Source organism: Genypterus blacodes, unplaced genomic scaffold (genome assembly GCF_046128005.1).
Source record: "Genypterus blacodes isolate CSIRO-AG114 ecotype Tasmania unplaced genomic scaffold, CSIRO-AGI_Gbla_v1 ptg000140l_1, whole genome shotgun sequence".
In the NCBI taxonomy this organism is placed as follows: Eukaryota; Metazoa; Chordata; class Actinopteri; order Ophidiiformes; family Ophidiidae; genus Genypterus; species Genypterus blacodes.
The window spans coordinates 122024-236253 of record NW_027466942.1 but is presented as its reverse complement, the minus strand read 5'-3'; the positions used below and the strand labels follow the sequence as shown (position 1 = coordinate 236253).

Genomic DNA, 114230 nt, shown 5'->3' with positions numbered 1-114230 from the left:
ATAGTAAAAACTGAAAGTGACAGTCAAAATTACTATTCATGGTTATTTATCTGATCATCAACAGGCTCTCTCTCACTCCTTCTCTCTCTCTCTCTCTCTCTCTCCGTCGCTCTCTCTCTCTCTCTCTCTCTCTCTCTCTTTCTCTCTCTCTCTGTCTCTCTCTCTGTCTCTCTCTCTCTGTCTCTCTCTCTCTCTCTCTCTCTCTCTCTCTCTCTCTCTCTCTCTCTCTCTCTCTCTCTCTCTCTCTCTCTCTCTCTTTCTCTCTCTCTACATGATCAACTTCAATAAAAAGCAGGAACACATTTTTGAGAGGGAACCAGAACCAATGAGGGCAAAGGGGCAGAACACCTGAAGCTCAATCAATCACCAGTTTAGTGCATGTTTGCATGAGCCTGAAAAAACCTTTACATAGTGAGAAGATAATGCAGCCTTTCTCAGTGGTACTTGTGGTCTAAAAACCTGTTTCGTACAATAGTAGATGTACAATGTTGTATGTTGTTGAACTTCACCTTCTTGGCCAGTTGTCAGTGTAAACAAATTCTTTAACTGAATGGAACCCACCAGGTCAACTAGAGTTGACATGAATAACTTTTTTCTTAGTGTGATCCAGTCAACAATCCTGATGATGGTGAAGACTCAGAGAGGAACGATGACACAACAGCAACAGAAGAGACCAGCATGAAGTCTGAAACACCACCTGAGAAACATACAGGTACTAATTCGTACATAGAATTTGATTGAATTATTACTTCTACAGTAATATTGTGATCATACACATGTACCTGGGTTGATTCAGTTCATTATTTATAGGTACCTTAAAGGAAGACACGAGTGAAAATAAGGATGAGGTAAGACAATCTAAATGTCTCTACAGGACTATTTATTCAATATTCCATCATTCAAAGTAATAATTCCCGACACATATGATTTACTTTAAAAGCTGGTAGAGATCAGCAGGGAGGAGCAATGTCGAAGAGAAACAGAAACACTGTTCAACAGACTTCAACTTGGAGACAAACGCCAACAGACGTTGACACCAGCAGATTTTCTTCAAATAGGCCCAGCTCTGAAACAGCAGAGCGACACACCTGAGAAGGATCTAGCTCATACCTTTCTCCAAAGGTTGATGATACTGGACTATAGAGCAAGATATATTCCTGTGAAACAAGACAGTGCTGAAGTCTGTCAATTCAGACATGAACTAGATAATGAAACAAAAGAAAGTATCTTAGATGATCTTTGTGGTTCTGTTGAATACTCCAATCCAAAACCAAAACCAAATGTCCATCCAATGGACGTTCAAATGGCAGTTTTCCACTGCTCAGACACCTTTCTCAGGCAGAACATGATTACTAAGCTATCACAATGTCAGTACGCCTTACCTCTGCTTGTTCCTGACCCAGTCTCAAAGGACATTGAGTGTCCTCTTTGGGCATTTAGGCAAATAAGAAGAAGCTGGAAGATGACAGATAAATCAAAAGGTTCCATAATGAAGAGCATGCCTGTCTGTAAAGCTGAGACACCCATGGTATCATTCCTCCGTCTTGGTTCAGCCTCATTGTCAAAATCTCAGCTACTGAACAACTTAATCAACGAGCGCCACAGCACCTTCTTCCACAGGAACTGCCCAGGTAGCACAAAAACTCGCTACTTGATGGATGGAGTGGCAGAGATCGCCTGGTACTGCCCAGCTGGAAAACCCAACGATTCTTTCACTGACTTCATTGCCTTCTGTAATCTCCACGGTGACGCTCTGTCCTTGGATAAACAACGTGACATACTGATTGAAAAGGCTTCAATCAATGTTGTGTTGGTACCATCTCTGAAAAGGGGAGACAGAAGTATGACAGTTATTTCATCACTTCTCAAGTCCTCAAAGCCTCTGATTTGCCTCATTGCTGATAATGATTCTAATCCAGTACAGATGAAACCAGGATATTATAAGATTGGTCTGAAAGACAAAAGCCAGTCAGATGCATCTGAAGAACTGAAAGGAATCATTCGGAACATTTTGTCAGGATCCTTTAAATCCTTCCAGCTTGAAACACTGGCTCAAGTCTCTGGAATCAGAGTGGATGAAGAAAATGAGATCTGCAAAGAAGGAAAAGCTGCTGCTTTGAAAATAACCACTTTGCTTAAGGGCATGGACGTCTCAAAGATCAAAGAGAAAAAGCTCCCTTGTCAGGGCGAACTGTGGCATGAGTGGAGCAGAATAACAAAACAACAGTATCACCTGAAAGGAGAAATTGAAAAGGAGAAATGTAAAAATCAAAGGGAACTGAAGGAAATACGAAAGAGACAGCGTGCTGACTTCATGCAGCTGTTCATCAACAATCTCTCGTCTTTGCCATCAAATAAGAAAGCACGTTTCCTGAAATGGACTCAGATCTTACTAGATGACCTCTCCACAGATGACCTCGCTAGAATTCTCCACAGTTATGATGAAAAGTGGTCTGAAGTCTTGGCTCTAAAGAAAGACAAATCTGATCAACTAAAAAACAAGCAAACTGAGCTTGAGAAGATTTCAACACAACTTCAGGCAGCAACATTTGGCCTGGAGCACATCTTCAGGGAGATGGGACAGATCTATGAAGCTCATGAATCACTGGGAACAGAAGGAAACACAGGCAGAATGAAGTGGTGTGACTATCCTGCTCTGGCTGCAGAGCTGATGATATCAGGACATCCCATGGAGCTGATGGATGGTGATGCAGGTCATGTACCTCTAACATGGATCAGTAGTCTGTTAGATGAAGTCATCAAGAAGCTGGGTGATAAGCGAGTTTTTGTTCTGTCAGTTCTGGGCGTACAAAGCAGTGGAAAATCAACAATGCCGAATGCCATGTTTGGTTTACAGTTTGCAGTAAGTGCAGGCAGATGCACCAAAGGTGCCTTCATGCAGCTGGTGAAAGTGTCAGAAGAGATGAAGAACGACTTGAAGTTTGACTATGTTCTAGTTGTGGACACTGAAGGACTACGTGCTCTTGAGTTGGCAGGTAACACAACTCTACACCATGACAATGAACTGGCTACGTTTGTCGTCGGTGTGGGAAACATGACATTGATCAACATCTTTGGAGAAAATCCAGCAGTAATGCAAGATGTTCTGCAGATTGTTGTACAGGCTATCATGCGGATGAAGAACGTTAAATTGTCTCCAAGTTGTGTGTTTGTTCACCAGAATGTCACAGACATTGCAGCTTCTGAGAAAAATATGGATGGGAAGAGGCGCCTACAAGAAAAACTGGACCAGATGGCTCAACTAGCTGCCAAAGAGGAGGGATGTGATGCCAAGAGCTTCAGTGACATCATTGAATTCGACGTCCAAGAAGATGTGAAATACTTTGCCCAGTTGTGGGAGGGAAGTCCACCCATGGCCCCTCCAAATCCGGGTTACAGTGAAAGCGTCCAAGAGCTGAAGAACACCATCCTCTCTAAAGCATCACAGTCTGATGGAATGACTCGCTCACAGTTCAAACACAACATTGGAGACCTGTGGAAAGCTCTGCTGAATGAAAACTTTGTCTTCAGTTTCAAAAACACACTTGAAGTTGCAGTGTACAGAAAGCTGGAGGTCCAGTATGGGAACTGGACCTGGACCCTGAGGAAAGAGCTGCTGACCATTGAAAATCAGCTTCACAACAGAATAGAGAATGGAAACCATGACATGGTTGAGCTCAGTTATCTTTATAAAGAGATGAGCAAAACTTATGAAGATGTCAGAAAAGCTATGGCAACATACTTTGATGATAAAGACCAAAAAGAAATGTTGGTTCAATGGCGAGGAAGATTTGAAAGCAAAATCAAAGACATTCGTGAAGAACTTGTGAAAGCACTGAAGAGAAAACTGGATGAGGTTCTCCAGCAGAAAAATGCTTGCAAAAAGCTTGATAAGAAGAAGCCAGAGTTCGAGAACAAGCTACTACAAAAGAGCAAACAGCTTGCTCTGCAGCTCAAAGACAAGGCAACAAATGAGAGGGAACTTCAGGAGCAGTTCAACCATGTCTGGGATGGCTGGGTTACTGAATTAACTGCAGACACAGAGCCCATAAAGGATATCAAGCTACAAGAAGATCAGCTTTCTATCCTTCTAGAACTTGGCATTGAAAGTTTTCTTATACATGAACGCCAAAATTGTGGCAAATACAAAAACATAGCCAACCTTGGGGATTATTCTGAATATGATACCCGAACCAAGCACCAAGATCCCTGTGAGAAAAGACAGAGATCTGAAGATGAGAGGGTAAGCACAAACACGACAACAGGGCAGTCTGACACTGTGTTTGGTAACATCTGGAAGAAAGTCAAAAACCCATTTGCAAAACAACAACGGTTTTGTTTCCAAGAAGAAGAGCAGATCAGATCTCTAATTGACAAAGTTTACAATCAGGCCGAAAGCACAATTCAGGGCAAACCTTTAGCCACAAGAGGCTACAGTTCTACTTATCTGGAGGAAATGGCCAATAATGTCAGTGAACAAGTCAAAGAATTTAAATCACAACAGAGCTATGCACTCAAGAAGAAGTTCACAGTTGATCTTCTGCTCTATGTGTTTGACGCTACAAGACAGAACATTTTAGAGTCTCACAATCAATTCAAGGCAAACAATGATTTACGATATTATGTCAATAGCAAGAGAGAGCAGTTCTATGTCATATTCAGCAGCTTCTGTAAAGGTCACTCATCAGCTGTTGTGTTTGCAGAGATGATCTGTGATAAACTGAAGGATTCCACTGTCCAGGCTGTCTATGATCAGACTGCCATTGATCTTGCAGGAGAGATGAAGTGCTCTTTCTCACCATTCAGTGGGAACAGGATGAACTTGGAGAAGCATGTATTAAAATCCCTGGCAGAGAAAGAGGACTTTCAGGGCTACATGAACTACATCAGACAGCCAAGGGAACATGTCAAGACTTTCATAAAAGAAGAAGTGAAGAAATATATCTTCACTGAACACAAAGACTCAACCAAGAGTTTACTCAAGAAAAATGGTCAAGACATCCAGGGGCTTCTGAGGCGAGCTTTGCATCAAGCTACAGAGAAAGTGGCACAAGGGGAAGCAAACATAAACATGTGGCTGGAGGAATTTTCCAGTGAGCTTAAGGACCAGCTCACACTTGATACCATATGTTGCCAAACCTTTAGTGACATAAATGAATTAGATTTTCTTGAAGTGGTGGTGAAGAAAAGACTTGAATCCATCATTGAGGAGATCACTGCACTCCCATTAGATGACCTGGAGAAATCTCGGTTGAGGCCTGACGAAATCCTCTTTGACCAACTTTGTAACTGCTGCTGGGTACAGTGTCCATTCTGCAAGGCCATTTGTACCAACACACTGGGAGGTCACAGTCCAGATAAACACAGTGTCCCCTTTCATCGCCCCTCTGCTGTCAGTGGCAGGCATGTCAGAGATTCAGTGGAACTGGTCATTAACTTCTGCACAACATTAGTAGCAAGTGACAGGTCCTTTTACCCTAAACATGATTCAGATAAGACGATTCCTTATAAACTCTACCACACTGCTGGTCCAAAGTATAAATCTTGGAAAATCACCGCTGATGAATCTAAGCTGATTTACTGGAAATGGTTTGTGTGTAAGTTTCAAAAGGAACTGGAAGATCACTATAAGAAAAAGTTCAAGGGCAGAGGAGAAATTCCCAGTGCCTGGAGAAAACACACCAAACAGGAAGCTATTGCAAGTCTGGATGAAATGTAAAACCTCAGAACAAACTCTGCTCTGCCAAAGTCACAATGACCTCTTGTTGTCTACATATATGCAAGCTGTAATATAGAAGAATCTCATTGAAAGAAGATCTTGACTCTAAATGAGAAAAACAAATATTATGACTGCAGATGCTATTGTTTCTAAATGTATGTCATATTCACATTAGTCACTCAGTGGAAAAGGAAAATTTCTGGGGTTTTGTTTTTGTTTTTTTGGAAATGGGTTGTGCAAGTATTTGGAGTGGGAATGTAGCCATGAGTTTTGATTTTATGTTTACTATTTTATGACAATCTCAGTGATATTATCTGTAACACAAGTGATTTCAAGTATGCATTACTGTTTTTAATGCTTTATATCTGCATTATTATTTTTTTTTTTCAGCTGTTAATTGAGTCCCAGGAAAGATGGCTGTTTTGATTTATCACAAATGTCTAATCTGCTTATTTTTTCTATAGGATGAATGAAATGCACAAGTTCGAAACAGTTAAAAGTTCAGACAGCAAATAAATGTGCAAGAATATGAGCTGAGACATACTACAGAGAACAGAGAACATAAACTTGTTTACTGATTGGATTTTCCATTGATTTAAAATCAGTAATGATGCTGTGGTTGCTTGCTTCTTATTTTTGTTTCTCTGCAGGTTTCATTAGAACAGCATTAGAAAACAGCTTGAACTGTATATCTATAGAATGGAGAAGATGATTTGTACGGTGGATCTTTTGAGTCTGAATTGAACATTTATTTTATGACAATGCCTCTAGATGACAGCTGTCAATGTTCATGAGCAGGAAAGGAAATGTTGTTCATTAAATCTTACCTATAAAACTAAGGAATTGTTTGGATTCTTTCTTGAAGAATTTCTCAAACAGAAATGATGTTTTATATGTGTGTAAGTTTATAATGTAAATGCATAGAGTTCATCTATGCTGGGTCTGGTTTCATTTGATCTAAATGATGAATGAAGCTAAACTATCAGTGTTAGTATTATAGGATCTCAATGCAGCATCTGACAAAGTGAACCTCAGGATTCTGTAACACAGACTGGAAACATTTTCTGGGACAGCGTAAATAGATTAGAATTATATTTCAGAGAAAGGGATTACTTTGCATCAATTGATAATTATGATTGGGAACAGATAAAAATCTAATTTGGCTTAAGTATCCATTGTTGGGCCTCTTCTTTTCAACATCTGCATGTAATCAATACCTGACTGTCAGATGAATTCAGTACGATTCATTTGGGCAATATATACTGTCATGTAACATAGAACATATATGTACCAAGAAAAAGTAAGGCTGCGTTTCAAAATAAGTATAGATATAAAATGAATAAAATGTGAATGTGATTTAATAAATAATCTCAACATGAGAAAGAGAGAGAGAGAGAGAGAGAGAGAGAGACTTCCTGTCATCACTTTCCAGGGCTTTTAATTTCTCTCTGATTTTACAGTGGACACCGAAGTGGAATCCAGAAAAATAAGTCAATTATTTGAGTTACAAGGATATTACAAACTTTTTGCCAGTATGAGTGTGGGCAAACTGCCAGGGCTCAAGGGCCTGGTGTCAGGCTCTCAGGGGAAACGGTGGAACAGCACAGTTTCATACCAAACTCTTGTTGTTGAAGGGTCGTATATGAGCTGACCCACCTCCAAAGGAATTTGTCCAGACTGAGGGAAGTGGAGTTGGTAAAGTGAGCTGAGAGACGATTGGAGCTTTCTGCCATCGATGGCTTCCTTTGACATTTTCCATCAATTAAGATCAATCAATGTTTTATTCTATCTTTTGGTTATATTTGCCATAATACTCTGCATTCATTCATTGGGGGCGGTAGTAGCTCAATCCGCTGGGTTGACAGCTGGGAACCGGAGGGTTGCCGGTTCAAGTCCCCTGTGTGGACCAAGGAAGCAGACTGGTAGCTGGAGGCAAACTGGTAAGTTACCAGTTTGCCTCCAGAGCACTGCCGAGGTGCACATGAGCAAGGCACCGAACCCCCAACTGCTCCATGGGTGCCGAAAAATGGCTGCCCTGCACCCCCTCTGTAATGCATGTGTTTGTGTGTGCAAGACAAATTGCAATTTCAATTGCATGTAATTTGTGAGTGAATTGCATGTAACATGATAAATAAACTATCTTAAATCATTCAAAGTTGCAGTCTTACACGTAAACAAGACTGAAATAACAAGAAGCAGCATTTAAAACTAAGCATTTTGAAATTGAACATTAAAATTCAAAATGACCGCCAGCAAAACAATTCTGCCTATTAAAGTGATGGAATGAATGAATTCAGTCCATATGTGCTCTCAGTGAATATGCTCAGGCTTCATTTGGGATAACAGAATGAAGTGATATCGCCATCTAGTGACTCAGGCTGGAACTGTTGGTAGATTGTTCTGTCAGCCATGGTCCACTTACTGACAGGGTCTCTGTGTGAACGATACACTAGACTAACTAGCCTATTGTTTATGTCAGGGCTTCCCAAAGTGGGGGGTGCAGAGCTATTGCAGGGGGAGGAGGAGCAATATGAATAAGTACCGTCTCAGGTAAATGAATGAGGCGATACTTCTTCATCTGGCTGCAGGAGAATGAGCGTCCAGACAACATTATTGCTCCATGTATTTGTATCCTCTGTTATCAGGTTTGTCTGTCTTCTTCGGCCTGGTTGTTGTTTTATATCGTCCCGTAATGTTTTATATTGGTTTTCGCCAACTAAAGGCTTTGTTTAGCTGTCTGAGACATGTTTTTAGTTCTTCCTTTAATATGTGAAACCAGTCCTGATGACATCATCAGTATAGCCTCTGAGGCGCTGACTCCCACCTAAGGCAGATCCTTCAGTGCCTTCACTCTGATAACTTCAACATTCTAAATGTAATAAAAGATCCTTGGTAACATTCATACATGAATATAATTCTGATGTGTTATTGATCTTGTGTCTTCACTTAAACTCTTTTTGATGACTTGTTTCTCCCTCTCACTGTGTGCAGGCCTTCACTCTGGTTTCCTTACCTTGCCCCGCCTCTCCCGCCTTGACAGACAGTTTCAAGATGGAGATTCCAGGAGGGGGTCTTTACCAGAAAGCGGCGATATTGACCGCACGCGCTCAGATTCCCTCACCTCTTTCACCGTAGACCTCGGCCCTTCCCTGATGACTGAGGTCCTGAGCTTGATTGACAGCTCCAGCTGCCTTCAGTTGGCCAATCACTGTCAGATTGATTGTGAGGAAAGAGAGGATGAGGAGGAGAGTTCTTCTGTCACTGAGACACCACTGCAGACCCCTGGGACTTCCATGAGCAGTGGATCATTCAGGGCCAACATGAAACGGCCCCAAAACTCTAAACCTTCCAGTGGGCTGCTTGTTGAGGCAGCTTCTTGTTTTTACCTCAAACATGTCTTTTGCTTGTCCCGTTTCAAATCAACACATTTTTCAAAGCAGAACGATCATTTGACCTCTGCATCAATGCTGCAGACTGACAACTGGATTCTGATGTTTAGTGGACACATTGTGTCTCTAGCTTTAGCTCTGGAACTGAACATGAACCTCAGACATTAGAAAGCCTACATACTTTGTGAATGAACACTGCCATCTAGAACTCTGTTACATTCAATAACTGTTTCAAATGTTGTATTAAATGTAATGATACATCATTATAGATGAGATGATTGATCATTTGCCAGTATTTGCTTCCTTATTTCTTAATGAATGTGTTTAAACACACGATATCACAACTTCATACTCAACACATAAAGACAAACAGCATATGGTTTCTTTCTGAAGAATCAGAACTGGAATTATTTTCCAAGAGGCAAGTACGAGGAATTCCTGGTGGTCCAAGATTTTACAGATACACAATATTACAAGACAAGCACAGTACAAACACTAATCCTATCCTGTACCACATGTAGACCACATGATAGTGGTGCTCATACTCCAACAAACGCCATCCCATCTCTTTGCTATAGTCTCATCTTCATAGACATGCCCCAAGCATGGACTTACTGATTAAGCCCTATTATGGGTTTAGATCTTGTTAAGCCAGGTAACGCAAACAAGGCAGAGGCCTGTTGACTGTCCTTTGTAGTAAAGGCCCCAGGACGGAGCAGCAGATCTGAATCAGCAGCAGCAAGGTGGACGTTCTCTCATTCTCAGCCCAGGCTTGATTGGAAAGTCCCAAATGGCAGAGGTGTGGTACGAATGAATGAAGATGAACCGGATCGGCCGGCTCGACTCCTCTACAGGAACAGCCAATAACAGTGATGGCACAGCACAGTCCAGGCTGCATATTAATCACTTAGTGATCATGTTTACACATAATCATATGCCAACATGACTCTCAAGGACCAGACACACTTGAACCAGATGAAGATGAACCAATCTGCCACCGATCTGCTGGCTCCACTCCTCCTCCACAGGAACAGCCAATCCTGGTTTTGGCACCGCACAGTCCAGGTTTCATATCATTCACACTCAGTGAAAGCATTCAAGAAAGGTATGCAAGCACCCAAAGGTCACAGCTGCAATGACAACAGAGAGAGAGAGAGAGAGAGAGAGAGAGAGAAGCAACATAAAAAATTCAGTTGGCTCCAACTGCCTCCTCTGCCGCAGCACACGCTCAGGCCTGTACTATCAAGCATGATTAAGGCTTTAGTTAGCTATGTGGAAGCTCAAATGTGATTCTTCTGATGTAACGAAGCTGCCTTACCTCTGTCCCCATGGTAACTTATGCTCTAAATCAGGGGTAGGGAAACCTTTTGGCTCAGGGGCCACAATGATTTTTTAAATTTGACAGACGGGCCGAGAATGAGCGTCCAGATAGCATTACTGCTCGATGTGTTTGTCTCCTCTGTTATCAGGTTTGACTCTCTGTTTGACTGAGACTCGTCGGCCTGGTTGTTGTTTTTGATCCGCAGCGCTTCACATGCTTATTTAGGGTTACGTTAACATTTTCCTGTTCGGCTCCCAGGCCGTGGTCGAGGAGCACACAGGAGCTGTTTCCTCCGGGGCCGAAGTTGATGCTCCGTAACTCTGCAGCAGCAGCTTTATTTTCACCAGTCTCTGGCACACTGTACATTCATTTCTTCATACGTAACCCGTAACTGTAACATTGCTCCCACCAACAATCCACATACCACCAGACTCTCTCTCTCTCTCTCTCTCTCTCTCTCTCTCTCTCTCTTGCTTGTCCACACAAACGCCCACAGGCATGCACAAACACACACACCGAGACGTGATACCTGCATCTCCCTGCAGAAAAAGTTTGGTAACCACTGGATTATGCAATGAAGGAAAATTGCGTACCGCTCAGAATTTTCCCCTTTTCACCTTATCCTGGAACAGTTTGAGCAGGCCGGTATTTTATTCGTGTTAAATTCGGCGATCCGCCCATATTTGACCAGCCGAATAAAAAAGCGAGGCGGGCTGCATGTGGCCCGCGGGCCGTAGTTTGCCCACCCCTGCTCTGAATTCTGGTCCACAGCTGAGTTGGAGCTTAGTTGTAAAGATATATAAAGCACTGCCTCTTTTGCAATCACCTTGTTTGGAAAATAGCGTCACCGTTCCTGCACGATACCCTCAACCTATGTATGTCTCAGTACACTTTACAAAGAATCAGACGCACGCACGCACGCACGTAGCGTGCAAACAAGGCAGAGGCCTGTTGACTGTCCTTTGTAGTAAAGGCCCCAGGACGAAGCAACAGATCTGAATCAGCAGCAGCAAGGTGGACGTTCTCTCATTCTCAGCCCAGGCTTGATTGGAAAGTCCCAAATGGCAGAGGTGTGGCACGAATGAATGAAGATGAACCGGATCGGCCGGCTAGACTCCTCTGCAGGAACAACCAATAACAGCGACGGCACAGCACAGTCATTACATTACATTACGATCATTTGGCAGACGCTTTTATCCAAAGCGACTTACATTACATTTCATTACCACCCTTCGCAGAGGGGGGAGCAATTAAGGTTTCGGTGCCTTGCTCAGGGGCACCTCGGCAGGGGCTCGAACCAGCGACCCTCCGGTTCCAGAGCAGAAGCACTACCCACTGAGCCACTGCCTCCCCTAGTCCAGGCTGCATATTAATCACTTAGTGATTATGTTTACACATAATCATATGCCAACATGACTCTCAAGGACCAGACACACTTGACAAAGATGAACCAATCTGCCACCGATCTGCTGGCTCCAAGAAAGGTATGCAAGCACCCAAAGGTCACAGCCGCAACGACAAAATACACAACATTACAAGACATCGTAATACAAAGACTTAACCTATTCCATCCTATCCCGACCCTACACTACACCACATACACACAGTATATGTAAACCACACAATAGTGCTATGCAAATACAAACACACCATCTCAACAGGTACCAATATTTGAAAAACATTCTGATAGTTTCTGATAAAGCAAACTAAATACAGTATAGCTGAAATGTGATCAGGTGCTGATGGTAATTGTAATAACATGATCTGATGCTAATATAAATGTCCAAAATGCATTTCTGAAAACCATCAAATCACATGTTTAAGATTCGTTTGCCAGTATTGAGCTCCACTTTTCAAAAATGATAGTGATGATGATGATGATGATGATTTGCATATGGTGTATGGTGGCCAAAAGAGGAGAAAAAAGGAATCCTTGAGTTTAAAAACAGCATCTTTATCAAACTGGTGTAACTCTGAATGTCAGCAGGCATTAAAAGGCCTCAGCCTCAGTATCTGTGTAAGGCATCTGGGTTGCTTAGTCACACCTCCTCTTTCCACAAAGTCACGTGATTTCGGAGAAGTATTGAAGATTTGTATTCAGATTACTTCCATATTTGTCCTCACTACTGGAGGGGGGGGCTTTTGGGACTGTGTATAAAAGTTGTAGACAGGGAGACGTCTCAGTCACAAGGAGCAGCAGACAAGACAAAGGTGAGTAGATTTGTTGGCATATTTATGTATCTATAATCAAAACACAACCATGTCAGTTTCTTGTGTTGCGTAGTCATGGAGGCTTTTGCTTGATAGTTGCTTTTCATACAACTCGTGTATTCTTGTTGTGATGGTGCGTCTTGAGGGAGGCTCATATGTGTCGTCATTCGTTGCGATCCTAAGAACGTTCCTCAGACCGACGTCTTCCACAATACTAATCTGCTTATTGAAGCTAGTGAGCAATGGACTTTGTGTTTTTTTTAAATAGCATGTTAACTTGCCCAGCCCTTAAAGTGACATTATGTAACAATTACAGGTTGGATTTGGTAAAGTATAGTATAAGGTAACCTGATGTCGGTCTGTCTAAAATATCAGTCTATATGTGGTTAAACAGTCTGTAAGGCAGGCAAAACAGGCAAACAATACCACCAAGTAATGTGCAAATACAATACCCAGAAGTTGTACTTGAGTCAAAGAAACTAAATCTCATTCAAAATGACTTTGTTAAAAGCAAAATTTACCCATGACTTAACATAGTTTTAGTAAAAGTACCTACAGTTCTTTTTAAGGCAAAAGAAAGAAAAAAGAAGCTTGTCCCAAAGGCAATACCCAGATGTGTTTTGGCCTTTAAACTTGAAAATACCTGGTGCTTCAATCTACTTCCTACCGACTACCAGCTGCCTTCAAATCAGCCAGGAAGTAAGTCTAAAATACTTATAAACAATAAATGTAACACACCTTCAAAAGCAAAAGCACAAGGTACAGAAAAGCAGCCGTCAGCCTTCCAGTCGTTCCCTTCTTTCTTATTGTCCCTGCACGCCAGCCACAACTGCCAGTGAGGGAAGTGGCAACTTCACCTTCTTCAAGGGAACTTCACCTTCTTGACCAGTGTAAACAAATTCTTTGACTGAATGGAACCCACCAGGTCAACTAGAGTTGATATGAAATAACTTTTTTCTTAGTGTGATCCAGTCAACGATCCTGATGATGGTGAAGACTCAGAGAGGAACGATGACACAACAGCAACAGAAGAGACCAGCATGAAGTCTGAAACACCACCACAGTGTGGTGAAGTTCAAGAGACTGAGATCACGTCTGAATCACCTTCTGTGATAAAAAAAAAAGTAAGGATTCAATCATAGAAGACAATTTAACTTTAATAAATGTATAACCTTCATGTAGTCAAATATTATTTATATCTGATTCTGAAATTTGTTTTCATACATCCTATATTCATTTGTAGTAGATGAGATTGTAGGTATTTTCTCGTTATCAAATAATGCTATCAAAATAAAATAAGAAAAAATAAATAAAAATAAACTTTAATAGATTTAAGTCCTCAGGACACCACCCCTTATTTAAAAGGGGAAAAAGATAGCAGATAATTGGCCTAAGCCTCAAGGATTCACCATAAATCTTTATTATCAATTGACATTATCAAATTAATTAATTAATTAATTAATTAAATGGGAACAATTTAAGGATTAGTTTTGCTTTCTAAATCAGTCTGGAGGGTGAGACTTGACATGGCAGAGGTTGAATTATACAAACATTCAAAACAAACAAAACAGGGGCGCTGGTGGGTTGATCACAAGGGCAAGTCTGCTGGGCTTCAAGTCTTGGGTCCTGGCGGAAGGTTGGGAGGTTTGTCGACGGGGAATTGAGGAAAAAGAATAAAACCACTTGTCTTCTTGGTTTGCAATCAGAGTCCAGGTCGAACAATGAAGGAAAAATCCAACAGGCAACATCATCAAGAGGAAATGTGTTCACTGGGCCAAGGCCTTTGTCTTTGACCCAGAGAGAGATAGAGGGAGCCTCCAATCATGCTTAGAGCAGCACCGGGAGAGAGAGAGCACAGGGACATGATGGGATTTTATAACCCCAAACAACCAAGGTGTGAAAAGGGGGTTGACCCTAGGTAACTCTGAAAGTTGTAGTTCTCTAGCCTGTTTGTGAACAAAGGATTTCATGCCCCTGATAGAGTCAAACACATGGCTACAGACAGCATGGCTTCTCCTGCTGGCTCTATACCGGTTCTTTAGGCCCAGCAAGATCAATGAAAGTGCAGCTGCAACCATTGACCAGGTGAGATCTTTTCACATATTTACACACCAGCATTTTGTGTTGTTTCTGTTGTGTGCATCATGTTAGATTGTTGTCAGAAGTGAGGCTTTGCATTCCTTTAGTTCCCAAATGTTCAAGGAATGAAACATTTCCCACATGTACATGAAAGCTATTATTCCTATTCATAAATGTCTCAGCACTCAGGGCCCATTTCAGAGATACAAACTATTAAGATTAAGATTAAGATATGATTAAGATAAGGGATACTTTATTCATCATATTACATTCATTCAAGAGCAAATCACATGCAATTGAAATTTGTCTTGCACCCCCTCTTATATATCACACACACCAACACATGCATTACAGAGGGGGTGCAGTTGTGGAGATAACTGAAGTTACAGTTATCACCACAAGTGAGCCGGTCTCTCAGGCCACCTGTGTCTGTCAGCTGGTCTCTCTTCTTTCTCATTCTATATACTGTATCACTTTAGATATAGTAAAAACTGAAAGTGACAGTCAAAATTACTATTCATGGTTATTTATCTGATCATCAACAGGCTCTCTCTCACTCCTTCTCTCTCTCTCTCTCTCTCTCTCCGTCGCTCTCTCTCTCTCTCTCTCTCTCTCTCTCTTTCTCTCTCTCTCTGTCTCTCTCTCTGTCTCTCTCTCTCTGTCTCTCTCTCTCTCTCTCTCTCTCTCTCTCTCTCTCTCTCTCTCTCTCTCTCTCTCTCTCTCTCTTTCTCTCTCTCTACATGATCAACTTCAATAAAAAGCAGGAACACATTTTTGAGAGGGAACCAGAACCAATGAGGGCAAAGGGGCAGAACACCTGAAGCTCAATCAATCACCAGTTTAGTGCATGTTTGCATGAGCCTGAAAAAACCTTTACATAGTGAGAAGATAATGCAGCCTTTCTCAGTGGTACTTGTGGTCTAAAAACCTGTTTCGTACAATAGTAGATGTACAATGTTGTATGTTGTTGAACTTCACCTTCTTGGCCAGTTGTCAGTGTAAACAAATTCTTTAACTGAATGGAACCCACCAGGTCAACTAGAGTTGACATGAATAACTTTTTTCTTAGTGTGATCCAGTCAACAATCCTGATGATGGTGAAGACTCAGAGAGGAACGATGACACAACAGCAACAGAAGAGACCAGCATGAAGTCTGAAACACCACCTGAGAAACATACAGGTACTAATTCGTACATAGAATTTGATTGAATTATTACTTCTACAGTAATATTGTGATCATACACATGTACCTGGGTTGATTCAGTTCATTATTTATAGGTACCTTAAAGGAAGACACGAGTGAAAATAAGGATGAGGTAAGACAATCTAAATGTCTCTACAGGACTATTTATTCAATATTCCATCATTCAAAGTAATAATTCCCGACACATATGATTTACTTTAAAAGCTGGTAGAGATCAGCAGGGAGGAGCAATGTCGAAGAGAAACAGAAACACTGTTCAACAGACTTCAACTTGGAGACAAACGCCAACAGACGTTGACACCAGCAGATTTTCTTCAAATAGGCCCAGCTCTGAAACAGCAGAGCGACACACCTGAGAAGGATCTAGCTCATACCTTTCTCCAAAGGTTGATGATACTGGACTATAGAGCAAGATATATTCCTGTGAAACAAGACAGTGCTGAAGTCTGTCAATTCAGACATGAACTAGATAATGAAACAAAAGAAAGTATCTTAGATGATCTTTGTGGTTCTGTTGAATACTCCAATCCAAAACCAAAACCAAATGTCCATCCAATGGACGTTCAAATGGCAGTTTTCCACTGCTCAGACACCTTTCTCAGGCAGAACATGATTACTAAGCTATCACAATGTCAGTACGCCTTACCTCTGCTTGTTCCTGACCCAGTCTCAAAGGACATTGAGTGTCCTCTTTGGGCATTTAGGCAAATAAGAAGAAGCTGGAAGATGACAGATAAATCAAAAGGTTCCATAATGAAGAGCATGCCTGTCTGTAAAGCTGAGACACCCATGGTGTCATTCCTCCGTCTTGGTTCAGCCTCATTGTCAAAATCTCAGCTACTGAACAACTTAATCAACGAGCGCCACAGCACCTTCTTCCACAGGAACTGCCCAGGTAGCACAAAAACTCGCTACTTGATGGATGGAGTGGCAGAGATCGCCTGGTACTGCCCAGCTGGAAAACCCAACGATTCTTTCACTGACTTCATTGCCTTCTGTAATCTCCACGGTGACGCTCTGTCCTTGGATAAACAACGTGACATACTGATTGAAAAGGCTTCAATCAATGTTGTGTTGGTACCATCTCTGAAAAGGGGAGACAGAAGTATGACAGTTATTTCATCACTTCTCAAGTCCTCAAAGCCTCTGATTTGCCTCATTGCTGATAATGATTCTAATCCAGTACAGATGAAACCAGGATATTATAAGATTGGTCTGAAAGACAAAAGCCAGTCAGATGCATCTGAAGAACTGAAAGGAATCATTCGGAACATTTTGTCAGGATCCTTTAAATCCTTCCAGCTTGAAACACTGGCTCAAGTCTCTGGAATCAGAGTGGATGAAGAAAATGAGATCTGCAAAGAAGGAAAAGCTGCTGCTTTGAAAATAACCACTTTGCTTAAGGGCATGGACGTCTCAAAGATCAAAGAGAAAAAGCTCCCTTGTCAGGGCGAACTGTGGCATGAGTGGAGCAGAATAACAAAACAACAGTATCACCTGAAAGGAGAAATTGAAAAGGAGAAATGTAAAAATCAAAGGGAACTGAAGGAAATACGAAAGAGACAGCGTGCTGACTTCATGCAGCTGTTCATCAACAATCTCTCGTCTTTGCCATCAAATAAGAAAGCACGTTTCCTGAAATGGACTCAGATCTTACTAGATGACCTCTCCACAGATGACCTCGCTAGAATTCTCCACAGTTATGATGAAAAGTGGTCTGAAGTCTTGGCTCTAAAGAAAGACAAATCTGATCAACTAAAAAACAAGCAAACTGAGCTTGAGAAGATTTCAACACAACTTCAGGCAGCAACATTTGGCTTGGAGCACATCTTCAGGGAGATGGGACAGATCTATGAAGCTCATGAATCACTGGGAACAGAAGGAAACACAGGCAGAATGAAGTGGTGTGACTATCCTGCTCTGGCTGCAGAGCTGATGATATCAGGACATCCCATGGAGCTGATGGATGGTGATGCAGGTCATGTACCTCTAACATGGATCAGTAGTCTGTTAGATGAAGTCATCAAGAAGCTGGGTGATAAGCGAGTTTTTGTTCTGTCAGTTCTGGGCGTACAAAGCAGTGGAAAATCAACAATGCCGAATGCCATGTTTGGTTTACAGTTTGCAGTAAGTGCAGGCAGATGCACCAAAGGTGCCTTCATGCAGCTGGTGAAAGTGTCAGAAGAGATGAAGAACGACTTGAAGTTTGACTATGTTCTAGTTGTGGACACTGAAGGACTACGTGCTCTTGAGTTGGCAGGTAACACAACTCTACACCATGACAATGAACTGGCTACGTTTGTCGTCGGTGTGGGAAACATGACATTGATCAACATCTTTGGAGAAAATCCAGCAGTAATGCAAGATGTTCTGCAGATTGTTGTACAGGCTATCATGCGGATGAAGAACGTTAAATTGTCTCCAAGTTGTGTGTTTGTTCACCAGAATGTCACAGACATTGCAGCTTCTGAGAAAAATATGGATGGGAAGAGGCGCCTACAAGAAAAACTGGACCAGATGGCTCAACTAGCTGCCAAAGAGGAGGGATGTGATGCCAAGAGCTTCAGTGACATCATTGAATTCGACGTCCAAGAAGATGTGAAATACTTTGCCCAGTTGTGGGAGGGAAGTCCACCCATGGCCCCTCCAAATCCGGGTTACAGTGAAAGCGTCCAAGAGCTGAAGAACACCATCCTCTCTAAAGCATCACAGTCTGATGGAATGACTCGCTCACAGTTCAAACACAACATTGGAGACCTGTGGAAAGCTCTGCTGAATGAAAACTTTGTCTTCAGTTTCAAAAACACACTTGAAGTTGCAGTGTACAGAAAGCTGGAGGTCCAGTATGGGAACTGGACCTGGACCCTGAGGAAAGAGCTGCTGACCATTGAAAATCAGCTTCACAACAGAATAGAGAATGGAAACCATGACATGGTTGAGCTCAGTTATCTTTATAAAGAGATGAGCAAAACTTATGAAGATGTCAGAAAAGCTATGGCAACATACTTTGATGATAAAGACCAAAAAGAAATGTTGGTTCAATGGCGAGGAAGATTTGAAAGCAAAATCAAAGACATTCGTGAAGAACTTGTGAAAGCACTGAAGAGAAAACTGGATGAGGTTCTCCAGCAGAAAAATGCTTGCAAAAAGCTTGATAAGAAGAAGCCAGAGTTCGAGAACAAGCTACTACAAAAGAGCAAACAGCTTGCTCTGCAGCTCAAAGACAAGGCAACAAATGAGAGGGAACTTCAGGAGCAGTTCAACCATGTCTGGGATGGCTGGGTTACTGAATTAACTGCAGACACAGAGCCCATAAAGGATATCAAGCTACAAGAAGATCAGCTTTCTATCCTTCTAGAACTTGGCATTGAAAGTTTTCTTATACATGAACGCCAAAATTGTGGCAAATACAAAAACATAGCCAACCTTGGGGATTATTCTGAATATGATACCCGAACCAAGCACCAAGATCCCTGTGAGAAAAGACAGAGATCTGAAGATGAGAGGGTAAGCACAAACACGACAACAGGGCAGTCTGACACTGTGTTTGGTAACATCTGGAAGAAAGTCAAAAACCCATTTGCAAAACAACAACGGTTTTGTTTCCAAGAAGAAGAGCAGATCAGATCTCTAATTGACAAAGTTTACAATCAGGCCGAAAGCACAATTCAGGGCAAACCTTTAGCCACAAGAGGCTACAGTTCTACTTATCTGGAGGAAATGGCCAATAATGTCAGTGAACAAGTCAAAGAATTTAAATCACAACAGAGCTATGCACTCAAGAAGAAGTTCACAGTTGATCTTCTGCTCTATGTGTTTGACGCTACAAGACAGAACATTTTAGAGTCTCACAATCAATTCAAGGCAAACAATGATTTACGATATTATGTCAATAGCAAGAGAGAGCAGTTCTATGTCATATTCAGCAGCTTCTGTAAAGGTCACTCATCAGCTGTTGTGTTTGCAGAGATGATCTGTGATAAACTGAAGGATTCCACTGTCCAGGCTGTCTATGATCAGACTGCCATTGATCTTGCAGGAGAGATGAAGTGCTCTTTCTCACCATTCAGTGGGAACAGGATGAACTTGGAGAAGCATGTATTAAAATCCCTGGCAGAGAAAGAGGACTTTCAGGGCTACATGAACTACATCAGACAGCCAAGGGAACATGTCAAGACTTTCATAAAAGAAGAAGTGAAGAAATATATCTTCACTGAACACAAAGACTCAACCAAGAGTTTACTCAAGAAAAATGGTCAAGACATCCAGGGGCTTCTGAGGCGAGCTTTGCATCAAGCTACAGAGAAAGTGGCACAAGGGGAAGCAAACATAAACATGTGGCTGGAGGAATTTTCCAGTGAGCTTAAGGACCAGCTCACACTTGATACCATATGTTGCCAAACCTTTAGTGACATAAATGAATTAGATTTTCTTGAAGTGGTGGTGAAGAAAAGACTTGAATCCATCATTGAGGAGATCACAGCACTCCCATTAGATGACCTGGAGAAATCTCGGTTGAGGCCTGACGAAATCCTCTTTGACCAACTTTGTAACTGCTGCTGGGTACAGTGTCCATTCTGCAAGGCCATTTGTACCAACACACTGGGAGGTCACAGTCCAGATAAACACAGTGTCCCCTTTCATCGCCCCTCTGCTGTCAGTGGCAGGCATGTCAGAGATTCAGTGGAACTGGTCATTAACTTCTGCACAACATTAGTAGCAAGTGACAGGTCCTTTTACCCTAAACATGATTCAGATAAGACGATTCCTTATAAACTCTACCACACTGCTGGTCCAAAGTATAAATCTTGGAAAATCACCGCTGATGAATCTAAGCTGATTTACTGGAAATGGTTTGTGTGTAAGTTTCAAAAGGAACTGGAAGATCACTATAAGAAAAAGTTCAAGGGCAGAGGAGAAATTCCCAGTGCCTGGAGAAAACACACCAAACAGGAAGCTATTGCAAGTCTGGATGAAATGTAAAACCTCAGAACAAACTCTGCTCTGCCAAAGTCACAATGACCTCTTGTTGTCTACATATATGCAAGCTGTAATATAGAAGAATCTCATTGAAAGAAGATCTTGACTCTAAATGAGAAAAACAAATATTATGACTGCAGATGCTATTGTTTCTAAATGTATGTCATATTCACATTAGTCACTCAGTGGAAAAGGAAAATTTCTGGGGTTTTGTTTTTGTTTTTTTGGAAATGGGTTGTGCAAGTATTTGGAGTGGGAATGTAGCCATGAGTTTTGATTTTATGTTTACTATTTTATGACAATCTCAGTGATATTATCTGTAACACAAGTGATTTCAAGTATGCATTACTGTTTTTAATGCTTTATATCTGCATTATTATTTTTTTTTTTCAGCTGTTAATTGAGTCCCAGGAAAGATGGCTGTTTTGATTTATCACAAATGTCTAATCTGCTTATTTTTTCTATAGGATGAATGAAATGCACAAGTTCGAAACAGTTAAAAGTTCAGACAGCAAATAAATGTGCAAGAATATGAGCTGAGACATACTACAGAGAACAGAGAACATAAACTTGTTTACTGATTGGATTTTCCATTGATTTAAAATCAGTAATGATGCTGTGGTTGCTTGCTTCTTATTTTTGTTTCTCTGCAGGTTTCATTAGAACAGCATTAGAAAACAGCTTGAACTGTATATCTATAGAATGGAGAAGATGATTTGTACGGTGGATCTTTTGAGTCTGAATTGAACATTTATTTTATGACAATGCCTCTAGATGACAGCTGTCAATGTTCATGAGCAGGAAAGGAAATGTTGTTCATTAAATCTTACCTATAAAACTAAGGAATTGTTTGGATTCTTTCTTGAAGAATTTCTCAAACAGAAATGATGTTTTATATGTGTGTAAGTTTATAATGTAAATGCATAGAGTTCATCTATGCTGGGTCTGGTTTCATTTGATCTAAATGATGAATGAAGCTAAACTATCAGTGTTAGTATTATAGGATCTCAATGCAGCATCTGACAAAGTGAACCTCAGGATTCTGTAACACAGACTGGAAACATTTTCTGGGACAGCGTAAATAGATTAGAATTATATTTCAGAGAAAGGGATTACTTTGCATCAATTGATAATTATGATTGGGAACAGATAAAAATCTAATTTGGCTTAAGTATCCATTGTTGGGCCTCTTCTTTTCAACATCTGCATGTAATCAATACCTGACTGTCAGATGAATTCAGTACGATTCATTTGGGCAATATATACTGTCATGTAACATAGAACATATATGTACCAAGAAAAAGTAAGGCTGCGTTTCAAAATAAGTATAGATATAAAATGAATAAAATGTGAATGTGATTTAATAAATAATCTCAACATGAGAAAGAGAGAGAGAGAGAGAGAGAGAGAGAGACTTCCTGTCATCACTTTCCAGGGCTTTTAATTTCTCTCTGATTTTACAGTGGACACCGAAGTGGAATCCAGAAAAATAAGTCAATTATTTGAGTTACAAGGATATTACAAACTTTTTGCCAGTATGAGTGTGGGCAAACTGCCAGGGCTCAAGGGCCTGGTGTCAGGCTCTCAGGGGAAACGGTGGAACAGCACAGTTTCATACCAAACTCTTGTTGTTGAAGGGTCGTATATGAGCTGACCCACCTCCAAAGGAATTTGTCCAGACTGAGGGAAGTGGAGTTGGTAAAGTGAGCTGAGAGACGATTGGAGCTTTCTGCCATCGATGGCTTCCTTTGACATTTTCCATCAATTAAGATCAATCAATGTTTTATTCTATCTTTTGGTTATATTTGCCATAATACTCTGCATTCATTCATTGGGGGCGGTAGTAGCTCAATCCGCTGGGTTGACAGCTGGGAACCGGAGGGTTGCCGGTTCAAGTCCCCTGTGTGGACCAAGGAAGCAGACTGGTAGCTGGAGGCAAACTGGTAAGTTACCAGTTTGCCTCCAGAGCACTGCCGAGGTGCACATGAGCAAGGCACCGAACCCCCAACTGCTCCATGGGTGCCGAAAAATGGCTGCCCTGCACCCCCTCTGTAATGCATGTGTTTGTGTGTGCAAGACAAATTGCAATTTCAATTGCATGTAATTTGTGAGTGAATTGCATGTAACATGATAAATAAACTATCTTAAATCATTCAAAGTTGCAGTCTTACACGTAAACAAGACTGAAATAACAAGAAGCAGCATTTAAAACTAAGCATTTTGAAATTGAACATTAAAATTCAAAATGACCGCCAGCAAAACAATTCTGCCTATTAAAGTGATGGAATGAATGAATTCAGTCCATATGTGCTCTCAGTGAATATGCTCAGGCTTCATTTGGGATAACAGAATGAAGTGATATCGCCATCTAGTGACTCAGGCTGGAACTGTTGGTAGATTGTTCTGTCAGCCATGGTCCACTTACTGACAGGGTCTCTGTGTGAACGATACACTAGACTAACTAGCCTATTGTTTATGTCAGGGCTTCCCAAAGTGGGGGGTGCAGAGCTATTGCAGGGGGAGGAGGAGCAATATGAATAAGTACCGTCAGATTGATTGTGAGGAAAGAGAGGATGAGGAGGAGAGTTCTTCTGTCACTGAGACACCACTGCAGACCCCTGGGACTTCCATGAGCAGTGGATCATTCAGGGCCAACATGAAACGGCCCCAAAACTCTAAACCTTCCAGTGGGCTGCTTGTTGAGGCAGCTTCTTGTTTTACCTCAAACATGTCTTTTGCTTGTCCCGTTTCAAATCAACACATTTTTCAAAGCAGAACGATCATTTGACCTCTGCATCAATGCTGCAGACTGACAACTGGATTCTGATGTTTAGTGGACACATTGTGTCTCTAGCTTTAGCTCTGGAACTGAACATGAACCTCAGACATTAGAAAGCCTACATACTTTGTGAATGAACACTGCCATCTAGAACTCTGTTACATTCAATAACTGTTTCAAATGTTGTATTAAATGTAATGATACATCATTATAGATGAGATGATTGATCATTTGCCAGTATTTGCTTCCTTATTTCTTAATGAATGTGTTTAAACACACGATATCACAACTTCATACTCAACACATAAAGACAAACAGCATATGGTTTCTTTCTGAAGAATCAGAACTGGAATTATTTTCCAAGAGGCAAGTACGAGGAATTCCTGGTGGTCCAAGATTTTACAGATACACAATATTACAAGACAAGACACAGTACAAACACTAATCCTATCCTGTACCACATGTAGACCACATGATAGTGGTGCTCATACTCCAACAAACGCCATCCCATCTCTTTGCTATAGTCTCATCTTCATAGACATGCCCCAAGCATGGACTTACTGATTAAGCCCTATTATGGGTTTAGATCTTGTTAAGCCAGGTAACGCAAACAAGGCAGAGGCCTGTTGACTGTCCTTTGTAGTAAAGGCCCCAGGACGGAGCAGCAGATCTGAATCAGCAGCAGCAAGGTGGACGTTCTCTCATTCTCAGCCCAGGCTTGATTGGAAAGTCCCAAATGGCAGAGGTGTGGTACGAATGAATGAAGATGAACCGGATCGGCCGGCTCGACTCCTCTACAGGAACAGCCAATAACAGTGATGGCACAGCACAGTCCAGGCTGCATATTAATCACTTAGTGATCATGTTTACACATAATCATATGCCAACATGACTCTCAAGGACCAGACACACTTGAACCAGATGAAGATGAACCAATCTGCCACCGATCTGCTGGCTCCACTCCTCCTCCACAGGAACAGCCAATCCTGGTTTTGGCACCGCACAGTCCAGGTTTCATATCATTCACACTCAGTGAAAGCATTCAAGAAAGGTATGCAAGCACCCAAAGGTCACAGCTGCAATGACAACAGAGAGAGAGAGAGAGAGAGAGAGAGAGAGAAGCAACATAAAAAATTCAGTTGGCTCCAACTGCCTCCTCTGCCGCAGCACACGCTCAGGCCTGTACTATCAAGCATGATTAAGGCTTTAGTTAGCTATGTGGAAGCTCAAATGTGATTCTTCTGATGTAACGAAGCTGCCTTACCTCTGTCCCCATGGTAACTTATGCTCTAAATCAGGGGTAGGGAAACCTTTTGGCTCAGGGGCCACAATGATTTTTTAAATTTGACAGACGGGCCGAGAATGAGCGTCCAGATAGCATTACTGCTCGATGTGTTTGTCTCCTCTGTTATCAGGTTTGACTCTCTGTTTGACTGAGACTCGTCGGCCTGGTTGTTGTTTTTGATCCGCAGAGCTTCACATGCTTATTTAGGGTTACGTTAACATTTTCCTGTTCGGCTCCCAGGCCGTGGTCGAGGAGCACACAGGAGCTGTTTCCTCCGGGGCCGAAGTTGATGCTCCAAAACTCTGCAGCAGCAGCTTTATTTTCACCAGTCTCTGGCACACTGTACATTCATTTCTTCATACGTAACCCGTAACTGTAACATTGCTCCCACCAACAATCCACATACCACCAGACTCTCTCTCTCTCTCTCTCTCTCTCTCTCTCTCTCTCTCTTGCTTGTCCACACAAACGCCCACAGGCATGCACAAACACACACACCGAGACGTGATACCTGCATCTCCCTGCAGAAAAAGTTTGGTAACCACTGGATTATGCAATGAAGGAAAATTGCGTACCGCTCAGAATTTTCCCCTTTTCACCTTATCCTGGAACAGTTTGAGCAGGCCGGTATTTTATTCGTGTTAAATTCGGCGATCCGCCCATATTTGACCAGCCGAATAAAAAAGCGAGGCGGGCTGCATGTGGCCCGCGGGCCGTAGTTTGCCCACCCCTGCTCTGAATTCTGGTCCACAGCTGAGTTGGAGCTTAGTTGTAAAGATATATAAAGCACTGCCTCTTTTGCAATCACCTTGTTTGGAAAATAGCGTCACCGTTCCTGCACGATACCCTCAACCTATGTATGTCTCAGTACACTTTACAAAGAATCATAAAAAAACAAATAGACGCACGCACGCACACACGCAAGCACGCACGCACGCACGCACGCACGCACGCACGCAGGCACGCAGGCACGCACACACACACACACACACACACACACACACACACACACACACACAAATCTTGGTTTGATTGCAATCATATTTCAAATACTGTGAGGAGTAGGAGGAGCAGTAAGGCATTTCTGACTGCATTAAGTAATTAGGTAAATGTATTAAGTAACATATTAATATGGTTTGTAATTTCCTGCCAGAATTCCCCTCTGGTTCTATTTGCTCTTTGCGGTCATTATAGCTTTATATTCTTCAAACTCCTCTAACATGATCCTGAGCTCCTCTGATGTGAGATACCTATGCAGCACGTTGCCATCCCATCTCTTTGCTATAGTCTCATCTTCATAGACATGCCCCAAGCATGGACTTACTGATTAAGCCCTATTATGGGTTTAGATCTTGTTAAGCCAGGTAACGCAAACAAGGCAGAGGCCTGTTGACTGTCCTTTGTAGTAAAGGCCCCAGGACGGAGCAGCAGATCTGACTCAGCAGCAGCAAGGTGGACATTCTCTCATTCTCAGCCCAGGCTTGATTGGAAAGTCCCAAATGCCAGAGGTGTGGTACGAATGAATGAAGATGAACCGGATCGGCCGGCTCGACTCCTCTACAGGAACAGCCAATAACAGTGACGGCACAGCACAGTACAGGCTGCATATTAATCACTTAGTGATCATGTTTACACACAATCATATGCCAACATGACTCTCAAGGACCAGACACACTTGACAAAGATGAAGATGAACCAATCTGCCACCGATCTGCTGGCTCCACTCCGCCTCCACAGGAACAGCCAATCCAGGTTTCGGCACCGCACAGTCCAGGTTTCATATCATTCACACTCAGTGAAAGCGTTCAAGAAAGGTATGCAAGCACCCAAAGGTCACAGCTGCAATGACAACAGAGAGAGAGAGAGAGAGAGAAGCAACATAAAATTCATTTGGCTCCAACTGCCTCCTCTGCCGCAGCACACGCTCAGGCCGGTACTATCAAGCACGACTAAGGCTTTAGTTAGCTATGTGGAAGCTCAAATATGATTCTTCTGATGTAACGAAGCTGCCTTACCTCTGTCTCCATGGTAACTTATGCTCTAAATCAGGGGTAGGGAAACCTTTTGGCTCAGGGGCCACAATGATTTTTTAAATTTGACAGACGGGCCGAGAATGAGCGTCCAGATAGCATTACTGCTCGATGTGTTTGTCTCCTCTGTTATCAGGTTTGACTCTCTGTTTGACTGAGACTCGTCGGCCTGGTTGTTGTTTTTGATCCGCAGCGCTTCACATGCTTATTTAGGGTTACGTTAACATTTTCCTGTTCGGCTCCCAGGCCGTGGTCGAGGAGCACACAGGAGCTGTTTCCTCCGGGGCCGAAGTTGATGCTCCGTAACTCTGCAGCAGCAGCTTTATTTTCACCAGTCTCTGGCACACTGTACATTCATTTCTTCATACGTAACCCGTAACTGTAACATTGCTCCCACCAACAATCCACATACCACCAGACTCTCTCTCTCTCTCTCTCTCTCTCTCTCGCTTGTCCACACACACGCCCACAGGCACGCACAAACACACACAGACACCGAGACGTGATACCTGCATCTCCCTGCAGAAAAAGTTTGGTAACCACTGGATTATGCAATGAAGGAAAATTGCGTACCGCTCAGAATTTTCCCCTTTTCACCTTATCCTGGAACAGTTTGAGCAGGTCGGTATTTTTTCGTGTTAAATTCGGCGATGCGCCCATATTTGACAAGCCGAATTAAAAAGCGCGGCGGGCTGCATGTGGCCCGCGGGCCATAGTTTGCCCACCCGTGCTCTGAATTCTGGTCCACAGCTGAGTTGGAGCTTAGTTGTAAAGATATATAAAGCACTGCCTCTTTTGCAATCACCTCATTTGGAAAATAGCGTCACCGTTCCTGCACGATACCCTCAACCTATGTATGTCTCAGTACACTTTACAAAGAATCAGACGCACGCACGCACGCACGTAGCGTGCAAACAAGGCAGAGGCCTGTTGACTGTCCTTTGTAGTAAAGGCCCCAGGACGAAGCAACAGATCTGAATCAGCAGCAGCAAGGTGGACGTTCTCTCATTCTCAGCCCAGGCTTGATTGGAAAGTCCCAAATGGCAGAGGTGTGGCACGAATGAATGAAGATGAACCGGATCGGCCGGCTAGACTCCTCTGCAGGAACAACCAATAACAGCGACGGCACAGCACAGTCATTACATTACATTACGATCATTTGGCAGACGCTTTTATCCAAAGCGACTTACATTACATTTCATTACCACCCTTCGCAGAGGGGGGAGCAATTAAGGTTTCGGTGCCTTGCTCAGGGGCACCTCGGCAGGGGCTCGAACCAGCGACCCTCCGGTTCCAGAGCAGAAGCACTACCCACTGAGCCACTGCCTCCCCTAGTCCAGGCTGCATATTAATCACTTAGTGATTATGTTTACACATAATCATATGCCAACATGACTCTCAAGGACCAGACACACTTGACAAAGATGAACCAATCTGCCACCGATCTGCTGGCTCCAAGAAAGGTATGCAAGCACCCAAAGGTCACAGCCGCAACGACAAAATACACAACATTACAAGACATCGTAATACAAAGACTTAACCTATTCCATCCTATCCCGACCCTACACTACACCACATACACACAGTATATGTAAACCACACAATAGTGCTATGCAAATACAAACACACCATCTAAACAGGTACCAATATTTGAAAAACATTCTGATAGTTTCTGATAAAGCAAACTAAATACAGTATAGCTGAAATGTGATCAGGTGCTGATGGTAATTGTAATAACATGATCTGATGCTAATATAAATGTCCAAAATGCATTTCTGAAAACCATCAAATCACATGTTTAAGATTCGTTTGCCAGTATTGAGCTCCACTTTTCAAAAATGATAGTGATGATGATGATGATGATGATTTGCATATGGTGTATGGTGGCCAAAAGAGGAGAAAAAAGGAATCCTTGAGTTTAAAAACAGCATCTTTATCAAACTGGTGTAACTCTGAATGTCAGCAGGCATTAAAAGGCCTCAGCCTCAGTATCTGTGTAAGGCATCTGGGTTGCTTAGTCACACCTCCTCTTTCCACAAAGTCACGTGATTTCGGAGAAGTATTGAAGATTTGTATTCAGATTACTTCCATATTTGTCCTCACTACTGGAGGGGGGGGGGCTTTTGGGACTGTGTATAAAAGTTGTAGACAGGGAGACGTGTCAGTCACAAGGAGCAGCAGACAAGACAAAGGTGAGTAGATTTGTTGGCATATTTATGTATCTATAATCAAAACACAACCATGTCAGTTTCTTGTGTTGCGTAGTCATGGAGGCTTTTGCTTGATAGTTGCTTTTCATACAACTCGTGTATTCTTGTTGTGATGGTGCGTCTTGAGGGAGGCTCATATGTGTCGTCATTCGTTGCGATCCTAAGAACGTTCCTCAGACCGACGTCTTCCACAATACTAATCTGCTTATTGAAGCTAGTGAGCAATGGACTTTGTGTTTTTTTTAAATAGCATGTTAACTTGCCCAGCCCTTAAAGTGACATTATGTAACAATTACAGGTTGGATTTGGTAAAGTATAGTATAAGGTAACCTGATGTCGGTCTGTCTAAAATATCAGTCTATATGTGGTTAAACAGTCTGTAAGGCAGGCAAAACAGGCAAACAATACCACCAAGTAATGTGCAAATACAATACCCAGAAGTTGTACTTGAGTCAAAGAAACTAAATCTGATTCAAAATGACTTTGTTAAAAGCAAAATTTACCCATGACTTAACATAGTTTTAGTAAAAGTACCTACAGTTCTTTTTAAGGCAAAAAAAAAAAAAAAAAAAAAGAAGCTTGTCCCAAAGGCAATACCCAGATGTGTTTTGGCCTTTAAACTTGAAAATACCTGGTGCTTCAATCTACTTCCTACCGACTACCAGCTGCCTTCAAATCAGCCAGGAAGTAAGTCTAAAATACTTATAAACAATAAATGTAACACACCTTCAAAAGCAAAAGCACAAGGTACAGAAAAGCAGCCGTCAGCCTTCCAGTCGTTCCCTTCTTTCTTATTGTCCCTGCACGCCAGCCACAACTGCCAGTGAGGGAAGTGGCAACTTCACCTTCTTCAAGGGAACTTCACCTTCTTGACCAGTGTAAACAAATTCTTTGACTGAATGGAACCCACCAGGTCAACTAGAGTTGACATGGAATAACTTTTTTCTTAGTGTGATCCAGTCAACGATCCTGATGATGGTGAAGACTCAGAGAGGAACGATGACACAACAGCAACAGAAGAGACCAGCATGAAGTCTGAAACACCACCACAGTGTGGTGAAGTTCAAGAGACTGAGATCACGTCTGAATCACCTTCTGTGATAAAAAAAGGTAAGGATTTAATCATAGAAGACAATTTAACTTTAATAAATGTATAACCTTCATGTAGTCAAATATTATTTATATCTGATTCTGAAATTTGTTTTCATACGTCCTATATTCATTTGTAGTAGATGAGATTGTAGGTATTTTCTCGTTATCAAATAATGCTATCAAAATAAAATAAGAAAAAATAAATAAAAATAAACTTTAATAGATTTAAGTCCTCAGGACACCACCCCTTATTTAAAAGGGGAAAAAGATAGCAGATAATTGGCCTAAGCCTCAAGGATTCACCATAAATCTTTATTATCAATTGACATTATCAAATTAATTAATTAATTAATTAATTAAATGGGAACAATTTAAGGATTAGTTTTGCTTTCTAAATCAGTCTGGAGGGTGAGACTTGACATGGCAGAGGTTGAATTATACAAACATTCAAAACAAACAAAACAGGGGCGCTGGTGGGTTGATCACAAGGGCAAGTCTGCTGGGCTTCAAGTCTTGGGTCCTGGCGGAAGGTTGGGAGGTTTGTCGACGGGGAATTGAGGAAAAAGAATAAAACCACTTGTCTTCTTGGTTTGCAATCAGAGTCCAGGTTGAACAATGAAGGAAAAATCCAACAGGCAACAGATCAAGAGGAAATGTGTTCACTGGGCCAAGGCCTTTGTCTTTGACCCAGAGAGAGATAGATGGAGCCTCCAATCATGCTTAGAGCAGCACCGGGAGAGAGAGAGCACAGGGACATGATGGGATTTTATAACCCCAAACAACCAAGGTGTGAAAAGGGGGTTGACCCTAGGTAACTCTGGAAGTTGTAGTTCTCTAGCCTGTTTGTGAACAAAGGATTTCATGCCCCTGATAGAGTCAAACACATGGCTACAGACAGCATGGCTTCTCCTGCTGGCTCTATACCGGTTCTTTAGGCCCAGCAAGATCAATGAAAGTGCAGCTGCAACCATTGACCAGGTGAGATCTTTTCACATATTTACACACCAGCATTTTGTGTTGTTTCTGTTGTGTGCATCATGTTAGATTGTTGTCAGAAGTGAGGCTTTGCATTCCTTTAGTTCCCAAATGTTCAAGGAATGAAACATTTCCCACATGTACATTAAAGCTATTATTCCTATTCATAAATGTCTCAGCACTCAGGGCCCATTTCAGAGATACAAACTATTAAGATTAAGATTAAGATATGATTAAGATAAGGGATACTTTATTCATCATATTACATGCATTCAAGAGCAAATCACATGCAATTGAAATTTGTTATATATCACACACACCAACACATGCGTTACAGAGGGGGTGCAGTTGTGGTGATAAATGAAGTTACAGTTATCACCACAAGTGAGCCGGTCTCTCAGGCCACCTGTGTCTGTCAGCTGGTCTCTCTTCTTTCTCATTCTATATACTGTATCACTTTAGATATAGTAAAAACTGAAAGTGACAGTCAAAATTACTATTCATGGTTATTTATCTAATCATCAACAGGCTCTCTCTCTCTCTCTCTCTCTCTCTCTCTCTCTCTCTCTCTCTCTCTCTCTCTCCGTCGCTCTCTCTCTCTCTCTCTCTCTTTCTCTCTCTCTCTCTCTCTCTCTCTCTCTCTCTCTCTACATGATCAACTTCAATAAAAAGCAGGAACACATTTTTGAGAGGGAACCAGAACCAATGAGGGCAAAGGGGCAGAACGCCTGAAGCTCAATCAATCACCAGTTTAGTGCATATTTGCATGAGCCTGAAAAAACCTTTACATAGTGAGAAGATAATGCAGCCTTTCTCAGTGCTATACGTGGTCTAAAAACTGGTTTTGTACAATAGTAGATGTACATGTTGTATTTTGTTGAACTTCACCTTCTTGGCCAGTTGTCAGTGTAAACAAATTCTTTAACTGAATGGAACCCACCAGGTCGGCTAGAGTTGACATGAAATAACTTTTTTCTTAGTGTGATCCAGTCAACAATCCTGATGATGGTGAAGACTCAGAGAGGAACGATGACACAACAGCAACAGAAGAGACCAGCATGAAGTCTGAAACACCACCACAGTGTGATGAAGTTCAAGAGACTGAGATCATGTCTGAAACAAAACCACAGTGTGATGAAGTTCAAGAGACTGAGATCATGTCTGAAACAAAACCACAGTGTGAAGAAGTTCAAGAGACTGAGATCACGTCTGAATCACCTTCTGTGATAAACAAAGGTAAGGATTTAATTATAGAAGACAACTTAACTTAAATAAATGTACAACCTTCATGTAGTCAAATATTATTTATATCTGATCCTGAAATGTGTTTCCTCCTTTATTCATTTGTAGATGAGATCAATGAAAGTGCAGCTGCAACCAATGACCAGGTGAGATCTTTTCACATATTTACACACCAGCATTTTAAAAAGTGTTGTTTCTGTTGTGTGCATCCTGTAAGATTGTTGTCAGAAGTGAGGCTTTGCAGTCCTTTAGTTCCCAAACTTTTCAAGGAATGAAACATTTCCCACATGTACATTCAAACTATTATTACAATTCATGAATGTCTCAACAGCAAAACACTCAGGGCCCATTTCAGAGATACAAACTGAAGTTACAGTTATCACCACAAGTGAGCCGGTCTCTCAGGCCACCTGTGTCTGTCAGCTGGTCTCTCTTCTTTCTCATTCTGTATACTGTATCACTTTAGATATAGTAGAAACTGAAAGTGACAGTCATAATTACTATTCATGGTTATTTATCAAATGACGCAACAGTCTCTCGCTCACATGGTACACATGGTCTAAAAACCTGTTTGGTACAATAGTAGACGTACAATGTACAACTTCACCTTCTTGGCCAGTTGTCAGTGTTAACAAATTTTTTAACTGAATGGAACCCACCAGGTCAACTAGAGTTGATATGAAATAACTTTTTTCTTAGTGTGATCCACTCCTCAATCCTGATGATGGTGAAGACTCAGAGAGGAACGATGACACAACAGCAACAGACGAGACCAGCATGAAATCTGAAGACCACCTGAGAAACATACGCCACAGTGTGGTGAAGTTCAAGAATTACATGATGACAACAAAACAGAGACAGAGATCACATCTGAATCACCTTCTGTGATCAACAAAGGTAAGGATTTAATTATAGAAGACAACTTCACTTTAATAAATGTATAACCTTCATGTAGTCAAATATTATTTATATCTGATCCTGAAATGTGTTTCCTCCTTTATTCATTTGTAGATGAGATCAATGAAAGTGCAGCTGCAACCAATGACCAGGTGAGATCTTTTCACATATTTACACACCAGCATTTTAAAAAGTGTTGTTTCTGTTGTGTGCATCATGTTAGATTGTTGTCAGAAGTGAGGCTCTGCATTCCTTTAGTTCCCAAACTTTTCAAGAAATGAAATCATTCCGACATGTACATTTAAACTATTATTACAATTCATAAATGTCTCAACAGCAAAACACTCAGGGCCCATTTCAAAGATACAAACTGAAGTTACAGTTATCACCACAAGTGAGCCGGTCTCTCAGGCCACCTGTGTCTGTCAGCTGGTTTCTCTTCTTTCTCATTCTATATAATGTATCACTTTAGATATAGTAAAAACTGAAAGAGACAGTCATAATTATTATTCATGGTTATTTATCTGATCATCAACAGGCTCTCTCTCTCTCTCTCTCTCTCTCTCTCTCTCTCTCTTTGTCTCTCTCTCTCTCTCTCTCTCTCTCTCTCTCTCTCTCTCTCTCTCTCTCTACATGATCAACTTCAATAAAAAGCAGGAACACATTTTTGAGAGGGAACCAGAACCAATGAGGGCAAAGGGGCAGAACGCCTGAAGCTCAATCAATCACCAGTTTAGTGCATATTTGCATGAGCCTGAAAAACCTTTACATAGTGAGAAGATAATGCAGCCTTTCTCAGTGCTATACGTGGTCTAAAAACTGGTTTCGTACAATAGTAGATGTACATGTTGTATGTTGTTGAACTTCACCTTCTTGGCCAGTTGTCAGTGTAAACAAATTCTTTAACTGAATGGAACCCACCAGGTCGGCTAGAGTTGACATGAAATAACTTTTTTCTTAGTGTGAGCCACTCCTCAATCCCGATGATGGGGAAGACTCAGAGAGGAACGATAACACAACAGCAACAGAAGAGACCAGCATGAAGTCTGAAACACCACCACAGTGTGGTGAAGTTCAAGAGACTGAGATCACGTCTGAATCACCTTCTGTGATAAACAAAGGTAAGGATTTAATTATAGAAGACAACTTAACTTAAATAAATGTACAACCTTCATGTAGTCAAATTTTATTTATATCTGATCCTGAAATGTGTTTCCTCCTTTATTCATTTGTAGATGAGATCAATGAAAGTGCAGCTGCAACCAATGACCAGGTGAGATCTTTTCACATATTTACACACCAAGTGTTGTTTCTGTTGTGTGCATCATGTTAGATTGTTGTCAGAAGTGAGGCTTTGCATTCCTTTAGTTCCCAAACTTTTCAAGGAATGAAACATTTCCCACATGTACATTCAAACTATTATTACAATTCATAAATGACTCAACAGCAAAACACTCAGGGCCCATTTCAGAGATACAAACTGAAGTTACAGTTATCACCACAAGTGAGCCGGTCTCTCAGGCCACCTGTGTCTGTCAGCTGGTCTCTCTTCTTTCTCATTCTATATAATGTATCACTTTAGATATAGTAAAAACTGAAAGAGACAGTCATAATTATTATTCATGGTTATTTATCTGATCATCAACAGGCTCTCTCTCTCTCTCTCTCTCTCTCTCTCTGTCTCTCTCTCTCTACATGATCTACTTCAATAAAAAGCAGGAACACATTTTTGAGAGGGAACCAGAACCAATGAGGGCAAAGGGGCAGAACGCCTGAAGCTCAATCAATCACCAGTTTAGTGCATATTTGCATGAGCCTGAAAAAACCTTTACATAGTGAGAAGATAATGCAGCCTTTCTCAGTGCTATACGTGGTCTAAAAACCGGTTTCGTACAATAGTAGATGTACATGTTGTATGTTGTTGAACTTCACCTTCTTGGCCAGTTGTCAGTGTAAACAAATTCTTTAACTGAATGGAACCCACCAGGTCAACTAGAGTTGATATGAAATAACTTTTTTCTTAGTGTGAGCCACTCCTCAATCCTGATGATGGTGAAGACTCAGAGAGGAACGATGACACAACAGCAACAGAAGAGACAAGTATGAAGTCTGAAACACCACCACAGTGTGATGAAGTTCAAGAGACTGAGATCATGTCTGAAACAAAACCACAGTGTGAAGAAGTTCAAGAGACTGAGATCACGTCTGAATCACCTTCTGTGATAAACAAAGGTAAGGATTTAATCATAGAAGACAACTTAACTTAAATAAAAGTATTATCTTCATGTAGTCAAATATTATTTATATCTGACACTGAAATGTGTTTCCTCCTTTATTCATTTGTAGATGAGATCAATGAAAGTGCAGCTGCAACCAATGACCAGGTGAGATCTTTTCACATATTTACACACCAGCATTTTAAAAAGTGTTGTTTCTGTTGTGTGCATCATGTTAGATTGTTGTCAGAAGTGAGGCTTTGCATTCCTTTAGTTCCCAAACTTTTCAAGGAATGAAACATTTCCCACATGTACATTCAAACTATTATTACAATTCATAAATGTCTCAACAGCAAAACACTCAGGGCCCATTTCAAAGATACAAACTGAAGTTACAGTGATCACCACAAGTGAGCCGGTCTCTCAGGCCACCTGTGTCTGTCAGCTGGTCTCTCTTCTTTCTCATTCTGTATACTGTATCACTTTAGATATAGTAAAAACCGAAAGTGACAGCCATAATTACTATTTATGGTTATTTATCAAATGACGCAACAGTCTCTCGCTCACATGGTACACATGGTCTAAAAACCGGTTTCGTACAATAGTAGACGTACAATGTACAACTTCACCTTCTTGGCCAGTTGTCAGTGTAAACAAATTCTTTAACTGAATGGAACCCACCAGGTCAGCTAGAGTTGATATGAAACAACTTTTTTCTTAGTGTGATCCAGTCAATGATCCTGATGATGGTGAAGACTCAGAGAGGAACGATGACACAACAGCAACAGAAGAGACCAGCATGAAGTCTGAAACACCACCTGAGAAACATACAGGTACTAATTCATACATAGAATTTGATTGAATTATTACTTCTACAGTAATATTGTGATCATACACATGTACCTGGGTTGATTCAGTTCATTATTTATAGGTACCTTAAAGGATAACATGAGTGAAAATAAGGATGAGGTAAGACAATCTAAATGTTTCTATTACTATTTATTCAATATTCCATCATTCAAAGTAATAATTCCTGATTTACTTTAAAAGCTGGTAGAGCTCAGCAGGGAGGAGCAATGTCGGAGAGAAACAGAAACACTGTTCAACAGACTTCAACTTGGAGACAAACGCCAACAGATGTTGACACCAGCAGATTTTCTTCAAATAGGCCCAGCTCTGAAACAGCAGAGGGACACACCTGAGAAGGATCTAGCTCATACCTTTATCCAAAGGTTGATGATACTGGACTATAGAGCAAGATATATTCCTGTGAAACAAGACAGTGCTGAAGTCTGTCAATTCAGACATGAGCCAGATGTTGCAAATGATGAAACAGGAAAAAGTATCTTAGATGCTCTTTTCAGTTCTACTGAAGACTCTGAGCCAAAACCAAAACCAAATGTCCATCCAATGGACGTTCAAATGGCAGTTTTCCACTGCTCAGACACCTTTCTCAGGCAGAACATGATTACTAAGCTATCACAATGTCAGTACGCCTTACCTTTGCTTGTTCCTGACCCAGTCTCAAAGGACATTGAGTGTCCTCTTTGGGCATTTAGGCAAATAAGAAAAAGCTGGAAGATGACAGATAAATCAAAAGGTTCCATAATGAAGAGCATGCCTGTCTGTAAAGCTGAGACACCCATGGTGTCATTCCTCCGTCTTGGTTCAGCCTCATTGTCAAAATCTCAGCTACTGAACAACTTAATCAACGAGCGCCACAGCACCTTCTTCCACAGGAACTGCCCAGGTAGCACAAAGACTCGCTACTTGATGGATGGAGTGGCAGAGATCGCCTGGTACTGCCCAGCTGGAAAACCCAACGATTCTTTCACTGACTTCATTGCCTTCTGTAATCTCCACGGTGACGCTCTGTCCTTGGATAAACAACGTGACATACTGATTGAAAAGGCTTCAATCAATGTTGTGTTGGTACCATCTCTGAAAAGGGGAGACAGAAGTATGACAGTTATTTCATCACTTCTCAAGTCCTCAAAGCCTCTGATTTGCCTCATTGCTGATAATGATTCTAATCCAGTACAGATGAAACCAGGACATTATAAGATTGGTCTGAAAGACAAAAGCCAGTCAGATGCATCTGAAGAACTGAAAGGAATCATTCGGAACATTTTGTCTGGATCCTTTAAATCCTTCCAGCTTGAAACACTGGCTCAAGTCTCTGGAATCAGAGTGGATGAAGAAAATGAGATCTGCCAAAAAGGAAAAGCTGCTGCTTTGAAAATAACCACTTTGCTTAAGGGCATGGACGTCTCAAAGATCAAAGAGAAAAAGCTCCCTTGTCAGGGCGAACTGTGGCATGAGTGGAGCAGAATAACAAAACAACAGTATCACCTGAAAGGAGAAATTGAAAAGGAGAAATGTAAAAATCAAAGGGAACTGAAGGAAATACGACAGAGACAGCGTGCTGCTTCCTGTTCTGACCTCTTGCGGCTGTTCATCAACAATCTCTCGTCTTTGCCATCAAATAAGAAAGCACGTTTCCTGAAATGGACTCAGATCTTACTAGATGACCTCTCCACAGATGACCTCGCTAGAATTCTCCACAGTTATGATGAAAAGTGGTCTGAAGTCTTGGCTCTAAAGAAAGACAAATCTGATCAACTAAAAAACAAGCAAACTGAGCTTGAGAAGATTTCAACACAACTTCAGGCAGCAACATTTGGCTTGGAGCACATCTTCAGGGAGATAGGACAGATCTATGAAGCTCATGAATCACTGGCAAGAGGACGAAACACAGGCAGAATGAAGTGGTGTGACTATCCTGCTCTGGCTGCAGAGCTGATGATATCAGGACATCCCATGGAGCTGATGGATGGTGATGCAGGTCATGTACCTCTAACATGGATCAGTAGTCTGTTAGATGAAGTCATCAAGAAGCTGGGTGATAAGCGAGTTTTTGTTCTGTCAGTTCTGGGCGTACAAAGCAGTGGAAAATCAACAATGCTGAATGCCATGTTTGGTTTACAGTTTGCAGTAAGTGCAGGCAGATGCACCAAAGGTGCCTTCATGCAGCTGGTGAAAGTGTCAGAAGAGATGAAGAACGACTTGAAGTTTGACTATGTTCTAGTTGTGGACACTGAAGGACTACGTGCTCTTGAGTTGGCAGGTAACACAACTCTACACCATGACAATGAACTGGCTACGTTTGTCGTCGGTGTGGCAAACATGACATTGATCAACATCTTTGGAGAAAATCCAGCAGAAATGCAAGATGTTCTGCAGATTGTTGTACAGGCTATCATGCGGATGAAGAACGTTAAATTGTCTCCAAGTTGTGTGTTTGTTCACCAGAATGTCACAGACATTGCAGCTTCAGAGAAAAATATGGATGGGAAGAGGCGCCTACAAGAAAAACTGGACCAGATGGCTCAACTAGCTGCCAAAGAGGAGGGATGTGATGCCAAGAGCTTCAGTGACATCATTGAATTCGACGTCCAAGAAGATGTGAAATACTTTGCCCAGTTGTGGGAGGGAAGTCCACCCATGGCCCCTCCAAATCCAGGTTACAGTGAAGGCGTCCAAGAGCTGAAGAACACCATCCTCTCTAAAGCATCACAGTCTGATGGAATGACTCTCTCACAGTTCAAACACAACATTGGAGACCTGTGGAAAGCTCTGCTGAATGAAAACTTTGTCTTCAGTTTCAAAAACACACTTGAAGTTGCAGTGTACAGAAAGCTGGAGGTCCAGTATGGGAACTGGACCTGGACCCTGAGGAAAGAGCTGCTGACCATTGAAAATCAGCTTCACAACAGAATAGAGAATGGAAACCATGACATGGTTGAACTCAGTTATCTTTATAAAGAGATGAGCAAAACTTATGAAGATGTCAGAAAAGCTATGGCAACATACTTTGATGATAAAGACCAAAAAGAAATGTTGGTTCAATGGCGAGGAAGATTTGAAAGCAAAATCAAAGACATTCGTGAAGAACTTGTGAAAGCACTGAAGAGAAAACTGGATGAGGTTCTCCAGCAGAAAAATGCTTGCAAAAAGCTTGATAAGAAGAAGCCAGAGTTCGAGAACAAGCTACTACAAAAGAGCAAACAGCTTGCTCTGCAGCTCAAAGACAAGGCAACAAATGAGAGGGAACTTCAGGAGCAGTTCAACCATGTCTGGGATGGCTGGGTTACTGAATTAACTGCAGACACAGAGCCCATAAAGGATATCAAGCTACAAGAAGATCAGCTTTCTATCCTTCTAGAACTTGGCATTGAAAGTTTTCTTATACATGAACGCCAAAAACGTGGCAAATACAAAAACATAGCCAACCTTGGGGATTATTCTGAATATGATACCCGAACCAAGCACCAAGATCCCTGTGAGAAAAGACAGAGATCTGAAGATGAGAGGGTAAGCACAAACACGACAACAGGGCAGTCTGACACTGTGTTTGGTAACATCTGGAAGAAAGTCAAAAACCCATTTGCAAAACAACAACGGTTTTGTTTCCAAGAAGAAGAGCAGATCAGATCTCTAATTGACAAAGTTTACAATCAGGCCGAAAGCACAATTCAGGGCAAACCTTTAGCCACAAGAGGCTACAGTTCTACTTATCTGGAGGAAATGGCCAATAATGTCAGTGAACAAGTCAAAGAATTTCAATCACAACCGAGCTATGCATCAAGAAGAAGTTCACAGTTGATCTTCTGCTCTATGTGTTTGACGCTACAAGACAGAACATTTTAGAGTCTCACAATCAATTCAAGGCAAACAATGATTTACGATATTATGTCAATAGCAAGAAAGAGCAGTTCTATGTCATATTCAGCAGCTTCTGTAAAGGTCACTCATCAGCTGTTGTGTTTGCAGAGATGATCTGTGATAAACTGAAGGATTCCACTGTCCAGGCTGTCTATGATCAGACTGCCATTGATCTTGCAGGAGAGATGAAGTGCTCTTTCTCACCATTCAGTGGGAACAGGATGAACTTGGAGAAGCATGTATTAAAATCCCTGGCAGAGAAAGAGGACTTTCAGGGCTACATGAACTACATCAGACAGCCAAGGGAACATGTCAAGACTTTCATCAAAGAAGAAGTGAAGAAATATATCTTCACTGAACACAAAGACTCCACAAAGAGTTTACTCAAGAAAAATGTTCAAGACATCCAGGGGCTTCTGAGGCGAGCTTTGCATCAAGCTACAGAGAAAGTGGCACAAGGGGAAGCAAACATAAACATGTGGCTGGAGGAATTTTCCAGTGAGCTTAAGGACCATCTCAAAGTTGATATCATATGTTGCCAAACCTTTAGTGACATAAACAAATTTGATTTCCTTGAAGAGGTGGTCAAGAGGAGACTTGAATCCATCACTGCACTCCCATTAGATAACCTGGAGAAATCTCGGAAGAGGCCTGACAAAATCCTCATTGACCAACTTTGTAACGGCTGCTGGGTACAGTGTCCATTCTGCAAGGCCATTTGTACCAACACACTGGGAGATCACAGTCCAGATAAACACAGTGTCACCTTTCATCGCCCCTCTGGGATCAATGGCTGGCACTTTAGAGGTACTGTGGAACTGGACATCAACTTCTGCACAACATCAGTAGCAAGTGACAGGTCCTTTTACCCTAAACATGATTCAGATAAGAAGATTCCTTATAAACTCTACCACACTGCTGGTCCAAAGTATAAATCTTGGAAAATCACCGCTGATGAATCTAAGCTGATTTACTGGAAATGGTTTGTGTGTAAGTTTCAAAAGGAACTGGAAGATCACTATAAGAAAATATTCAAGGGCAGAGGAGAAATTCCCAGTGAGTGGAGAAACAAACCAAACAGGGAGCGATTGCAAGTCTGGATGAAATGTAAAACCTCAGAACAAACTCTGCTCTGCCAAAGTCACAATGACCTCTTGTTGTCTGCATATATGCAAGCTGTAATATAGAAGAATCTCATTGAAAGAAGATCTTGACTCTAAATGAGAAAAACAAATATTAACAGAGATCAGGTTATTGATTGAAATCCAAAGACCTCAAACAAATCAATGTCAGGATGGAGAATTCACTCTAACAAATAAGATAAATGACTGCAGATGCTATTGTTTCTAAATGTATGTCATATTCAGATTAGTCACTCAGTGGAAAAAGAAAATTTCTGGGGTTTTGTTTTTGTTTTTTTGGAAATGGGTTGTGCAAGTATTTGGGGTGGGAATGTAGCCATGAGTTTTGATTTTATGTTTACTATTTTATGACAATCTCAGTGATATTATCTGTAACACAAGTGATTTCAAGTATGTATTACTGTTTTTAATGCTTTATATCTGCATTATTTTGTTTTTTTCCAGCTGTTAATTGACTCTCAGGAAAGATGGCTGTTTTGATTCATCAAAAATGTCTAATTTGCTTATTTTTTTTCTATAGGATGAATGAAATGCACAGGTTAGAAACAGTTAAAAGTTCAGACAGCAAATAAATGTGCAAGAATATGAGCTGAGACATACTAGAGACAATAAACTTATTTACTGATTGTATTTTTCATTGATTTAAAATCAGTAATGAAGCTGTGGTTGCTTGCTTCTTATTTCTCTGCAGGTTTCATTAGAACAGCATTAGAAAACAGCTTTAACTGTATATCTATAGAATGGAGAAGATGATTTGTATGGTGGATCTTTTGAGTCTGAATTAAACATTTATTTTATGACAATGCCTCTAGATGACAGCTGTCAATGTTCATGAGCAGGAAAGGAAATGTTGTTCATTAAATCTTCCTAAACTTAAACTAAGGAATTGTTTGGATTGTTTCTTGAAGAATTTCTCAAACAGAAATGATGTTTTATATGTGTGTAAGTTTATAATGTAAATGCATAGAGTTCATCTATGCTGGGTCTGGTTTCATTTGATCTAAATGATGAATGAAGCTAAACTATCAGTGTTAGTATTATAGGATCTCAATGCAGCATCTGACAAAGTGAACCTCAGGATTCTGTAACACAGACTGGGACAGTATAAATGGATTTGAATTATATTTCAGAGGAAGGGATTACTTTGCACCAATTGATAATTATGATTGGGAACAGAACAGACAAAAATCTAATTTGGTGAAGTGTCCATTGTTGGGCCTCTTCTTTTCAACATCTGCATGTAATCAATACCTGACTGTCAGATGAATTCAGTACGATTCATTTGGACATTATATACTGTCATGTAACATAGAACATATATGTACCAAGAAAAAGTAAGGCTGCATGTGTTCAAATAAAGTGCTTACTTAAATAAACCTAAACTTAAATCAAATAAAGGGAGCAAAAGCTTGAATTTCCCATTATCTGTTTCATATCTTGACTTAACAGTCTCAACTAATTTTACATATAATAAATCTCAACACAAAAGACTGTAGAGAGAGAGAGAGAGAGAGAGAGAGAGAGAGAGAGAGAGAGAGAGAGAGAGAGAGAGAGAGAGAGAGATAATAAGAGATAATTAATTTTCTCTCTGATTTTACAGTGGACACTGAAGTGGAATCCAGAAAATAAGTCAATTATTTGAGTTACAAGGATATTACAAACTTTGTTGCCAGTATGAGTGTGGGCAAACTGCCAGGGCTCAAGGGCCTGGTGTCAGGCTCTCAGGGGAAACGCCGTTTCAAGAGCGAGCTCTCTGTGGACATGATCAGCCCACCGCTGGGCGACTTTAAACACACTATGCATGTGGGCCGAGGTGGAGACGTGTTCGGGGACACCTCCTTCCTGAGCAACTACGGGGGCACCAGAGAGCCGGGGAGTCCTGACTCAGCAAACAGCTCCAAGACAACAAGCTTCTTCACACGCACCTTTCGGCAAGTACGCAAGAACTCTGCACCGCGACCACGGGTGGGCTCGCGTGACCTTTCACCCCCACCGCCCGACGTTTCCCCCATCATTAAGAATGCTGTCTCCCTGCCCCAGCTGAACATGGTCTCTCCCAATGGGTGCCTACCCAGCATGCTGTTCCCCAGAACCATCAGCTCGCCAGATGACACCTTCTGCACATATGGTGAGATCATGCAGAGAATCACTTCCTGTTTGTAGTAGCAAATGTAATGAGGATGGATTAAAGAAAGAGACATTTCTGAATACTACACTGACATGAAACAGACGATTGTTTTTATGATGACTGGCTCATAACTGTGATCCTGACACTCAATCACAACTGCTTAGATGTAAAAAGAAAGAAAGAACTAACTGTGTCATCATTTTGGCACAGTCCCAGTTCTTTGGGCTGCAGCCCGGTGGTTGAACAGCACAGTTTCATACCAAACTCTTGTTGTTGAAGGGTCATATATTATGAGCTGCTTATTGAAGAGCTGACAGTATAAAGAGCTGCTGGCTTTACTTGGTGCAAACAGGACTGTAAATGTCTGTGCCACACACACACACACACACACACACACACACACACACACACACACACACACAACTAACCAACAGATACCAAGACAACCCACAAAGAGCTTTTTCTGAGTAATCTCAAATCACCTAGGCAACACCTGTACACAATTACAGCTCTACACACAAACACACACAGCTGGTTTGTTGGAAAGAGACTTTCAGAGGTCGTGTTCTGTCATCTTCCATGCATGAGTGACTGAATTGCAAAAAGAGACCATTATAACCTGTTAGTACCAGGTGTGTGTGTGTGTGTGTGTGTGTAGTTTCAGTATAGTTTATGTGGGTCATCTGGAAATTCCCTTCCACTGTGCAGATGACCCAACTCCAAAGGAATTTGGTAAAGTGAGCTGAGAGACGATTGGAGCTTTCTGCCATCGATGGCTTCCTTTGACAATTTCCATCAATTAAGATCAATCAATTTTTGATTTTATCTTTTGGTTATATTTGCAGTAATACTCTGCATTCAAAGTTGCAGTCTTACACGTAAACAAGACTGAAATAACAGGAAGCAGCATTTAAAACTAAGCATTTTGAAATTGAACATTAAAATTCAAAATGACCGCCAGCAAAACAATTCTGCCTATTAAAGTGATGGAATGAATGAATTCAGTCCATATGTGCTCTCAGTGAATATGCTCAGGCTTCATTTGGGATAACAGAATGAAGTGATATCGCCATCTAGTGACTCAGGCTGGAACTGTTGGTAGATTGTTCTGTCAGCCATGGTCCACTTACTGACAGGGTCTCTGTGTGAACGATACACTAGACTAACTAGCCTATTGTTTATGTCAGGGCTTCCCAAAGTGGGGGGTGCAGAGCTATTGCAGGGGGAGGAGGAGCAATATGAATAAGTACCGTCTCAGGTAAATGAATGAGGCGATACTTCTTCATCTGGCTGCAGGAGAATGAGCGTCCAGACAACATTATTGCTCCATGTATTTGTATCCTCTGTTATCAGGTTTGTCTGTCTTCTTCGGCCTGGTTGTTGTTTTATATCGTCCCGTAATGTTTTATATTGGTTTTCGCCAACTAAAGGCTTTGTTTAGCTGCCTGAAACATGTTTTTAGTTCTTCCTTTAATATGTGAAACCAGTCCTGATGACATCATCAGTATAGCCTCTGAGGCGCTGACTCCCACCTAAGGCAGATCCTTCAGTGCCTTCACTCTGATAACTTCAACATTCTAAATGTAATAAAAGATCCTTGGTAACATTCATACATGAATATAATTCTGATGTGTTATTGATCTTGTGTCTTCACTTAAACTCTTTTTGATGACTTGTTTCTCCCTCTCACTGTGTGCAGGCCTTCACTCTGGTTTCCTTACCTTGCCCCGCCTCTCCCGCCTTGACAGACAGTTTCAAGATGGAGATTCCAGGAGGGGGTCTTTACCAGAAAGCGGCGATATTGACCGCACGCGCTCAGATTCCCTCACCTCTTTCACCGTAGACCTCGGCCCTTCCCTGATGACTGAGGTCCTGAGCTTGATTGACAGCTCCAGCTGCCTTCAGATGGCCAATCACTGTCAGATTGATTGTGAGGAAAGAGAGGATGAGGAGGAGAGTTGTTCTGTCACTGAGACACCACTGCAGACCCCTGGGACTTCCATGAGCAGTGGATCATTCAGGGCGAACATGAACAGCGGAGGGCGCTCTTGTAGCTCAAACCGGACAGAAGAAGAAGAGGTCAGGAGGTCTTTTAGGAGCCTCCACTCTTTCACTGGATCTCCTCAGAGAGAAGAGCCTGTGATGGAGGCAGAGAGGTTTCAGAGGGCAGCTGAAGTGCTGACTCGTCATTATGGAGGAGGCTCCTTCACAAATGGGAGTCGACCGAGAAACTCCACCACCTCTCCAGTTTTCAGCCCCACCCACAACGCAACATGCACTTTCTCTGAGGAAGAGGAAGAGATTAAAGTCTAGATGGCAAATCCTGAACGGCCCCAAAACTCTAAACCTTCCAGTGGGCTGCTTGTTGAGGCAGCTTCTTGTTTTTACCTCAAACATGTCTTTTGCTTGTCCTGTTTCAAATCAACACATTTTTCAAAGCAGAACGATCATTTGACCTCTGCATCAATGCTGCAGACTGACAACTGGATTCTGATGTTTAGTGGACACATTGTGTCTCTAGCTTTAGCTCTGGAACTGAACATGAACCTAGCATTCATGGGTCACATTTTCATATCAGACATTAGAAAGCCTACATACTTTGTGAATGAACACTGCCATCTAGAACTCTGTTACATTCAATAACTGTTTCAAATGTTGTATTAAAATAAATGTAATGATACATCATTATAGATGAGATGATTGATCATTTGCCAGTATTTGCTTCCTTATTTCTTAATGAATGTGTTTAAACACACGATATCACAACTTCATACTCAACACATAAAGACAAACAGCATATGGTTTCTTTCTGAAGAATCAGAACTGGAATTATTTACCAAGTAGCAAGTACGAGGAATTCCTTGTGGTCCAAGTTTTTATAGATACACAATATTACAAGACAAGACACAGTACAAACACTAATCCTATCCTGTACCACATGTAGACCACATGATAGTGGTGCTCATACTCCAACAAACGCCATCCCATCTCTTTGCTATAGTCTCATCTTCATAGACATGCCCCAAGCATGGACTTACTGATTAAGCCCTATTATGGGTTTAGATCTTGTTAAGCCAGGTAACGCAAACAAGGCAGAGGCCTGTTGACTGTCCTTTGTAGTAAAGGCCCCAGGACGGAGCAGCAGATCTGAATCAGCAGCAGCAAGGTGGACGTTCTCTCATTCTCAGCCCAGGCTTGATTGGAAAGTCCCAAATGCCAGAGGTGTGGTACGAATGAATGAAGATGAACCGGATCGGCCGGCTCGACTCCTCTACAGGAACAACCAATAACAGTGACGGCACAGCACAGTCCAGGCTGCATATTAATCACTTAGTGATTATGTTTACACATAATCATATGCCAACATGACTCTCAAGGACCAGACACACTTGAACCAGATGAAGATGAACCAATCTGCCACCGATCTGCTGGCTCCACTCCTCCTCCACAGGAACAGCCAATCCTGGTTTTGGCACCGCACAGTCCAGGTTTCATATCATTCACACTCAGTGAAAGCATTCAAGAAAGGTATGCAAGCACCCAAAGGTCACAGCTGCAATGACAACAGAGAGAGAGAGAGAGAGAGAGAGAGAAGCAACATAAAAAATTCAGTTGGCTCCAACTGCCTCCTCTGCCGCAGCACACGCTCAGGCCTGTACTATCAAGCATGATTAAGGCTTTAGTTAGCTATGTGGAAGCTCAAATGTGATTCTTCTGATGTAACGAAGCTGCCTTACCTCTGTCCCCATGGTAACTTATGCTCTAAATCAGGGGTAGGGAAACCTTTTGGCTCAGGGGCCACAATGATTTTTTAAATTTGACAGACGGGCCGAGAATGAGCGTCCAGATAGCATTACTGCTCGATGTGTTTGTCTCCTCTGTTATCAGGTTTGACTCTCTGTTTGACTGAGACTCGTCGGCCTGGTTGTTGTTTTTGATCCGCAGCACTTCACATGCTTATTTAGGGTTACGTTAACATTTTCCTGTTCGGCTCCCAGCGGGCCTCCTGCGGGCCATAGTTTGCCCACCCCTGCTCTGAATTCTGGTCCACAGCTGAGTTGTAGCTTAGTTGTAAAGATATATAAAGCACTGCCTCTTTTGCAATCACCTCGTTTGGAAAATAGCGTCACCGTTCCTGCACGATACCCTCAACCTATGTATGTCTCAGTACACTTTACAAAGAATCATAAAAAAACAAATAGACGCACGCACGCACGCACGCACGCACGCACGCCAAACGCACGCCAAACGCACGCACGCACGCACACACACTCACACACACACACACACACACACACACACACACACACACACACAAATCTTGGTTTGATTGCAATCATATTTCAAATACTGTGAGGAGTAGGAGGAGCAGTAAGGCATTTCTGACTGCATTAAGTAATTAAGTAAATGTATTAAGTTACACATTAATATGGTTTGTAATTTCCTGCCAGAATTCCCCTCTGGTTCTATTTGCTCTTTGCGGTCATTATAGCTTTATATTCTTCAAACTCCTCTAACATGATCCTGAGCTCCTCTGATGTGAGATACCTATGCAGCACGTTGCCATCCCATCTCTTTGCTATAGTCTCATCTTCGTAGACATGCCCCAAGCATGGACTTACTGATTAAGCCCTATTATGGGTTTAGATCTTGTTAAGCCAGGTAACGCAAACAAGGCAGAGGCCTGTTAACTGTCCTTTGTAGTAAAGGCCCCAGGACGGAGCAGCAGATCTGACTCAGCAGCAGCAAGGTGGACATTCTCTCATTCTCAGCCCAGGCTTGATTGGAAAGTCCCAAATGGCAGAGGTGTGGTACGAATGAATGAAGATGAACCGGATCGGCCGGCTCGACTCCTCTACAGGAACAGCCAATAACAGTGACGGCACAGCACAGCACAGGCTGCATATTAATCACTTAGTGATTATGTTTACACACAATCATATGCCAACATGACTCTCAAGGACCAGACACACTTGACAAAGATGAAGATGAACCAATCTGCCACCGATCTGCTGGCTCCACTCCTCCTCCACAGGAACAGCCAATCCTGGTTTTGGCACCGCACAGTCCAGGTTTCATATCATTCACACTCAGTGAAAGCGTTCAAGAAAGGTATGCAAGCACCCAAAGGTCACAGCTGCAATGACAACAGAGAGAGAGAGAGAGAGAGAGAGAGAAGCAACATAAAAAATTCAGTTGGCTCCAACTGCCTCCTCTGCCGCAGCACACGCTCAGGCCTGTACTATCAAGCATGATTAAGGCTTTAGTTAGCTATGTGGAAGCTCAAATGTGATTCTTCTGATGTAACGAAGCTGCCTTACCTCTGTCCCCATGGTAACTTATGCTCTAAATCAGGGGTAGGGAAACCTTTTGGCTCAGGGGCCACAATGATTTTTTAAATTTGACAGACGGGCCGAGAATGAGCGTCCAGATAGCATTACTGCTCGATGTGTTTGTCTCCTCTGTTATCAGGTTTGACTCTCTGTTTGACTGAGACTCGTCGGCCTGGTTGTTGTTTTTGATCCGCAGCGCTTCACATGCTTATTTAGGGTTACGTTAACATTTTCCTGTTCGGCTCCCAGGCCGTGGTCGAGGAGCACACAGGAGCTGTTTCCTCCGGGGCCGAGGTTGATGCTCCGTAACTCTGCAGCAGCAGCTTTATTTTCACCAGTCTCTGGCACACTGTACATTCATTTCTTCATACGTAACCCGTAACTGTAACATTGCTCCCACCAACAATCCACATACCACCAGACTCTCTCTCTCTCTCTCTCTCTCTCTCTCTCTCTCTCTCTCTTGCTTGTCCACACAAACGCCCACAGGCATGCACAAACACACACACCGAGACGTGATACCTGCATCTCCCTGCAGAAAAAGTTTGGTAACCACTGGATTATGCAATGAAGGAAAATTGCGTACCGCTCAGAATTTTCCCCTTTTCACCTTATCCTGGAACAGTTTGAGCAGGCCGGTATTTTATTCGTGTTAAATTCGGCGATCCGCCCATATTTCACCAGCCGAATAAAAAAGCGAGGCGGGCTGCATGTGGCCCGCGGGCCGTAGTTTGCCCACCCCTGCTCTGAATTCTGGTCCACAGCTGAGTTGGAGCTTAGTTGTAAAGATATATAAAGCACTGCCTCTTTTGCGATCACCTTGTTTGGAAAATAGCGTCACCGTTCCTGCACGATACCCTCAACCTATGTATGTCTCAGTACACTTTACAAAGAATCATAAAAAAACAAATAGACGCACGCACGCACGCACGCACGCCAAACGCACGCCAAACGCACGCACGCACGCACACACACTCACACACACACACACACACACACACACACACACACACACACACACACACACACACAAATCTTGGTTTGATTGCAATCATATTTCAAATACTGTAAGGAGTAGGAGGAGCAGTAAGGCATTTCTGACTGCATTAAGTAATTAGGTAAATGTATTAAGTAACATATTAATATGGTTTGTAATTTCCTGCCAGAATTCCCCTCTGGTTCTATTTGCTCTTTGCGGTCATTATAGCTTTATATTCTTCAAACTCCTCTAACATGATCCTGAGCTCCTCTGATGTGAGATACCTATGCAGCACGTTGCCATCCCATCTCTTTGCTATAGTCTCATCTTCGTAGACATGCCCCAAGCATGGACTTACTGATTAAGCCCTATTATGGGTTTAGATCTTGTTAAGCCAGGTAACGCAAACAGGCAGAGGCCTGTTGACTGTCCTTTGTAGTAAAGGCCCCAGGACGGAGCAGCAGATCTGACTCAGCAGCAGCAAGGTGGACGTTCTCTCATTCTCAGCCCAGGCTTGATTGGAAAGTCCCAAATGGCAGAGGTGTGGTACGAATGAATGAAGATGAACCGGATCGGCCGGCTCGACTCCTCTACAGGAACAACCAATAACAGTGACGGCACAGCACAGTACAGGCTGCATATTAATCACTTAGTGATCATGTTTACACATAATCATATGCCAACATGACTCTCAAGGACCAGACACACTTGACAAAGATGAAGATGAACCAATCTGCCACCGATCTGCTGGCTCCACTCCGCCTCCACAGGAACAGCCAATCCTGGTTTTGGCACCGCACAGTCCAGGTTTCATATCATTCACACTCAGTGAGAGCATTCAAGAAAGGTATGCAAGCACCCAAAGGTCACAGCTGCAATGACAACAGAGAGAGAGAGAGAGAGAAGCAACATAAAAAAATCATTTGGCTCCAACTGCCTCCTCTGCCGCAGCACACGCTCAGGCCTGTACTATCAAGCATGATTAAGGCTTTAGTTAGCTATGTGGAAGCTCAAATGTGATTCTTCTGATGTAACGAAGCTGCCTTACCTCTGTCCCCATGGTAACTTATGCTCTAAATCAGGGGTAGGGAAACCTTTTGGCTCAGGGGCCACAATGATTTTTTAAATTTGACAGACGGGCCGAGAATGAGCGTCCAGATAGCATTACTGCTCGATGTGTTTGTCTCCTCTGTTATCAGGTTTGACTCTCTGTTTGACTGAGACTCGTCGGCCTGGTTGTTGTTTTTGATCCGCAGAGCTTCACATGCTAATTTAGGGTTACGTTAACATTTTCCTGTTCGGCTCCCAGGCCGTGGTCGAGGAGCACACAGGAGCTGTTTCCTCCGGGGCCGAAGTTGATGCTCCAAAACTCTGCAGCAGCAGCTTTATTTTCACCAGTCTCTGGCACACTGTACATTCATTTCTTCATACGTAACCCGTAACTGTAACATTGCTCCCGCCAACGATCCACATACCACCAGACTCTCTCTCTCTCTCTCTCTCTCTCTCTTGCTTGTCCACACACACGCCCACAGGCACGCACAAACACACACAGACACCGAGACGTGATACCTGCATCTCCCTGCAGAAAAAGTTTGGTAACCACTGGATTATGCAATGAAGGAAAATTGTGTACCGCTCAGAATTTTCCATTACATTACATTACATTACATTACATTACATTACATTAGGGTCATTTAGCAGACGCTTTCATCCAAAGCGACTTACAATAAGTGTGTTTGACAAAGGTAGATAAAAGAACTTTAGGTCACAAGAAATCGTAAGTGCATTTCCTTCCAAAACCAACAGCTAAGAGCATAACTAGAGCTAGAGTAGAAGTGCAATAAGTTAGGTACTATGATGAATGAGAAAAAAGGACAAATTAGAAATGAAAGAAAAAAGGACAAATTAGAAATGAAAGATTAGAAAACAAGAGCATTAGAAGAGCTTTTCCCCTTTTCACCTTATCCTGGAACAGTTTAAGCAGGCCGGTATTTTTTCGTGTTAAATTTGGCGATGCGCCCATATTTGACCAGCCGAATTAAAAAGCGTGGCGGGCTGCATGTGGCCCGCGGGCCATAGTTTGCCCACCCCTGCTCTGAATTCTGGTCCACAGCTGAGTTGTAGCTTAGTTGTGAAGATATATAAAGCACTGCCTCTTTTGCAATCACCTTGTTTGGAAAATAGCGTCACCGTTCCTGCACGATACCCTCAACCTATGTATGTCTCAGTACACTTTACAAAGAATCATAAAAAAATACACACACACACACACACACACACACACACACACACACACATATGGAACACACAGCAACAAACCTTGGTTTGATTGCATTCATATTTCAAATACTGTGAGGAGTAGGAGGAGCAGTAAGGCATTTCTGACTGCATTAAGTAATTAAGTAAATGTATTAAGTTACACATTAATATGGTTTTTAATTTCCTGCCAGAATTCCCCTCTGGTTCTATTTGCTCTTTGCGGTCATTATAGCTTTATATTCTTCAAACTCCTCTAACATGATCCTGAGCTCCTCTGATGTGAGATACCTATGCAGCACGTTGCCATCCCATCTCTTTGCTATAGTCTCATCTTCGTAGACATGCCCCAAGCATGGACTTACTGATTAAGCCCTATTATGGGTTTAGATCTTGTTAAGCCAGGTAACGCAAACAAGGCAGAGGCCTGTTGACTGTCCTTTGTAGTAAAGGCCCCAGGACGGAGCAGCAGATCTGAATCAGCAGCAGCAAGGTGGACGTTCTCTCATTCTCAGCCCAGGCTTGATTGGAAAGTCCCAAATGGCAGAGGTGTGGCACGAATGAATGAAGATGAGCCGGATCGGCCGGCTCGACTCCTCTACAGGAACAGCCAATAACAGTGATGGCACAGCACAGTCCAGGCTGCATATTAATCACTTAGTGATTATGTTTACACATAATCATATGCCAACATGACTCTCAAGGACCAGACACACTTGACAAAGATGAACCAATCTGCCACCGATCTGCTGGCTCCAAGAAAGGTATGCAAGCACCCAAAGGTCACAGCCGCAACGACAAAATACACAACATTACAAGACATCGTAATACAAAGACTTAACCTATTCCATCCTATCCCGACCCTACACTACACCACATACACACAGTATATGTAAACCACACAATAGTGCTATGCAAATACAAACACACCATCTCAACAGGTACCAATATTTGAAAAACATTCTGATAGTTTCTGATAAAGCAAACTAAATACAGTATAGCTGAAATGTGATCAGGTGCTGATGGTAATTGTAATAACATGATCTGATGCTAATATAAATGTCCAAAATTCATTTCTGAAAACCATCAAATCACATGTTTAAGATTCGTTTGCCAGTATTGAGCTCCACTTTTCAAAAATGATAGTGATGATGATGATGATGATTTGCATATGGTGTATGGTGGCCAAAAGAGGAGAAAAAAGGAATCCTTGAGTTTAAAAACAGCATCTTTATCAAACTGGTGTAACTCTGAATGTCAGCAGGCATTAAAAGGCCTCATCCTCAGTATCTGTGTAAGGCATCTGGGTTGCTTAGTCACACCTCCTCTTTCCACAAAGTCACGTGATTTCGGAGAAGTATTGAAGATTTGTATTCAGATTACTTCCATATTTGTCCTCACTACTGGAGGGGGGAGGGGTTTGGCTCTGTGTATAAAAGTTGTAGACAGGGAGACGTCTCAGTCACAAGGAGCAGCAGACAAGACAAAGGTGAGTAGATTTGTTGGCATATTTATGTATCTATAATCAAAACACAACCATGTCAGTTTCTTGTGTTGCGTAGTCATGGAGGCTTTTGCTTGATAGATGCTTTTCATACAACTCGTGTGTTCTTGTTGTGATGGTGCGTCTTAAGGGAGGCTCATATGTGTCGTCATTCGTTGCGATCCTAAGAACGTTCCTCAGACCGACGTCTTCCACAATACTAATCTGCTTATTGAAGCTAGTGAGCAATGGACTTTGTGTTTTTTTAAATAGCATGTTAACTTGCCCAGCCCTTAAAGTGACATTATGTAACAATTACAGGTTGGATTTGGAGTATAGTATAAGGTAACCTGATGTCGGTCTGTCTAAAATATCAGTCTATATGTGGTTAAACAGTCTGTAAGGCAGGCAAAACAGGCAAACAATACCACCAAGTAATGTGCAAATACAATACCCAGAAGTTGTACTTGAGTCAAAGAAACTAAATCTGATTCAAAATGACTTTGTTAAAAGCAAAATTTACCCATGACTTAACATAGTTTTAGTAAAAGTACCTACAGTTTTTTTTAAGGCAAAAGAAGAAAAAAAAAAAAGAAGCTTGTCCCAAAGGCAATACCCAGATGTGTTTTGGCCTTTAAACTTGAAAATACCTGGTGCTTCAATCTACTTCCTACCGACTACCAGCTGCCTTCAAATCAGCCAGGAAGTAAGTCTAAAATACTTAAAACAATAAATGTAACACACCTTCAAAAGCAAAAGCACAAGGTACAGAAAAGCAGCCGTCAGTCTACCAGTCGTTCCCTTCTTTCTTATTGTCCCTGCACGCCAGCCACAACTGCCAGTGAGGGAAGTGGCAACTTCACCTTCTTCAAGGGAACTTCACCTTCTTCACCAGTGTAAACAAATTCTTTAACTGAATGGAACCCACCAGGTCAACTAGAGTTGACATGGAATAACTTTTTTCTAGTGTGATCCAGTCAACAATCCTGATGATGGTGAAGACTCAGAGAGGAACGATGACACAACAGCAACAGAAGAGACCAGCATGAAGTCTGAAACACCACCTGAGAAATATACAGGTACTAATTCATACATAGAATTTGATTGATATTGTATAGTAAAATAGTAATATTGCGATCATACACATGTACCTGGGTTGATTCAGTTCATTATTTATAGGTACCTTAAAGGAAGACATGAGTGAAAATAAGGATGAGGTAAGACAATCTAAATGTCTCTATAACACTATTTATTCAATATTCCATCTTTCAAAGTAATAATTCCTGACACATATGATTTACTTTAAAAGCTGGTAGAGATCAGCAGGGAGGAGCAATGTCGAAGAGAAACAGAAACACTGTTCAACAGACTTCAACTTGGAGACAAACGCCAACAGACGTTGACACCAGCAGATTTTCTTCAAATAGGCCCAGCTCTGAAACAGCAGAGCGACACACCTGAGAAGGATCTAGCTCATACCTTTCTCCAAAGGTTGATGATACTGGACTATAGAGCAAGATATATTCCTGTGAAACAAGACAGTGCTGAAGTCTGTCAATTCAGACATGAACTAGATGTTGTAAATGATGAAACAGAAGAAAGTATCTTAGATGCTCTTTTCAGTTCTGATGAAGAGTCCAATCCAACAAAAAAAACAAATGTCCATCCAATGGACGTTCAAATGGCAGTTTTCCACTGCTCAGACACCTTTCTCAGGCAGAACATGATTACTAAGCTATCACAATGTCAGTACGCCTTACCTTTGCTTGTTCCTGACCCAGTCTCAAAGGACATTGAGTGTCCTCTTTGGGCATTTAGGCAAATAAGAAAAAGCTGGAAGATGACAGATAAATCAAAAGGTTCCATAATGAAGAGCATGCCTGTCTGTAAAGCTGAGACACCCATGGTATCATTCCTCCGTCTTGGTTCAGCCTCATTGTCAAAATCTCAGCTACTGAACAACTTAATCAACGAGCGCCACAGCACCTTCTTCCACAGGAACTGCCCAGGTAGCACAAAAACTCGCTACTTGATGGATGGAGTGGCAGAGATCGCCTGGTACTGCCCAGCTGGAAAACCCAACGATTCTTTCACTGACTTCATTGCCTTCTGTAATCTCCACGGTGACGCTCTGTCCTTGGATAAACAACGTGACATACTGATTGAAAAGGCTTCAATCAATGTTGTGTTGGTACCATCTCTGAAAAGGGGAGACAGAAGTATGACAGTTATTTCATCACTTCTTGATTCCTCAAAGCCTCTGATTTGCCTCATTGCTGATAATGATTCTAATCCAGTACAGATGAAACCAGGACATTATAAGATTGGTCTGAAAGACAAAAGTCAGTCAGATGCATCTGAAGAACTGAAAGGAATCATTCGGAACATTTTGTCTGGATCCTTTAAATCCTTCCAGCTTGAAACACTGGCTCAAGTCTCTGGAATCAGAGTGGATGAAGAAAATGAGATCTGCCAAAAAGGAAAAGCTGCTGCTTTGAAAATAACCACTTTGCTTAAGGGCATGGACGTCTCAAAGATCAAAGAGAAAAAGCTCCCTTGTCAGGGCGAACTGTGGCATGAGTGGAGCAGAATAACACAACAACAGTATCACCTGAAAGGAGAAATTGAAAAGGAGAAATGTAAAAATCAAGAGAAACTGCAGGAAATACGACAGAGACAGCGTGCTGCTTCCTGTTCTGACTTCATGCAGCTGTTCATCAACAATCTCTCGTCTTTGCCTTCAAATGAGAAAGCATGTTTCCTGAAATGGACTCAGATCTTACTAGATGACCTCTCCACAGATGACCTCGCTAGAATTCTCCACAGTTATGATGAAAAGTGGTCTGAATTCTTGGCTCTAAAGAAAGACAAATCTGATCAACTAAAAAACAAGCAAACTGAGCTTGAGAAGATTTCAACACAACTTCAGGCAGCAACATTTGGCTTGGAGCACATCTTCAGGGAGATGGGACAGATCTATGAAGCTCATGAATCACTGGCAAGAGGACGAAACACAGGCAGAATGAAGTGGTGTGACTATCCTGCTCTGGCTGCAGAGCTGATGATATCAGGACATCCCATGGAGCTGATGGATGGTGATGCAGGTCATGTACCTCTAACATGGATCAGTAGTCTGTTAGATGAAGTCATCATGAAGCTGGGTGATAAGCGAGTTTTTGTTCTGTCAATTCTGGGCGTACAAAGCAGTGGAAAATCAACAATGCTGAATGCCATGTTTGGTTTACAGTTTGCAGTAAGTGCAGGCAGATGCACCAAAGGTGCCTTCATGCAGCTGGTGAAAGTGTCAGAAGAGATGAAGAACGACTTGAAGTTTGACTATGTTCTAGTTGTGGACACTGAAGGACTACGTGCTCTTGAGTTGGCAGGTAACACAACTCTACACCATGACAATGAACTGGCTACGTTTGTCGTCGGTGTGGGAAACATGACATTGATCAACATCTTTGGAGAAAATCCAGCAGTAATGCAAGATGTTCTGCAGATTGTTGTACAGGCTATCATGCGGATGAAGAACGTTAAATTGTCTCCAAGTTGTGTGTTTGTTCACCAGAATGTCACAGACATTGCAGCTTCTGAGAAAAATATGGATGGGAAGAGGCGCCTACAAGAAAAACTGGACCAGATGGCTCAACTAGCTGCCAAAGAGGAGGGATGTGATGCCAAGAGCTTCAGTGACATCATTGAATTCGACGTCCAAGAAGATGTGAAATACTTTGCCCAGTTGTGGGAGGGAAGTCCACCCATGGCCCCTCCAAATCCAGGTTACAGTGAAAGCGTCCAAGAGCTGAAGAACACCATCCTCTCTAAAGCATCACAGTCTGATGGAATGACTCTCTCACAGTTCAAACACAACATTGGAGACCTGTGGAAAGCTCTGCTGAATGAAAACTTTGTCTTCAGTTTCAAAAACACACTTGAAGTTGCAGTGTACAGAAAGCTGGAGGTCCAGTATGGGAACTGGACCTGGACCCTGAGGAAAGAGCTGCTGACCATTGAAAATCAGCTTCACAACAGAATAGAGAATGGAAACCATGACACGGTTGAACTCAGTTATCTTTATAACAAGATGAGCAAAACTTATGAAGATGTCAGAAAAGCTATGGCAACATACTTTGATGATAAAGACCAAAAAGAAATGTTGGTTCAATGGCGAGGAAGATTTGAAAGCAAAATCAAAGACATTCGTGAAGAACTTGTGAAAGCACTGAAGAGAAAACTGGATGAGGTTCTCCAGCAGAAGAATGCTTGTGAAAAGCTTGATAAGAAGAAGCCAGAGTTCGAGAACAAGCTACTACAAAAGAGCAAACAGCTTGCTCTGCAGCTCAAAGACAAGGCAACAAATGAGAGGGAACTTCAGGAGCAGTTCAACCGTGTCTGGGATGGCTGGGTTACTGAATTAACTGCAGACACAGAGCCCATAAAGGATATCAAGCTACAAGAAGATCAGCTTTCTATCCTTCTAGAACTTGGCATTGAAAGTTCTCTTATACATGAACGCCAAGATTGTGGCAAATACAAAAACATAGCCAACCTTGGGGATTATTCTGAATATGATACCCGAACAAAGCACCAAGATCCCTGTGAGGAAAGACAGAGATCTGAAGATGAGAGGGTAAGCACAAACACGACAACAGGGCAGTCTGACACTGTGTTTGGTAACATCTGGAAGAAAGTCAAAAACCCATTTGCAAAACAACAACAGTTTTGTTTCCAAGAAGAAGAGCAGATCAGATCTCTAATTGACAAAGTTAGCGATGAGGCCAAAAGCACAATTCAGGGCAAACCTTTAGCCACAAGAGGCTACAGTTCTACTTATCTGGAGGAAATGGCCAATAATGTCAGTGAACAAGTCAAAGAATTTCAATCACAACAGAGCTATGCACTCAAGAAGAAGTTCACAGTTGATCTTCTGCTCTATGTGTTTGACGCTACAAGCAAGAACATTTTAGAGTCTCACAATCAATTCAAGGCAAACAATGATTTACGATATTATGTCAATAGCAAGAGAGAGCAGTTCTATGTCATATTCAGCCGCTTCTGTAAAGGTCACTCATCAGCTGTTGTGTTTGCAGAGATGATCTGTGATAAACTGAAGGATTCCACTGTCCAGGCTGTCTATGATCAGACTGCCATTGATCTTGCAGGAGAGATGAAGTGCTCTTTCTCACCATTCAATGGGAACAGGATGAACTTGGAGAAGCATGTATTAAAATCCCTGGCAGAGAAAGAGGACGTTCAGGGCTACATGAACTACATCAGACATCCAAGGGAACATGTCAAGACTTTCATAAAAGAAGAAGTGAAGAAATATATCTTCACTGAACACAAAGACTCAACCAAGAGTTTACTCAAGAAAAATGGTCAAGACATCCAGGGGCTTCTGAGTCGAGCTTTGCATAAAGCTGCAGAGAAAGTGGCACAAGGGGAAGCAAACATAAACATGTGGCTGGAGGAATTTTCCAGTGAGCTTAAGGACCAGCTCAAAGTTGATACCATATGTTGCCAAACCTTTAGTGACATAAATGAATTAGATTTTCTTGAAGTGGTGGTGAAGAAAAGACTTGAATCCATCATTGAGGAGATCACTGCACTCCCATTAGATGACCTGGAGAAATCTCGGTTGAGGCCTGACGAAATCCTCTTTGACCAACTTTGTAACTGCTGCTGGGTACAGTGTCCATTCTGCAGTGCCATTTGTACCAACACACTGGGAGGTCACAGTCCAGATAAACACAGTGTCACCTTTCATCGCCCCTCTGGGATCATTGGCTGGCACACTAGAGGTACTGTGGAACTGGTCATTAACTTCTGCACAACATTAGTAGCAAGTGACAGGTCCTTTTACCCTAAACATGATTCAGATAAGAAGATTCCTTATAAACTCTACCACACTGCTGGTCCAAAGTATAAATCTTGGAAAATCACCGCTGATGAATCTAAGCTGATTTACTGGAAATGGTTTGTGTGTAAGTTTCAAAAGGAACTGGAAGATCACTATAAGAAAAAGTTCAAGGGCAGAGGACAAATTCCCAGTGCCTGGAGAAAACACACCAAAGAGGAAGCGATTGCAAGTCTGGATGAAATGTAAAACCTCAGAACAAACTCTGCTCTGCCAAAGTCACAATGACCTCTTGTTGTCTGCATATATGCAAGCTGTAATATAGAAGAATCTCATTGAAAGAAGATCTTGACTCTAAATGAGAAAAACAAATATTATGACTGCAGATGCTATTGTTTCTAAATGTATGTCATATTCACATTAGTCACTCAGTGGAAAAGGAAAATTTCTGGGGTTTTGTTTTTGTTTTTTTGGAAATGGGTTGTGCAAGTATTTGGAGTGGGAATGTAGCCATGAGTTTTGATTTTATGTTTACTATTTTATGACAATCTCAGTGATATTATCTGTAACACAAGTGATTTCAAGTATGCATTACTGTTTTTAATGCTTTATATCTGCATTATTATTTTTTTTTTTCAGCTGTTAATTGAGTCCCAGGAAAGATGGCTGTTTTGATTTATCACAAATGTCTAATCTGCTTATTTTTTCTATAGGATGAATGAAATGCACAAGTTCGAAACAGTTAAAAGTTCAGACAGCAAATAAATGTGCAAGAATATGAGCTGAGACATACTACAGAGAACAGAGAACATAAACTTGTTTACTGATTGGATTTTCCATTGATTTAAAATCAGTAATGATGCTGTGGTTGCTTGCTTCTTATTTTTGTTTCTCTGCAGGTTTCATTAGAACAGCATTAGAAAACAGCTTGAACTGTATATCTATAGAATGGAGAAGATGATTTGTACGGTGGATCTTTTGAGTCTGAATTAAACATTTATTTTATGACAATGCCTCTAGATGACAGCTGTCAATGTTCATGAGCAGGAAAGGAAATGTTGTTCATTAAATCTTACCTATAAAACTAATGAATTGTTTGGATTGTTTCTTGAAGAATTTCTCAAACAGAAATGATGTTTTATATGTGTGTAAGTTTATAATGTAAATGCATAGAGTTCATCTATGCTGGGTCTGGTTTCATTTGATCTAAATGATGAATGAAGCTAAACTATCAGTGTTAGTATTATAGGATCTCAATGCAGCATCTGACAAAGTGAACCTCAGGATTCTGTAACACAGACTGGAAACATTTTCTGGGACAGCGTAAATAGATTAGAATTATATTTCAGAGAAAGGGATTACTTTGCATCAATTGATAATTATGATTGGGAACAGATAAAAATCTAATTTGGCTTAAGTATCCATTGTTGGGCCTCTTCTTTTCAACATCTGCATGTAATCAATACCTGACTGTCAGATGAATTCAGTACGATTCATTTGGGCAATATATACTGTCATGTAACATAGAACATATATGTACCAAGAAAAAGTAAGGCTGCGTTTCAAAATAAGTATAGATATAAAATGAATAAAATGTGAATGTGATTTAATAAATAATCTCAACATGAGAAAGAGAGAGAGAGAGAGAGAGAGAGAGAGAGAGAGACTTCCTGTCATCACTTTCCAGGGCTTTTAATTTCTCTCTGATTTTACAGTGGACACCGAAGTGGAATCCAGAAAAATAAGTCAATTATTTGAGTTACAAGGATATTACAAACTTTTTGCCAGTATGAGTGTGGGCAAACTGCCAGGGCTCAAGGGCCTGGTGTCAGGCTCTCAGGGGAAACGGTGGAACAGCACAGTTTCATACCAAACTCTTGTTGTTGAAGGGTCAAATATGAGCTGACCCACCTCCAAAGGAATTTGTCCAGATTGCGGGAACGATTGGAGCTTTCTGCCATCGATGGCTTCCTTTGACATTTTCCATCAATTAAGATCAATCAATGTTTTATTCTATCTTTTGGTTATATTTGCCATAATACTCTGCATTCATTCATTGGGGGCGGTAGTAGCTCAATCCGCTGGGTTGACAGCTGGGAACCGGAGGGTTGCCGGTTCAAGTCCCCTGTGTGGACCAAGGAAGCAGACTGGTAGCTGGAGGCAAACTGGTAAGTTACCAGTTTGCCTCCAGAGCACTGCCGAGGTGCACATGAGCAAGGCACCGAACCCCCAACTGCTCCATGGGTGCCGAAAAATGGCTGCCCTGCACCCCCTCTGTAATGCATGTGTTTGTGTGTGCAAGACAAATTGCAATTTCAATTGCATGTAATTTGTGAGTGAATTGCATGTAACATGATAAATAAACTATCTTAAATCATTCAAAGTTGCAGTCTTACACGTAAACAAGACTGAAATAACAAGAAGCAGCATTTAAAACTAAGCATTTTGAAATTGAACATTAAAATTCAAAATGACCGCCAGCAAAACAATTCTGCCTATTAAAGTGATGGAATGAATGAATTCAGTCCATATGTGCTCTCAGTGAATATGCTCAGGCTTCATTTGGGATAACAGAATGAAGTGATATCGCCATCTAGTGACTCAGGCTGGAACTGTTGGTAGATTGTTCTGTCAGCCATGGTCCACTTACTGACAGGGTCTCTGTGTGAACGATACACTAGACTAACTAGCCTATTGTTTATGTCAGGGCTTCCCAAAGTGGGGGGTGCAGAGCTATTGCAGGGGGAGGAGGAGCAATATGAATAAGTACCGTCTCAGGTAAATGAATGAGGCGATACTTCTTCATCTGGCTGCAGGAGAATGAGCGTCCAGACAACATTATTGCTCCATGTATTTGTATCCTCTGTTATCAGGTTTGTCTGTCTTCTTCGGCCTGGTTGTTGTTTTATATCGTCCCGTAATGTTTTATATTGGTTTTCGCCAACTAAAGGCTTTGTTTAGCTGTCTGAGACATGTTTTTAGTTCTTCCTTTAATATGTGAAACCAGTCCTGATGACATCATCAGTATAGCCTCTGAGGCGCTGACTCCCACCTAAGGCAGATCCTTCAGTGCCTTCACTCTGATAACTTCAACATTCTAAATGTAATAAAAGATCCTTGGTAACATTCATACATGAATATAATTCTGATGTGTTATTGATCTTGTGTCTTCACTTAAACTCTTTTTGATGACTTGTTTCTCCCTCTCACTGTGTGCAGGCCTTCACTCTGGTTTCCTTACCTTGCCCCGCCTCTCCCGCCTTGACAGACAGTTTCAAGATGGAGATTCCAGGAGGGGGTCTTTACCAGAAAGCGGCGATATTGACCGCACGCGCTCAGATTCCCTCACCTCTTTCACCGTAGACCTCGGCCCTTCCCTGATGACTGAGGTCCTGAGCTTGATTGACAGCTCCAGCTGCCTTCAGTTGGCCAATCACTGTCAGATTGATTGTGAGGAAAGAGAGGATGAGGAGGAGAGTTCTTCTGTCACTGAGACACCACTGCAGACCCCTGGGACTTCCATGAGCAGTGGATCATTCAGGGCCAACATGAAACGGCCCCAAAACTCTAAACCTTCCAGTGGGCTGCTTGTTGAGGCAGCTTCTTGTTTTTACCTCAAACATGTCTTTTGCTTGTCCCGTTTCAAATCAACACATTTTTCAAAGCAGAACGATCATTTGACCTCTGCATCAATGCTGCAGACTGACAACTGGATTCTGATGTTTAGTGGACACATTGTGTCTCTAGCTTTAGCTCTGGAACTGAACATGAACCTAGCATTCATGTGTCACATTTTCATATCAGACATTAGAAAGCCTACATACTTTGTGAATGAACACTGCCATCTAGAACTCTGTTACATTCAATAACTGTTTCAAATGTTGTATTAAATGTAATGATACATCATTATAGATGAGATGATTGATCATTTGCCAGTATTTGCTTCCTTATTTCTTAATGAATGTGTTTAAACACACGATATCACAACTTCATACTCAACACATAAAGACAAACAGCATATGGTTTCTTTCTGAAGAATCAGAACTGGAATTATTTTCCAAGAGGCAAGTACGAGGAATTCCTTGTGGTCCAAGTGTACAGATACACAATATTACAAGACAAGCACAGTACAAACACTAATCCTATCCTGTACCACATGTAGACCACATGATAGTGGTGCTCATACTCCAACAAACGCCATCCCATCTCTTTGCTATAGTCTCATCTTCATAGACATGCCCCAAGCATGGACTTACTGATTAAGCCCTATTATGGGTTTAGATCTTGTTAAGCCAGGTAACGCAAACAAGGCAGAGGCCTGTTGACTGTCCTTTGTAGTAAAGGCCCCAGGACGGAGCAGCAGATCTGAATCAGCAGCAGCAAGGTGGACGTTCTCTCATTCTCAGCCCAGGCTTGATTGGAAAGTCCCAAATGGCAGAGGTGTGGTACGAATGAATGAAGATGAACCGGATCGGCCGGCTCGACTCCTCTACAGGAACAGCCAATAACAGTGATGGCACAGCACAGTCCAGGCTGCATATTAATCACTTAGTGATCATGTTTACACATAATCATATGCCAACATGACTCTCAAGGACCAGACACACTTGAACCAGATGAAGATGAACCAATCTGCCACCGATCTGCTGGCTCCACTCCTCCTCCACAGGAACAGCCAATCCTGGTTTTGGCACCGCACAGTCCAGGTTTCATATCATTCACACTCAGTGAAAGCATTCAAGAAAGGTATGCAAGCACCCAAAGGTCACAGCTGCAATGACAACAGAGAGAGAGAGAGAGAGAGAGAGAGAGAGAAGCAACATAAAAAATTCAGTTGGCTCCAACTGCCTCCTCTGCCGCAGCACACGCTCAGGCCTGTACTATCAAGCATGATTAAGGCTTTAGTTAGCTATGTGGAAGCTCAAATGTGATTCTTCTGATGTAACGAAGCTGCCTTACCTCTGTCCCCATGGTAACTTATGCTCTAAATCAGGGGTAGGGAAACCTTTTGGCTCAGGGGCCACAATGATTTTTTAAATTTGACAGACGGGCCGAGAATGAGCGTCCAGATAGCATTACTGCTCGATGTGTTTGTCTCCTCTGTTATCAGGTTTGACTCTCTGTTTGACTGAGACTCGTCGGCCTGGTTGTTGTTTTTGATCCGCAGAGCTTCACATGCTTATTTAGGGTTACGTTAACATTTTCCTGTTCGGCTCCCAGGCCGTGGTCGAGGAGCACACAGGAGCTGTTTCCTCCGGGGCCGAAGTTGATGCTCCGTAACTCTGCAGCAGCAGCTTTATTTTCACCAGTCTCTGGCACACTGTACATTCATTTCTTCATACGTAACCCGTAACTGTAACATTGCTCCCACCAACAATCCACATACCACCAGACTCTCTCTCTCTCTCTCTCTCTCTCTCTCTCTCTCTCTCTTGCTTGTCCACACAAACGCCCACAGGCATGCACAAACACACACACCGAGACGTGATACCTGCATCTCCCTGCAGAAAAAGTTTGGTAACCACTGGATTATGCAATGAAGGAAAATTGCGTACCGCTCAGAATTTTCCCCTTTTCACCTTATCCTGGAACAGTTTGAGCAGGCCGGTATTTTATTCGTGTTAAATTCGGCGATCCGCCCATATTTGACCAGCCGAATAAAAAAGCGAGGCGGGCTGCATGTGGCCCGCGGGCCGTAGTTTGCCCACCCCTGCTCTGAATTCTGGTCCACAGCTGAGTTGGAGCTTAGTTGTAAAGATATATAAAGCACTGCCTCTTTTGCAATCACCTTGTTTGGAAAATAGCGTCACCGTTCCTGCACGATACCCTCAACCTATGTATGTCTCAGTACACTTTACAAAGAATCATAAAAAAACAAATAGACGCACGCACGCACACACGCAAGCACGCACGCACGCACGCACGCACGCACGCACGCAGGCACGCAGGCACGCACACACACACACACACACACACACACACACACACACACACACAAATCTTGGTTTGATTGCAATCATATTTCAAATACTGTGAGGAGTAGGAGGAGCAGTAAGGCATTTCTGACTGCATTAAGTAATTAGGTAAATGTATTAAATAACATATTAATATGGTTTGTAATTTCCTGCCAGAATTCCCCTCTGGTTCTATTTGCTCTTTGCGGTCATTATAGCTTTATATTCTTCAAACTCCTCTAACATGATCCTGAGCTCCTCTGATGTGAGATACCTATGCAGCACGTTGCCATCCCATCTCTTTGCTATAGTCTCATCTTCATAGACATGCCCCAAGCATGGACTTACTGATTAAGCCCTATTATGGGTTTAGATCTTGTTAAGCCAGGTAACGCAAACAAGGCAGAGGCCTGTTGACTGTCCTTTGTAGTAAAGGCCCCAGGACGGAGCAGCAGATCTGACTCAGCAGCAGCAAGGTGGACATTCTCTCATTCTCAGCCCAGGCTTGATTGGAAAGTCCCAAATGCCAGAGGTGTGGTACGAATGAATGAAGATGAACCGGATCGGCCGGCTCGACTCCTCTACAGGAACAGCCAATAACAGTGACGGCACAGCACAGTACAGGCTGCATATTAATCACTTAGTGATCATGTTTACACACAATCATATGCCAACATGACTCTCAAGGACCAGACACACTTGACAAAGATGAAGATGAACCAATCTGCCACCGATCTGCTGGCTCCACTCCGCCTCCACAGGAACAGCCAATCCAGGTTTCGGCACCGCACAGTCCAGGTTTCATATCATTCACACTCAGTGAAAGCGTTCAAGAAAGGTATGCAAGCACCCAAAGGTCACAGCTGCAATGACAACAGAGAGAGAGAGAGAGAGAGAAGCAACATAAAATTCATTTGGCTCCAACTGCCTCCTCTGCCGCAGCACACGCTCAGGCCGGTACTATCAAGCACGACTAAGGCTTTAGTTAGCTATGTGGAAGCTCAAATATGATTCTTCTGATGTAACGAAGCTGCCTTACCTCTGTCTCCATGGTAACTTATGCTCTAAATCAGGGGTAGGGAAACCTTTTGGCTCAGGGGCCACAATGATTTTTTAAATTTGACAGACGGGCCGAGAATGAGCGTCCAGATAGCATTACTGCTCGATGTGTTTGTCTCCTCTGTTATCAGGTTTGACTCTCTGTTTGACTGAGACTCGTCGGCCTGGTTGTTGTTTTTGATCCGCAGCGCTTCACATGCTTATTTAGGGTTACGTTAACATTTTCCTGTTCGGCTCCCAGGCCGTGGTCGAGGAGCACACAGGAGCTGTTTCCTCCGGGGCCGAAGTTGATGCTCCGTAACTCTGCAGCAGCAGCTTTATTTTCACCAGTCTCTGGCACACTGTACATTCATTTCTTCATACGTAACCCGTAACTGTAACATTGCTCCCACCAACAATCCACATACCACCAGACTCTCTCTCTCTCTCTCTCTCTCTCTCTCTCGCTTGTCCACACACACGCCCACAGGCACGCACAAACACACACAGACACCGAGACGTGATACCTGCTTCTCCCTGCAGAAAAAGTTTGGTAACCACTGGATTATGCAATGAAGGAAAATTGCGTACCGCTCAGAATTTTCCCCTTTTCACCTTATCCTGGAACAGTTTGAGCAGGTCGGTATTTTTTCGTGTTAAATTCGGCGATGCGCCCATATTTGACAAGCCGAATTAAAAAGCGCGGCGGGCTGCATGTGGCCCGCGGGCCATAGTTTGCCCACCCGTGCTCTGAATTCTGGTCCACAGCTGAGTTGGAGCTTAGTTGTAAAGATATATAAAGCACTGCCTCTTTTGCAATCACCTCATTTGGAAAATAGCGTCACCGTTCCTGCACGATACCCTCAACCTATGTATGTCTCAGTACACTTTACAAAGAATCAGACGCACGCACGCACGCACGTAGCGTGCAAACAAGGCAGAGGCCTGTTGACTGTCCTTTGTAGTAAAGGCCCCAGGACGAAGCAACAGATCTGAATCAGCAGCAGCAAGGTGGACGTTCTCTCATTCTCAGCCCAGGCTTGATTGGAAAGTCCCAAATGGCAGAGGTGTGGCACGAATGAATGAAGATGAACCGGATCGGCCGGCTAGACTCCTCTGCAGGAACAACCAATAACAGCGACGGCACAGCACAGTCATTACATTACATTACGATCATTTGGCAGACGCTTTTATCCAAAGCGACTTACATTACATTTCATTACCACCCTTCGCAGAGGGGGGAGCAATTAAGGTTTCGGTGCCTTGCTCAGGGGCACCTCGGCAGGGGCTCGAACCAGCGACCCTCCGGTTCCAGAGCAGAAGCACTACCCACTGAGCCACTGCCTCCCCTAGTCCAGGCTGCATATTAATCACTTAGTGATTATGTTTACACATAATCATATGCCAACATGACTCTCAAGGACCAGACACACTTGACAAAGATGAACCAATCTGCCACCGATCTGCTGGCTCCAAGAAAGGTATGCAAGCACCCAAAGGTCACAGCCGCAACGACAAAATACACAACATTACAAGACATCGTAATACAAAGACTTAACCTATTCCATCCTATCCCGACCCTACACTACACCACATACACACAGTATATGTAAACCACACAATAGTGCTATGCAAATACAAACACACCATCTCAACAGGTACCAATATTTGAAAAACATTCTGATAGTTTCTGATAAAGCAAACTAAATACAGTATAGCTGAAATGTGATCAGGTGCTGATGGTAATTGTAATAACATGATCTGATGCTAATATAAATGTCCAAAATGCATTTCTGAAAACCATCAAATCACATGTTTAAGATTCGTTTGCCAGTATTGAGCTCCACTTTTCAAAAATGATAGTGATGATGATGATGATGATGATTTGCATATGGTGTATGGTGGCCAAAAGAGGAGAAAAAAGGAATCCTTGAGTTTAAAAACAGCATCTTTATCAAACTGGTGTAACTCTGAATGTCAGCAGGCATTAAAAGGCCTCAGCCTCAGTATCTGTGTAAGGCATCTGGGTTGCTTAGTCACACCTCCTCTTTCCACAAAGTCACGTGATTTCGGAGAAGTATTGAAGATTTGTATTCAGATTACTTCCATATTTGTCCTCACTACTGGAGGGGGGGGCTTTTGGGACTGTGTATAAAAGTTGTAGACAGGGAGACGTGTCAGTCACAAGGAGCAGCAGACAAGACAAAGGTGAGTAGATTTGTTGGCATATTTATGTATCTATAATCAAAACACAACCATGTCAGTTTCTTGTGTTGCGTAGTCATGGAGGCTTTTGCTTGATAGTTGCTTTTCATACAACTCGTGTGTTCTTGTTGTGATGGTGCGTTTAAGGGAGGCTCATATGTGTCGTCATTCGTTGCGATCCTAAGAACGTTCCTCAGACCGACGTCTTCCACAATACTAATCTGCTTATTGAAGCTAGTGAGCAATGGACTTTGTGTTTTTTTTAAATAGCATGTTAACTTGCCCAGCCCTTAAAGTGACATTATGTAACAATTACAGGTTGGATTTGGTAAAGTATAGTATAAGGTAACCTGATGTCGGTCTGTCTAAAATATCAGTCTATATGTGGTTAAACAGTCTGTAAGGCAGGCAAAACAGGCAAACAATACCACCAAGTAATGTGCAAATACAATACCCAGAAGTTGTACTTGAGTCAAAGAAACTAAATCTGATTCAAAATGACTTTGTTAAAAGCAAAATTTACCCATGACTTAACATAGTTTTAGTAAAAGTACCTACAGTTCTTTTTAAGGCAAAAAAAAAAAAAAAAAAAAGAAGCTTGTCCCAAAGGCAATACCCAGATGTGTTTTGGCCTTTAAACTTGAAAATACCTGGTGCTTCAATCTACTTCCTACCGACTACCAGCTGCCTTCAAATCAGCCAGGAAGTAAGTCTAAAATACTTATAAACAATAAATGTAACACACCTTCAAAAGCAAAAGCACAAGGTACAGAAAAGCAGCCGTCAGCCTTCCAGTCGTTCCCTTCTTTCTTATTGTCCCTGCACGCCAGCCACAACTGCCAGTGAGGGAAGTGGCAACTTCACCTTCTTCAAGGGAACTTCACCTTCTTGACCAGTGTAAACAAATTCTTTGACTGAATGGAACCCACCAGGTCAACTAGAGTTGACATGGAATAACTTTTTTCTTAGTGTGATCCAGTCAACGATCCTGATGATGGTGAAGACTCAGAGAGGAACGATGACACAACAGCAACAGAAGAGACCAGCATGAAGTCTGAAACACCACCACAGTGTGGTGAAGTTCAAGAGACTGAGATCACGTCTGAATCACCTTCTGTGATAAAAAAAGGTAAGGATTTAATCATAGAAGACAATTTAACTTTAATAAATGTATAACCTTCATGTAGTCAAATATTATTTATATCTGATTCTGAAATTTGTTTTCATACGTCCTATATTCATTTGTAGTAGATGAGATTGTAGGTATTTTCTCGTTATCAAATAATGCTATCAAAATAAAATAAGAAAAAATAAATAAAAATAAACTTTAATAGATTTAAGTCCTCAGGACACCACCCCTTATTTAAAAGGGGAAAAAGATAGCAGATAATTGGCCTAAGCCTCAAGGATTCACCATAAATCTTTATTATCAATTGACATTATCAAATTAATTAATTAATTAATTAATTAAATGGGAACAATTTAAGGATTAGTTTTGCTTTCTAAATCAGTCTGGAGGGTGAGACTTGACATGGCAGAGGTTGAATTATACAAACATTCAAAACAAACAAAACAGGGGCGCTGGTGGGTTGATCACAAGGGCAAGTCTGCTGGGCTTCAAGTCTTGGGTCCTGGCGGAAGGTTGGGAGGTTTGTCGACGGGGAATTGAGGAAAAAGAATAAAACCACTTGTCTTCTTGGTTTGCAATCAGAGTCCAGGTTGAACAATGAAGGAAAAATCCAACAGGCAACAGATCAAGAGGAAATGTGTTCACTGGGCCAAGGCCTTTGTCTTTGACCCAGAGAGAGATAGATGGAGCCTCCAATCATGCTTAGAGCAGCACCGGGAGAGAGAGAGCACAGGGACATGATGGGATTTTATAACCCCAAACAACCAAGGTGTGAAAAGGGGGTTGACCCTAGGTAACTCTGGAAGTTGTAGTTCTCTAGCCTGTTTGTGAACAAAGGATTTCATGCCCCTGATAGAGTCAAACACATGGCTACAGACAGCATGGCTTCTCCTGCTGGCTCTATACCGGTTCTTTAGGCCCAGCAAGATCAATGAAAGTGCAGCTGCAACCAATGACCAGGTGAGATCTTTTCACATATTTACACACCAGCATTTTGTGTTGTTTCTGTTGTGTGCATCATGTTAGCTTGTTGTCAGAAGTGAGGCTTTGCATTCCTTTAGTTCCCAAATGTTCAAGGAATGAAACATTTCCCACATGTACATTAAAGCTATTATTCCTATTCATAAATGTCTCAGCACTCAGGGCCCATTTCAGAGATACAAACTATTAAGATTAAGATTAAGATATGATTAAGATAAGGGATACTTTATTCATCATATTACATGCATTCAAGAGCAAATCACATGCAATTGAAATTTGTTATATATCACACACACCAACACATGCGTTACAGAGGGGGTGCAGTTGTGGTGATAAATGAAGTTACAGTTATCACCACAAGTGAGCCGGTCTCTCAGGCCACCTGTGTCTGTCAGCTGGTCTCTCTTCTTTCTCATTCTATATACTGTATCACTTTAGATATAGTAAAAACTGAAAGTGACAGTCAAAATTACTATTCATGGTTATTTATCTAATCATCAACAGGCTCTCTCTCTCTCTCTCTCTCTCTCTCTCTCTCTCTCTCTCTCTCTCTCTCTCTCCGTCGCTCTCTCTCTCTCTCTCTCTCTTTCTCTCTCTCTCTCTCTCTCTCTCTCTCTCTCTCTCTACATGATCAACTTCAATAAAAAGCAGGAACACATTTTTGAGAGGGAACCAGAACCAATGAGGGCAAAGGGGCAGAACGCCTGAAGCTCAATCAATCACCAGTTTAGTGCATATTTGCATGAGCCTGAAAAAACCTTTACATAGTGAGAAGATAATGCAGCCTTTCTCAGTGCTATACGTGGTCTAAAAACTGGTTTTGTACAATAGTAGATGTACATGTTGTATTTTGTTGAACTTCACCTTCTTGGCCAGTTGTCAGTGTAAACAAATTCTTTAACTGAATGGAACCCACCAGGTCGGCTAGAGTTGACATGAAATAACTTTTTTCTTAGTGTGATCCAGTCAACAATCCTGATGATGGTGAAGACTCAGAGAGGAACGATGACACAACAGCAACAGAAGAGACCAGCATGAAGTCTGAAACACCACCACAGTGTGATGAAGTTCAAGAGACTGAGATCATGTCTGAAACAAAACCACAGTGTGATGAAGTTCAAGAGACTGAGATCATGTCTGAAACAAAACCACAGTGTGAAGAAGTTCAAGAGACTGAGATCACGTCTGAATCACCTTCTGTGATAAACAAAGGTAAGGATTTAATTATAGAAGACAACTTAACTTAAATAAATGTACAACCTTCATGTAGTCAAATATTATTTATATCTGATCCTGAAATGTGTTTCCTCCTTTATTCATTTGTAGATGAGATCAATGAAAGTGCAGCTGCAACCAATGACCAGGTGAGATCTTTTCACATATTTACACACCAGCATTTTAAAAAGTGTTGTTTCTGTTGTGTGCATCCTGTAAGATTGTTGTCAGAAGTGAGGCTTTGCAGTCCTTTAGTTCCCAAACTTTTCAAGGAATGAAACATTTCCCACATGTACATTCAAACTATTATTACAATTCATGAATGTCTCAACAGCAAAACACTCAGGGCCCATTTCAGAGATACAAACTGAAGTTACAGTTATCACCACAAGTGAGCCGGTCTCTCAGGCCACCTGTGTCTGTCAGCTGGTCTCTCTTCTTTCTCATTCTGTATACTGTATCACTTTAGATATAGTAGAAACTGAAAGTGACAGTCATAATTACTATTCATGGTTATTTATCAAATGACGCAACAGTCTCTCGCTCACATGGTACACATGGTCTAAAAACCTGTTTGGTACAATAGTAGACGTACAATGTACAACTTCACCTTCTTGGCCAGTTGTCAGTGTTAACAAATTTTTTAACTGAATGGAACCCACCAGGTCAACTAGAGTTGATATGAAATAACTTTTTTCTTAGTGTGATCCACTCCTCAATCCTGATGATGGTGAAGACTCAGAGAGGAACGATGACACAACAGCAACAGACGAGACCAGCATGAAGTCTGAAGACCACCTGAGAAACATACGCCACAGTGTGGTGAAGTTCAAGAATTACATGATGACAACAAAACAGAGACAGAGATCACATCTGAATCACCTTCTGTGATCAACAAAGGTAAGGATTTAATTATAGAAGACAACTTCACTTTAATAAATGTATAACCTTCATGTAGTCAAATATTATTTATATCTGATCCTGAAATGTGTTTCCTCCTTTATTCATTTGTAGATGAGATCAATGAAAGTGCAGCTGCAACCAATGACCAGGTGAGATCTTTTCACATATTTACACACCAGCATTTTAAAAAGTGTTGTTTCTGTTGTGTGCATCATGTTAGATTGTTGTCAGAAGTGAGGCTCTGCATTCCTTTAGTTCCCAAACTTTTCAAGAAATGAAATCATTCCGACATGTACATTTAAACTATTATTACAATTCATAAATGTCTCAACAGCAAAACACTCAGGGCCCATTTCAAAGATACCAACTGAAGTTACAGTTATCACCACAAGTGAGCCGGTCTCTCAGGCCACCTGTGTCTGTCAGCTGGTTTCTCTTCTTTCTCATTCTATATAATGTATCACTTTAGATATAGTAAAAACTGAAAGAGACAGTCATAATTATTATTCATGGTTATTTATCTGATCATCAACAGGCTCTCTCTCTCTCTCTCTCTCTCTCTCTCTCTCTCTCTTTGTCTCTCTCTCTCTCTCTCTCTCTCTCTCTCTCTCTCTCTCTCTCTCTCTCTACATGATCAACTTCAATAAAAAGCAGGAACACATTTTTGAGAGGGAACCAGAACCAATGAGGGCAAAGGGGCAGAACGCCTGAAGCTCAATCAATCACCAGTTTAGTGCATATTTGCATGAGCCTGAAAAACCTTTACATAGTGAGAAGATAATGCAGCCTTTCTCAGTGCTATACGTGGTCTAAAAACTGGTTTCGTACAATAGTAGATGTACATGTTGTATGTTGTTGAACTTCACCTTCTTGGCCAGTTGTCAGTGTAAACAAATTCTTTAACTGAATGGAACCCACCAGGTCGGCTAGAGTTGACATGAAATAACTTTTTTCTTAGTGTGAGCCACTCCTCAATCCCGATGATGGGGAAGACTCAGAGAGGAACGATAACACAACAGCAACAGAAGAGACCAGCATGAAGTCTGAAACACCACCACAGTGTGGTGAAGTTCAAGAGACTGAGATCACGTCTGAATCACCTTCTGTGATAAACAAAGGTAAGGATTTAATTATAGAAGACAACTTAACTTAAATAAATGTACAACCTTCATGTAGTCAAATTTTATTTATATCTGATCCTGAAATGTGTTTCCTCCTTTATTCATTTGTAGATGAGATCAATGAAAGTGCAGCTGCAACCAATGACCAGGTGAGATCTTTTCACATATTTACACACCAAGTGTTGTTTCTGTTGTGTGCATCATGTTAGATTGTTGTCAGAAGTGAGGCTTTGCATTCCTTTAGTTCCCAAACTTTTCAAGGAATGAAACATTTCCCACATGTACATTCAAACTATTATTACAATTCATAAATGACTCAACAGCAAAACACTCAGGGCCCATTTCAGAGATACAAACTGAAGTTACAGTTATCACCACAAGTGAGCCGGTCTCTCAGGCCACCTGTGTCTGTCAGCTGGTCTCTCTTCTTTCTCATTCTATATAATGTATCACTTTAGATATAGTAAAAACTGAAAGAGACAGTCATAATTATTATTCATGGTTATTTATCTGATCATCAACAGGCTCTCTCTCTCTCTCTCTCTCTCTCTCTCTGTCTCTCTCTCTCTACATGATCTACTTCAATAAAAAGCAGGAACACATTTTTGAGAGGGAACCAGAACCAATGAGGGCAAAGGGGCAGAACGCCTGAAGCTCAATCAATCACCAGTTTAGTGCATATTTGCATGAGCCTGAAAAAACCTTTACATAGTGAGAAGATAATGCAGCCTTTCTCAGTGCTATACGTGGTCTAAAAACCGGTTTCGTACAATAGTAGATGTACATGTTGTATGTTGTTGAACTTCACCTTCTTGGCCAGTTGTCAGTGTAAACAAATTCTTTAACTGAATGGAACCCACCAGGTCAACTAGAGTTGATATGAAATAACTTTTTTCTTAGTGTGAGCCACTCCTCAATCCTGATGATGGTGAAGACTCAGAGAGGAACGATGACACAACAGCAACAGAAGAGACAAGTATGAAGTCTGAAACACCACCACAGTGTGATGAAGTTCAAGAGACTGAGATCATGTCTGAAACAAAACCACAGTGTGAAGAAGTTCAAGAGACTGAGATCACGTCTGAATCACCTTCTGTGATAAACAAAGGTAAGGATTTAATCATAGAAGACAACTTAACTTAAATAAAAGTATTATCTTCATGTAGTCAAATATTATTTATATCTGACACTGAAATGTGTTTCCTCCTTTATTCATTTGTAGATGAGATCAATGAAAGTGCAGCTGCAACCAATGACCAGGTGAGATCTTTTCACATATTTACACACCAGCATTTTAAAAAGTGTTGTTTCTGTTGTGTGCATCATGTTAGATTGTTGTCAGAAGTGAGGCTTTGCATTCCTTTAGTTCCCAAACTTTTCAAGGAATGAAACATTTCCCACATGTACATTCAAACTATTATTACAATTCATAAATGTCTCAACAGCAAAACACTCAGGGCCCATTTCAAAGATACAAACTGAAGTTACAGTGATCACCACAAGTGAGCCGGTCTCTCAGGCCACCTGTGTCTGTCAGCTGGTCTCTCTTCTTTCTCATTCTGTATACTGTATCACTTTAGATATAGTAAAAACTGAAAGTGACAGCCATAATTACTATTTATGGTTATTTATCAAATGACGCAACAGTCTCTCGCTCACATGGTACACATGGTCTAAAAACCGGTTTCGTACAATAGTAGACGTACAATGTACAACTTCACCTTCTTGGCCAGTTGTCAGTGTAAACAAATTCTTTAACTGAATGGAACCCACCAGGTCAGCTAGAGTTGATATGAAACAACTTTTTTCTTAGTGTGATCCAGTCAATGATCCTGATGATGGTGAAGACTCAGAGAGGAACGATGACACAACAGCAACAGAAGAGACCAGCATGAAGTCTGAAACACCACCTGAGAAACATACAGGTACTAATTCATACATAGAATTTGATTGAATTATTACTTCTACAGTAATATTGTGATCATACACATGTACCTGGGTTGATTCAGTTCATTATTTATAGGTACCTTAAAGGATAACATGAGTGAAAATAAGGATGAGGTAAGACAATCTAAATGTTTCTATTACTATTTATTCAATATTCCATCATTCAAAGTAATAATTCCTGATTTACTTTAAAAGCTGGTAGAGCTCAGCAGGGAGGAGCAATGTCGGAGAGAAACAGAAACACTGTTCAACAGACTTCAACTTGGAGACAAACGCCAACAGATGTTGACACCAGCAGATTTTCTTCAAATAGGCCCAGCTCTGAAACAGCAGAGCGACACACCTGAGAAGGATCTAGCTCATACCTTTATCCAAAGGTTGATGATACTGGACTATAGAGCAAGATATATTCCTGTGAAACAAGACAGTGCTGAAGTCTGTCAATTCAGACATGAACTAGATGTTGTAAGTAATGAAACAGGAAAAAGTATCTTAGATGATCTTTTCAGTTCTACTGAAGACTCTGAGCCAAAACCAAAACCAAATGTCCATCCAATGGACGTTCAAATGGCAGTTTTCCACTGCTCAGACACCTTTCTCAGGCAGAACATGATTACTAAGCTATCACAATGTCAGTACGCCTTACCTTTGCTTGTTCCTGACCCAGTCTCAAAGGACATTGAGTGTCCTCTTTGGGCATTTAGGCAAATAAGAAAAAGCTGGAAGATGACAGATAAATCAAAAGGTTCCATAATGAAGAGCATGCCTGTCTGTAAAGCTGAGACACCCATGGTATCATTCCTCCGTCTTGGTTCAGCCTCATTGTCAAAATCTCAGCTACTGAACAACTTAATCAACGAGCGCCACAGCACCTTCTTCCACAGGAACTGCCCAGGTAGCACAAAAACTCGCTACTTGATGGATGGAGTGGCAGAGATCGCCTGGTACTGCCCAGCTGGAAAACCCAACGATTCTTTCACTGACTTCATTGCCTTCTGTAATCTCCACGGTGACGCTCTGTCCTTGGATAAACAACGTGACATACTGATTGAAAAGGCTTCAATCAATGTTGTGTTGGTACCATCTCTGAAAAGGGGAGACAGAAGTATGACAGTTATTTCATCACTTCTCAAGTCCTCAAAGCCTCTGATTTGCCTCATTGCTGATAATGATTCTAATCCAGTACAGATGAAACCAGGATATTATAAGATTGGTCTGAAAGACAAAAGCCAGTCAGATGCATCTGAAGAACTGAAAGGAATCATTCGGAACATTTTGTCTGGATCCTTTAAATCCTTCCAGCTTGAAACACTGGCTCAAGTCTCTGGAATCAGAGTGGATGAAGAAAATGAGATCTGCCAAAAAGGAAAAGCTGCTGCTTTGAAAATAACCAGTTTGCTTAAGGGCATGGACGTCTCAAAGATCAAAGAGAAAAAGCTCCCTTGTCAGGGCGAACTGTGGCATGAGTGGAGCAGAATAACAAAACAACAGTATCACCTGAAAGGAGAAATTGAAAAGGAGAAATGTAAAAATCAAGAGAAACTGCAGGAAATACGACAGAGACAGCGTGATGCTTCCTGTTCTGACTTCATGCAGCTGTTCATCAACAATCTCTCGTCTTGGCCATCAAATGAGAAAGCATATTTCCTGAAATGGACTCAGAACTTACTAGATGACCTCTCCACAGATGACCTCGCTAGAATTCTCCACAGTTATGATGAAAAGTGGTCTGAATTCTTGGCTCTAAAGAAAGACAAATCTGATCAACTAAAAAACAAGCAAACTGAGCTTGAGAAGATTTCAACACAACTTCAGGCAGCAACATTTGGCTTGGAGCACATCTTCAGGGAGATGGGACAGATCTATGAAGCTCATGAATCACTGGGAACAGAAGGAAACACAGGCAGAATGAAGTGGTGTGACTATCCTGCTCTGGCTGCAGAGCTGATGATATCAGGACATCCCATGGAGCTGATGGATGGTGATGCAGGTCATGTACCTCTAACATGGATCAGCAGTCTGTTAGATGAAGTCATCAAGAAGCTGGGTGATAAGCGAGTTTTTGTTCTGTCAGTTCTGGGCGTACAAAGCAGTGGAAAATCAACAATGCTGAATGCCATGTTTGGTTTACAGTTTGCAGTAAGTGCTGGCAGATGCACCAAAGGTGCCTTCATGCAGCTGGTGAAAGTGTCAGAAGAGATGAAGAACGACTTGAAGTTTGACTATGTTCTAGTTGTGGACACTGAAGGACTACGTGCTCTTGAGTTGGCAGGTAACACAACTCTACACCATGACAATGAACTGGCTACGTTTGTCGTCGGTGTGGGAAACATGACATTGATCAACATCTTTGGAGAAAATCCAGCAGAAATGCAAGATGTTCTGCAGATTGTTGTACAGGCTATCATGCGGATGAAGAACGTTAAATTGTCTCCAAGTTGTGTGTTTGTTCACCAGAATGTCACAGACATTGCAGCTTCTGAGAAAAATATGGATGGGAAGAGGCGCCTACAAGAAAAACTGGACCAGATGGCTCAACTAGCTGCCAAAGAGGAGGGATGTGATGCCAAGAGCTTCAGTGACATCATTGAATTTGATGTCAAAGAAGATGTGAAATACTTTGCCCAGTTGTGGGAGGGAAGTCCACCCATGGCCCCTCCAAATCCAGGTTACAGTGAAGGCGTCCAAGAGCTGAAGAACACCATCCTCTCTAAAGCATCACAGTCTGATGGAATGACTCTCTCACAGTTCAAACACAACATTGGAGACCTGTGGAAAGCTCTGCTGAATGAAAACTTTGTCTTCAGTTTCAAAAACACACTTGAAATTGCAGTGTACAGAAAGCTGGAGGTCCAGTATGGGAACTGGACCTGGACCCTGAGGAAAGAGCTGCTGACCATTGAAAATCAACTTCACAACAGAATAGAGAATGGAAACCATGACATGGTTGAACTCAGTTATCTTTATAAAGAGATGAGCAAAACTTATGAAGATGTCAGAAAAGCTATGGCAACATACTTTGATGATAAAGACCAAAAAGAAATGTTGGTTCAATGGCGAGGAAGATTTGAAAGCAAAATCAAAGACATTCATGAAGAACTTGTGAAAGCACTGAAAAGAAAACTGGATGAGGTTCTCCAGCAGAAGAATGCTTGTAAAAAGCTTGATAGGATGAAGCCAGAGTTCGAGAACAAGCTACTACAAAAGAGCAAAGAGCTTGCTCTGCAGCTCAAAGACAAGGCAACAAATGAGAGGGAACTTCAGATACAGTTCGGCCATGTCTGGGATGGCTGGGTTGCTGAATTAACTGCAGACACAGAGCCCATAAAGGATATCAACCTACAAGAAAATCAGCTTGCTATCCTTCTAGAACTTGGCATTGAAAGTTCTCTTATACATGAACACGGCAAAAACAAAAACATAGCCAACCTTGGGGATTATTCTGAATATGATACCCGAACCAAGCAGCAAGATCCCTGTGAGGAAAGACAGAGATCTGAAGATGAGAGGGAAAGCAAAAACACGACGACAGGGCAGTCTGACTCCTTGAAAAAACAAGGCAAGCAACGCCTGTCACTTTGCTTCCAAGGAGAAAAGATTTGTTTAACATATCAAGAACAAGAGCAGATCAGATCTCTCATTGACGAAGTTAACGATGAGGCCAAAAGCACAATTCAGGGCAAACCTTTAGCCACAAGAGGCTACAGTTCTTCTTATCTGGAGGAAATGGCCAAAAATGTTGAAAAACAAGTCAAAGAATTTAAATCACAACAGAGCTATGCACTCAAGAAGAAGTTCACAGTTGATCTTCTGCTCTATGTGTTTGACGCTACAAGCCAGAACATTTTAGAGTCTCACCATCAATTCAAGAGAAACAATGATTTACGATATTATGTCAATAGCAAGAAAGAGCAGTTCTATGGCATATTCAGCAGCTTCTGTAAAGGTCACTCATCAGCTGTTGTGTTTGCAGAGATGATCTGTGATAAACTGAAGGATTCCACTGTCCAGGCTGTCTATGATCAGACTGCCATTGATCTTGCAGGAGAGATGAAGTGCTCTTTCTCACCATTCAATGGGAACAGGATGAACTTGGAGAAGCATGTATTAAAATCCCTGGCAGAGAAAGAGGACTTTCAGGACTACATGAACTACATCAGACAGCCAAGGGAACATGTCAAGACTTTCATCAAAGAAGAAGTGAAGAAATATATCTTCACTGAACACAAAGACTCCACAAAGAGTTTACTCAAGAAAAATGTTCAAGACATCCAGGGGCTTCTGAGTCGAGCTTTGCATAAAGCTGCAGAGAAAGTGGCACAAGGGGAAGCAAACATAAACATGTGGCTGGAGGGATTTTCCAGTGTGCTTAAGGACCAGCTCACATTTGATACCATAAGTTGCCAAACCTTTGGTGACATAAACGAATTTGATTTTCTTGAAGTGGTGGTGAAGAAAAGACTTGAATCCATCATTGAGGAGATCACTGCACTCCCATTAGATGACCTGGAGAAATCACGGGTGAGGCCTGACAAAATCCTCATTGACCAACTTTGTAACGGCTGCTGGGTACAGTGTCCATTCTGCAGTGCCATTTGTACCAACACACTGGAAGATCACAGTCCAGATAAACACAGTGTCCCCTTTCATCGCCCCTCTGGGATCATTGGCTGGCACACTAGAGGTACTGTGGAACTGGTCATTAACTTCTGCACAACATTAGTAGCAAGTGACAGGTCCTTTTACCCTAAACATGATTCAGATGAGTTGATTCCTTATAAACTCTACCACACTGCTGGTCCAAAGTATGAATCTTGGAAAATCACCGCTGATGAATCTAAGCTGATTTACTGGAAATGGTTTGTGTGTAAGTTTCAAACGGAACTGGAAGATCACTATAAGAAAAAGTTCGAGGGCAGAGGACAAATTCCCAGTGCCTGGAGAAAACACACCAAAGAGGAAGCGATTGCAAGTCTGGATGAAATGTAAAACCTCAGAACAAACTCTGCTCTGCCAAAGACACAATGACCTCTTGTTGTCTACATATATGCAAGCTGTAATATAGAAGAATCTCATTGAAAGAAGATCTTGACTCTAAATGAGAAAAACAAATATTAACAGAGTTCAGGTTATTGATTGGAATCCAAAGACCTCAAACAAATCAATGTCAGGATGGAGAATTCACTCTAACAAATAAGATAAATGACTGCAGATGCTATTGTTTCTAAATGTATGTCATATTCAGATTAGTCACTCAGTGGAAAAAGAAAATTTCTGGGGTTTTGTTTTTGTTTTTTTGGAAATGGGTTGTGCAAGTATTTGGGGTGGGAATGTAGCCATGAGTTTTGATTTTATGTTTACTATTTTATGACAATCTCAGTGATATTATCTGTAACACAAGTGATTTCAAGTATGTATTACATGTTTTTAATGTTTTATATCTGCATTATTTTGTTTTTTTCCAGCTGTTAATTGAGTCCCAGGAAAGATGGCTGTTTTGATTCATCAAAAATGTCTAATCTGCTTATTTTTTCTATAGGATGAATGAAATGCACAAGTTCGAAACAGTTAAAACTTCAGACAGCAAATAAATGTGCAAGAATATGAGCTGAGACATACTAGAGACAATAAACTTATTTACTGATTGGATTTTTCATTGATTTAAAATCAGTAATGAAGCTGTGGTTGCTTGCTTCTTATTTTTTATTTTTCTGCAGGTTTCATTAGAACAGCATTAGAAAACAGCTTTAACTGTATATCTATAGAATGGAGAAGATGAGTTGTATGGTGGATCTTTTGAGTCTGAATTGAACATTTATTTTATGACAATGCCTCTAGATGACAGCTGTCAATGTTCATGAGCAGGAAAGTAAAAGTTGTTTATTAAAACTTCCTCAATTAAACTAAGAAATTGTTTGGATTATTTCTTGAAGAATTTCTCAAACAGAAATGATGTTTTATATGTGTGTAAGTTTATAATGTAAATGCATAGAGTTCATCTATGCTGGGTCTGTTTTCATTTGATCTAAATGATGAATGAAGCTAAACTATCAGTGTTAGTATTATAGGATCTCAATGCAGCATCTGACAAAGTGAACCTCAGGATTCTGTAACACAGACTGGGACAGTATAAATAGATTTGAATTATATTTCAGAGGAAGGGATTACTTTGCACCAATTGATAATTATGATTGGGAACAGAACAGACAACAATCTAATTTGGTGAAGTGTCCATTGTTGGGCCTCTTCTTTTCAACATCTGCATGTAATCAATACCTGACTGTCAGATGAATTCAGTACGATTCATTTGGACATTATATACTGTCATGTAACATAGAACATATATGTACCAAGAAAAAGTAAGGCTGCATGTGTTCAAATAAAGTGCTTACTTAAATAAACCTAAACTTAAATCAAATAAAGGGAGCAAAAGCTTGAATTTCCCATTATCTGTTTCATATCTTGACTTAACAGTCTCAACTAATTTTACATATAATAAATCTCAACACAAAAGACTGTAGAGAGAGAGAGAGAGAGAGAGAGAGAGAGAGAGAGAGAGAGAGAGAGAGAGAGAGAGTGAGAGAGAGAGAGAGATAATAAGAGATAATTAATTTTCTCTCTGATTTTACAGTGGACACTGAAGTGGAATCCAGAACATAAGTCAATTATTTGAGTTACAAGGATATTACAAACTTTGTTGCCAGTATGAGTGTGGGCAAACTGCCAGGGCTCAAGGGCCTGGTGTCAGGCTCTCAGGGGAAACGCCGTTTCAAGAGCGAGCTCTCTGTGGACATGATCAGCCCACCGCTGGGCGACTTTAAACACACTATGCATGTGGGCCGAGGTGGAGACGTGTTCGGGGACACCTCCTTCCTGAGCAACTACGGGGGCACCAGAGAGCCGGGGAGTCCAGACTCAGACTCGTGACCTTTCACCCCCACCGCCCGAAGTTTCCCCCATCATTAAGAATGCTGTCTCCCTGCCCCAGCTGAACATGGTCTCTCCCAATGGGTGCCTACCCAGCATGCTGTTCCCCAGAACCATCAGCTCGCCAGATGACACCTTCTGCACATATGGTGAGATCATGTAGAGAATCACTTCCTGTTTGTAGTAGCAAATGTAATGAGGATGGATTTAAAGAAAGAGACATTTCTGAATACTACACTGACATGAAACAGACGATTGTTTTTATGATGACTGGCTCATAACTGTGATCCTGACACTCAATCACAACTGCTTAGATGTAAAAAGAAAGAAAGAACTAACTGTGTCATCGTTTTGGCACAGTCCCAGTTCTTTGGGCTGCAGCCCGGTGGTTGAACAGCACAGTTTCATACCAAACTCTTGTTGTTGAAGGGTCATATATTATGAGCTGCTTATTGAAGAGCTGACAGTATAAAGAGCTGCTGGCTTTACTTGGTGCAAACAGGACTGTAAATGTCTGTGCCACACACACACACACACACACACACACACACACACACACACACACACACACACACACACACACACACACACACACACACACACACACACAGATACCAAGACAACCCACAAAGAGACTTGGCTTTTTCTGAGTCATCTCAAATCACCTAGGCAACACCTGTACACAATTACAGCTCTACACACAAACACACACAGCTGGTTTGTTGGAAAGAGACTTTCAGAGGTCGTGTTCTGTCATCTTCCATGCATGAGTGACTGAATTGCAAAAAGAGACCATTTTAACCTGTTAGTACCAGGTGTGTGTGTGTGTGTGTGTGTGTGTAGTTTCAGTATAGTTTATGTGGGTCATCTGGAAATTCCCTTCCACTGTGCAGATGACCCAACTCCAAAGGAATTTGTCCAGACTGAGGGAAGTGGAGTTGGTAAAGTGAGCTGAGAGACGATTGGAGCTTTCTGCCATCGATGGCTTCCTTTGACATTTTCCATCAATTAAGATCAATCAATTTTTGATTTTATCTTTTGGTTATATTTGCAGTAATACTCTGCATTCAAAGTTGCAGGAAGACTGAAAGAACAAGACTGAAATAACAAGAAGCAGCATTTAAAACTAAGCATTTTGAAATTGAACATTAAAATTCAAAATGACCGCCAGCAAAACAATTCTGCCTATTAAAGTGATGGAATGAATGAATTCAGTCCATATGTGCTCTCAGTGAATATGCTCAGGCTTCATTTGGGATAACAGAATGAAGTGATATCGCCATCTAGTGACTCAGGCTGGAACTGTTGGTAGATTGTTCTGTCAGCCATGGTCCACTTACTGACAGGGTCTCTGTGTGAACGATACACTAGACTAACTAGCCTATTGTTTATGTCAGGGCTTCCCAAAGTGGGGGGTGCAGAGCTATTGCAGGGGGAGGAGGAGCAATATGAATAAGTACCGTCTCAGGTAAATGAATGAGGCGATACTTCTTCATCTGGCTGCAGGAGAATGAGCGTCCAGACAACATTATTGCTCCATGTATTTGTATCCTCTGTTATCAGGTTTGTCTGTCTTCTTCGGCCTGGTTGTTGTTTTATATCGTCCCGTAATGTTTTATATTGGTTTTCGCCAACTAAAGGCTTTGTTTAGCTGCCTGAGACATGTTTTTAGTTCTTCCTTTAATATGTGAAACCAGTCCTGATGACATCATCAGTATAGCCTCTGAGGCGCTGACTCCCACCTAAGGCAGATCCTTCAGTGCCTTCACTCTGATAACTTCAACATTCTAAATGTAATAAAAGATCCTTGGTAACATTCATACATGAATATAATTCTGATGTGTTATTGATCTTGTGTCTTCACTTAAACTCTTTTTGATGACTTGTTTCTCCCTCTCACTGTGTGCAGGCCTTCACTCTGGTTTCCTTACCTTGCCCCGCCTCTCCCGCCTTGACAGACAGTTTCAAGATGGAGATTCCAGGAGGGGGTCTTTACCAGAAAGCGGCGATATTGACCGCACGCGCTCAGATTCCCTCACCTCTTTCACCGTAGACCTCGGCCCTTCCCTGATGACTGAGGTCCTGAGCTTGATTGACAGCTCCAGCTGCCTTCAGATGGCCAATCACTGTCAGATTGATTGTGAGGAAAGAGAGGATGAGGAGGAGAGTTGTTCTGTCGCTGAGACACCACTGCAGACCCCTGGGACTTCCATGAGCAGTGGATCATTCAGGGCGAACATGAACAGCGGAGGGCGCTCTTGTAGCTCAAACCGGACAGAAGAAGAAGAGGTCAGGAGGTCTTTCACTGGATCTCCTCAGAGAGAAGAGCCTGTGATGGAGGCAGAGAGGTTTCAGAGGGCAGCTGAAGTGCTGACTCGTCATTATGGAGGAGGCTCCTTCACAAATTGGAGTCGACCGAGGAACTCCACCACCTCTCCAGTTTTCAGCCCCACCCACAACGCAACATGCACTTTCTCTGAGGAAGAGGAAGAGATTAAAGTCTAGATGGCAAATCCTGAACGGCCCCAAAACTCTAAACCTTCCAGTGGGCTGCTTGTTGAGGCAGCTTCTTGTTTTTACCTCAAACATGTCTTTAGCTTGTCCCGTTTCAAATCAACACATTTTTCAGGCAGAACGATCATTTGACCTCTGCATCAATGCTGCAGACTGAGAACTGGATTCTGATGTTTAGTGGACACATTGTGTCTCTAGCTTTAGCTCTGGAACTGAATGTTGTTTCAAATGTTGTATTAAAATGAATGTAATGATACATCATTATAGATGAGATGATTGATCATTTGCCAGTATTTGCTTCCTTATTTCTTAATGAATGTGTTTAAACACACGATATCACAACTTCATACTCAACACATAAAGACAAACAGCATATGGTTTCTTTCTGAAGAATCAGAACTGGAATTATTTACCAAGAGGCAAGTACGAGGAATTCCTGGTGGTCCAAGTGTACAGATACACAATATTACAAGACAAGACACAGTACAAACACTAATCCTATCCTGTACCACATGTAGACCACATGATAGTGGTGCTCATACTCCAACACACGCCATCCCATCTCTTTGCTATAGTCTCATCTTTGTAGACATGCCCCAAGCATGGACTTACTGATTAAGCCCTATTATGGGTTTAGATCTTGTTAAGCCAGGTAACGCAAACAAGGCAGAGGCCTGTTGACTTTCCTTTGTAGTAAAGGCCCCAGGATGGAGCAGAAGATCTGACTCAGCAGCAGCAAGGTGGACGTTCTCTCATTCTCAGCCCAGGCTTGATTGGAAAGTCCCAAATGGCAGAGGTGTGGCACGAATGAATGAAGATGAACCGGATCGGCCGGCTCGAATCCTCTACAGGAACAACCAAAACAGTGACGCACAGCACAGTCCAGGCTGCATATTAATCACTTAGTGATTATGTTTACACACAATCATATGCCAACATGACTCTCAAGGACCAGACACACTTGACAAAGATGAAGAAGAACCAATCTGCCACCGATCTGCTGGCTCCACTCCTCCTCCACAGGAACAGCCAATCCTGGTTTTCGGCACCGCACAGTCCAGGTTTCATATCATTCACACTCAGTGAGAGCATTCAAGAAATGTATGCAAGCACCCAAAGGTCAAAGCTGCAACGACAAAATACACAACATTACAAGACATCACAATACAAAGACTTAACCTATTCCATCCTATCCCAACCCTACTGTTGGAATATAACAAATAATGTCAACACACATAAAAGTAAATGCAGTGACTGAAGTTAATATAGTACAAGTAACCAAATGGCTGGCCCCGGGAAAGTCTGGAGATGGAGTAATACATACGAGCATTTACAGCGTCTCTCTCCAGGAGGGCTAGATAACACATATCTGCCAATAGGTGAAGAGGTCACTGTATCACTTTATCAAAGCTTCAAACATCTGTGGTCAGGAAGAGGGAAGAGAGGGGGTTCGCATGGACGTGCAGTCAGGGGGAGCTTCTTCAGATCAAAGGGCTAATTACAGTTTATACTGTTGTTCTTTAATTTACACAAAGAGAATTCTACTTTCCCCCACAGACATCTGCTCATCCCTCAGATTTGAATCTTAGCGCTGCCCCTCTTGAAGCTGGCTGACCAATAGATAACAGTTAAACTACATATTCATCAGTGAATTAGAATATTATGTAAATGCCCTGTATATGCGGGATAAATAGGGAAGCACGGAGATATTTGATTGTCCTTCTTTGATGCATGCGAGAGTTGGAACCAGCGCTGTCCAAGGTCTTATTCCAGTAAAGCTCTTCTGAAGATTCCAGTTCATCTTTGCCTCATCTATTCCTCTTGATTCACCACAAACGAATACGCAGAAGAATATCAGAACGATTCTTCAATACTACACTACACCACATACACACAGTATATGTAAAACACACAATAGTGCTATGCAAATACAAACACACCATCTAAACAGGTACCAATATTTGCTGAAAACATTCTGATAGTTTCTGATAACTGGGAGGGTTGGGGGCTCCCGGGGCGAGGCATTTGGCTCTGTGTATAAAAGTTGTAGACAGGGAGACGTCTCAGTCACAAGGAGCAGCAGACAAGACAAAGGTGAGTAGATTTGTTGGCATATTTATGTATCTATAATCAAAACACAACCATGTCAGTTTCTTGTGTTGCGTAGTCATGGAGGCTTTTGCTTGATAGTTGCTTTTCATACAACTCGTGTGTTCTTGTTGTGATGGTGCGTCTTGAGGGAGGCTCATATGTGTCGTCATTCGTTGCGATCCTAAGAACGTTCCTCAGACCGACGTCTTCCACAATACTAATCTGCTTATTGAAGCTAGTGAGCAATGGACTTTGTGTTTTTTTTAAATAGCATGTTAACTTGCCCAGCCCTTAAAGTGACATTATGTAACAATTACAGGTTGGATTTGGTAAAGTATAGTATAAGGTAACCTGATGTCGGTCTGTCTAAAATATCAGTCTATATGTGGTTAAACAGTCTGTAAGGCAGGCAAAACAGGCAAACAATACCACCAAGTAATGTGCAAATACAATACCCAGAAGTTGTACTTGAGTCAAAGAAACTAAATCTCATTCAAAATGACTTTGTTAAAAGCAAAATTTACCCGTGACTTAACATAGTTTTAGTAAAAGTACCTACAGTTTTTTTTAAGGCAAAAGAAAAAAAAAAAAAAAGAAGCTTGTCCCAAAGGCAATACCCAGATGTGTTTTGGCCTTTCAACTTGAAAATACCTGGTGCTTCAATCTACTTCCTACCGACTACCAGCTGCCTTCAAATCAGCCAGGAAGTAAGTCTAAAATACTTAAAACAATAAATGTAACACACCTTCAAAAGCAAAAGCACAAGGTACAGAAAAGCAGCCGTCAGCCTTCCAGTCGTTCCCTTCTTTCTTATTGTCCCTGCACGCCAGCCACAACTGCCAGTGAGGGAAGTGGCAACTTCACCTTCTTCAAGGGAACTTCACCTTCTTGACCAGTGTAAACAAATTCTTTAACTGAATGGAACCCACCAGGTCAACTAGAGTTGACATGGAATAACTTTTTTCTTAGTGTGATCCAGTCAACGATCCTGATGATGGTGAAGACTCAGAGAGGAACGATAACACAACAGCAACAGAAGAGACCAGCATGAAGTCTGAAACACCACCACAGTGTGGTGAAGTTCAAGAGACTGAGATCACGTCTGAATCACCTTCTGTGATAAAAAAAAAGTAAGGATTTAATCATAGAAGACAATTTAACTTTAATAAATGTATAACCTTCATGTAGTCAAATATTATTTATATCTGATTCTGAAATTTGTATTCATACATCCTATATTCATTTGTAGTAGATGAGATTGTGGGTATTTTCAAATATTGCTATCAAAATAAAATAAGAAAAAAAAAAAAAAAAAACTTTAATAGATTTAAGTCCTCAGGACACCACCCCTTATTTAAAAGGGGAAAAAGATAGCAGATAATTGACCTAAGCCTCAAGGATTCACCATAAATCTTAATTATCAATTGAAATTAATTAATTAATTAATTAATTAATTAATTAAATGGGAACATTTAAGGATTAGTTTTGCTTTCTAAATCAGTCTGGAAGGGTGAGACTTGACATGGCAGAGGTTGAATTATACAAACATTCAAAACAAACAAAACAGGGGCGCTGGTGGGTTGATCACAAGGGCAAGTCTGCTGGGCTTCAAGTCTTGGGTCCTGGCGGAAGGTTGGGAGGTTTGTCGACGGGGAATTGAGGAAAAAGAAGGAAACCACTTGTCTTCTTGGTTTGCAATCAGAGTCCAGGTCGAACAATGAAGGAACAATCCAACAGGCAACAGATCAAGAGGAAATGTGTTCACTGGGCCAAGGCCTTTGTCTTTGACCCAGAGAGAGACAGAGGGAGCCTCCAATCATGCTTAGAGCAGCATCGGGAGAGAAAGAGCACAGGGACATGATGGGATTTTATAACCCAAAGCAACCAAGGTGTGAAAAGGGGGTTGACCCTAGGTAACTCTGGAAGTTGTAGTTCTCTAGCCTGTTTGTAAACAAAGGATTTCATGCCCCTTACAGAGTCAAACACATGGCTACAGACAGCATGGCTTCTCCTGCAGGCTCTATACCGGTTCTTCTGGCCCAGCAAGATCAATGAAAGTGCAGCTGCAACCAATGACCAGGTGAGATCTTTTCACATATTTACACACCAGCATTTTGTGTTGTTTCTGTTGTGTGCATCGTGTTAGATTGTTGTCAGAAGTGGGGCTTTGCATTCCTTTAGTTCCCAAATGTTCAAGGAATGAAACATTTCCCACATGTACATGAAAGCTATTATTCCTATTCATAAATGTCTCAACACTCAGGGCCCATTTCAGAGATACAAACTATTGAGATTAAGATTAAGATATGATTAAGATAAGGGATACTTTATTCATCATATTACATGCATTCAAGAGCAAATCACATGCAATTGAAATGTGTCTTGCACCCCCTCTTATATATCACACACACCAACACATGCATTACAGAGGGGGTGCAGTTGTGGAGATAACTGAAGTTACAGTTCATGATTGAATTATTACTTCTACAGTAATATTGTGATCATACACATGTACCTGGGTTGATTCAGTTCATTATTTATAGGTACCTTAAAGGAAGACATGAGCGAAAATATGGATGAGGTAAGACAATCTAAATGTCTCTACAGGACTATTTATTCTATATTCCTTCATTTAAAGTAATAATTCCTGACACATATGATTTACTTTAAAAGCTGGTAGAGATCAGCAGGGAGGAGCAATGTCGAAGAGAAACAGAAACACTGTTCAACAGACTTCAACTTGGAGACAAACGCCAACAGACGTTGACACCAGAAGATTTTCTTCAAATAGGCCCAGCTCTGAAACAGCAGAGCGACACACCTGAGAAGGATCTAGCTCATACGTTTCTCCAAAGGTTGATGATACTGGACTATAGAGCAAGATATATTCCTGTGAAACAAGACAGTGCTGAAGTCTGTCAATTCAGACATGAACTAGATAATGAAACAAAAGAAAGTATCTTAGATGCTCTTTGTGGTTCTGTTGAATATTGGGATCCTACACCAAAACCAAATGTCCATCCAATGGACGTTCAAATGGCAGTTTTCCACTGCTCAGACACCTTTCTCAGGCAGAACATGATTACTAAGCTATCCCAATGTCAGTACGCCTTACCTCTGCTTGTTCCTGACCCAGTCTCAAAGGACATTGAGTGTCCTCTTTGGACATTTCGCCAAATAAGAAGAAGCTGGAAGATGACCGATAAATCAAAAGGTTCCATAATGAAGAGCATGCCTGTCTGTAAAGCTGAGACACCCATGGTATCATTCCTCCGTCTCGGTTCAGCCTCATTGTCAAAATCTCAGCTACTGAACAACTTAATCAACGAGCGCCACAGCACCTTCTTCCACAGGAACTGCCCAGGTAGCACAAAAACTCGCTACTTGATGGATGGAGTGGCAGAGATCGCCTGGTACTGCCCAGCTGGAAAACCCAACGATTCTTTCACTGACTTCATTGCCTTCTGTAATCTCCACAGTGATGCTCAGTCCTTTGATAAACAACGTGACATACTGATTGAAAAGGCTTCAATCAATGTTGTGTTGTTACCATCTCTGAAAAGGGGAGACAGAAGTATGACAGTTATTTCCTCACTCCTTGATTCCTCAAAGCCTCTGATTTGCCTCATTGCTGATAATGATTCTAATCCAGTACAGATGAAACCAGGACATTATAAGATTGGTCTGAAAGACAAAAGCCAGTCAGATGCATCTGAAGAACTGAAAGGAATCATTCGGAACATTTTGTCTGGATCCTTTGATTCCTTCCAGCTTGAAACACTGGCTCAAGTCTCTGGAATCAGAGTGGATGAAGAAAATGAGATCTGCCAAAAAGGAAAAGCTGCTGCTTTGGAAATAACCAGTTTGCTTCAGGACATGGACGTCTCAAAGATCAAAGAGAAAATGCTCCCTTGTCAGGGCGAACTGTGGCATGAGTGGAGCAGAATAACAAAACAACAGTATCACCTAAAAGGTGAAATTGAAAAGGAGAAATGTAAAAATCAAGAGAAACTGGAGGAACTACGACAGAGACAGCGTGCTGCTTCCTGTTCTGACTTCATGGAGCTGTTCATCAACAATCTCTCGTCTTTGCCATCAAATGAGAAAGCATGTTTCCTGAAATGGACTCAGATCTTACTAGATGACCTCTCCACAGATGACCTTGCTAGAATTCTCCACAGTTATGATAAAAAGTGGTCTGAAGTCTTGGCTCTAAAGAAAGACAAATCTGATCAACTAAAAAACAAGCAAACTGAGCTTGAGAAGATTTCAACACAACTTCAGGCAGCAACATTTGGCTTGGAGCACATCTTCAGGGAGATGGGACAGATCTATGAAGCTCATGAATCACTGGCAAGAGGACGAAACACAGGCAGAATGAAGTGGTGTGACTATCCTGCTCTGGCTGCAGAGCTGATGATATCAGGACATCCCATGGAGCTGATGGATGGTGATGCAGGTCATGTACCTCTAACATGGATCAGTAGTCTGTTAGATGAAGTCATCAAGAAGCTGGGTGATAAGCGAGTTTTTGTTCTGTCAGTTCTGGGCGTACAAAGCAGTGGAAAATCAACAATGCTGAATGCCATGTTTGGTTTACAGTTTGCAGTAAGTGCTGGCAGATGCACCAAAGGTGCCTTCATGCAGCTGGTGAAAGTGTCAGAAGAGATGAAGAACGACTTGAAGTTTGACTATGTTCTAGTTGTGGACACTGAAGGACTGCGTGCTCTTGAGTTGGCAGGTAACACAACTCTACACCACGACAATGAACTGGCTACGTTTGTCGTCGGTGTGGGAAACATGACATTGATCAACATCTTTGGAGAAAATCCAGCAGAAATGCAAGATGTTCTGCAGATTGTTGTACAAGCTATCATGCGGATGAAGAACATTAAATTGTCTCCAAGTTGTGTGTTTGTTCACCAGAATGTCACAGACATTGCAGCTTCTGAGAAAAATATGGATGGGAAGAGGCGCCTACAAGAAAAACTGGACCAGATGGCTCAACTAGCTGCCAAAGAGGAGGGATGTGATGCCAAGAGCTTCAGTGACATCATTGAATTTGATGTCAAAGAAGATGTGAAATACTTTGCCCAGTTGTGGGAGGGAAGTCCACCCATGGCCCCTCCAAATCCAGGTTACAGTGAAGGCGTCCAAGAGCTGAAGAACACCATCCTCTCTAAAGCATCACAGTCTGATGGAATGACTCTCTCACAGTTCAAACACAACATTGGAGACCTGTGGAAAGCTCTGCTGAATGAAAACTTTGTCTTCAGTTTCAAAAACACACTTGAAATTGCAGTGTACAGAAAGCTGGAGGTCCAGTATGGGAACTGGACCTGGACCCTGAGGAAAGAGCTGCTGACCATTGAAAATCAGCTTCACAACAGAATAGAGAATGGAAACCATGACATGGTTGAACTCAGTTATCTTTATAAAGAGATGAGCAAAACTTATGAAGATGTCAGAAAAGCTATGGCAACATACTTTGATGATAAAGACCAAAAAGAAATGTTGGTTCAATGGCGAGGAAGATTTGAAGGCAAAATCAAAGACATTCATGAAGAACTTGTGAAAGCACTGAAGAGAAAACTGGATGAGGTTCTCCAGCAGAAAAATGCTTGCAAAAAGCTTGATAAGAAGAAGCCAGAGTTCGAGAAGAAGCTACTACAAAAGAGCAAAGAGCTTGCTCTGCAGCTCAAAGACAAGGCAACAAATGAGAGGGAACTTCAGAAGCAGTTCAACCATGTCTGGGATGGCTGGGTTACTGAATTAACTGCAGACACAGAGCCCATAAAGGATATCAACCTACAAGAAGATCAGCTTTCTATCCTTCTAGAACTTGGCATTGAAAGTTCTCTTATACATGAACGCCAAAATTGTGGCAAATACAAAAACATAGCCAACCGTGGGGATTATTCTGAATATGATACCCGAACAAAGCACCAAGATCCCTGTGAGGAGAGACAGCGATCTAAAGATGAGAGGGTAAGCAAAAACACGACAACCCGGCAGTCTGACTCTGTGTTTTGTAACATCTGGAAGAAAGTCAGAAACCCATTTGCAAAACAACAAAGGTTTTGTTTCCAAGAAGAAGAGCAGATCAGATCTCTAATTGACAAAGTTTACAATCAGGCCGAAAGCACAATTCAGGGCAAACCTTTAGCCACAAGAGGCTACAGTTCTACTTATCTGGAGGAAATGGCCAAAAATGTCGAAAAACAAGTCAAAGAATTTCAATTAAAACAGAGCTATGCTCTCAAGAAGAAGTTCACAGTTGATCTTCTGCTCTATGTGTTTGACGCTACAAGACAGAACATTTTAGAGTCTCACAATCAATTCAAGACAAACAATGATCTACAATGTTATGTCAATAGCAAGAAAGAGCAGTTCTCCGGCATATTCAGCAGCTTCTGTAAAGGTCACTCATCAGCTGTTGTGTTTGCAGAGATGATCTGTGATAAACTGAAGGATTCCACTGTCCAGGCTGTCTATGATCAGACTGCCATTGATCTTGCAGGAGAGATGAAGTGCTCTTTCTCACCATTCAATGGGAACAGGATGAACTTGGAGAAGCATGTATTAAAATCCCTGGCAGAGAAAGAGGACGTTCAGGACTACATGAACTACATCAGACATCCAAGGAAACATGTCAAGACTTTCATAAAAGAAGAAGTGAAGAAATATATCTTCACTGAACACAAAGACTCCACAAAGAGTTTACTCAAGAAAAATGTTCAAGACATCCAGGGGCTTCTGAGTCGAGCTTTGCATAAAGCTACAGAGAAAGTGGCACAAGGGGAAGCAAACATAAACATGTGGCTGGAGGGATTTTCCAGTGAGCTTAAGGACCAGCTCACATTTGATACCATATGTTGCCAAACCTTTAGTGACATAAACAAATTTGATTTTCTTGAAGAGGTGGTGAAGGAAAGACTTGAATCCATCATTGAGGAGATCACTGCACTCCCATTAGGTAACCTAAGGAAATCTCGGAAGAGGCCTGACAAAATCCTCATTGACCAACTTTGTAACGGCTGCTGGGTACAGTGTCCATTCTGCAGTGCCATTTGTACCAACACACTGGGAGATCACAGTCCAGATAAACACAGTGTCCCCTTTCATCGCCCCGGTGGGATCGATGGCTGGCACTCTAGAGGTACTGTGGAACTGGACATCAACTTCTGCACAACATCAGTAGCAAGTGACAGGTCCTTTAAACCTAAACATGATTCAGATGAGTTGATTCCTTATAAACTCTACCACACTGCTGGTCCAGAGTATGAATCTTGGAAAATCACCGCTGATGAATCTAAGCTGATTTACTGGAAATGGTTTGTGTGTAAGTTTCAAACGGAACTGGAAGATCACCATGAGTTAGAGTTCAAGGGCACAGGAGAAATTCCCAGTGAGTGGAGAAAACACACCAAAGAGGAAGCGATTGCAAGTCTGGATAAAATGTAAAACCTCAGAACAAACTCTGCTCTGCCAAAGTCACAATGACCTCTTGTTGTTGACATATATGCAAGCTGTAATATAGAAGAATCTCAAACAAATCAATGTCAGGATAGAGAATTCACTCTAACAAATAAGATAAATGACTGCAGATGCTATTGTTTCTAAATGTATGTCATATTCAGATTAGTCACTAAGTGAAAATGGAACATTTCTGAGTTGTTGTTTTTTTGGGGGGAAATAAGTCAGGCAAGTATTTGAGGTGGGAATGTAGCCATGAGTTTTGATTTTATGTTTACTATTTTATGACAATCTCAGTGATATTATATGTAACACAAGTGATTTCAAGTATGCATTACATGTTTTTAATGTTTTATATCTACATTATTTTGTTTTTTTCAGCTGTTAATTGACTCTCAGGAAAGATTGCTGTTTTGATTAATCGACAATGTCTAATTTGCTTATTTTTTTTCTATAGGATGAATGAAATGCACAGGTTAGAACAGTTCAAAGTTCAAACAGCAAATAAATGTGCAAGAATATGAGCTGAGACATACTAGAGACAATAAACTTATTTGCTGATTGGATTTTTCATTGATTTAAAATCAGTAATGAAGCTGTGTTTGCTTGCTTCTTATTTTTCTGCAGGTTTCATTAGAACAGCATTAGAAAACAGCTTTAACTGTATATCTATAGAATGGAGAAGATGATTTGTACGGTGGATCTTTTGAGTCTGAATTAAACATTTATTTTATGACAATGCCTCTAGATGACAGCTGTCAATGTTCATGAGCAGGAAAAGAATTGTTGTTTATTAAATCTTCCCCAATTAAACTAAGGAATTGTTTGGATTCTTTCTTGAAGAATTTCTCAAACAGAAATGATGTTTTATATGTGTGTAAGTTTATAATGTAAATGCATAGAGTTCATCTATGCTGGGTCTGGTTTCATTTGATCTAAATGATGAATGAAGCTAAACTATCAGTGTTAGTATTATAGGATCTCAATGCAGCATCTGACAAAGTGAACCTCAGGATTCTGTAACACAGACTGGAAACATTTTCTGGGACAGCGTAAATAGATTTGAATTATATTTCAGAGAAAGGGATTACTTTGCACCAATTGATAATTATGATTGGGAACAGAGCAGACAAAAATCTAATTTGGTGAAGTGTCCATTGTTGGGCCTCTTCTTTTCAACATCTGCATGTAATCAATACCTGACTGTCAGATGAATTCAGTACGATTCATTTGGACAATATATACTGTCATGTAACATAGAACATATATGTACCAAGAAAAAGTAAGGCTGCGTTTCAAAATAAGTATAAATATAAAAAATAAAAATAAAAAGGGAAAATTGTGCTTGAGTTCAAATAAAGTGCTTAACTTAAACTTTAATCAAATAAAGCGAGCAAAAGCTTGAGTTCCCCTATTTTCTGTTTCGCATCTTGACTCAACAGTCTCAACTTATTTTACAGATAACAAATCTCAACACAAAAAGACTGTAGAGAAAGAGAGAGAGAGAGATAGAGAGAGAGAGAGAGAGAGTGAGAGAGAGAGAGAGAGATAGAGAGAGAGAGAGAGAGTGAGAGAGAGAGAGAGAGAGAGAGAGAGAGAGTGAGAGAGAGAGAGAGAGAGAGAGAGACTTCCTGTCATCTCTTTCCAGGGCTTATAATTTATTTTCTCTCTGATTTTACAGTGGACACTGAAGTGGAATCCAGAAAATAAGTCAATTATTTGAGTTACAAGGATATTACAAACTTGTTGCCAGTATGAGTGTGGGCAAACTGCCAGGGCTCAAGGGCCTGGTGTCAGGCTCTCAGGGGAAACGGTGGAACAGCACAGTTTCATACCAAACTCTTGTTGTTGAAGGGTCATATATGAGCTGACCCACCTCCAAAGGAATTTGTCCAGATTGAGGGAACGATTGGAGCTTTCTGCCATCGATGGCTTCCTTTGACATTTTCCATCAATTAAGATCAATCAATGTTTTATTCTATCTTTTGGTTATATTTGCCATAATACTCTGCTTTCATTCATTGGGGGCGGTAGTAGCTCAATCCGCTGGGTAGACAGCTGGGAACCGGAGGGTCGCCGGTTCGAGTCCCCTGTGTGGACCAAGGAAGCAGACTGGTAACTGGTAAGTTACCAGTTTGCCTCCAGAGCACTGCCAAGGTGCACATGAGCAAGGCACCGAACCCCCAACTGCTCCATGGGCGCCGAAAAATGGCTGCCCTGCACCCCCTCTGTAATGTTTGTGTGTGTGATATGTAAGAGGGGGTGCAAGACAAATTTCAATTGCATGTAATTTGTGAGTGAATTGCATGTAACATGATCTTAAATCTTAAATCATTCAAAGTTGCAGTCTTACACGTAAACAAGACTGAAATAACAAGAAGCAGCATTTAAAACTAAGCATTTTGAAATTGAACATTAAAATTCAAAATGACCGCCAGCAAAATAATTCTGCCTATTAAAGTGATGGAATGAATGAATTCAGTCCATATGTGCTCTCAGTGAATATGCTCAGGCTTCATTTGGGATAACAGAATGAAGTGATATCGCCATCTAGTGACTCAGGCTGGAACTGTTGGTAGATTGTTCTGTCAGCCATGGTCCACTTACTGACAGGGTCTCTGTGTGAACGATACACTAGACCAGCGATTCTCAAACTGTGGTGAAAATAAACAACCATGAAAAAATTTCAATAATAATAAATGTTTGCACACGGCACACTACTACCGCTTATCGATAGTGACGCTGCGTGCAAACGTCAACTATTGGCAGACTACTACAGGCTAAACTTAACTGTGGGGGGAAAAAGTAGGAGCGATCCAAACCCACTAAAGTCGTGGCTCCAGAGGGAATCTAAAAGAGCGAAGTCTGCGGAACAGGAGGAGGATATTTTAAACTGCCTGAACGACGGTGAACGGAGTGCGAACGTTAGCAGCAACATAAGTAGTGTGAAGTGTCCACAGCACCGGGAGCTGGCTGCAAAAAGCGAAAAACAACACGGAAAAATGAGCCGAGTTATATCAACCTGGGATTCAGCTGGAGCGGGACGGAGGACGAGCCAAAGCCACAGTGTGTGTGTGTGTGTGTGTGTGTGTGTGTGTGTGTGTGTGTGTGTGGTGATGTTCTCAGCAATCAGTCCGTGAAACCATCGCATCTCAAACGGCATCTTACAACAAAACACAAAATGCTGAAAGACAAACCAGTGGAGTTTTTTGTACGCAAACGTGATGAACTGAGGCAGTCCAAATGCGCAATTCAGTTCCGTGGTGCACCTGTGGTTAAAGCGCAGGAGGCTTCTTATCGTGCCCAGCCTCCGCATAGCGAGAGCAGGTAAGCCGCACACAATTGGTGTGTTTAGCATTAGCAAAAGAGATGCTACACATTATGTGTGGCGAGAAGATCGCCGAATAGTTACATTTGACATTTTCCATCAATTAAGATCAATCAATGTTTTATTCTATCTTTTGGTTATATTTGCCATAATACTCTGCATTCATTCATTGGGGGCGGTAGTAGCTCAATCCGCTGGGTCGACAGCTGGGAACCGGAGGGTCGCCGGTTTGAATGACACAGTGTCGCGGAGAATAGGAGCCATGGCAGATGACGTTAAGACGACACTGATTGAACGCATTAAAAATAGTCACTATTATTCCATCGAACTGGACGAGACTACTGATGATGCAAGTTTCACCACTTTAACTTGTTTATGTCAGATATGAGCATGATGGTGCAGCTGAGGAGGACTTTCTGTTCTGTCAGGCCTATAAGAGTTATAAATAGTTGCCAAAATGCTGTGTGTTTGAAGTACAGTTGGTTGTGTTTTTGATTTATGTTCTCACATGCTGTGTGTGTGTGTGTGTGTGTTTGTATGTATGCGTGTTTTTGAATGAAATGCAGTTGTCATAAATGTTCTTACATGCTGTGTGTGTGTGTGTGTGTGTGTGTGTGTGTGTGTAAGAGGGACTGCCCCCTGCCCCATATAGGAGAGTTGTTCTAGTACGAATTTGTACAATGTGGCTGTGATATAAATAATATTCTTATGAGGAATAAATGTGCTTCCTGTGTGTATTTTGCATAGCAGCTGAATGGGGTCGGCCTACGCTACTGTATTTTAACATCGAGAATTTGAGAACCACTGGTGTAAGGCATCTGGGCTGCTTACCCACACCTCCTCTTTCCACAAAGTCACGTGATTTCAGAGAAGCAGTGAAGATTTGTATTCAGTTTTAATTCCATATTTGTCTTCACTAATGGAGGGGGGAGGGGTTTGGCTCTGTGTATAAAAGTTGTAGACAGGGAGACGTCTCAGTCACAAGGAGCAGCAGACAAGACAAAGGTGAGTAGATTTGTTGGCATATTTATGATCTATAATCAAAACACAACCATGTCAGTTTCTTGTGTTGCGTAGCCATGGAGGCTTTTGCTTGATATGAACACATGATGACACACGGCCTAACAGAGTGAACAAGCTTCCATTTAATCCATCCTTATCCCTTATGCCCTCCTCAAACACCTCGTGGCACCCTCGTGGCAAAAAAAGCCACGCACATAAAAACTGCGATAAAATCATCATACATCAATATTTTTGTCTACTTTTTTTTTTTTCCATAAATCTCTTAAGCAACTTCTTGGCTGCTGAAAACTACCAAACATTCAATAATTTTTCAGGATTTTAACCCTTTAAATGCCTGTTTAACTACTTGAAACATTCATGTGAAATTATAACATTCAAGTCTATGTAGAAGTTTGCGGTGAATGTGTGTAGCAAATAATCTATATACATTTAATTACATTCAATTTAAGTATAAAAAAGGTATAAACCGGCTCTGTAAAAACTATCATCACTATCATGCAACGCATTAAAACCCTGCAGTAAGGGACGTGAGCTGCCGACAGCTTTCGACTTTGTCGAATTTACCCGTTCGCTTTTTGTTAAATGATCCTTTTTGTTTTTTTTATTTTTGACTAAAAAACACAAAAAGGTTATTATTTTCCATAAACTAAATAGTAAATGGATGGGGCTTTGGTGGTGATTAGAGTCTTGGATGTGTCAAAGATTAGTAGTAAAGTTGATTTGATTGCATTAGTATTTATTATGTAGTATCAAATACTCACACTGGACACCCTCCAGGCACAAATGGCACCATTGACTTTCTAATCTCTCTGCCATTCCTTTATAAAACCATGAATTCTCTGATGTCAGCATTCATTATAAAGAAAAGTGGTGATATTTGACATTTTTAGTGTTTTCCACAAAATTTAACCATTTTCCCATTGTAGGCCGATGCATGACTTTTTGACACTTATTATGACTACCAGGGGGCCCCAAGAGTTTTTTTTTTTTTTTAATGCGTGTGTGTTTGTGTGTGGTGTGTGTGTCTGTGTGTGTGGACATGTATCTGTGAAGAGGCCTCCTGCCTTTGCTGTGCTAAAAAACAAAAACAACTGCTAGTTTGTTTATGCACCTAGGTGTGTGTGTGTCAACATCTGATTCATCAATGTGAACATTTATTGCGCAAACAACAACTTTGAAAGCTTCATCAACAAAAGAGAACACAACAGAACATGAAATATGAACACATTTGAACCAGCAATGTCCAGGCTTTGAATATGTTTGAGAGAAACAGATAGATTGAGAAAGTGTGTGTGTGTGTGTGTGTGTGTGTGTGTGTGTGTGTGTGTGTATTCAGTTTAGTTTAGTTTAGTTTAATTTATTTGACCAACAGGTCCAGCAGCATGTGACCTGGTGCTCTCTATACATGCACTTGTTTCACTTGGTGCAGGTGGTAAAAGACTTCTTTTTTAGGCCTGTGCACAACCAGCACACACTTCTCCTTCTGGTCGAGCTGGTGGCAGCAGTGGCAATGGCGGTGTTGATGGTGTCTGCGAGGACAGTAGTCTGTAACTCCGGCACCATGGCAGCAGCAGCAGCTGTACACGGGCCGGTACACACCTGCTAGGATGAGAAGTCCCATGTGGGCTTTTGTCTCTTGGGGCATCCACATTTGTTCAATGAGCTGGGTCATGTCAGGAGTAAAGAAAAGGTCAAAAGATGATGCCACATGGTGAATCCTGGATATGGCATATCTTGTGGGCCGTGGCATCGTGCCGGTGGGTGCCTGGATGTAACGCAGCGTCTCGGCATGGGATGGAGACCAGACTTGCCCGTTATTTGCGGTCCACTCAGTGGTAGGATGAGCAGGATCCTGTGTGTCCTCTCCACTTTCACAGGAAGGGTCAGAGGCACTCACAGAAGTGGAAGACTCCAGTGAGTAATCTGTGTCAGACTCACCCTCGAAGCTTGTGTCATCCGATGAGTCGAACAGCTCACTGGTAGATATAGGCTGCATGATCATTTCTCTGGCCTCTTCCTCACTGAAATGCCTCTTCATCTTTGCTCCAGGTCTTTCTCCTTCTCTGCTCACTGATGAAATGACCCCTCAGCAAAGCTACGTCTGTATCTTTGGCTGTGGAAGCAGCCAGGTGCATAAACAAACTAGCAGTTGTTTTTGTTTTTTAGCACAGCAAAGGCTAGAGGCTCCTCTTCACAGATACATGTCCACACACACACACCCCCCACACACACACCTGACACACACACACACACACACACACCTGACACACACACACACACACACACACACACACACGCAAAAAAAATACAGGAGTTTCATGCATCGGCCTACAATGGGAAAATAGTTGAATTTTGTGGAAAACACTAAAAATGTCAAATATCACCACTTTTCTTCATAATGAAATGCTGACATTAGAGAATGCATGGTTTTATAAAGGAATGGCAGAGAGATTAGAAAGTGTGGTTTCAATGGAAGTCAACTTACATAAAAAATACTAATGCAATCAAATCAATTATACTACTAATCTGTGACACATCCAAGACTCTAATCACCACCAAAGCCCCATCCATTTACTATTTAGTTTCTGGAAAATAATGTGTTTTTTTGTCGTAAATAATGAAATCCTTCGAGTAGTTAAACAAGCATTTAAAGTGTTAAAATCCTGAAACATTATTGAATGTTTGGTTGTTTTGAGCAAGTTGCTTAAGAGATTTATGAAAAAAAAAGTAGAAAAAAATATTGATGTACGATGATTTTATAGCAGTTTTTAAGTGCGTGGCTTTTTTTGCCACGAGGGTGTCCAGTGCTATAGGGTGGGTGTCCATAGCTACTTAGACCCACCACATCAGATCAAAGGTGTGGAGGAGGAGGTTAGGGGGGGAGTGGCTCTCTGTGTACACAGAAGGTGTACGATGTAAGACGAGCTGGAAATGTCAACATAAGAATATGATGCCATCACATACCTTTTAATTAAAGGAACCGTTATGAGGGCTAAGTAATAACTAAAGCAAGCTGAGCCTGAATTCAGCCAATCATTGTACATGTTTAGCTCATTCATAATGAATATTCATGATTCAGTCAAGCGCCAAAATGGGATCCCTACTCAGCCAATCACAAAGTGGTATTTATATATTCATGGGCTTGCATTGACTGGTGTGTGTGTGTTGGCTGAGGGCTGATTAGGGATTTGGGTGCAAGAGTGTGTCAGGTGGGTGTGCAAATGAGTGACATGGTGACACAGCCAGGGAGAACTAGACTGAAGAAGAAATGTCCCTCATTGAAAAGAAAAGAACAGGCGGTTTGTCTGTCCCATGCATCATGTGCAGCATGATGGCGACTTTGGGCCGCAGTTCAAATGTGTGAAAATGGCAACCTGCTGTAGTCTGTGTTCCCAGTTTAAGTACAACCAACAACAAAGAAAAAAGTTAAATGTCATGGGCATGAGCAGTACTGAGTAACTGCAGCTGCCACAGCACAGATCACCAGCTTGAGCAATGAAATGTACTGACAGTAATATGTTATGAATGCATCAACAGTGTGACTGTACAGCATGAAGAACAGATGAGATGGAGGAAGACACTAATGAAAACACAGCAACAGCAAAAGGAGAAGGAGGGACATTGGACAGCACCGGTCCAATATCTCAGAATGCTTCAGCACCTGTGACAAAATGTGAGAATGACTTGTTTGATTGATTTCTGCTGCACTTGACATTAATAAAAGAAAAAGCATATTGTTATTAGAATGATGCATTTACTAATGTTGTACACCTTCTGTGTTCCAGTGGTGCCTGAGCTCACAGTTGTGTTAATTGGTGAGGAGAGTTCTATACAGATCGGATCAGAAAACCTCTTACTTGACCATGACAGGCAACAACCTGAGGAGATGTTTTCATCCAAATTATATGATCTGTGTGGGCGACACATTTGTGTTATCAACGTGCTTGGGCTACAAAACATTGAGCCGCTCTCATGGAATGAAGGAAGTCATGCATTTCTGTTGCTGCTGCCTTATGGTCAGCATGTCAGCCAGTACACTTCAGGAGTGCAGTGGTTTGAGAAAGTATTTGGGAAGGAATCCCTTGCTTTCCTAATGACAGTTGTGACCCATGATCCAGATGAAGAATGTGTGAGTGCACTGACAGACCTGAGAGCAAACAACAGCTTTGTTGAACAAAGGTACCACACATGTAGAAACAGTATGAGAGATGAAGGAGAGATTATAGCTCTGCTTGAACACATAGACACCATGGTCTCTGAGAATGATCCAAGCTGCTATGGTGGACTGATGTGTAGTGAGAAGAAAGAGCATGAAGATCTCCTGCTGGACCACAGACCCCAAGAAGATGAAGAGTTTCAGCAGGATCCAACAGGTGAAGACTTTAATGTTCCACAGGGTGGTGAAGAGCAAGAATTTGATGATGACAACAAAACAGAGACTGAGATCACATCTGAATCACCTTCTGTGATAAACAAAGGTAAGGATTTAATCATAGAAGACAACTTCACTTTAATAAATGTATAACCTTCATGTAGTCAAATATTATTTATATCTGATCCTGAAATGTGTTTCCTCCTTTATTCATTTGTAGATGAGATCAATGAAAGTGCAGCTGCAACCAATGACCAGGTGAGATCTTTTCACATATTTACACACCAGCATTTTAAAAAGTGTTGTTTCTGTTGTGTGCATCGTGTTAGATTGTTGTCAGAAGTGAGGCTTTGCATTCCTTTAGTTCCCAAACTTTTCAAGGAATGAAACATTTCCCACATGTACATTCAAACTATTATTACAATTCATAAATGTCTCAACAGCAAAACACTCAGGGCCCATTTCAGAGATACAAACTGAAGTTACAGTGATCACCACAAGTGAGCCGGTCTCTCAGGCCACCTGTGTCTGTCAGCTGGTCTCTCTTCTTTCTCATTCTATATACTGTATCACTTTAGATATAGTAAAAACTGAAAGAGACAGTCATGATTATTATTCATGGTTATTTATCTAATCACGCAACAGGCTCTCTCTCTCAGTGGTACTTGTGGTCTAAAAACCTGTTTCGTACAATAGTAGATGTACAATGTTGTATGTTGTTGAACTTCACCTTCTTGACCAGTTGTCAGTGTAAACAAATTCTTTAACTGAATGGAACCCACAGGTCAACTAGAGTTGACATGAAATAACTTTTTTCTTAGTGTGATCCAGTCAATGATCCTGATGATGGTGAAGACTTGGAGAAGAACGATAACACAACAGCAACAGAGGAGACCAGCATGAAGTCTGAAACACCACCTGAGAAACATACAGGTACTAATTCATACATAGAATTTGATTGAATTATTACTTCTACAGTAATATTGTGATCATACACATATGTACCTGGGTTGATTCAGTTCATTATTTATAGGTACCTTAAAGGATGACATGAGTGAAAATAAGGATGAGGTAAGACAATCTAAATGTTTCTACAGGACTATTTATTCAATATTCCTTCATTTAAAGTAATAATTCCTGACACATATGATTTACTTTAAAAGCTGGTAGAGATCAGCAGGGAGGAGCAATGTCGAAGAGAAACAGAAACACTGTTCAACAGACTTCAACTTGGAGACAAACGCCAACAGACGTTGACACCAGCAGATTTTCTTCAAATAGGCCCAGCTCTGAAACAGCAGAGCGACACACCTGAGAAGGATCTAGCTCATACCTTTCTCCAAAGGTTGATGATACTGGACTATAGAGCAAGATATATTCCTGTGAAGCAAGACAGTGCTGAAGTCTGTCAATTCAGACATGAGCCAGATGTTGCAAATGATGAAACAGGAAAAAGTAACTTAGATGATCTTTTCAGTTCTACTGAAGACTCTGAGCCAAAACCAAAACCAAATGTCCATCCAATGGACGTTCAAATGGCAGTTTTCCACTGCTCAGACACCTTTCTCAGGCAGAACATGATTACTAAGCTATCCCAATGTCAGTACGCCTTACCTCTGCTTGTTCCTGACCCAGTCTCAAAGGACATTGAGTGTCCTCTTTGGACATTTAGGCAAATAAGAAAAAGCTGGAAGCTGACAGATAAATCAAAAAGCTCCATAATGAAGAGCATGCCTGTCTGTAAAGCTGAGACACCCATGGTGTCATTCCTCCGTCTTGGTTCAGCCTCATTGTCAAAATCTCAGCTACTGGACAACTTAATCAACGAGCGCCACAGCACCTTCTTCCACAGGAACTGCCCAGGTAGCACAAAAACTCGCTACTTGATGGATGGAGTGGCAGAGATTGCCTGGTACTGCCCAGCTGGAAAACCCAACGATTCTTTCACTGACTTCATTGCCTTCTGTAATCTCCACGGTGACGCTCTGTCCTTTGATAAACAACGTGACATACTGATTGAAAAGGCTTCAATCAATGTTGTGTTGGTACCATCTCTGAAAAGGGGAGACAGAAGTATGACCGTTATTTCCTCACTCCTTGATTCCTCAAAGCCTCTGATTTGCCTCATTGCTGATAATGATTCTAATCCAGTACAGATGAAATCAGGACATTATAAGATTGGTCTGAAAGACAAAAGCCAGTCAGATGCATCTGAAGAACTGAAAGGAATCATTCGGAACATTTTGTCTGGATCCTTTGATTCCTTCCAGCTTGAAACACTGGCTCAAGTCTCTGGAATCAGAGTGGATGAAGAAAATGAGATCTGCAAAGAAGGAAAAGCTGCTGCTTTGAAAATAACCAGTTTGCTTCAGGGCATGGACGTCTCAAAGATCAAAGAGAAAATGCTCCCTTGTCAGGGCGAACTGTGGCATGAGTGGAGCAGCATAACAAAACAACAGTATCACCTAAAAGGAGAAATTGAAATGGAGAAAAGTAAAAATCAAGAGAAACTGCAGGAAATACGACAGAGCCAGCGTGCTGCTTCCTGTTCTGACCTCATGCAGCTGTTCATCAAAAATCTCTCGTCTTTGCCATCGAGTGAGAAAGCCTGTTTCCTGACATGGACTCAGATCTTACTAGATGACCTCTCCACAGATGACCTCGCTAGAATTCTCCACAGATATGATAAAAAGTGGTCTGAATTCTTGGCTCTAAAGAAAGACAAATCTGATCAACTAAAAAACAAGCAAACTGAGCTCGAAGAGATTTCAACACAACTTCAAGCAGCAACATTTGGCTTGGAGCACATCGTCAGGGAGATGGGACAGATCTATGAAGCTCATAAATCACTGGCAAGAGGACGAAACACAGGCAGAATGAAGTGGTGTGACTATCCTGCTCTGGCTGCAGAGCTGATGATATCAGGACATCCCATGGAGCTGATGGATGGTGATGCAGGTCATGTACCTCTAACATGGATCAGTAGTCTGTTAGATGAAGTCATCAAGAAGCTGGGTGATAAGCGAGTTTTTGTTCTGTCAGTTCTGGGCGTACAAAGCAGTGGAAAATCAACAATGCTGAATGCTATGTTTGGTTTACAGTTTGCAGTAAGTGCTGGCAGATGCACCAAAGGTGCCTTCATGCAGCTGGTGAAAGTGTCAGAAGAGATGAAGAACGAATTAAAGTTTGACTATGTTCTAGTTGTGGACACTGAAGGACTAAGTGCTCTTGAGTTGGCAGGTAACACAACTCTACACCACGACAATGAACTGGCTACGTTTGTCATCGGTGTGGGAAACATGACATTGATCAACATCTTTGGAGAAAATCCAGCAGAAATGCAAGATGTTCTGCAGATTGTTGTACAGGCTATCATGCGGATGAAGAACATTAAATTGTCTCCAAGTTGTGTATTTGTTCACCAGAATGTCACAGACATTGCAGCTTCAGAGAAAAATATGGATGGGAAGAGGCGCCTACAAGAAAAACTGGACCAGATGGCTCAACTAGCTGCCAAAGAGGAGGGATGTGATGCCAAGAGCTTCAGTGACATCATTGAATTTGATATACAAGAAGATGTGAAATACTTTGCCCAGTTGTGGGAGGGAAGTCCACCCATGGCCCCTCCAAATCCAGGTTACAGTGAAAGCGTCCAAGAGCTGAAGAACACCATCCTCTCTAAAGCATCACAGTCTGATGGAATGACTCTCTCACAGTTCAAACACAACATTGGAGACCTGAGGAAAGCTCTGCTGAATGAAAACTTTGTCTTCAGTTTCAAAAACACACTTGAAATTGCAGTGTACAGAAAGCTGGAGGTCCAGTATGGGAACTGGACCTGGACCCTGAGGGAAAAGCTGCTGACCATTGACCATCAGCTTCACAACAGAATAGAGAATGGAAACCATGACATGGTTGAACTCAGTTATCTTTATAACAAGATGAGCAAAACTTATGAAGATGTCAGAAAAGCTATGGCAACATACTTTGAAGATAAAAACCAAAAAGAAATGTTGGCTCAATGGCGAGGAAGATTTGAAAGCAAAATCAAAGACATTCATGAAGAACTTGTAAAAGCACTGAAAAGAAAACTGGATGAGGTTCTCCAGCAGAAGAATGCTTGCAAAATGCTTGATAAGAAGAAGCCAGAGTTCGAGAACAAACTACTACAAAAGAGCAAACAGCTTGCTCTGCAGCTCAAAGACAAGGCAACAAATGAAGGGGAACTTCAAAAGCAGTTCAACCATGTCTGGGATGGCTGGGTTGCTGAATTAACTGCAGATACAGAGCCCATAAAGGATATCAACCTACAAGAAGATCAGCTTTCTATCCTTACAGAACTTGGCATTGAAAGTTCTCTTATACATGAACGCAAAAATTGTGGCAAATACAAAAACATAGCCAACCTTGGGGATTATTCTGAATATGATACCCGAACCAAGCACCAAGATCCCTGTGAAGAAAGACAGCGATCTAAAGATGAGAGGGTAAGCAAAAACACGAGATCATTTTGGAAATTTTGGAAGGGAGAAGAAAATAAGTCACAGATATGTTTTACATATCAAGAGCAAGAGCAGATCAGATCTCTCATTGACAAAGTTAAGAATGAGGCCAAAAGCACAATTCGGGGCAGACCTTTAGCCACAAGAGGCTACAGTTCTACTTTTCTGGAGGAAATGGCCAAAAATGTCAACAGACATGTTGAAGAATTTCAATCACAACAGAGCTATGAACTCAAGAAGAAGTTCACAGTTGATCTTCTGCTCTATGTGTTTGACGCTACAAGCAAGATAATTTTAGAGTCTCACCATCAATTCAAGACAAACAACGATCTACGATATTATGTCAATAGCAAGAAAGAGCAGTTCTATGGCATATTCAGCAGCTTCTGTAAAGGTCACTCATCAGCTGTTGTGTTTGCAGAGATGATCTGTGATAAACTGAAGGATTCCACTGTCCAGGCTGTCTATGATAAGACTGCCATTGATCTTGCAGGAGAGATGAAGTGCTCTTTCTCACCATTCAGTGGGAACAGGATGAACTTGGAGAAGCATGTATTAAAATCCCTGGCAGAGAAAGAGGACTTTCAGGACTACATGAACTACATCAGACATCCAAGGGAACATGTCAAGACTTTCATAAAAGAAGAAATGAAGAAATATATCTTCACTGAACACAAAGACTCCACAAAGAGTTTACTCAAGAAAAATGTTCAAGACATCCAGGGGCTTCTGAGTCGCGCTTTGCATAAAGCTACAGAGAAAGTGGCACAAGGGGAAGCAAACATAAACATGTGGCTGGAGGAATTTTCCAGTGAGCTTAAGGACCAGCTCAAAGTTGATACCATATGTTGCCAAACCTTTAGTGACATAAACAAATTTGATTTTCTTGAAGAGGTGGTGAAGAAAAGACTTGAATCCATCATTGAGGAGATCACTGCACTCCCATTAGATAACCTGGAGAAATCTCGGAAGAGGCCTGACAAAATCCTCATTGACCAACTTTGTAACGGCTGCTGGGTACAGTGTCCATTCTGCAGAGCTGTTTGTACCAACACACTGGAAGGTCACAGTCCAGATAAACACAATGTCCCCTTTCATCGCCCCTCTGCTGTCAGTGGCAGGCATGTCAGAAATACTGTGGAACTGGTCATTAACTTCTGCACAACATCAGTAGCAAGTGACAGGTCCTTTTACCCTAAACGTGATTCAGATGAGTTGATTCCTTATAAACTCTACCACACTGCTGGTCCAAAGTATGAATCTTGGAAAATCACCGCTGATGAATCTAAGCTGATTTACTGGAAATGGTTTGTGTGGAAGTTTCAAATGGAACTGGAAGATCACTATAAGAAAAAGTTCAAGGGCAGAGGAGAAATTCCCAGTGAGTGGAGAAAACACACCAAACAGGAAGCGATTGCAAGTCTGGATGAAATGTAAAACCTCAGAACAAACTCTGCTCTGCCAAAGTCACAATGACCTCTTGTTGTCTGCATATATGCAAGCTGTAATATAGAAGAATCTCATTGAAAGAAGATCTTTCAATTCACTCTAACAAATAAGATAAATGACTGCAGATGCTATTGTTTCTAAATGTATGTCATATTCAGATAAGTCAAGTGAAAATGAAACATTTATGAGGTTTTTTCCTTTTTTTTGGGGGGGGGGGGGGGGGGGGGGGGGGAATAAGTTAGGCAAGTGCTTGAGGTGGGGATGTAGCCATGAGTTTGATTTTATGTTTACTATTTTATAACAACCTCAGTGATATTATCTGTAACACAAGTGATTTTAAGTATGCATTACTGTTTTTAATGCTTTATATCTACATTATTTTGTTTTTTTTTCAGCTGTTCATTGAGTCCCAGGAAAGATGGCTGTTTTGATTTATCACAAATGTCTAATCTGCTTATTTTTTCTATAGGATGAATGAAATGCACAAGTTCGAAACAGTTAAAAGTTCAGACAGCAAATAAATGTGCAAGAATATGAGCTGAGACATACTAGAGACAATAAACTTGTTTACTGATTGGATTTTTCTTTGATTTAAAATCAGTAATGAAGCTGTGGTTGGTTGCTTCTTATTTCTCTGCAGGTTTCATTAGAACAGCATTAGAAAACAGCTTTAACTGTATATCTATAGAATGGAGAGGATGATTTGTATGGTGGATCTTTTGAGTCTGAATTAAACATTTATTTTATGACAATGCCTCTAGATGACAGCTGTCAATGTTCATGAGCAGGAAACTAAATGTTGTTCATTAAATCTTCCTAAACTTAAACTAAGGAATGGTTTGGATTATTTCTTGAAGAATTTCTCAAACAGAAATGATGTTTTATATGTGTGTAAGTTTATAATGTAAATGCATAGAGTTCATCTATATTGGGTCTGGTTTCATTTGATCTAAATGATGAATGAAGCTAAACTATCAGTGTTAGTATTATAGGATCTCAATGCAGCATCTGACAAAGTGAACCTCAGGATTCTGTAACACAGACTGGGACAGCGTAAATAGATTAGAATTATATTTCAGAGGAAGGGATTACTTTGCATCAATTGATAATTATGATTGGGAACAGATAAAAATCTAATTTGGTGAAGTGTCCATTGTGTCCATTTTCTGTTTCACATCTTGACTCAACAGTCTCAACTAATTTTACAGATAACAAATCTCAACACAAAAAGACTGTAGAGAGAGAGAGAGAGAGAGAGAGAGAGAGAGTGAGAGAGAGAGAGAGAGAGAGAGACAGAGAGAGAGAGAGAGAGAGAGAGAGAGAGAGAGTGAGAGAGAGAGAGAGAGAGAGAGAGAGAGAGACTTCCTGTCATCTCTTTCCAGGGCTTATAATTAATTTTCTCTCTGATTTTACAGTGGACACTGAAGTGGAATCCAGAAAATAAGTCAATTATTTGAGTTACAAGGATATTACAAACTTTGTTGCCAGTATGAGTGTGGGCAAACTGCCAGGGCTCAAGGGCCTGGTGTCAGGCTCTCAGGGGAAACGGTGGAACAGCACAGTTTCATACCAAACTCTTGTTGTTGAAGGGTCATATATGAGCTGACCCACCTCCAAAGGAATTTGTCCAGATTGAGGGAAGTGGAGTTGGTAAAGTGAGCTGAGAGACGATTGGAGCTTTCTGCCATCGATGGCTTCCTTTGACATTTTCCATCAATTAAGATCAATCAATGTTTTATTCTATCTTTTGGTTATATTTGCCATAATACTCTGCATTCATTCATTGGGGGCGGTAGTAGCTCAATCCGCTGGGTTGACAGCTGGGAACCGGAGGGGCGCCGGTTCGAGTCCCCTGTGTGGACCAAGGAAGCAGACTGGTAGCTGGTAAGTTACCAGTTTGCCTCCAGAGCACTGCCAAGGTGCACATGAGCAAGGCACCGAACCCCCAACTGCTCCATGGGCGCTGAAAAATGGCTGCCCTGCACCCCCTCTGTAATGTTTGTGTGTGTGATATGTAAGAGGGGGTGCAAGACAAATTTCAATTGCATGTAATTTGTGAGTGAATTGCATGTAACATGATAAATAAACTATCTTAAATCTTAAATCATTCAAAGTTGCAGTCTTACACGTCAACAAGACTGAAATAACAAGAAGCAGCATTTAAAACTAAGCATTTTGAAATTGAACATTAAAATTCAAAATGACCGCCAGCAAAACAATTCTGCCTATTAAAGTGATGGAATGAATGAATTCAGTCCATATGTGCTCTCAGTGAATATGCTCAGGCTTCATTTGGGATAACAGAATGAAGTGATACCGTCATCTAGTGACTCAGGCTGGAACTGTTGGTAGATTGTTCTGTCAGCCATGGTCCACTTACTGACAGGGTCTCTGTGTGAACGATACACTAGACTAACTAGCCTATTGTTTATGTCAGGGCTTCCCAAAGTGGGGGGTGCAGAGCTATTGCAGGGGGAGGAGGAGCAATATGAATAAGTACCGTCTCAGGTAAATGAATGAGGCGATACTTCTTCATCTGGCTGCAGGAGAATGAGCGTCCAGACAACATTATTGCTCCATGTATTTGTATCCTCTGTTATCAGGTTTGTCTGTCTTCTTCGGCCTGGTTGTTGTTTTATATCGTCCCGTAATGTTTTATATTGGTTTTCGCCAACTAAAGGCTTTGTTTAGCTGCCTGAGACATGTTTTTAGTTCTTCCTTTAATATGTGAAACCGGTCCTGATGACATCATCAGTATAGCCTCTGAGGCGCTGACTCCCACCTAAGGCAGATCCTTCAGTGCCTTCACTCTGATAACTTCAACATTCTAAATGTAATAAAAGATCCTTGGTAACATTCATACATGAATATAATTCTGATGTGTTATTGATCTTGTGTCTTCACTTAAACTCTTTTTGATGACTTGTTTCTCCCTCTCACTGTGTGCAGGCCTTCACTCTGGTTTCCTTACCTTGCCCCGCCTCTCCCGCCTTGACAGACAGTTTCAAGATGGAGATTCCAGGAGGGGGTCTTTACCAGAAAGCGGCGATATTGACCGCACGCGCTCAGATTCCCTCACCTCTTTCACCGTAGACCTCGGCCCTTCCCTGATGACTGAGGTCCTGAGCTTGATTGACAGCTCCAGCTGCCTTCAGATGGCCAATCACTGTCAGATTGATTGTGAGGAAAGAGAGGATGAGGAGGAGAGTTGTTCTGTCGCTGAGACACCACTGCAGATCCCTGGGACTTCCATGAGCAGTGGATCATTCAGGGCGAACATGAACAGCGGAGGGCGCTCTTGTAGCTCAAACCGGACAGAAGAAGAAGAGGTCAGGAGGTCTTTTAGGAGCCTCCACTCTTTCACTGGATCTCCTCAGAGAGAAGAGCCTGTGATGGAGGCAGAGAGGTTTCAGAGGGCAGCTGAAGTGCTGACTCGTCATTATGGAGGAGGCTCCTTCACAAATGGGCGTCGACCGAGAAACTCCACCACTTCTCCAGTTTTCAGCCCCACCCACAACGCAACATGCACTTTCTCTGAGGAAGAGGAAGAGATTAAAGTCTAGATGGCAAATCCTGAACGGCCCCAAAACTCTAAACCTTCCAGTGGGCTGCTTGTTGAGGCAGCTTCTTGTTTTACCTCAAACATGTGTTTTGCTTGTCCCGTTTCAAATCAACACATTTTTCAAAGCAGAACGATCATTTGACCTCTGCATCAATGCTGCAGACTGAGAACTGGATTCTGATGTTTAGTGGACACATTGTGTCTCTAGCTTTAGCTCTGGAACTGAACATGAACCTAGCATTCATGTGTCACATTTTCATATCAGACATTAGAAAGCCTACATACTTTGTGAATGAACACTGCCATCTAGAACTCTGTTACATTCAATAACTGTTTCAAATGTTGTATTAAAATGAATGTAATGATACATCATTATAGATGAGATGATTGATCATTTGCCAGTATTTGCTTCCTTATTTCTTAATGAATGTGTTTAAACACACGATATCACAACTTCATACTCAACACATAAAGACAAACAGCATATGGTTTCTTTCTGAAGAACCAGAACTGGAATTATTTACCAAGTAGCAAGTACAAGGAATTCCTTGTGGACCAAATGTACAGATACACAATATTACAAGACAAGACACAGTACAAACACTAATCCTATCCTGTACCACATGTAGACCACATGATAGTGGTGCTCATACTCCAACAAACGCCATCCCATCTCTTTGCTATAGTCTCATCTTCATAGACATGCCCCAAGCATGGACTTTACTGATTAAGCCCTATTATGGGTTTAGATCTTGTTAAGCCAGGTAACGCAAACAAGGCAGAGGCCTGTTGACTGTCCTTTGTAGTAAAGGCCCCAGGATGGAGCAGAAGATCTGAATCAGCAGCAGCAAGGTGGACGTTCTCTCATTCTCAGCCCAGGCTTGATTTTAAAGTCCCAAATGGCAGAGGTGTGGCACGAATGAATGAAGATGAACCGGATCGGTCGGCTCGAAT

The 114230-nt window shown here is 41.6% G+C and overlaps 10 protein-coding genes, 1 long non-coding RNA gene and 2 pseudogenes across 12 annotated transcripts; all 13 read left to right on the top strand.

Moving 5' to 3' along the window:
* The first annotated feature begins 575 nt into the window (after window positions 1–575).
* Window positions 576–6554, top strand: LOC143012028 (interferon-induced very large GTPase 1-like). Its single transcript, XM_076165057.1, has 3 exons — window positions 576–712; window positions 811–848; window positions 941–6554. The coding sequence occupies exons 1-3, from the start codon at window positions 679–681 to the stop codon at window positions 5717–5719; spliced, it is 4851 nt and encodes a 1616-aa protein (XP_076021172.1). The 5' UTR covers window positions 576–678; the 3' UTR covers window positions 5720–6554.
* Window positions 6555–15762: 9208 nt separating this feature from the next.
* Window positions 15763–21742, top strand: LOC143012029 (interferon-induced very large GTPase 1-like). Its single transcript, XM_076165059.1, has 3 exons — window positions 15763–15900; window positions 15999–16036; window positions 16129–21742. Exons 1-3 carry the CDS (start codon window positions 15867–15869, stop codon window positions 20905–20907), a joined length of 4851 nt encoding a protein of 1616 aa, XP_076021174.1. The 5' UTR covers window positions 15763–15866; the 3' UTR covers window positions 20908–21742.
* An 8420-nt stretch (window positions 21743–30162) lies between these two features.
* On the top strand, window positions 30163–35550 carry LOC143012050 (uncharacterized). 2 transcript variants are annotated; one of them, XR_012964972.1, is made up of 3 exons: window positions 30163–30318; window positions 31175–31278; window positions 35439–35550. It is a non-coding gene; the product is annotated as an uncharacterized LOC143012050 (long non-coding RNA). The 2 variants fall into 2 exon arrangements; XR_012964973.1 differs by lacking the exon at window positions 35439–35550 and adding an exon at window positions 34376–34395.
* A 1012-nt stretch (window positions 35551–36562) lies between these two features.
* Window positions 36563–40476, top strand: LOC143012034 (interferon-induced very large GTPase 1-like). Its single transcript, XM_076165065.1, has 2 exons — window positions 36563–36599; window positions 36681–40476. Exons 1-2 carry the CDS (start codon window positions 36579–36581, stop codon window positions 40338–40340), a joined length of 3681 nt encoding a protein of 1226 aa, XP_076021180.1. The 5' UTR covers window positions 36563–36578; the 3' UTR covers window positions 40341–40476.
* Window positions 40477–40975: 499 nt separating this feature from the next.
* On the top strand, window positions 40976–41505 carry LOC143012014 (interferon-induced very large GTPase 1-like; annotated as a pseudogene).
* LOC143012039 (cdc42 effector protein 1-like) lies at window positions 41420–46044 on the top strand. Its single transcript, XM_076165075.1, has 2 exons — window positions 41420–43625; window positions 45325–46044. The coding sequence occupies exons 1-2, from the start codon at window positions 43172–43174 to the stop codon at window positions 45936–45938; spliced, it is 1068 nt and encodes a 355-aa protein (XP_076021190.1). The 5' UTR covers window positions 41420–43171; the 3' UTR covers window positions 45939–46044.
* An 8606-nt stretch (window positions 46045–54650) lies between these two features.
* LOC143012016 (interferon-induced very large GTPase 1-like) lies at window positions 54651–60623 on the top strand. The gene is made up of 3 exons (XM_076165046.1): window positions 54651–54758; window positions 54859–54896; window positions 54989–60623. Exons 1-3 carry the CDS (start codon window positions 54725–54727, stop codon window positions 59786–59788), a joined length of 4872 nt encoding a protein of 1623 aa, XP_076021161.1. The 5' UTR covers window positions 54651–54724; the 3' UTR covers window positions 59789–60623.
* A 15626-nt stretch (window positions 60624–76249) lies between these two features.
* Window positions 76250–81168, top strand: LOC143011999 (interferon-induced very large GTPase 1-like). Its single transcript, XM_076165027.1, has one exon. The coding sequence runs from the start codon at window positions 76315–76317 to the stop codon at window positions 81019–81021; it is 4707 nt and encodes a 1568-aa protein (XP_076021142.1). The 5' UTR covers window positions 76250–76314; the 3' UTR covers window positions 81022–81168.
* A 1522-nt stretch (window positions 81169–82690) lies between these two features.
* LOC143012000 (cdc42 effector protein 1-like) lies at window positions 82691–85540 on the top strand (annotated as a pseudogene).
* Window positions 85541–88512: 2972 nt separating this feature from the next.
* On the top strand, window positions 88513–95839 carry LOC143011998 (interferon-induced very large GTPase 1-like). The gene is made up of 4 exons (XM_076165025.1): window positions 88513–88694; window positions 89541–89644; window positions 90108–90145; window positions 90238–95839. The coding sequence occupies exons 3-4, from the start codon at window positions 90125–90127 to the stop codon at window positions 95026–95028; spliced, it is 4812 nt and encodes a 1603-aa protein (XP_076021140.1). The 5' UTR covers window positions 88513–88694; window positions 89541–89644; window positions 90108–90124; the 3' UTR covers window positions 95029–95839.
* Window positions 95840–96794: 955 nt separating this feature from the next.
* LOC143012013 (uncharacterized) lies at window positions 96795–113742 on the top strand. The gene is made up of 3 exons (XM_076165044.1): window positions 96795–96853; window positions 99294–99373; window positions 112664–113742. The coding sequence occupies exons 1-3, from the start codon at window positions 96795–96797 to the stop codon at window positions 113275–113277; spliced, it is 753 nt and encodes a 250-aa protein (XP_076021159.1). The 3' UTR covers window positions 113278–113742.
* On the top strand, window positions 102534–104637 carry LOC143012008 (uncharacterized). The gene is made up of 4 exons (XM_076165037.1): window positions 102534–103064; window positions 103177–103869; window positions 103984–104062; window positions 104619–104637. The coding sequence occupies exons 1-4, from the start codon at window positions 102959–102961 to the stop codon at window positions 104635–104637; spliced, it is 897 nt and encodes a 298-aa protein (XP_076021152.1). The 5' UTR covers window positions 102534–102958.
* LOC143011996 (interferon-induced very large GTPase 1-like) lies at window positions 104617–109803 on the top strand. The gene is made up of 3 exons (XM_076165023.1): window positions 104617–104696; window positions 104797–104834; window positions 104927–109803. Exons 1-3 carry the CDS (start codon window positions 104663–104665, stop codon window positions 109700–109702), a joined length of 4848 nt encoding a protein of 1615 aa, XP_076021138.1. The 5' UTR covers window positions 104617–104662; the 3' UTR covers window positions 109703–109803.
* Window positions 113743–114230: the final 488 nt, after the last annotated feature.

What these genes read in the sequence shown, in the direction of transcription:
- LOC143012028 (XM_076165057.1), top strand. Translation starts at nt 679, where the DNA reads ATGAAGTCTGAAACACCACCTGAGAAACATACAG. An exon ending in ACCACCTGAGAAACATACAG is followed by an intron (nt 713 to 810) that starts GTACTAATTCGT and finishes CATTATTTATAG; the next exon opens with GTACCTTAAAGGAAGACACG. An exon ending in CGAGTGAAAATAAGGATGAG is followed by an intron (nt 849 to 940) that starts GTAAGACAATCT and finishes TTACTTTAAAAG; the next exon opens with CTGGTAGAGATCAGCAGGGA.
- LOC143012029 (XM_076165059.1), top strand. Translation starts at nt 15,867, where the DNA reads ATGAAGTCTGAAACACCACCTGAGAAACATACAG. An exon ending in ACCACCTGAGAAACATACAG is followed by an intron (nt 15,901 to 15,998) that starts GTACTAATTCGT and finishes CATTATTTATAG; the next exon opens with GTACCTTAAAGGAAGACACG. An exon ending in CGAGTGAAAATAAGGATGAG is followed by an intron (nt 16,037 to 16,128) that starts GTAAGACAATCT and finishes TTACTTTAAAAG; the next exon opens with CTGGTAGAGATCAGCAGGGA.
- LOC143012034 (XM_076165065.1), top strand. Translation starts at nt 36,579, where the DNA reads ATGAGTGAAAATAAGGATGAG. An exon ending in TGAGTGAAAATAAGGATGAG is followed by an intron (nt 36,600 to 36,680) that starts GTAAGACAATCT and finishes TTACTTTAAAAG; the next exon opens with CTGGTAGAGCTCAGCAGGGA.
- LOC143012039 (XM_076165075.1), top strand. Translation starts at nt 43,172, where the DNA reads ATGAGTGTGGGCAAACTGCCAGGGCTCAAGGGCCTGGTGTCAGGCTCT. An exon ending in TGACACCTTCTGCACATATG is followed by an intron (nt 43,626 to 45,324) that starts GTGAGATCATGC and finishes CACTGTGTGCAG; the next exon opens with GCCTTCACTCTGGTTTCCTT.
- LOC143012016 (XM_076165046.1), top strand. Translation starts at nt 54,725, where the DNA reads ATGAAGTCTGAAACACCACCTGAGAAATATACAG. An exon ending in ACCACCTGAGAAATATACAG is followed by an intron (nt 54,759 to 54,858) that starts GTACTAATTCAT and finishes CATTATTTATAG; the next exon opens with GTACCTTAAAGGAAGACATG. An exon ending in TGAGTGAAAATAAGGATGAG is followed by an intron (nt 54,897 to 54,988) that starts GTAAGACAATCT and finishes TTACTTTAAAAG; the next exon opens with CTGGTAGAGATCAGCAGGGA.
- LOC143011999 (XM_076165027.1), top strand. Translation starts at nt 76,315, where the DNA reads ATGTTGACACCAGCAGATTTTCTTCAAATAGGCCCAGCTCTGAAACAG.
- LOC143011998 (XM_076165025.1), top strand. Translation starts at nt 90,125, where the DNA reads ATGAGCGAAAATATGGATGAG. An exon ending in TGAGCGAAAATATGGATGAG is followed by an intron (nt 90,146 to 90,237) that starts GTAAGACAATCT and finishes TTACTTTAAAAG; the next exon opens with CTGGTAGAGATCAGCAGGGA.
- LOC143012013 (XM_076165044.1), top strand. Translation starts at nt 96,795, where the DNA reads ATGAGTGTGGGCAAACTGCCAGGGCTCAAGGGCCTGGTGTCAGGCTCT. An exon ending in TCAGGCTCTCAGGGGAAACG is followed by an intron (nt 96,854 to 99,293) that starts GTGGAACAGCAC and finishes TCACTAATGGAG; the next exon opens with GGGGGAGGGGTTTGGCTCTG. An exon ending in GAGCAGCAGACAAGACAAAG is followed by an intron (nt 99,374 to 112,663) that starts GTGAGTAGATTT and finishes CACTGTGTGCAG; the next exon opens with GCCTTCACTCTGGTTTCCTT.
- LOC143012008 (XM_076165037.1), top strand. Translation starts at nt 102,959, where the DNA reads ATGGAGGAAGACACTAATGAAAACACAGCAACAGCAAAAGGAGAAGGA. An exon ending in TTCAGCACCTGTGACAAAAT is followed by an intron (nt 103,065 to 103,176) that starts GTGAGAATGACT and finishes TCTGTGTTCCAG; the next exon opens with TGGTGCCTGAGCTCACAGTT. An exon ending in ACCTTCTGTGATAAACAAAG is followed by an intron (nt 103,870 to 103,983) that starts GTAAGGATTTAA and finishes ATTCATTTGTAG; the next exon opens with ATGAGATCAATGAAAGTGCA.
- LOC143011996 (XM_076165023.1), top strand. Translation starts at nt 104,663, where the DNA reads ATGAAGTCTGAAACACCACCTGAGAAACATACAG. An exon ending in ACCACCTGAGAAACATACAG is followed by an intron (nt 104,697 to 104,796) that starts GTACTAATTCAT and finishes CATTATTTATAG; the next exon opens with GTACCTTAAAGGATGACATG. An exon ending in TGAGTGAAAATAAGGATGAG is followed by an intron (nt 104,835 to 104,926) that starts GTAAGACAATCT and finishes TTACTTTAAAAG; the next exon opens with CTGGTAGAGATCAGCAGGGA.